This window comes from Mytilus galloprovincialis, chromosome 10, assembly GCF_965363235.1.
Source record: "Mytilus galloprovincialis chromosome 10, xbMytGall1.hap1.1, whole genome shotgun sequence".
Lineage (NCBI taxonomy): Eukaryota > Metazoa > Mollusca > Bivalvia > Mytilida > Mytilidae > Mytilus > Mytilus galloprovincialis.
The window spans coordinates 42824840-42940564 of NC_134847.1; the positions used below are offsets into that span (position 1 = coordinate 42824840).

The following is a 115725-nucleotide window of genomic DNA, read 5'->3' on the forward strand; positions in this document are numbered from 1 at the left end:
ACAGGGTTAAAAAATCAAAATTATGTAAGAATAAATTTCAGAAATAGACCGAGATTTAAAATAGTCCAAAAGTTATATATGGAATTTATAAGAATCCACAAATAGTTAATTCCACTACGCGATTGAATGATTTTGACGTTTGTGGTTCAACGTATATTGTAATTCATAATAGAAATATATCATAATGACATATAATAAAACAATATCATACATGTACTGACGGGACCTTTAAAAGTACAGAGTCACGTTATAAGAACAAAAGAAACACAGAAAGTCGCATATACAAAACACACCACCAAAAAATGAAAGCAATACAAACACATTGACGAGATGTATAAGTACCAAGCCACGTCAAACGGATATCACATAAAACCATTCAACAGTAAAAGTAATATTAATAATAGAACAAAGACAAATGAAAAAACTATAAAACACGTTGTTAAGATGATAAACAACATCAGTACGCAGAATCTATACATCAAGACCATCATGTATTATTTGAGAAGTTGATACGGAATATTTATCAACAAGGTCTTGGTACCTTCCGATGAACTTTTTTAGAAAGAGGACGAGACATTCTTTGACATACCCCCGGTTCATCAACTTTCTACTCAGACACTGATGACGTTTTACAAAGTCTGAGTAGGAGCTGCAAGCTCTTGAATATCGAATAAGTTGGGAAATATATATCCCACATGCATGTAAAATTAGTATAGTGCTACTAAGGTGGGGGAAATTTATAATTTCAAAATTAAAATCGTCTCGTTTGTCATAGATTCTGGTACTGAGATGACTGTGTAAGTCAAATTCGAGATATTAGTCTAAAAATGAGGCGGAGGAAGCCGTGTCTGTTGTTTCTTTAATATCTAGTTCTGGGGAATATATTAATGGAACCCAATCAAAGCATACTGACCACTTGTTCTTCTGTGTAGCATGTTTTACCTTTTTGTTTGTTACTATTAAAGAAATGTGCCTTATGAAATCTCAAAGTAATAAATTTATAGCGTATGCTACCATTTTTATGTTCAAAGGCATTGTGGATTCTTTCTTTTAGGCGATTTTTCAATTTCACATGGGGAATGGTGGTATACAGGGTTGAAAAATCAAAAGTTTTGATGGAACTAATTTCAGAAAAAACTTGGCATTAAAGTGCGAAGTTTTTCTTCAGAGATGACATGGATTTTCTTAACTATATTCCAGACAGGGTACCTCAGGATATCATACTAGTGATTTTTGACGTTATAAGCCTTTACACGAACATTATTCAAACTGTTTGGTTGCAATTGATAACATCATGTATCGAAAATTCTAATAATAATTTCATGATTTTGAATATAAGGTTTTAGAATATCTTTTCACGTCGAAATAGAAAAGAAGTCTGTCTCTTTACCTTATGATCATAAACGTGGTCATATTTAAAAAAGCTCAATCACATCACTTGCAAAACCTGAAAATCTTTAAACACTGTTCCTAGTTATCAAAGGTACCAGGATTATAATGTAGTACGCCAGACGCGCGTTTCGTCTATATTAGACTCATCAGTGACGCTCATATCGAAATATTTATTAAGCCAAATAAGGTAATCTATGTCTGGGATTAGAAAATCCTTAGTTTTTCGAACAATTCAAAGTTTTGTAAACAGGAAATTTGTAAACATGACTACATTATTGATACCAGCAGTGGCATCGACCCAGTGGTGTAAATAATTATCAAAGGTACTAGGATTATAATTTAGTACGCCAGACGCGCGTTTTGTCTACATTAGACTCATCAGTGACGCTCATATCAAAATATTTATTAAGCCAAATAAGTAAAAAGTTGAAGAGCATTGAGGATCCATTATTCCAAAAAGTTGTGCCAAATACGGCTAAGGTAATCTATGCCTGCGATAAGAAAATCCTTAGTTTTTCAAACAATTCAAGGTTTCGAAAACAGAAAATTTATAAAAATGACTACATGATATTCATGTCAACACCGAAGTGTTGACTACTGGGCTGGTGGACGAAACGTTCACCAGTAGTGGCATCGACCCAGTGGTGTGAATAGTTATCAAAGGTACCAGGATTATAATTTAGTACTACCGTTTTGGCTATGAAATTATAAGAAAAGTGTTTTACTGGATTTTGTCCTCAAATGACAATTTCAATTTGATCTAATTTATTTTTATGTTTTGGCTAGTTATTGATAAACATATTTTTAACTAATTGTCGGCAATCCATTGGGAACGAACTGTGCGCCTCTCCATGCCAACCCTTTTTATTTTTATATGAGTCTGAGTTCCTTCAGACACTTTTCAAAGACAAAAAGATCAAAGAATAGTTATGAAAGGTACCAGGATTATAATTTAGTACGCCAGACGCGCGTTTCGTCTACATAAGACTCATCAGTGACGCTCAAATCGAAATATTGATAAAGCCAAACATGTACAAAGTTGAAGAGCATTGAGGATCCAAAATTCCAAAAAGTTGTGCCAAATACGGCTAAGGTAATCTATGCCTGGAATAAGAAAATTCCAAAGAAGCCAGGTTATTTAGTTTTAAATTCAGATATATTGATGATGTTTTTTCCATTATCAATCCAAACTTTCTGATTGGGTACCATTATAACATCCCCAGAACTAGAAATTAAATAAACGACAGACACGGCCTCCTCTGTCTCATTTATAGACTTTTACCTCAAATATGACTTGAAGGTCCTCTCAGTCCTACCAGCATCTATGACAAAGAGACGATTTTAATTTTGAAATTATCAATTTTACCCCAACTTAGTAGCAATATTATCTTAAACCAACTTCACCTTCATATGGGATATACATTTCCCAACTGATGCGTTATTCAATAGTTTGCAGCTGCTACTCAGAAAATTGATGAACCAGCTGCAGGGGTTTGTCAAAAAACGTCTGCTCCTTTTTTTTTCTTTTTTTTTTTATAATGTTTATCGGAATATATCAAAACCTTGTTGATAAATATACCGTAATGTGCTTCATTAATAATACACGATAGTGTGAAAGATTATATTCTGTGTACAAGCCGACATTTTTTTTCATCTTAATATTATGGTATTTTTTTCTAAAATTTTGTGTATTTTATGTACTATCCATTTGACGTGGCTTGGTACTTGAACATCCCGGCATTGTGTTGTTGTGCTATGGTACTTGGCCCTATTTTATTTTGTTATTTTTGCGTATATGTGCTTTTGAGTTTCTTTGATACATATTTGTATGCTTTTTAGTAATTAAGAATTATAATACAATGTTGACAGTTGTACCCTTATTTCGACATTTTTACCTGTTATGTCTGTTTGTTTACTTCACATATTGTTGTCTTCAAATTCTATGGTGTATCTATTCTTTTTATCACACAAAATTTGATTTGTCTTGCCTAATCTATACAAATCTGACAATTTTGTTCAACCTGTGGCTTAAAAAAATCCCGTGAACAATACTTTTTTATTATATTTTTTAGAAAAAAAAAGAATGATAAAAACTACATTTTGACAAATTATTATAAAAATCCATTACAATTGAAAAGTCTTAAAAAAATTGAAAATCAGGAAACAGCGAAATAGCCAAAAAAGATCATAAATACAAGAAGATGAAACAACTGTGAACAGGTTTATAGGACTAAATCTTTTAATAGGTTACTGGTCATAGGCCAGTTTGCTTTTAAATATCGATTTAAAAAAACATATCGTTATTTTCATATTTTGACCATTGTTTCAAAACCTATTAGATTAGAAAGCACATTTAAACAGTAAAAGTAATCGTTATTAGTAGATATTATTTTGACAGAAGATTAATCAAGGAAGTTGCAAAAATCATATAAAATTTCCATTTATATATCATGTACAATTATTTGACAACAAAGTTAGAAGAATCAAATATAGTCCGGCGACTACAAGCATATTTCAGACGAATTGTGCACATCCTGCTACAAGCATGAAATTTGGCATAGACCTTCCTCAACTATTACTCTTTTATTTCAGATAGGGAGGCATTTGAAAAAATTGTCTCACTTCCGGTAAAATCCAAAATGGCGGACTTCATACTTAAATCAGCCCAATATCAAAGGCAAGTATTTGAAAAGGTGTTATTATCATGCTACAACCATAATATTTGGTACAAATCTTTATTTTGTACTACTTTTGGATATATTATATTGTTTAGATGTCTGCAAAAATCCTACTTCCGGTAAATTCTAACATGGCGGACATTATACTAAAATAAGCTTATTTTTAGGGAGGGTAATTGAAATGTGTTTAAACGTATTGCTACCTATATCATTACATTGTGCAGGAACCTTTCTTTGGTGCTTCTAATAGACGATGTATAAAAAATCTGTCTTTAAAACCCCTACTTCCGGTAATATTCATAATGGCGGACATAGAAATATCAATTCATTATTTGAATATTCAACTTTTTTTCAAAATGTAAAGAAAATGTTGTTTTTTGTACTGGTCATTATTATTTTGGCTTTGAGTTATCCTAAAAAAAAACTTATTCTATTCTGTTGTAAATGTTCAAATACAAAGTTGACACTTCCGGAACAAAATATGGTGTACGATGAGTACTCAATCCATTTCTTCGATGTAGAGTTTTGGATAGATTGATTAAAAAAAAATCAGTATAATACTAAAACATTTTTAAAATTACTACTATTTGGCCAAAAATACATGTTTATTCACAGTCCCTACCACATGCACACAAAGCAGTGCACTGGAGACCCGATTTTCCACATTAACAACGACCGAGACATCCTTTCTTACATCCACAATGTACAAGCTTTTGACAAAATGATTAGGCCTCAGAAAGAGTTTTTTAAAAGGGATCCTCTTTGTCCCTTCGCCATCCATTAGTGACTGGACTGGGTAGCATAAGAGCCAATCCAATGCTCGTCCCCCTAAACACCTTCCCTAGTATATTGCACGTTTTACATGCTGGAAAAGAGTAGACCAAGTTGAGGAAATAGCCTAAATTAGCCTTCCCTTTTGTGCAAATAGTTATTTTCTTGCTTCTTTAACCATGTTAACCCCATCTGATAAGTTTGTGCGATCTTACAGTAAAACCCCGGTAATTTTGGTTGATCGATCATCATTCTTTATGTTAAAGTTACATCTTCAAATGCCATCAATGACTCCCATGCAGTGTTTTTTCTTTACAAGCAAAGAGAGAACCGTATCACAAACGATAAAGGCATTGATCACAATAAGTGTGTGTTATCACTCATTGCCTAGTACATTTGAAAGACCATTGAAAGATAGTAATCCAAAGTGTTTTGCCTTCCCAAACACAATCCATAGTTCGTCTACCCCTTATGTCACGGAATAGCGAAACAGTAATGACAACATCATCAGTAATGACTTTTCGAATCATGAATCGTTTAAGTTCGTGTTTCACTGCATCAGACGCATGCACCATGATTCTAGTGCCAGCCTCTTAATGTGAACATGGTGCTAAATTTGAAATACATCACGTGGTGGATAACACTGAAAGTTCTGAGCATTTGTTGATACAACTACCATACTCATCAAAAATTTCATCCAATCTTGTTACAGTTTCAAGGTATTGTATTAAGGTAAGGGCATAATAATTAGCATACTCGTTAGGAAACACCTTGAAACTGTAACAATAGTGAATGTAGTGTCGGATGCGTACATAGACAATACTGGTAGTTTGAAGGCTGCTACAAGAAGTAAGAGCTACATTTTGGGGAAAGAGAATACACAGACGAATCCACGGTCAGAACAAATTCCTCAAAATTGGCAAAGTGTTCTGAGAGATGACAACAATAAGAAAGAAATATTTAGTTTTCATTCACAGCAGCTTGCTCAATAAAATTTTGAGGAAAAGGAAGTTGTAGTAACAAATGCTCAGGATGTTCAATGTTATCCACCACTTGATGATGTTTCAAGTTTAGCGCCATCGAACAGTCGATACTGATGTCATTGCTGTTTGGCTATTCCGTGACACAGGGGCAGACGAGCTTTGGTTTGCCTTTGGAAGTGGGAAAAACTTTACATATATATCTATACATGACCTTTCAAATGCACTAGGCATTGAGAGGTTACACGTTTGCTGGAAAAGGAACTGCGTTGGTGACATGGATGGCGTTTGAAGATGTGACTTTAGCATTTAAAAAGAGTACAGAGCAAGAAGGCATGCGTTTTTGGGAGAGGAAAGACTTGATTCTATTCCCACGACTCGGTCTAGTCTTTTTCAGCATGTAAAGTGTGCAATATACCATGGCGGCTATGAATGAGTAACAAGCTTGGAATTGGTTCCTATGCTAACTAGTCCAGACGTTTATGAATGGCGAAGGAACACATATGATCCATGGGAACCCTTTTGCACTCTAAGTGAGGCCTCTTAATCTTATCAGGAGCTTGTACATTATGGATGTAAGAAACAATACCGGTCTTTGTAAATGTGGAAAATCAGCTCTCCGATTGTGAAACATGTATTTGCGGACCAACGAGTATGCTGATTGGGTATTATGTCCTTACCTCAATAAAATACCTTAATACTGTAACACGAGTGGGTGAATTTTAGATGCGTATGGTAGTTGTAGCAACAAATGTTCAGGATATTCTATCTTATCCACAACGTTATGTATTTCAAGTTTAGCACTATGTTCACATTAAGAGGCAGACACTAGAATCATGGTGCATGTATCTGATGCAGTGAAACACGAACTTAAACGATTCATGATTCGAACAGTCGTTACTGATGATGCTGTCATTCCTGTTTCGCTTCTCCGTGACATAGGGGTAGACGAACTTTGGATTGTGTTTGGGAGGGCAACAAACTTTGAGTTAATATCTATCAATGACCTTTCAAATGCACTAGGCAATGAGTGATCACACACACTTATTGTTATTCATGCCTTTACCAGTTGTGATACAGTTCTATCTTTGCTTGAAAAGAAAAAAGACTGCGTGTGAGACATTGATGGCATTTGAAAATGTGACTTTAACATAAAGAATGCTGATAGATCAACCTAAATCACAGGTGTTTTACTATAAGATCGCACCACAAATTCAACAGATTGGGTTAACATGGTTAACGTAGCAAGAAAATAACTATTTGCGCAAAAGGGACGGATATATATCCCTCAACTTGATCTAGTCTTTTCCAGCATGTAAAACGTGAAATATACTAAGGCAGGTATTAAGGGAGACTTGAATTGGCCCTTATGCTACCAAGTCCAGGCGCTAATGGATGGCGAAGGGACAAAGAGGATCCCTTTTAAAAAAAACTAATTCTGAGGCCTTATCTTTTGTCAGAAGCTTGTACATGTAGATGTAAGAGAGGATGATGTGAAAAATCGTGTCTCCCGTAGACTGCCTTGTGTGCATGAGGTGGTGATCGTGAATGAACATGTCTTTTTGGCCGAATTGTAGTAGCAGTTTAAAAAATGTTTTAGTACTTAAGTAATTTTATTTTGTTTTAATCAATCTATCCAAAACTCTACATCGAAGATATGGATTGAGGACTCATCTTCGAAATTTACGCCCGATTGTTTTTTTTTTACCGGAAGTGATAACTTTGTATTTAAACATTTACAGCAGAACAGAATATGTGGTTTTCGTGATAACTTAAAGCCAGCACAATAAACAACATTTTCTTTACATTTTGAAAAAAGGTTGAATATATAAAAAAAAGAAATTGATATTTCTATGTCCGCCATTTTGGATATTACCGGAAGTAAGGGTTTTAAAGAAATATGAAATATGTCTTATAAATTGTATTCATGAGAAGCACCAAAGAAATGGTCCCTGTACAATGTTATGATAGTAGCAATATGTTTAAACATATATCAATTACCCTCCCTAAAAAATAAGCTTATTTTAGTACAATGTCCGCCATATTAGATTTTACCGGGAGTAGGTTTTTTCAAGACATCTTATCTATATAACATATCCTAAAGTAGTAAAAAACAAAGGTTTGTACCAAATATTATGATAGTAGCATGATTATAACACCTTTTTACATACTAGCCTTCGATATTGGGCTGATATAAGTATGAAGTCCGCCATTTTGGATTTTACCGAAAGTGAGACATTTTTTTTCAAATGCTTCCCTATCTGAAATAAAAGAGTAATAGATGAGGAAGGTCTATGCCAAATTTCATGCTTGTAGCAGGATGTGCACAATTTTTCACAAAGCCGCCGTACTAATACCCTTGTTTTATTCAAATGATTAAAAAGCATAATTATATTTATTTCTCACGATTTTGTTTTCAAGTATGCACAAACCTCATTTCATCTTTATAAAGATTTTATTGGTTTAGAATTGTTTTCCTTGTCACCAGTTTCTAATAAAGGCAGCAGTAGTATGATCCTTCGTTCCCCCGAGGGTATCACCAGCCCAGTATAGTCAGCACTTCGGTGTCGACATGTATATCAATTACATCGTATATGGTAATTTAAGAAAATATTCTGTTGACAAAACTTATATTTTTCTGATAAACCGAGGATTTTATCCAAGTAATAGACTACCTTAGCCGTATTTGTCACAACGTTTTGGAATTTTGGGTCCTCAATGCTCTTCAACTCTGTACTTGTTTGGCTTTATAACTATTTTGATCTTACCGTCACTGATGAGTCTTATGTAGACGAAACTCGCGTCTGGCGTATCAAATTATAACTCTGGTACCTTTGATAACTATTTACAACACTGGATCAATGACACTGCTGGTGGGCGTTTAGTTCCCGAGGATATCACCAGCCCAGTGGTCAGCACTTTGGTTTTGACATGCATATCAATTATATAGTCATTTTAATGAATTTCCTATTAACAAAACCTCCATTTTTTTTAAATCTTATCCCAGGAATAGATTACCTCTTCCGAATGTGGCACAACGTTTTGGAATTTCGGTCCTCAATACTCTTCAACTTTGTACTTGTTTGGCTTCATAACTATTTTGATATGAGCGTCACTGATGAGCCTTGTGTAGGCGAAACGCGCATCTGACATATTAAATAATAATCCTTTTACCTTTGATAAATATATACCGCTGTTAGAAAGTCATCAATCGATAAAGATCAACAATTGCGTATTATTGCCCAAAATACTCCTATAATGTTAATTTAACAACTACAAAAAATTAAACTGCAATGTTCGTAACTTTATTAAATATTAATGGAAGTTTAGATAATTGTAATTGTGTAATAAATTCTTGCCCTCATTGACTTTTTTCACGGTGCGAACGTGGCACTAAACAATAATAAAGACGCATTCTGGACAACTCGGATCATTTCGTACGTAGCAGATTCACCCGATGATTTCCGATTGATAAAGAGGCGTGAAACATCTACTTCTAATCAGAAATTTTTTTCATATATTAGAAAGTATAAAGCTATTTTAAGACAAGGAATATAACAAATGAATCAGATTGACTGTGATCGGTGAATGCCCGTGAAAAGGAAGTATCTATTGTACTTTTCTTGTTTTTGTTCATAAACATTATTTTCTTCTACAGAATGTAGACGATGTATGGTGCAAACAGGATTACAAATACTTCAGCTATTGTCTTAATCAAATTTTTTGACACGTTAGGCTCTGAAATATAAACTTCAAAACGGTTGTATACCAAGATATCTCATTGTATTTTTTTTTTCAGGAGAATTTAGTGAATAACCGTATTTTCGCGGTTGTAAAATTTCGCGTTTTTGATGGAATAAGGTATACGAAATATTTTGGCGGTTATTAATTTTGCGGATTTAAAATTTTTATCAATACCCTTGCATGTACACTTTTAAATTGGCGGAATTTATTTTGGCGATTTTGTTCAATCCTCGAAAATAAGCGAAATTTTCATCCCGCAAAAAAAACCCGCTGTACGATAGGTATGTCATGGGTCATTTTTCTCATGAGACATGTCACGATTGTTGACAATATGCCGTATCAGAATCTAATGTATTCTGGGTAATATTTTCAAAAGTGTACACCAAAATTTGTTTATCAGTTCAGAATGTTTTAAACAATGGAAATCCACCCAAAGGCGTAACGTTATTTTCATTTTGGTGTAAGAATTATTAGATTACCAATGGTCCTTAAATTCTGAAACGGCCAACTGCACATTGTTGCCTAAAACACCGATAATATTAAATGAATTTTAAACATATCGCATCAATATTTAGGAAACCCGTTATTACATTTTGTAGGTTAACATGGTGTAGAGGAGACAGTGTAAACAATAATTCCAACTTCTAGTTTTCAAAATGAGTAAACTTGCAAATTATGTTGTCGAAACGAGATAAGATCTGTGATTTTCTATAGGCATTTGTTAAAAAAAAAGAGGGACGAAAGATACCAAAGGGACAGTCAAACTCATAAATCCAAAACAAACTGACAACGCCATGGCTAAAAATGAAAAAGACAAACAGAAAAACAATAGTACACACGACACAACATAGAAAACTAAAGAATAAACAACACGAACCCCACCAAAAACTAGGGGTGATCTCAGGTGCTCCGGAAAGCAGATCCTGCTCCACATGTGGCACCCGTCGTGTCATAAACAAATGTATATTTAAATATACATAAATGATGAAAGATATCACTTCTTTACTGAAATCGTATACACTATTAAGCTTGTGAAAGACGTGCGGGATATAGCAGTTAACATGAACAATTACAAGGAAAACCTGATTTATTGGTTCAATAAAGACTCATGCTCCCGACTTTGAAGATGGTAATAAAGTCATCAGTTTGTTGTCAGATTGAGTTATCAAAACAAATGAGAGAACCTTTGATAATGAATGTTTTCAGATGTAATAAAATATAAAACCACTAAAAGGACCCAAATCACTTAGAACATAAAGGACGAAACATATATATTTTGAATAAAATAGGGCATGCCAATAGAAGGTACTTTAAAATCAAATAGTCTAAGAATTGATTTTGTTAAAAAATGAAATCAAAACAGAAGGGCACAATTCAAAAGAACCTGTTTTTGAACTACTAAATTTGCTGTGACCAGTGTGCTCTTAAATGCAATTGAATGAATACAATTTGTTGAGCACATTTCAGGATAATGTATAGTTTGATGTGGAATGACATTCAGTTTGTTTAACCTAAGACGTAAATTTTTGTAGTTATTTTGTCAAGGCTATTAAACATGTATTTTTAATTTGTTGGTACATCTTTTGTTTGCACAATGTTCATTCCTTAAAATATGTTCAAGCTATTTGGAAGGATCCATTAATAATCATGGCTATCTAGTCAAGTCTGGTGAACGGGGGATACTTTACAAATATTGTCGTTGTACACGAATTACATATTTAACATTGTCTAGAAATTTCTATGTCATGTTTGAAATTTGAATATAACTAAGTCATCTTTTTTCACAAACTGGTACGTTTATTATTCAGTCAAATACCCAAATCACTAAATGTATGACCAAGACTCCGAATGACATATATTTAATGTGTTAACTTGTCTTGAAGTATTCATCCATTTGAGAGTTGTTGTCTAGATACGCATGGTTTTATTTTTTTTAATTTTTTTTATCACTTGCACTTGCATCGAAACAGCTCAAACTAATTAAGAAATATTTCATGGAAGCCATAGATTGTTGGAAATTTACACATGGCCTGGGCCATGATATTCGAATTTTATCCTGAGGTTAGCGAGGGATAAAATTCACGACTATCACGGCCCAGGCCATGTGTAAATTTCCAACAATCTATGGCTTCCATGAATTATTTCGATTCTAATAGGACAAATACGGTCATTAAAAAACTGAAGCGAGGGTGGGCATGCATGCTATGTATGTGGCTGTTCTTTTTTACTCCTTGTTAGATAAAGCTCAAATATCTTTATAAATATGTAACTTGCTTAGGTTATTTTGAGAATAACTGCTAGAAAAAAACGTTTTTATTCTTTAAGTTCTCAAACCCAACATTTGTTATTTTTAATTTACATGTTTTTCTCGTAAGCTTCCGTCAAATCAAAAGTTGACTTTTGTAACTAAGGAGCCTCCATGTTGACTTGCTGAAATGGGTAAATATGCGAATAATGCAATAGAATAGAAAATAAAACAAAATCTACCTCAAAAAATCAGTTTTAACACAATATCATACGAATTCCGATGGTTCATGTAACAGAAAACTTTCAAGTTTAGCGGTTTCATTTGTATGACGTAATGTTTTGAAATGACTTAAATGCGCCAAAAAGATTAATAGACTTTCGCGGAATTTTATTTAATTTTTAATTTGTTATTTCTCCGAGCTCTTGTGCATTACTTCTTTTTATTATGCATACGAATAAGAATAAAAGTTAGTTTGTCTTTTTTAATTGCACTTTTTAAAACAATAAAATCGGCAAAGAATCTGCAAATAGGTTCCAATACATGTAGATTTACGTGGGAAAGATATTGTAACAGCCATTATTATGCATATCTCTGAGCCTGCGCTTAGTATATTTTATCGAGAATTTTATCACAGTGTTGTTAACAAAGCTAAAGAAGCACGTCATATTAGAATATTTGTTAATGTTGGTGTCTTGGTAAATACCTTAGCTCATGATATTGCTAATATCCGGATCAATGAGAATTAATTAGATCTGGACAGCTTTTTACTTTATAATTTGTTAAACCCAAAGTTCTATCCGCTTTAAATTGAATTTTCATTAGAAGGTTACATCTAAGTCATGTCGAATTTCCTCTTAATCACTTTATTGCAACCATCTATTGTCAGTGAATTCAAGACAGGGCTATGAATCAGTTAAATTAAGGTTACACTGAAGAAACTTTACGGTCGCCATCATGAGCTGATTGGCCATTATGACAAAAGTGTGTCAGAAATCATATCTGATATTCTTCGTCAGTCATAATAACCTTCCATCATTACCGAACTGAACAAAGAAATAACGACGGGTGCGTATACGTAGCAGGAACTGCTTACATCTCTGGAGCACCTGATTTCACTCCCGGTTTTTAGTGGAGTTCGTTTTGTTTCTTATTTATTATTTATAACTGTTGATGTAAATGTCCTTTGGTTTTGTGATTCTTTGTTTACTCCTTCGTTTTGATTGTTATTGTCTTCTACTGCTCATAAAAGTCATAGCTTTTAGAAGGATAATATTTGATAATTAGCTAATAAGTGATTAAGTGGGAAAAAAGTAAAATTACAGAAAAACTAAACTCGGAGGAAAACTCAAAACGGAATGTCCCTAATCAAATACTAAAATCAAAAGCACAAACACATGAAACGAATGGATAATAACTGTCATATTCCTGACTTGAAACAGAGATTTTCTTATGTAGAAAATTGTGGATTTCACCTGTTTTTATAGCTAGCTATACCTCTTACTTGTATACAAAATGTGTTTCCTTATTTGGTTTGAAATAAAGCCTACATAATTTTTTTATTTTCTGTAAAGGATATAAGCAGATAACAGTCAATTCTGTAAAATATTGGACAGGTCTACATGTTCAGTATTTTACAGAATGGACTGTTGTCGGCTTACATCTTACTTAAAACATTGTTTAACACGTCTAAAAAGGTTAAAAAGAAAGAAAAAAAAAGGCAAAGGTTTAGTTTCATCAAGTGTGAAAATTGTTTTGTAAATAAACTTCCTTTACATTAAAATCTTTCCTAAATGTTGGCCCCTTTAAACAGTAGCTTAACTTAAACAATAGACAAAAAGAAAGTACAGCTGAAGATAAGCATCATGTATAACTTCATTAAGAATAAGACACCTGGTACATGTATGCGCATCGTGATTTTTGATTATATTTTTCGTGAAAACTTTTACATGCGTTTTGTGTTTCAAAATGGATAAAGTGGTGAAAGATTATTCATGAATGCAAACCAAGAACGTTACGTCGTTATTAGTGATTGTGTTGTTTCAAACTTTGAATAAAATCAAATGTGTATTTAGAATCTATTCGGATATTTTCTAATTCGGTGTGGATTACAAAGAGGATATGGTTATAGCAGCTGATAAAGGCAAATTTTGTGTAAGAATAAGATTACTTTAATAATCCAATTATTAAACCTTGTGGGTTTTAAATTTCATACAATGATTACAATGATAACAATGATTTGTGTTATAACAATGAAATAATGAAATAAAATATATCACAATAGAACACTGAACAGTTATTGCATGCACATGGAAGAGAAAGTAATATGGGAGACAATCAATGTATGTAAGGACTATTCCCCTTTAAACAAATATGGTGTTTTGAGCTGCATAAAAATGAAATGCAACCCTAACTGATTAGATAAAAGGGTAGTTTTCTCCCATGTACACACCGCAACCAATTACTAGATATTTATGCATATAATTGTTTTACAATTGCAAGAATATGATAAGCACCTTTAAAATTTGGCTGCAGTTTATTAACGCATTTTTAAGCATTTACAAATAAATAGATCGAGTTATGTGTATTTAATTTAATTGTTTGTCTATTCCAGAGGTGGCGTGAATCAGATGTGGATACTAAAAAATTCCAAAGATCTGTTAGAGTACATACAATCACAGACTCTCTCATCTTGAAATAGTATCAAAACATTTGACGTTTCTACACTTTATACAAGTATTCCCCATTCTAAAGTAAAAGACAAATTATATATTATATACATTATATTTCAAAAAGTATTCCTCTCTTACTAGTTACTTGTTTCTTCTTGTGTTGTATTTATTACTAGGTGATTGAGAAAAAAACAGTAGCAAATAAAGACAGGTTTACGTTGAACCATATCGAGTGCACCGCAGTCTATTTCAAGTTTTTTTTTCAAACATATAATTAATATTCATAAATAAAGAGATAACTATGCGCAATGAGTTATATTTATCGGAATCAAACTGAATGTCCTCCTTTTTTGTTTTGTTGTTCATCGGAATTTTCACCTGAATACCCCCATCCCCTTTTTCTGTTTTGTTTCCTTTCTGCACGGTCGTCTCTCCTTCTTTTCGTTAATATGTGTATTGATGTCCCTTGTGTTATTTTAATGTAACCGAAACATAATTTTGTCATTCGATTTCCTTTTGCAAAAACAAATATTTCTTATTTTCTTTGATAAAACGATCACTACTAACAAAGTGCAAATTGGACACACTATTGATTTGTTTGACAGATAACATTTTCTTTTATTCTGCTTCTCATATTCACCTTCGTTCATAAGCGACGTGTTGCATTATATTCATATTTAAACAATAATAGCAGACTTAAAAAACAGCAACTTGCAAATCAATGCTGAGACCTTACAATTATAAAAACTCCTGTGTTCCTAGTTCATGAAGCAAGTTCTAGATTCGGACTTTGTACCCAGGATCAAGTTTAGGTTGTTTATGATCCTTGTATAGCGGCATGATCTATTTAACGTTAGAATCATTATTTTTTTGGAATTTTCAATTTAATTGTAGATGAAAATTAGGTTAGGAAGAATAAGAACAACATCAAAAGTCAATTTTGATAACCAGTGACGGACGAGGATAAATCTTTCAAAAAAAGAAGTTCATAGAAGCAGTAAAACGGAGACTTACAACGAACATTATCAACCAATTGAATTAGTGCTAAAAGAGACAATCCAAAAACATGAGTAAAATGGCTGGTATATAAGTATTGGAAGTGTTAAAATCAATTTGAAAGTGACTTCTTTCTCAAGAAATCGTTTTGATGAGTGACAAAATTGTTGTATCGGACAGTTACTTTTAATTTTAATAAAAACAAAATGTCACATTGTCATTTGTTCTTTGGTTGTATTTTTGTTCACATGATGAAAACAATTCCGGGAATTAATAGTTTTTTTTTATTTCAGTGATTAAACTATCATTTACCTGTAAGAATCAGTTCTGCTACATTTAGCTGTCTATTATTTTTTAGAAAGAGGAAGTCTATTCTTAAAAATATTGGACAGTTATAGGTTACATAATGGTTTCTTCAGGTAAATGATAGTACAATCACTGAAATAAAGAATGGGCAAAACAATAGAATGACGTCCCAACAATGTTTAGTAGTCAGCACTTTTTTGTGCTGACATGAATTATCATTGATATGCTTATATTTATAAATTACCTGTTTACAAAATTTGGAATTTTTGAAAAACTAAGGCTTTTCTACCTCAGGCATAGATTACCTTAGCTGTATTTGGCAAAACTTTTTGGAACTGTTGTCCTTAATGCTCTTCAACTTCGTACTTTATTAGACCTTTTTAACATTTTTGGATTCGAGTGTCACTGATGAGTCTTTTGTAGACGAAACGCGCGTCTGGCGTATATACAAAATTTAGTCCTGATATCTATGATGAGTTTATTTACAACCACTGGGTCGATACCACTTCTGGTCGAGATTTATTTCCCCGAGGGTATCACCAGCCCAGTAGGCAGCACTTTTTTTGTGCTGATATGAATTATCATTGATATGGTTATATTTATAAATTACCTGTTTACAAAATTTTGAATTTTTGAAATACTAAGGCTTTTCTACCTCAGTCATAGATTACCGTAGCTGTATTTGGCAAAACTTGTAAGAACTTTAGTCCTTAATGCTCTTCGACTTCGTACTTTATTTGACCTTTTTAACTGTTTTGGATTCGAGCGTCACTGATGAGTCTTTTGTAGACGAAAGGCGGGTCTGGCTTATTTACAAAATTTAGTCCTGGTATATATGATGAGTTTACTTACAACCACTGGGTTGATGCCACTGCTGGTGGAGATTTATTTCCCCGAGGGTATCACCAGCCCAGTAGTCAGCACTTTTTTGTGCTGACATGAATTATCATAGATATGGTTATATTTATAAATTACCTGTTTACAAAATTTTGAATTTTTGAAATACAAAGGCTTTTCTACCTCAGGCATAGATTATCGTAGCTGTATTTGTCAAAACTTTTCGGAACTGTAGTCCTTAATGTTCTTCAACTTCATACTTTATTTGACCTTCTTAACTTTTTTGGATTCGAGCGTCACTGATGAGTCTTTTGTAGACGAAACGCGCGTCTGGCGTATATACAAAATTTAGTCCTCATATCTATGATGAGTTTATTTACAACCACTGGGTCGATACCACTTCTGGTCGAGATTTATTTCCCCGAGGGTATCACCAGCCCAGTAGGCAGCACTTTTTTTGTGCTGATATGAATTATCATTGATATGGTTATATTTATAAATTACCTGTTTACAAAATTTTGAATTTTTGAAATACAAAGGCTTTTCTACCTCAGGCATAGATTATCGTAGCTGTATTTGTCAAAACTTTTCGGAACTGTAGTCCTTAATGTTCTTCGACTTCGTACTTTATTTGACCTTTTTAACTGTTTTGGATTCGAGCGTCACTGATGAGTCTTTTGTAGACGAAAGGCGGGTCTGGCCTATTTACAAAATTTAGTCCTCGTATATATGATGAGTTTACTTACAACCACTGGGTCGATGCCACTGCTGGTGGAGATTTATTTTCCCGAGGGTATCACCAGCCCAGTAGTCAGCACTTTTTTGTGCTGACATGAATTATCATAGATATCCTTATATTTATAAATTACCTGTTTACAAAATTTTGAATTTTTGAAATACAAAGGCTTTTCTACCTCAGGCATAGATTATCGTAGCTGTATTTGTCAAAACTTTTCGGAACTGTAGTCCTTAATGTTCTTCAACTTCATACTTTATTTGACCTTCTTACCTTTTTTGGATTCGAGCGTCACTGATGAGTCTTTTGTAGACGAAACGCGCGTCTGGCGTATTTACAAAATTTAGTCCTGGTATCTATGATGAGTTTACTTACAACCACTGGGTCGATGCCACTGCTGGTGGAGATTTATTTCCCCGAGGGTATCACCAGCCCAGTAGTCAGCACTTTTTTGTGCTGACATGAATTATCATAGATATGGTTATATTTATAAATTACCTGTTTACAAAATTTTGAATTTTTGAAATACAAAGGCTTTTCTACCTCAGGCATAGATTATCGTAGCTGTATTTGTCAAAACTTTTCGGAACTGTAGTCCTTAATGTTCTTCAACTGCATACTTTATTTGACCTTCTTAACTTTTTTTGGATTCGAGCGTCACTGATGAGTCTTTTGTAGACGAAACGCGCGTCTGGCGTATTTACAAAATTTAGTCCTGGTATCTATGATGAGTTTATTTACAACCACTGGGTCGATGCCACTGCTGGTGGAGATTTATTTTCCCGAGGGTATCACCAGCCTAGTAGTCAGCACTTTGTTGTGCTGACATGAATTATCATAGATATGGTTATATTTATAAATTACCTGTTTACAAAATTTTGAATTTTTGAAATACTAAGGCTTTTCTACCTCAGGCATAGATTACCGTAGCTTTATTTGTCAAAACTTTTAGGAACTTTAGTCCTTAATGCTCTTCAACTTCGTACTTTATTTGACCTTCTTAACTTTTTTGGATTCGAGCGTCACTGATGAGTCTTTTGTAGACGAAACGCGGGTCTGGCGTATTTACAAAATTTAGTCCTGGTATCTATGATGAGTTTATTTACAGCCACTGGGTCGATGCCACTGCTGTTGGAGATTTATTTCCCCGAGGGTATCACCAGCTGATGAGTCTTTTGTAGACGAAACGCGCGTCTGGCGTATATACAAAATTTAGTCCTTGTATCTATGATGAGTTTTTTCACAACCACTGGGTCGATGCCACTGCTGGTGGAGATTTATTTTCCCGAGGGTATCACCAGCCTAGTAAACAGCACTTTGTTGTGCTGACATGAATTATCATTGATATGGTTATATTTATTAGCTACCTGTTTAAAAAATTTTGAAGTTTTTGAAATACTAAGGCTTTTCTACCTCAGTCATAGATTACCGTAGCTGTATTTGGTAAAACTTGTAAGAACTTTAGTCCTTAATGCTCTTCAACTTCGTACTTTATTTGACCTTTTTAATTTTTTTGGATTCGAGCGTCACTGATGAGTCTTTTGTAGACGAAACGCGCGTCTGGCGTATATACAAAATTTAGTCCTGGTATCTATGGTGAGTTTATTTACAACCACTGGGTCGATGACACTGCTGGTGGAGATTTATTTCCCCGAGGGTCTCACCAGCCTAATAGTCAGCACTTTTTTTGTGCTGACATGAATTATCATTGATATGGTTATATTTATTAGTTACCTGTTTTCAAAATTTTGAATTTTTGAAATACGAAGGTTTTTCTACCTCAGGCATAGATTACCGTAACTGTATTTGGCAAAACGCTTTGGAACTTTTTTCCTTAATGCTCTTCAACTTCGTACTTTATTTGACCTTTTTAACTTTTTGGATCGAGCGTCACTGATGAGTCTTCTGTAGTCGAAACACGCGTCTGGCGTATATACAAATTTAGTCCTGGTATCTATGATGAGTTTATTTACAACCACTGGGTCGATGCCACTGCTGGTGGAGATTTATTTTCCCGAGGGTATAACCAGCCCAGTAGTCAGCACTTTGTTGTGCTGACATGAATTATCATTGATATGGTTATATTAATAAATTACCTGTTTACAAATTTTTGAATTTTTGAAATACTAAGGCTTTTCTACCTCAGGCATAGCAAACCTTAGCAAACTGGTATCTATGATGAGTTTATTGTATGTCCGTTAATATCATATGTATATTATTATATGTGTTAAATATCGGCATGTTCTTACTACAAATGTCCTACAATTTTAATTGAATGATAGATTTAAATTAGGATAATGTTTCAAATGACAATCACATTCATAAGCCAATATTAAACATTTAAATTGTTTGAATATGCTATATAGACAAGAACAATTTCAATCAGCAAACCGTGACATCTGGAGTATGTATTCAGATATATGTATTATACCATCATTTTTGTGTTTGTGTATCGAGAATTTGGACTAAATATCTTTAACATTCTGAGGTAATTTAAATAATGATGTAATGCTCACTTAACTTAAACTAACAAAAGATTTGAGAATGTAACTAAAATAAACAACAATAAGCTATCTAACTTAATGGGAAAAAATATTTAAAGATTCCTTTTCGTCAACAGTATTTTTGTCTTTGTGATTACAAATGTCTTCCGAGATACAGTCATTTGTGTTGACATTATGAAAAATTTTGGTTTAAATTTGTTACACCATGTTACTTTCTTTTGTGCATTTAGGGAAATTATTGTTGACAAAAAAATATTGTTATATATACTTTTCGTTAACGGAAAACTTGACAAAGTAATATTTTACTTACAATTGTTGGTTAACAATTTGGTGTGTTAATTTTTGTATGTTGTGTAACGTGTTTAACACAGTTATTGCATACTGACATATGAAGAATAACTAGATATTTCTTAAGTCAGACAACAATATTTATAGTTATGTGCTAATTCACTTGATTAAACGAACATAACGTATCTAGTGCACATCGCTACTTAATTTCTGAAACCCCCTTCAAACCCAAACTGTATACTATATCATTTTTGGTATAAAATAAGAAACATATTTCTGATTTTGTCTAACACAGTGACCATGTCATTTTATTAAACATTGTACAAGCTAAATCATCATTTCACTGTCCACAAAAACATTGGATTCACTGAATACAAACAACGTCCACTAAATAAAAATGTGTTATGGAACACTGGCCTTACAGAATGTCTAAAAATAAACAAATATGATAATTAGTACACATCAAATCGATCTCTGAATTACAAAACAATTTTACCCTTCTGTAAATATGTTAACACTGTAGTAATCAACTTGGTCACTGCCTAAACTTTATAACTGAACAAACGTGATCCTTTTTTTTATTTAATTCCGACGAAATTCAAACCGGTTCTTACAATAGGTACTTCGCGAATAAAAATGACTACGCGTAGAGCACATACATATATTTATGTTCTAATTCACTTGTTCAAACGAACATTAAGTATCAATGAGAACAACGCTACTCAATTTCTGAAACCTACTTCAAACCAAAACTGTATACGATATCATTCTTGGTATAAAATTAGAAACATATTTCTGATTTTGTCCATCACGGTGTCCATGTCGATGCAAAAAGAAAGCAGTGGTTAAAACCAAGTTTTTTGTAACAGATATACGCTTTGTCATATCTTCAGATACAAAACTATCTTTTGCCAAGTTTGATTTCAAGCGGCCGAGTATCTTTAAAAGTCTATCTGATATACAGTGCATATGATAATATCTCATTCATAGAGCGTAACATAAATATGTCTGTATTTTAGCTTCCGCCAAATACGACTTAAAAAGTTTTACAAGACATAGAGGATTATCTATTTTATCAATTTAAACATTATTTCCTTTTCTATAACACTCAGTTGTACTCTTTTCTATAAAAATGTCTGCATATTCGACAGTAAAACAAACATTTCTATAAAAAATGTCTGCATATTCGACAGTAAAAATAAATAGATTTGGCGTTAATATTACATCGTTCATTATATCTGAAAAACCCAGTGTAAGCTAACTCGCTCATGCACAGTTAACGCAAATCTTTAAGCGATCTCGACTTCATGCTTTTTTTATAATGTCTAGATCTACGGATGTCTTTTTCTGAATCAATCTAGATAACATACATTTCGATGCATCGAGTATACTTCTTACAAAATCTGAATCACAAGGATTCTTTACTCCTTCAATAAGATGTGCCCACTTAATACCGTAAAATACGGCCTCAACACCACTAAAATGGCTAATGGTATCTAATAGATGTTGCAAATATAAACTACACCTGTCCTAAGTTATGAATCTGGTGTAGAGTAGTTTCAGTTCTTTTATGTAATTTATCTCGTTTTTTATATAGATTAGACCGTTGGTTTTCCCGTTTGAATGGTTTTACACTAGTAATTTTGGGGCCCTTTATAGCGTGTTGTTCGCTGTGATCCAAGGCTCCGTGTTGAAGGCCGTACATTGACCTATAATGGTTTACTTTTATAGATTGTTATTTGGATGGAGAGTTGTCTCATTTGCACTGACACCACATCTTCCTTTATCTATGACATGTAAATCATTACACGGAAGAATCGAAGTTATCTCTGAATATTTTCGTGTCCATAATACAAATCTTTTGAAATACCTAATGTACTAAGAGACCGTAGTTTTAGCTCTTGAATCTAGTACTGTTGATGAATTTTTTTTTAAAGTATTTTCAACTATGGGTGATAATAATGTCACTCTGTTTCCAAAAAACAGTCGTAAAACTTTTCTGTAATAAAAGATAATTACGAAAATAGTAATTAAACAGTAATAATACAATAAATCTATATTTACCTTGTAAATTCCTAATCCATTCAAGCGGTCCAGTGACTTTAACTGCGTAGTCCAGTGACTGCAGTGGTCAAGTGACCATAACAAATCATATGTCCAGTGACAAACACAAAACAATAAACGAGTGCGAGTCGAGTGATATTCCTATGCCAAATCATTAACAGTCTAGTGACCATCATAACCAAGTAAAAAACGGTTGCCCAGTGACCAACATGGATAATCTGTAATATATAAATGATATTACATATCTGAAGCATTTAATCTCACTGCTTAAACAGTTCCTTTAAAATCACCTTCAGTAGAAATAGAATTGACATTATGTCCAGCAACAAATATTCTATTCGCCTAAAAAAAACTCAATAAAATCTTCAATATATTGTTTATAATGTAAACCTTCCTCAAACAGGAACGGCCAAAACGGCGATGAGGACCACGTTGGCACTATCAGAGTTCCAACAGATCTACATTTAACTAAATGGTTATTAAGGTCAGCTGTTACTGGTGGTACTAACCAGTTATTTTCTTCATGCCAGTTACATGTAAATGAATCGATACTTCCTGAACCCGGATTCCAATATAAGAATCAAATCTAATCAGTTTTCTATTTTCCATACTGGCAAACCCGTCAATGGAGTGAGGACCCAATAAATTATCTACAAACTCAAAACCAATCATCTGTAGTCCACCAATCGTCGATATCAAAACACATTGTTGTAAATCCCATATAAACCCCAAACATTTTAAATGAATAAGAAGGGGACCAGATACTCTTCTCTTTGTTTAGAACAAAAACCCGACATAATTAAATCTTATTTAACGATGTCTGCATGTAATTAAAATACTTCACTATCATCATCTAACCCTAATCCGTCGTCAAATATACGACAATTTTAATGCTCTTTCTCCGCGAGTATGCGACAAATGGTCGTTATACGTTTGTAAATACATAACCACTCGATGTCAATCCAAAAGGTAAAACTGTAAATACGTAATATTTTGCAATCCCCTCAAACTTCCACGAGAAACCTAAATACTTCTAATGTGGAGCAAATACGTTAATATGATGATACCCGGATTTCAAATCAATAAGAAATCCAACGGAAATGTATTGTTTAGCAACTTTAACATCTTCGAATTTAACTTTGTTTACTATCACTATTTTGTTTACATGTCTCAAATCTAATACAAGTGAATAAAATTGAGAATGGAAATAAGAATGTGTCAAAGAGATAACAACCCGACCATAGAACAGACAACAGCATCAGAAGTTCAACAATAGGTCTTCAGTGTTTACCTTTTGCTCTGATTGCTACGGTCAGCAGGTTCACAGCGTGCGGTCTGTTCGATACATGTTTAACTAAACCGCCTTTGAGCACATCTAAAATAGCTATTGTATTTTTTAAAGCAGACATATTATTTAAAAAAAAATAGAAGTAGGTTCTTGTAAAAAAAAAGGAATTTTATAACCTTCTTTGATCATATTATAAGCAAAATCTGTTGTACAAATCTTATCCCAAAAAGTTAAAGAAGTACTTAATCTGCCCTTCACAGTTATATCAGAATCATCTTTTTCATATTCCAAGTAAGTGTCAATTTTAAATTGTTCATGTACTTTAAAAAATTCTTGATTGTTTTCTTTACTAAGGAGGTGCTCTGGGTACTCAGTTCTTGCTTTGTCTGCGACATTCTCTTGCCAAGTGTCGTAAAATTCACACTTTTTGCTGGGCTTTGCTAGCCTTGAGCTTCACAAACAGATGCTCATGCACGAAAGGGCTGAAGTTGCAAACTATTACCACCAGAATTTCCACCACTGTACTCCTGTTGATACGACGAACCAGATGCTTCTGTGGGTCTTTTTCTACAATGCTATTGTTTATCCGTCTTAGCTGACTTGATTATCTTGTCTGCCCTGCTATCCGGGGCCCTAATGCGTTTCTTATCTTCCGAATCCCTTGCTAGCTCATCGGATAAGTATTCACTGACCGTCTGCCAACCCCCTTCGGACTTATCCGCGATTCTAATATGCCTATTCAGTTTGTTCAGCAGCTCTTTCGAATCTTCTAAGTACGAAATGGCTTTATTCGGACGTTTCTAAATTGTCAAACACATCTACCTTCAGGTCAAACTAGACCTTGTTATCTTTGAATTTAAAGTTGTTTTCTGACTTCTTTACCTTTTTTCCTTAAACTATGGGTCGAATCGTTTAGAGTCTCCCCGAGCCCGGCGATTTTGTTATTTATGTAGGTCTTCGTTAGTGACAAGAAATCAGCATTAGACAAATCTTCTCCCACCGTATCTTCAACTATATCTTCATTAGGATTCTTTTCGTTGTCGGACATATCTACACTGTAGTAATCAACGTGGTCACCGCCTTACCTCGACAACTGAACAAAAAGTTATCCTTTTCTCATATACCTCCCGCAAAACTCAAACCGGTTCTTACAAAAGATACTACTCGACTTGAAACTACTACGTGTAGAGCACATAAATAAATAAATTTGTTTCCTCGTGAAACTTTTTGTTAAAAATGAATTTATAAATTTTAAATAATTATTTTAAAAGATTAATTGTGACATTAATAAATTTATATCGTCATCATGTATTTCTCTTACTAACTCTTGATGAACATTCAGTTTTTTAAATTATTTGATTTCTAGCAGTCCCAAAGTGTGCCACTATTATATTCTTCTATACATTTTCAGTACATAAAGTAATTAAATTGTACACGTATTAAAGCTTCTTTGAAAAATTGTCTGTACCAAGTCATGGCTATGCCGGATGGTTTTCAAACGTTCCGTTGTGTGATTATGTTTGATTTTGTGAATTTTGATGAACTTTTATGATCTTCCTCAAACAGTTTTATATTGAACTTTAACTACAAGTAATGTTATACCTATTTTTTGTTTCTAAGGACAACCGGATGAGCATGTTGAATAAACCTTTAAATTCTAAACATAAAAAAGCATGCAAGTTTAGTAGACAATCGCAAATGTTTATGTAGAGATTAAAAAGCGTTTTTAAAACCAAAATGTGATGGTTAAATTCATGAAGGACTTATTTTTATTGTTTACACATGCTACGTGATAGATAACTCAAAATGCTCAATGAATCTCTTTTTCATTATGACCACGTTTTATTTGTACTTCCTGGAAAGTTCTGAAATCAGATAGATATGAAATATTTTATTATTAGCTGCTGGTAGATGACTTATAAAATCAACAGTAGTATTTCGCTGTGCAAATGTCATAAGGGAACGTTCATTTATCTTCAGACATCAAAATATAACTGTTTTGATCCTGGTTTCACACCAAGTAATGTGATTATAATCCATTAAATTCGAGCTCCTAGACAATATTTTCATATTATGTCTCCAAAAATACATAATTAATATTCATGTTTAACTATTTATCGTACGTGGTATATTTGTCTTTAAATTTTAAAGTAACATAATTGTTTAATGTCGATGTATTAAAGCTACGGTTGCATAATCTTTCATGTGACCGTGACGTCACAGACTTTTTTAATTGACTACCTACAAACGGAATTTAGAATTACATTATAAGGAATGACTAATATTTTTTTGTCTTTTCGAAATAACCTTTAAAATTTGGTGCACACTTTTAACGAGGGTTATTTAGTGTTCACAACATTTTTCATTTTATTTCTTCCTAGACTTAAATTGATATCACAGTCTTTCCTTAAGTAACATTTAGAAATTGATACATCAACGTGCAACTATTGCGTAAAAGAAGATGCAATGCTTTTATTTATGATTGAGGTTCAGGTATTTGACATCCTGTCATGAATTAATTGTAAACTGCCATGCAAATATTGCATGCACTTATCTTGTTTGTGTTTCTGTTATTGCTTTGCTGTCTCTTAATAAAGGTTCCTGCATGATGTATCTATGAATATCAACACGGAAAAAATCCTATATTATTATGTGATAATCAGAGTATTCTTTAACGTGTATCACATGAAGTAAACATTGTACAATCAAGAAATACGCGTTAAGTGTGCTTAGATACTGAAAGAATAAAATCCCAAATAAACTGAACTCCGTGGAAATTCTAAAACGGAAAGTCCTAAATTAAAAGCTCAAACACATCAAACGGATAGATAGCAACTGTCATATTCCTGACTTGGTATTTATCACATTTATAACTAAACTGAAATGCATTTTTCACATACATATCAACATTTTATTTGGCAAATATCTACATTAAGCACATAATGATATACGTTATTGATATTTCCCATAAATGCAACGACAGAAACGCATACGAACTAGGTAAAATAGATATAGACGTACGGATAATGTATTAGACTTATATAAATTTAGACATACGAAGACATGATCTTTCAGTCTGTTCAATTGAGATCCGGAAGTGAGATTCAAGTAACTGTTAGTATTCATTTGTTGATCTATATATCATTGTCATTTTGCTTAGTTTATTTTGTTACCTACCTGTCATTGGAATCGGACTTCTTTTATAATTCAGTTCAATTTCAATTCTTCTTATGCCCCATTTATGGGCATTATGTTTACTGGTCTGTGCGTCCATCCGTCTGTTGGTCCGTTCGTCCGTTCGTTCGTTCGTTCGTCCGTTCGTTCGTCCGTCCGTTCGTCCGTTCGTTCGTTCGTGCGTTCGTCCGTCTGTTCGTTCGATCGTCCGTTCGTTCGTTCGACCATTCGTTCGTTCGTCTGTTCGTCCGTCTGTCCCGCTTCAGGTTAAAGTTTTTGGTCGAGGTAGTTTTTGATGAAGTTGAAGTCCAATCAACTTGGCACTTATTAAATATGTTCCCTATGCTATAATCTTTCTAATTTTAATGCCAAATAAGTGATTTTCCTCCATTTTCACGATCCACTGAACATAGAAAATGATAGTCCAGATGGGGCATCCGTGTACTGGGGACACATTCTTGTTTGGCATTAGAATGATTGAAAACTTTAAGATAATTTTCAATAATTAAATGAGTTTTTCAGTGAACGTATGCGACTGTACAATAAGGGGGGGACTTAATTTAATACAATATTGAAAGTTGAAATTTGCGTTTAGGCCATATACGTTGAATCGGGTTCATGCAAAACTTATTCTTTTTATAATTGAGTTTAAACAAAGTAACGACGATGTCTATGAAATAAAATGATTGAATACACAAGAATATAAAGCATTGCAAAATAGACTAACAACTTTAAAAAATAAATAATGATAGAACCGCCTTTAATTCGTTTCAAAATGGAGAACGTTGCGGTAATTCAATCCCAAGTTTAGTGACACAAGATAAGATTTCTTTTCTTTGTACGAATCCTGTAATAATATTGCGATTATTAATGTTAAGCTTCCAACGTTTTAAAACATGTCGTCATTGCAAAGTACACTTCGGTCATATCAATCTATAAATGAGCGACATAGCAAAACTGTAACATCGGGGCGCCTACGGAACAAATGTCAAATGAACCCTGTCAAGAAAGGAATGACTTTTCCTGCTATTTGCAGCTATTCATATCCCTAAACAAAAGTCAGGAAAAAAGGCCATCTCTGATCGACAATACACACTTGCAATAATCACATGATTGTAGTCTGTGGAATGTTTCTGACTGTTGTGATAGTTATGGCTTACGGTCTGGGCAGTATAATTGATTTGATATCTGAACTAAGGTTCTCATTTATATCGCACTGCTAATGGAAAATAAACTTGCTTCTGTAAATGTCTTTGTAATTTATGAATAAAGCCTGAATCCTCATTATGTGTCATTTGGTCTCATGTTTAGAGTCGACTCATTTGCAATCCTACCACCTGTTATTTTTTAATATATACGAATATCTAATTTTAGAGTGTACAATCCCTTGTTTTGGTTTTAGCTTTTTTTGTTTCAATATACAATGTGTGCACATATATGAGAGAGACAAAATATACCCTAGATACATTCATAACATATAGGTCGAAAATAAACTGAAAAAGTCACGGTCAAACAAGACAAACACCCAAAAACAACAATAGTACACAAACAAAACCCTTTAATACACGATACTTCAATTTCTAAACTTCAGCCGGCAGCTGTTTTGTATATATAAAAGAAACAGTTGTTTACCGATGTTTCAAACAAAAACTTGTAGTATTTTTACTCTTAGGAATTACTGAATTAGCGTCGTTATGGGTTACATCGTTCAGGAGGCTTGTCACGTTACAGCATCGTTCAAGATTAAAAAGTTCTCCGGATTTAACCTTGATTGGAACGTTTTTATGAAGTAACGTTCCATTTCCTTGGATAGGCTTCATCCGTCTACATTTAAAAATAGGCATTATTTCAAATTGGTTTTTTTTTAACAAAAATGTCACATTGTCAAGATGGGCTCTAACTGGCGAATTGTTGTATTGCGGGTGTTTTATTTGTGCTTTATAACCGCGAACCCGTTTACAGAGTTTATTCCCGGTCTGTCCAATATAATGTTCGTGACAAGCAGGACACGTGACGCAATGTATTTTGTCTTGCAAGTCATATTTAATTTGGCGACAACATGAAATTTTCTTCTATTTTTAAATGGTTTCATTTTGACCGTTTCTAAAAAACTTAAATCTTGACCGCAAACACCGCATCTTTATCTCCGAAATATTTCATTTCAAGGCCACTTACCTTTGGTTCGAGTAGAACAGTGGTCAAGTCTTTTCGCTGTCTTCGGCTTCAAATCAAGTTTTCTTGAAATTTCTACAAATTGTTTTATGGTTTCACTTTCATGTAGAATCGGAAGGTTCGATTTAATAGTATTGAACACGTTCTGTAAATACGGGTCGTGTGTACTAACGCACGGTATTGTCTTTAAGTTTTCATCCGCGTCTTTCATTTTCGGACTTCGTCATCTTTGAAGTGTAAAGCTGTTTCGCTTTGCGTACTCATACGCAAAAACAAAACATTTGGAGGCACAGTAGAGGAATAGCTGAACAATGGTAATAAATAACACTCGCCAATTAAATTGTGTGAAATCTGCTGATAATCGTTTGACTGTATTCTGGAATTAGTTGCTTTTAATTTCTGAATTATATTTTAAAAAATCGGCATATTAACTTTATATTTCCTCACAAGTGTACCATAAAAACTTTGAAAAAAAACAACATATCGTCTTATTTTTCCAATTTCTATCTCTGTCTTATATTTTTTTTAAGATGTTTTCGAAAATGTGTCATAAATTTGTCGAGGAATATGGCAAGAACACTCTTATTCCATCACCAAGTCCGGACGAGGCAAATAATATAAAGCCATTGAATGTCGTAACAAAATGGTATAAAAGACATTTGATTACAAAAGACATAATAGTGTATGAAACTCATGCATTTCAAGTAAGTAGCATATAAACATACATGTATAAACCTTAAAACATTTCCCTTAATTGGGAAATGTCCTGCTGTCTGTTGTTAATCAACATACATGCTTATAAAATCTCATCAAATAACAAGCCAAAATAATTTTTGTTCCTCCTAGATACACATTTTAAATCAAAGTTCTGTGTGCTAAACATGTTGAAGATAATAAGGGTTATATTGTAAAAACACTATGAATCTGTTCATGGGTTTTTATAAAACAATGTTGAAAAAACCAGTATATTGTGTTGGTGTTCATGATCTTAAATAAACAGCTCTCCTTAGTTTGAGAAAAACTAGAACTAAATGCAAGTAAAACAAGGCTTCTAGAAAAGGATTGAGCAATTTTTTTGGTAGAAGTTGACAACACACACTCTAATGTCTCTTCAGCTATGACAGAAGCCAAATCTGAAAGTATAAAACCTAGTACCTAAATTCAAAATATTTTCAAACTAGGAACGACAAAAGTATTACCATTAAATGTTGGCAATGTAATGGCAAAAAAATCAAAAGATCTAGAAAAGAAGATTGATGTAAAAAGTGTTTGTACATGTCAGACATTCGCATGAATTTTTTATTGTGAATATAAAAAGAAAACAGATCTGGTCTAATTGGCCACAAGACAATCGTCGTACATATTTCAATGAAGTGGATATAAGCAATTAAAGACAACTGTATGGCCTCCAAGAAAAAGAAAAATCGAACATAGTCGGCATCTTAATTATGTTAATATGTTGTTTTTGATTTATAATTGTATTTCCATCATGGTTATACGATACAGTTACAGAGGAGGTAATGACATTGCTAACGTAAATTGTTATTTTCGTGACGTCAAGCTACGACTTATTGGGAAAACATCGAGTTTTCGACTGATTTTTATCATTCAAACTTATTTAACTTGAAAACAAGTTCATGGACCTCTCTTTTTTTAAATGCCATTTGGTCTGATTACATAAGACAATAATGTGTGCAAATTTTCACGAAACGTAAAAAGTGCAATTTTATTAATTAGATAAATATACAGCACACAATGATGCTTTTTCGAGATTCATGAACATCATTTATTTGAAGAAAACAAAATTGCACAAATTCAAACTACATTTATATAAAACAGACTTTACAAATAATTTGACAAAAAAACAGCTTGTGTTTATCTTTTAAAACAAAAAAAGTTATGTATTTCTGTCATAAGGAAAAAATGCGTCTACAAATTTTGAGCAAACATATAAAATTTCGACCTCATTTTACTCAAAAAGTAGCACATGAAGGTATATTTTTTATTACATATTTGATTTAATCAGGCAAAAAAAAAGCCTATATGCAAATTGTCAGCAAACTGCCAAATATGGAATCAAAACTGTATCGTATGCCCTTAATGTATTACTGAGGACTCACAAATGATTGCCATGCGAATCAGGTCCGAAAACATTGTTACTGTTAACATTTTTCCAGCCAAGCAGTTTGTAGACATTCGGAACTTACATAACAATACTTGTGTTTGTTAATTTCAAAATTTAGGAAACTAGGAGCTAGTTGAAGAAATTATCGCATTCGTCTATAGCTTTTGTGCTTTGTTTACATTGGGTTTTTTTGTTGTTATGTTTCGTTTCTGTCATTATGAATAGGTCAAAAAGTAAAATAACAAAAATATCGAACTGTGAGGAAAATTTAAAACGGAAAGTTTTTAATTAAATAGCAAATCAAAGCTGAAACACATCAAGCGAATTGAAAACAACTGTAATATTCTTGACTTAGTACAGGCAATTTATTATGAAGACTATTGTAGAGTAAAATGATTTTATATCTAGGTACACTTTTCACTTGTATGGCAATTGCATTAAATACCATAAAATTTCGATTGTATTGACAACAATGTGTGAATAAAACGAACATATGTAATAGGTAAAAATGTCAAAAATAGGGATATAGCAGACAACATTGTGTTGTAATATTTATCAATATAAAACAAAACAAAAATATGCCAACAAGAAAAACAAAAAAGCATACATACAAAACACATAAACACACACGAAATACAAGAATTCAAAAATTTACCATTGCACAATAGCACAATGTCTTGATTTATTAGTAAAATGTAAAATCACAAAAATACTGAACTTAGAGGAAAATCAATTCGGAAAGTCCATAATCACATGGCAAAATAATTTTAAAAAACGCATCAAAAACGAATGGACAAGAACTGTCATATTCCTGACTTGGTACAGGCATTTTCAAATGTAGAAAATGGTGGATTAAATCTGGTTTTATAGCGCTAACCCTCTCACTTTGATGACAGTCTCATCAAATTCCATTATATTTACATTGATGCGTTAACTAAACAGACACAATAAATAAAATAGTCAAAATATGGGTACATCAGTCATCATCGTATAACAATTTTAAAGGGAACAATTTAACAGAACACTAACACATCTATCTACAAACACATTCATTGATTTGTGTGTCTGACGTCAGAAAATTTTATACGTCACATAAATTTGTAGTTCAATGTGCATACAAACAATTTTGAAATTCACATAGGCAATGTTAGCATATAGGGTTATAGTACCGAGCGACGTCAAATAGATATCGCCAAAAAATAGATTCTAAGTCATACAGTAAAAGTAGTAATTTACAAAGTGAATTAAAAGAATACTTTAAAACGTTAAAAGATGATTAACACAGTCAAAACCTAGAATCTATGCTTCAAGATCATCGTGTATTATATGTGAAGTTGATACAAAATATTTATCAACAAGGTCTTACTTTGACTGTCATAATTTACTGTCTGTTCAAAGTTTGCCTTGGGATTTGAATATGCAAATTTATTTGAATATGCACATTTATTTGTCTGTCATAATTTACTGTCTGTTCAAAGTTTGCCTTGGGATTTCAATATGCAAATTCATTTGAATATGCAAATTTATTTGAATATGCACACTTATTTGAATATGCAAATTTATTTGAAAATACAAATATTTGGACACTGAACATCACTTAAGAAACATAAGGTATTTTTAAAGTCCATTTAAACTGGAACCAACTATTTAACAAAACATCAAATTGAACATGCCTCGCACTACACATGTCAGTCACTTTTATTATCAAAATATGTCGTATCACTCATTTATAGCTCCGCCAACTTCTGACCGACAAAACTGAATTCAATTCTAAACCTTTGGAGAAACCTGATGGCACCTTCTCGTTTGAACATGTTAACTCAGCCAGTGTCAGTTTTGCAAAGTATATTTTGAGTTACTTCTTGCCTTCTATCAGCGCTAAATCGAAATTCACTAGCAGCGTCAATTTGAAAACACATACAAAGGAAGAAGTTCCGTCCCAAGATGATTTCTTGAACGAGCTAACAGCAAGGTTTGTAAAAATAACATTGTCATTGCCAAATTGTTCAGCATATATGACTATTTTTTAATGAGCAATAGTAAAAAACGTAACTCTCTCAAAATACAAAGACAATCTTTGCATTTAAGTAAAACATAAAGTTAAATTCACTGTTGGTTGTTTTATGTCAAGTGGCAAATATTCCGTGCTGGGTGAGGACGAGAATAAATTTATTGTGTATACAATAGGTAGATCTTGTAGTGGAAGCCGTACTGGATGAGGGTCAGGAAATGTTGAATAACACTTGAAAATGTCGGTATCTTTTATTATGTACGGACCCCTTCAGGTGTAATACCACCAAATCATGGTACGTAACATCCGGTTGTATACGAAAATAGGTCGAAAAAAATAGTCCCTCATATTTGACTGTTGTATGTAATTAATCCTACATTTTATTGCAGTAAAACATTTCTGTTTCATAAACATATGTCTTTGGTATTTCAAAGCACCATTATTTTATTTTGGGATTCTATAGAATGTTTTGTGAACTTGTGGTTACGTTACAGATAATGCATATTTTAAGGTTTTTCTTTTCGTGGAACACACCGAGGGGTGTCAGAATTGATCAAATGAAAGACCGACCGCAGGAAGGTCTTTCTTTGAACAATCCTGAAACCCTGAGGTGTGTTCTACGACAAGAAAAACCTTAAAATATGCATTATCTGACTCATATACCGTAAAACAAATAGTAATTTTATAAAGATTTGTAAAATTTAGTATCCTATTTTACCAACAACACTAAAGTGGGATATTCCTTTCTAATGCGTTCAGGTTTTAATAGAGGTAACCGGTGAGATCACGAATCACGTACGAATCACGAACGTATCACGTATTCTGCCGTATGACACGAAGCGGGATCATTAATTTCAAGCTAGAATGTCTAAGTGTTTATCATTATCTCGCTTTGATTATAAGTGCATTTTTTATCGATTGACATAGTACTTACTGCAACTGACATAGAAAAAGACGCCTAAGTTAACGAGTTTAATGTTCCTGAATAAATTGTTATAAATGATAGAATACTATTTATATTTTAATTTCCGTCTGGTCGTAAATAGGTAGAAAATAATTCTGTAATATACTGTAGTGAAAAATTATAAGCAATGTGAAAGTTTATGGATGTGAAAAGGTCAAGGCCACTTCTTCTTTTGCTATGCCATAAATGGGGAAAAACAGAAGGTTCCAGATCAACGCCATTTTGTAATGGCAGCTCATAATATAAGAAGTCAAATTTATAGATTTAACATCGTTTATGGCATATGCTTATGATTGGACCTTTTTGTAGCATTCTATTGAATAAATATCAGGATTCTCCGCTTTGTCCTTGTAGTTGAAATATTGATATTTTTTGGTCTGACTTTTGACCTCAATTTCACAAAAATGGGACCACTCTGGATTTTACGACCAAACTTTTCTTATTGTACACGTTATTCCTCCTTGCATCGATATATAATTTAGATATGTGTTCTTCCGGAACATTAAAGTTTAAAAAAATGAACTCTGGTTGCAGTACTAATTACACGCTTACTGTCTGTTTTATTCTTTTTATTTTGTATGTCGTCAGTCACGGAGCAGTTTCTGGTGGGAGTTAGGGAGGGGAGTGGGGGCGGGTCTTATATTTTTTAGACAAAAATATTTTGATTCTGAGTTTTGTAAAAAAAAAAATTCTGGCAAGCACCTAGAGTATGGAACGACCGTTTGATTTGTAGGGGGCTGAAATAAAAAGGCAGGATAGGTCACCCAAGATGGAAAATGGCATCAATTGAAGAGCTGTATGCAGCTCTTTCTAAAAGAAGGGCTTATTATCTGCAGATATAGCATATCACTTACAGCATTGTGTTAATAATTACGGAAATAAATAATTTGATTCCAAATTTAAAGAGACTGAACGAAAAAAATTTAGCTAGAAATGGAAGAGACAAAAATAATTGCGGACGAGAAAATTGAACATACCCTTTCCCCCAGCCCATTTTCAATTCAAATGGCTGGTCCCTTAGATTTGCCTGATAGTTTTCGCCTAGTCATATATTAGGCCTGAAATCACCGGCCTTGTCATATAATAAGGTTTAAATTTCATACCCAGTCATGTATTTGACAAGTTGAAAAATTCTAGGGGTACGTCTGTATATACCTTTATATAGGAAGTGACCACTCCTTTGGTGCATATGCATGCAAAGCTTAAGAACGAATTAACTGACAATGTGTATTAATCCGGATCATTGTTTAGAATAAGCTAAATAACAAAAAAAGTGGGTAATTCCTTGTACTCTTTGTACTGTGGGAAAAATGAGGGGAAAAAACGAATACCGAATACTTAACAGAAAACTTCATATAAACTATTGTTCTTTCGCAGAATAAACGATGAGTAATCAAATAAGTAAGATATAATGATATAATTGTATAATTCCAGCGTAATAAATTCCAACTTTTTTTTAGGCGTACTATTCTTTTTTCCCGGACCAAATATCTGAAATAATACCAGCGATACCGCATACTAAATGGGGGTTAGGGCACGACCCTTTGATTCTAGGATCGGAGATGGCAGATTTTGTAAATAAATTTATTGGCCAGGAAAAAAAAGTAGTAAATATGCTGGCTTCCACCTAAATAAAACCTGGTGTAATACATAATCTTGCGTGTAGCAGTTGATTTTTTTTTTTAAATAAAAATCTGATTGACCAAATCTGTCAGGCCGGCCCCCTTATACTCTTCTCAAAGACACATGATCGATACCCGATTTAACGGCGATATAAAATAAATTAATATATAGAAAAAAGACGGGGAAAGAGAGGGGGTCAACTGATTTTTCTTATTATTTGTTGCAAATTTCTTGTAAGGGCCAATCCCATATAGTCCCTTGTAAGAAACTTGCAACAAATAAAAAAAACTTTGCCCCGGTCCGACCATTGAAACATGAAAAGGGGGCGGGGCATGCTGTTTCTTTCGGAAATAATATATTTTGATTCTGAATTTTGAGAAAAACAAATAAATGTCCACGTAAGGAAGAAAAAAATCTAATCTTGGATAATTATCACAAAAAATAATGTTTAATTTGAAACCATGATTTAATTATGCTATTATTCCACGTGACTATTAAAAGTGTACAAGGTGATCACCACAGGTATACATTTATACGTACTGTTTCGTTTTTTAATCCGTACATAGGCACTTCCCATATATAAGTTAAAATACATAGTCTTATATATCCATCCTTATACTTGAAAGCTCGTATTTTATCATTTTTTTCTAATAAAGGAAACTTTTTGAGGTGTCAAGGGGTATTTTAGTCGACTATTCGATTTTAATGAGCTTTATTCAATATCAAAATCACTGCTCCCAATACGTTCGTTCGTCATTATTCGTCGGTTCGTGATCTCACCGGTTACCTCTAATATGACCTGTGGCTCATTTAGAATGTGAAATAAAACCCACTAAATAATCTAGATATAAACCCTTTTAAAATTATTATCCATACACAATAAAAATATTACTTTAACTGCATGAAGTAAGACACAAATGTATAGTTACAATCCGATATCGGTGTATGACAAATACAAGACACATTGTAAGTACTTTATTGTACCACTTAGCTTATGGAAAAGAGGAGGGGTATGTTTTTTTCTATTTGTTATGTTATTTCTATCGCGGAAAAGTGGTTATATTGTTAACAATTTTACTTGAATCGAATGAAAAATTCAGCAAGATTGTCTTTTGAATAGCAATACATTTAATTAAAAGATAATCACATTATAATTATATATCCTCTGCACCCAACCCTTTCGTGAGTTACGTTAATGTTATTCAATAGAATATAAGATTATCTTATTAGTTGATCATTTGATAGAGTAAAAGGTATACATAAATTTTAAAAAGTTAAGAACTGACATGAAGATGAATATAAATACATGTAGGTCACAGTATGATTTCCTATTAAGTGTGTATCGTTCTGAACATGCAAACATTTGCCACTGGACGTTAAGCAAGCAACCAAAAATCGATCATCCTATTCAGTTTGACTCAATAAGATTTTCAAAATCTTACACACGAATATGTTAAATCTGGATTTATTTTATGAAAGTCTACATTAAAATTCATCTGACATATATGATAATGTTTCTTCATTGTAGCGATAAATTAACAAAACTTCACGTTACTTGTCTCTGAAATAACAATGCGGGACTACAATGACGGTTTCTTTTACACCTGTCATCGATTGAACTTTAAAAAATAAATTTCCAAATCGGCAACAAAAAACTATTAGCCAAATAAAGTTTTGAAATAAATCATAGATTGCATGTTTATCAAGGAAAATAATGACCTCACACAGGTCATTATTTTATGCCTTGGAGCATATATCATTGAAACATGGTATCGTCCGGGTTGATTCTGAAAAAGAATGACCTGTCGTTCTGGTGGAAAATAACTCCATATAGGTATATAAATGGTTACTAAAGCTTGTACACAGGTCAAATAAGGTAAGAAATTTGATTGGTAACTTCCAGTGATGGTTATTTTCTTATATGCAATGAAATGTTATGTGAAATTTTTTCTATAGTACTGGACAGGATAAAATTTTACTCATGCCAAGTATTTATTTATTTGGAACAAAGATAAATTCTTCTCAATTTTATGAAGTGCAAATTTTAGAAAAACTAAGAGGGGGAAATCAATGGTGGCATTACACCTTAAAGAGTTGGTGCAAGGTTATTTCATTCAGATAGCGTGGCATCCTATCTACGCGTAACATTTTATTTAAAGTTTCAATTCTGACAGGATATGAATGCGTTAAAATACATCCTTGTCAATTTATATTAATAAGAAAATATTGGCTAAAATAATTTTTAGAATAAAAATCCAAACATGTGAAGAAACAAAAGAATTGAAATGCGTCAATAAGCTTGTACGATTAGTTAATATTATAATATCATATTGTAATATTCAACGACCACAAACGTGTTTCATTATTTCAATTTCAATCTCCATTTTTTATAATTTGTAATGTAAATGAAATTGTGCACTGTGGTTAGATTCAATAATGAATATGTATCTTTCCTTCAAGGAAACTAAATCTAAATCACACGCTAGTAGGACAAATCCGAAAACTGGAGAACAGAGTCCTGTGTGTAATTTTAGGTGTGAGGAAGACTGCACAAGACGCTGAGATCGAGTGTAAAGATGAAAAGGGATGCAAATTAATCGTAAAGAGTTCGGAAGAGGCTGTAACAAATGTATGCACATAATCATGATAATGATACATTAGAATTAAAGAAGTTTTTTTGTTTTCCAATTATTTAAATATACAAATGAAATGCTGTAAAAAAGACACATTTCTATTGTATTGTAATCCAGAAGAAATGTTTTATTTAAAAAAAAAACATCAATGCTAACGTACGAGTTTGATTAATAATCATCAGAAAAAATAACAAGATCAGTGTTAACCTGTATTAAAATTTGTCAGAAACTGCTAGGAACGTTAACGAGAGTTGCTCTTTTACATTTGAACAAGATTACAAGGTCGAATTACAGTTCTATTCTTGTATAGTATGGACATTTCTGCCGATAAACCGTACGGTCAGTTTTATACTACTTTAAATAAGTGTGACAGTTATACTAATGCCCTGATCTTGTTAAATATTGTTTCCTAGAACGCATTTTGCAGTTTTATAGTTACTAGATTTACAAACATAATATGCTACTTATTTCATAAGATTATCAAGTTGGATGACCCTGTGTCCTTTTGTGTTTTGCCAACAAGACAATGAGCTGTTAATGTACAAACAAAAAAAAACGAGTAGTGTGATAGCCAATGAAAATGTAAATTTAGGTTGTAAATCAGATTTCAAGTATGTTTGCCGCAACACATTTAAAGCTTTTTTCTAATAAGAAATGTTAAGGGCATCGATACAGTTTTGATTCCGTATTCAAATTTTGATGAAAATTTCCATATAGGCTATTTTTAACCTGATTAAATCAAATATGTAATAAAAAAAATATACCTGCTACTTTTTGAGGAAAATCGTGTCGAAATTTCAGATACATGTATTTACTCAAAATTAGGATTTGTGGACGTATTTTTTCTTTCGACAGGAAAACATATCTTTTTTTATTTTAAAATATAAATACAAGCTGTTCTCTGCTAAATTATTTGTAATTTCTGTTTCATATAAATGGCCTATAAATTTATGCATTTTATTTTTACAAATAACTCATTTTATCAAATGTTCATGAATGTAGAAAAAACGTAAATTTTTCCTGTACATTTATCCAATTTTTAATAATTGCACTATTTACGTTTTCCTGAAAACTGATACAAATATCCTTCCTACGTAATCAGAACAAATGTCATTTAAAAAGAGAGGGGTCCATGAACTCGTTTTCAAGTTAAATACGTTTAAATGATAAAAATCAGTCGAAAAATGCATCTTTTCCCGATATGTCACAGTCGCGAAAATAACATTTGACGTTAGCAAAGTCATTACCTCCCCTGTAACTGTTTCGTGTGCCCTTAATGTGCTAGATATAGATATCAGAAGATATCAGAAGATGTGATCTGAGTGCCAATGAGACAACTATACTTACTAAAGGCGTGACGAGCTGAATAATCCTGCTAGTTTTCTCATTGGCAGAATAAATGAAATTTTTTACAGAACATTTACTGACCAAACTCATTAAAGACTCGTCTAAATTCAATTAATACATTCAAATGATTATTCGTAAGAAAAGTACCTTTCGATAACCTGATAATCAAGAATTATCTAATATTCTGTCAATAAGTAACTCGAACATCTTACTTTTAATAAATCAAAGGAACGATTTTTCTTTTTCCCCATTTTATTCTTCCTTTTTTAACTGTGATGTTCATATTGCACAATACTTAGGTGTTTATTCCGACGCCTTTGTTATGTCCGTATCTGTAATGACGTCGTTGATTTCATTGAGAGTAGTAGGGAAATATAGTCAATAATTTTGTAACAGCAATTTACCTTAGACCTTTTATAAATTCTTCCATAAATACAAAAAAAAATGTTGTTGGCTGAACATGATGTTAAAAACTGACTTCAAACGAGGAATAGCACATCCTTATTTTTAGGTGATGTTAATTATAGAGTTTAAAAAATATGGCCAGATGCAAAACCACGGTGAGTGTTCTACCATATAGAAAAGATTTTTCTACATTAAGTAGCGGTTAGATATTGAAAAACCCTTTAGTATGCCAGGCTATCTTTCCCCATTCAATCTCTCATGGGAAAGCATTTCGGAATACTATAATAATATAGCTAATCATTCCAAGATTGAAGATTATATAAAAGTTTTCCAATCCTGCCTCGGTCCCCAGTCCACATCTTACTGTCCACCTTTTTGTCAATGAAGGTTAACAATTTTTGCTCCAAATTTTCAGTTTAGAATTTTGTCACAATAGTATCATCTCTAACCATATATCTAACATGATTTAGCTAATATATATTAACTTAAGGTTTTTAAACAAAGCCATATTTGCAAAAGCTGTATGTAGGAAGATACCAGTATATGAATTAACTGTTATTATCTGATAGTTGCATAACTTCACACCACAGTTATTGTTTTCTATACAAAAGACCGTTAAAGTAATCAAATCATAGCATTTACAAATTAAATTATCTGTTTTATAACCCAGGGGTAGTCATCCTTCTCTGGGTGTTTTGCCCCTTTGGCCTAAAACTTCCTAATTAATCTTTTGTTTTTAACAAAATTGAATATTTCGTAGATATTTATGATAGAACACGCTGTTGTAAGTTTTATTGAGGTATTTTTTTTATTTCTAGCTAGTATGTTTTATGTCATGGTTACTACAAAACCACATGTAGGTGTTACAGCTAACTTTGGGTTTTTTGACAGGGCAAAAACTCCCCACCAATAATATTCAGGGAGGATCGATGAGTTTCAATGACTTCGAATAGTAAATAAAAGCACTTTTTTTTTTTATCAAATTAAATTAAATTATAAATATGCATATTGTATGATCTTATTTTTCATTGAGGGCTTTAGGGAAACCATGCATACCAGTTGAAGGACGCCTCCGGGTGCGGGAATTTCTCGCTACATGGAAGACCTGTTGGTGACCTTCTGCTGTTGTTTTTTTCTATGGTCGGGTTGTTGTCTTTTTGGCACATTCCACATTTCCATTCTCAATTTTATTATTCCACTGTCCCAGGTTAGGGAGAGGGTTGGGATCCCGCTAACATGGTTGGGATCCCGCTAACATGTTTAGTCTTAGATGCATGATTTTTTTATTAGTTATTAGTGGCTTTGAACTAGCTGTAAGATAACTGTGAGTACTCTCAGATCTGTTCATTGCGTCTTTTTGTGTCGGGAAGTATAAGTACCCGGCCACGTCCACTTGTATTTTTGTCCATCTGATGAGTTAAGCTTTTTTCAACTGATTTTTATAGTTCGTTCTTATGTTGTACTGTTATACCACTGTCCAAGGTTCAGGGGAGGGTTGGGATCCCGCTAACATGTTTAACCCCGCCACATTATTTATGTATGTGCCTGTCCCAAGTCAGGAGCCTGTAATTCAGTGGTTGTCGTTTGTTTATGTGTTACATATTTGTTTTTCGTTCATTTTTTACATAAATAAGGTCGTTAGTTTTCTCGTTTGAATTGTTTTACATTGTCTTATCGGGGCCTATTATATCTGACTATGAAGAATGGGCTTTGTCCATTGTTGAAGGCCGTACGGTGACCTATAGTTGTTAATGTCTGTGTCATTTTGGTCTTTTGTGAATAGTTGTCTCATTGGCAATCATACCACATCTTCTTTTTTATATACCCTATACCCGGATTGTATGCTAAGTCATCATAGTTAAGGATTTTCTCAATCTTCATGATAAATTTATAAAACTTCATATTTGAACTAATTTCATTGAAATCTCTGAGATTACCCAGATGTTGTGAAAGTTTGTATGTTTTCTTTTCTAACCCAATATAGGTTTCATTCCTGTAAATATATACAATTCAATTTGCCATTGGAAATTCCTTTGTGGCTAAAACTGTGGAACTTTTACTTTGAATTTTCGTTAAAAATTATATCCTACAATGGAAAGTTGATATGCACTGCTATTTTTATTCAAATATCAAAACATAGGGCTGTGCGGCATATCTTTAACATGTATATGCTCCGAACTTGTAGATTAAAAACTTATACTAAAATAATGTACTACCCCTACTTTTACTTTTTGCATACTTAATGGTATGTTTTTATACTGGTCACAGTCCTAAGTTATGTCTCTATAAACATAGAGATCATATCATGGATCCAGTATGTTCAAAAAATTAAATTACCTATGAATATTTTGCCTCCCTAAAAGAGCGTGGTTTGCGAAACAGCTTTATTAAGAAAGTGCAACGTTTAGCATGGAATTTAAATTTTTCTGATAAATATTCACCAAAATATCGAATAACTTGATTATTTCACAAGTTACAAACTTTGAAATGACATTTCAGAACTTGGCCTTTTTAAATTTCAAAAGTGTTCAACTGTTTCGAAAGATAGTCCGTAACATCAATTTAAAATGAACAGTTGACTTTATCAAAACAACGAAAACATAACAGTGTTCATTATCCTTTTTTATCTGAATTTCGGGAAATTCTATATTTTCACGTAGTATGGAATCGAAGTAAATGCCAAAATCCATAATGTCAAAGAGAACGAAATCCTACTGAAGAAAGACACAACACTGGCATACAAAATCTGGGAATTAAAAATTACAACCAACAATGAAAATGACACAGAAGGAAAGATTGAACCGATGATGTTTTCGCAATTAACAGGAGGTTTTAAACAATCGCAAATGGATGGTAATAAATATAAGATTAAAGAGATGAATTGTTTACGTAATTATATTATTAACTAAACATAACAAAAATGAATATTTAGAGGTCAGTAAATCGTATTTGATACCAGCTAAAATACATACAATATGTGTTGGTCTAAATCCTCACCAATCTATAAAAAAATGATAATAGTTTGGAGATAAAAAAGATCAACATAAAAGCATACAATCTCTTTTCAGAACGCTTCAGTCTAAGTGGACAAGTGGGATTTACAAGTACACGGCCACGTTCACTCGGTGTTTTTATTTGATGTGTTTCTATTTGTATCCATCCGATGAGTTAAGCCTTTTTAAACTGATTTTATAGTTCGTTCTATTGTTCTATCGTTGTACTGTTACACCACTGTCACAGGTAAGCGGAGGATTTGGATACCGCTAACATATTTAACCCCGCCACATTCTGTCAGGAGCCTGTAATTCAGTGGTTGTCATTTGTTAATGTGTAACCTTTTTTTTATTCATTGTTTGAACATAAATTAAGCCGTTAGTTTCTCACTTGAAATGTTTTACATTTGTCATTTGCGGCCTTTTAAACTTGACTATACGGTATGGTCTTTGCTCATTGTTGAAAGCCGTACGATGACATGTAATTGTTAATTTCTGTGTCATTTTGTCTCTTGTTAACAGTTATCTCATTTTTTTATTATAGAGCGTTCTTTTCAATTTTCGCGGGTAAGCTGGGATCATTTGTCATATACATTTTGAATGGTCAAGGAACATACACGGTGACAAGTTATGAGTAACGATATTGGACTTGAAATACAGATCGCTGAATAAGACTTTCCGTCATATGTGTAGCAGTGTTTATAACTGTGATCTGATTAAATAAGTGAATTTATTGATGATTTAGATTTAGGTATTGAAGTATCACATGGGTAACTTCAAACAAGAATTTTCGGCTTGCAAAAGAGTTTTCGTTCCAAAATGTTGTTTCGACCTTGATGTTCCTGTTATTTTTTCTTACGGTGTGTTTATTTCACACATTTCTCGTATGCCTATGTTAACATAGATTCATTTCAGATTTCAATCAACGTAACGTAACGTAATGTATGTATACATGGTCAATGATAAAGCCAGGGATGTTAACTATGGACCACACATTATTTACAATTTTCAATAAATTCTTTTAAAGAACCAATTTTTTTTTAAAGAGTTCAATAAAGGCAACACTTGTATATCAATGTTCATAGATCGATTGAGAGAAAAAAATTTCGGGTTACAAACTAAAACCGAGGAAACAATTTATGCAACAAAATCAGACGACAATGCAAAATACATGGAAACGACCTATTAATTAACAGGATATTTTACGAAAGTATTTGTTGGTTGAATCTTGTTGTTTGTTGATAGCCACACCTCGCACTTCATGGCAATGTTAAATATATCGCTAATATGAAAACCTAAAAAGAACACTCAGGACAGAAAGAAAAACAAAAATAAAAAATATAATTATAGTACATTTCGACATGGTAACCACAGAATAATAAGGAATACCTAAAATAATTTTGAACGGCATAAAAAAAACCAGCATAAGTAAAAAATATTTTTTTAGAAAATCCTTCAATTGGATACATACAAATTATAAATCTGCTAGGGTGAACTCAGCTGCTTAGGTAAGTCAGATCCAGCTATACAGGTGGCACCCCTTAAGTCGAACTCGTCATATTGTTCATTGTTATTACACATTTGTTTAAGATTTCATTCGGTAATATTCCATACAAAGAAAAGATAATGGGTAAATTGTAATAACAATCGAAACACGTACATAGTTCTCTGACAAAACGACATTTTAATTATAATGCATACCAAAAAAAAACCATGTGTTTTATAGCAGTTGATGGGTCTTCTATCAGTCAACCTGAGAAAGGAGAGACGTCTGTATTTCAACACTTAGAGGACCAACTACAACCATTGCGTGATCTCGATAAGACGGATCGTCAATCGTTGAAAGCATCCTTACTGAAACTCATGGCTTGTCATACAGACGTTGTCATACTTTCGAAACTGGTAATGTAAAGCATTATGTTAGAATTCTATTGTGTTCTCAAATAAAATTTTCCATTTCTGATGTATATCATTATCAAACATTTAATTTGCTTCCATGTATATTAGAAACACCATATGTTGATTGTTTGGGTATAAGTGGGCTTCCAAAATTTACTTGGAATTTTGTGTTCTTTATGTAAACACTAAAAAGTCATTATCATGATTAATGCATATGAAGTACAAACAATATTTGTATATGTTTTGTTTGCTGGCAAGACTTCTGGAAAGGGTTTGAACTTGTGTGTTCATATTACGTTGCAATTAATAGACACTATATCAAATTTAATACTGAACTTCACACATGAAAAGATATCTACTGTAATATGTAACCCATAAACCTATTTCAAGTCCAAAAACAAAATGTGTGTTAGCTTTTGGAAAACAATATTGAGACGGAAAAACAAATCAACAGAACGGTTAAAACTTCATGTTAAAACTAGACTAAGTGTGGTTGAGAAATTTGATGTAAAAATGTAGTGCTATTAGAAAAATCGATGACTAAAATAGTGGAATCTTATTACTCTCAGTTGGTCATTTCGATGTAGGGAAAGTTTCAGAAAGTTTATAGAAAGGCTAGCAGAAACAGATTTGTCATTTCCAATCAGTATCTATAGCAAATGATTAATAATTTATTTACTAAATACTTTCACAAATGTAAAGACACTTTTTTCTTTGTTTTACGTTTGTTAACGATATGCTATTGACATTTGACATTTGATAATTTGAGTTTAATATTATAATTGGAACAATGTCTCGATAGCATATTGGTACAGTGCAGACATGGATTTAGGACATTCAGAATCCTACCAGAAGAACTTGGAATTCTGATTTACATGTATAGTTATAAAGATTCAGAACAAATCAGATTTCTAGAACCTTCTACAAAAAATTAAGTATCGAGAATTTGTATTTGACGAATTCTGCTTACAATGCATGACTACAAAAAAAACCAATAAAAACTATATTGAAAAATTATTTATTTAATCCTGAAAAAAAATATAACGAAAAGAAAATTTAATAATTTTACTACACTGAGGCCTATTGTCGAAAAATATTCAATGCATATATAGAAATAATTAAATGTGGTATTAATGTCAATGAGACAACTATCCATCCACGTCAAAATGTTCGAAAAGTTGAAACAAGTAATACAAAGGTCAAATAAAATTGAGAATTGAAGTGGGGAATCTGTCAAAGAGACAATAAACCGACCAAAGAGCAGAGATAAGGCGAACTCCACAAATAGGTCTACAATGCAGCGAAAAACTCCTGTACCCGGAGGACTGCTTCAGCTGGCCTTTTAACAAATATCTATACTAGTTCAGTGATAATGAACGTCATACTTAACTCTAAAGAATGGCAGTCAACACGAAGCCTTGGTACACATACAACAGCAAGCTATAAAGGGACCCAAAATGACTAGAGAAAAAAAAGTCAATTAGTAAACCATACCAGAAAGACAACTTTAACTATTGACAAAATGGCGTTAAATAAAATAACGCAAATAGGTAAATACTATGATTTGTTGTAAGGAGCACATGGATAATGGATTTTTTTATAAATTAGATAAATATGTTGTTTATAAACGAGAACAGAAGTGAAAATTTATCTTACAATATTTGAAGCTGCTTACTGTGAAATCTTTGGAATTACATAATAATGTTTTAAAATCAATTTGTTTTTACCCCGCCACATTATTTATGTATGTGCCTGTCCCAAGTCAGGAGCCTGTAATTCAGTGGTTGTCGTTTGTTTATGTGTTAGATATTTGTTTTTCGTTCATTTTTTTACATCTGTGTCATTTTGGTTTTTTGTGGATAGTTGTCTCATTGGCAATCATACCACATCTTCTTTTTTATATTTTAATACTTCAACTGCTTATGCCAAAAGAAACTCTTCATAGATACCAGGATTAAATTTGTATTTACGCCAGACGCGCATTTCGTCTACAAAAGACTAATCAGTGACGCGCGAATGTAAAAAAAAAGTTAAAAAGGCCAAATAAAGTATGAAAATCAAGAGCATTGAGGACCAAAATTCCTAAAAGTTTTGCCAAATACAGCTAAGTAAAAAAATTGAGAATGGAAATGGGGAATGTGTCAAAGAGACAACAACCCGACCATAGAAAAAAACCAGCAGAAGGTCACTAACAGGTCTTCAATGTACCAAGAAATTCCCGCACCCGGAGACGTCCTTCAGCTGGCCCCTAAACAGATATATACTAGTTCAGTGACAATGACCGCCATACTTATTTCCAAATTGTACACAAGAAACTAAAATTAAAAAAATACAAGACTAACAAAGGCCAGAGGCTCCTGACTTGGGACAGGCGCAAAAATGCGGCGGGGTTAAACATGTTTATGGGATCTCAACCCTCCCCCTATACCTCTAGCCAATGTAGAAAAGTAAATGCATAACAATACGCACATTTAAAAAAGGTAATCTATTACTGAGGTGAAAACAGCGTTAGTACTTCAAACATTCAAAAATTTTGTAAATAGTTAAAACTTATAAATATGACCATATCAATGATAATTCATGTCAGACTCTTACAAAACCTCCTTCTTTGCCTTTATTATTTCCGTTTGCTGATTAAAAAGACAAAAAACAAGATAGTGCGTATAGCAACACGTCATAGTTGAAACATTTTATTCGAATTTTGCAGAAGTTAATGTTTTTTTCAAGATTGTGTTTGCAAAAAGGTATCGATAGTGGAACTTTGTTTTTTCTACTTTTATCAGCAAAAATAATGGATAACACATTAATCCAATGCTAATTCGGACTAAATAAAGTTTATGTAACATTTTGAGTCCAATTAGAAATATGTTTCATACACTGTAGAACCCTTCAAGTATAGATCGGTATATATCAGTTTCTACGAGAAGACAAAATCCTTTAGATTTGTAATGGATTTTAATCATAATAATTCAGGTGACAAATGTCTATTAGTAGATACTGAAATTTTAATTTGAAGCAGTAGAATATTGGATCCTTCTGAATTCGTACTGCAACGACGATATATATACACCACAAAGGTCTTTGTTATCGTAAATTAGTTTAAAAAAAGCAATAAAACTCAATTAGTCTTAACAGCTCAAGTCTAAGTTTAACAAAATGTTATAACCAACAATTGTTTCCCTATCTATGAAAAATATTTTCAAGTTTTTAATTAACGCCAACATAGACATAGTTTTATTCAAAACCCCTTGATTTATAAAAAGAATGAAATCTTGTTGCGTAATATTGAACGAGATATATATGGACTTAGATTTATCTAAGGTTTAAACAGCTATCTTATGCTTATGCTATTATGTGTCATCTTATCTATTAAAGCATAATGTTGTATATTTAACAGCTGGAACAAGCAGTAAGTGACAACATGCCAGAAAAACCAAATAAAAAAATAGTCAATAGTAACGCCATTTCGATGATAACTTCCGTTGCAGGTATCAAACAAGAGGTAAACTTTCAATTTGCATTCCGAAGTATTCAGTTTAAGATGAAAAAACACAAATCACAATTTTACTTTAGACATTCAGCTATTCAAAGTTGAAAAGTTTCATACAACATGTAATTTCGTCTTATTTTTGTAGAATTGAAGTAATCTTTAACGACCGAATAAACTCTACAGATGAGACTCGAACTGTTGTACCCTTGGTATATTGAACGTGATCTTAATAGTTTGCCTACAAAACGCGTCTTTATAAGATTGTTCACCTTTTAATCTCCTCATTTTTTTACATTTCTGTATGCCATGTCTGTTAATGGGTAGAATATATGTAGGACTCTAAAATGCGATGGTCCGCGAAAGTATAGACGTCAGAAACGCAGTTGGATTATGACGTTTTCAGTCTTTTATACAAACCAACAAGGTGCATGCCGTTAGAAAAATTTAAAGAATATTTGATCAACATCTTGTAAACCAAATGTTTATGACTTACTTATTTTAAACCAAATCGGACTTTGTCTGCTGAAGCAAATATGTTTTTTTTCGGGTGCTGGAAGAAGTATTTGTGCCCTGCAGTCCACCATTTTACTATAGATACAAAATACGTATGTATTCTGCTTCTGTTTGAAGAGAACGGATACATATTAATCATTATAAATGTTGCAGCTTACTTTGCGGTTCACGTTAAAATATTGCCAATTTTATTGAAAAGTAACGGCGGTAAAATAAAGGTTCATGTTTTCATGGGTAAATTGTAAATTGTCGGCTAAACCTTTATTTGTACATTGTAGGAAATATAACAAGTAAGGCCTACTATAACAAGTATTTGTACTCGATACCAAAATGGAGAAAGCTCGGAGACAAATAAATTTTACGTATGCCGACAATGATCGATTTTGTTTGTACATTTGTATTTGTAATTTTCAATAACAGCTTTAAGGGGAGGTGTTCACATTAGTGATAGACTGTGTGAACAGCAAGCTACACCAATTATCCAAGTATTTTTTATGTCCGAAAAATAATTTACAGGAAATATAGATTTTTTTACACTTGACTTAACTTTTTAGTAGAAATTACGTGGTTGGTTTTCTAAACTTTGTTGGTCCATCGCATTTTAGCGTAATACACCATCGTACTTTAGCGAACAAACAACCATCGCACTTTAGCGTGATACAGCATCGTACTTTAGCGTAGATCATCGCACTTTAGCGTGACCATCGCAATTTAGAGTACCATCGCACTTTAGAGTCCTACATATATATAAGAGTCCAATTGATAATAATTGCAATTGAATCATGTGTTTCAGATCCGCCATTAAAACATTAATTCTTTGTTTGTAACATTCAAGTTCTCTATTCATAAAACTAGCTATGTTAAAACTATGAATAAACGTAGAAGTGTACTTTTGTATACATTGTTCTCCTTTTTCAATTTGAAAAGCTACTTTGTCAATGAATATAAAAAAAAATAGGAATTTTCTTAATAACTCCTTTTACATACTTTCAAAATAATAACATGGCATGTTTTGTGCGGACTGATTCTCTTTATTCAAATTTGGTTATGCAGTCCGAAATTGCTACATAGTATTTTACTGGTTTGTCTTATATAGCTTTCCTAACGGGTTGGACCAGTGACGCAATCAATTTAATTTTTATTTAGGATTAACAAATTGTTTTTTGTGTCTACCTTATATCAATGAATTTGAACATATAAGTCCTTCTTATCTCCATCAACGAAATCAGATGTCCAATAAAGAGGGTCTACATACCTTGTATTGAGACTAAACGGATTTTAAAAATCTAAAATTGTAAGTTATATATTTCGCTACTGACCCCTACGGATCCATAGAGGGTTAATAATATCCTATGGATTTTAATTCACCCTCTAGTGTCCCTAGGGGGTCAGTAGTTAACTGTATAAATAATTTATAGCACACTGGAATTTTTCTGCTTCGTTTTGTTGAAAAAAAAACAATGAAAAAAACCAATATTAAAAGATGACGTCACCGTAAACTGTAGACGTGACGTCATGAAACCCCTTTGAAATTTACCAACCCCATACGAATCAATAGGGGTCACAACGTGACAGCATTTAACCAATCACAGCGTGATGATTTAACCGCGGTGCAATAAGGTTGTTTATAGTTCTATTAGTTCTTGTATGTGGGACGATTGATGTTAATTTGTGGAAAATTATTCTGCAGTGTTTAAACTTTATGATTTATGCTTGGAATTGAATTGTGGATGAATTAAAAAATATTTATTCTATCTTTTTTTTTCTGTGGTGTTCCTTATTCAGAAATAGACATATATAATATGAACAACACGACGGTTGCAACATGTGGAGCAGGATCTGTTTACCCTTTCCGAAGCACCTTAGATCACCACCAGTTTTTGGTAGGGTTCGTGTTTTTATTCTATAGTTTTCTATTCTGTGTCTTGGGTTCTATTGTTGGGCTTTCCTTTTTGCGTTTTTTAACCACGTCGTTGTCATTTTTATTTTTTGCTCTATGACTGTCCATCTAGCATCAGTTCTCACTCTTTAAGGAATTGCAGAGCCAAGAAGGTTTCAAGGTTGTTTTCTTTTATAAATGCTACTTCAATTTGTTGAGTCTTTTGTCGTTTGTATGGATATACTTTTAGCTACAAAATACATCAGCAAAATCTAAAATACTTTACAATGAATACAAGTGTTTGATATATTCAAGTATTGGTCGAGGCCTATCATAATTGAAAACACGCAGAAAAGACACGTATGTTATTTTTACATGTGCACACATTATTGGCATGTAGATGTACATCCAAATAGAAAATATTACGGACCCGAGGCAGTTGTCTTCCTTATCCCTGAAAGTTTAATCACTCATCTGAAATTGCAGATCATATTTATTCTTATATTATTTTTGCACATTACTACAATTAATAGGGCGATGCTGGGGTGTATGACATGGATCGACGTTCCATCCGAGCAGCTGTTGCGTATCTTGTTGATGCAATGTGTGTTGTTGACGCAAAAGTTCTCGAAAAAATTGGTCTCTGTAAGGAAGAGCAATTTAAAGGATTGGAGAAAATTGTAAGTTTATATAAAATATGATATCGTATTTTACCAAAATAACAAGATATCAACAAACAAAGTCGCTTTGATTGAGACTTTAAGTTAAACAACCCAATCGTGTATTTATTGCTGGTTCGTGCTTTTATATACTTCTTTATAACAGTTTTTTTTGTCGAATGCCATGTACTGGAATGAATAATTTGTTTAGATTGTACATCGTTTGTCTTCCATTGCTCTGATTGTGAACGTACAAATCATGTGAACGTTGGTGTTGATCTCTTATATTTAAAGGTTTGTGATTAAATGACGTACAGATACAAAAACATATGTTAAAAAATGTATCCCAATAGAAAAATAATCAGAATGGAAGGAATGTTCCTTATTCATATAATTTTAAATTTTGCCTTTTTAGATATTTTAAAAGTTTACTTACACCTGTCGTGACCCTGATTTCATCCCATAACAGACAAAACGCTTATAACGCTTATAACGCAATATGACCGATGCTTACAGAATGAATAGCACTCTACTGCTGAAATGAATATGATATGTTTCTATGCACATGTAGTTAATAAGAAACATCTTTGTTTTCAGTTTAGGAGTGCAGTATCTAGCGAAAACACAATGCCAATTTCTTATAACAAAGAAACATCTTCAAAATTAGAGAAGCACGCAGAAGATATTCTCACTGATATGAACTTCGAAATAATTAAAGACAGTAACACAATTTTTCCACCACGTTCAGATTTAAAGACAGAGATACACGATTGTATGTACTGTATTCTGTACTCACTCGTCTCTCTTTCTTAAAACCTTTGAGAGACCACTGTATTTCTGTTGGAACTAATCATTGGATTTATTATACAAGGTTTCAAAGATTATAAATATTTTCTGTATACTCATTACATTTTTAACATTATACAAAGTGTCCTGAGATATAGTTTTTACATGACTGTCTTCTCTCTTCTTGACTGTAATGGGTATCAACTGACATCATATATATTCTGTATTCCCATATGTGTGAAATCTAAGTAGAAAGAAAATTGATTGATATATGAATAAAATAAAAACAGAGATGCTTGAGTCAATATCTTTATATAAAACCTAGGATTCTTTATTTCACCTAAGCTTAACTGATGATGTAACTGCTGTTTCAAATCAGACCAAAACAGACTTACAGGTCGGTATCGGATATACAATAAGAACTCCTCATGCTTTGTCGATTTGTGATTCGTTTTGTTTGTCCTAGGAAATTGTTATTATTATTTAAAAGCATTTGAAATCATCTTCAATTTGAACGAGTTAGAAATTGATGTATTGTGTACTGAACTCTAGATCGTATGTCGACCTGAAGATACCAGTGTTATGGATACTGTTGTTGTAAGATGTATTGCAAAGCTCCTTTTAGACAAGTATAGAAGTAATCAAACTGATCAATTCCTGAAAAAAGTACTAATGCCATTGGGAAAGGTAAAAGAGAACTTAGTTTCGCTCAAACTGTTTCTTGAAAATATTTTCCAGCGTTAAAATGTAGGCCCAATCCAAAGCAGTGAGGGATATCAAATTGTTTTGAAGGATATCCATATCCTACATCTCATATGGCGTCCGTCGTGTTGATCAAAGTTATTTCGATTGTTGTTGATGTTATTAACGAAAACAAAGATGAATGGTTTATGGTTATAGCATCTTTTACAAATTCGGGGGAGAGGAGCTCGATGGCCGGGTGGTCTAAGTAGTTAGTACTGTAATCACTAGCCAGTCAACACTGTGGTTGTGAGTTCGAACCCCGCTCTTGCACTTGACTCCAATCTGTATTGACTAGGATTGTCAGTTTTCATATCAATGGTCGGTGGTTTTCTACAAGCACACTGGCTTTCACCATCAATTAAAACTGGCCGCCACGAAATATATAGCCGAAATGCGGTGTTTAAAAATGGCGTTTAAACCAAAAAAAATCGTATTCGTGGTTAACTGTGATACAGATGTGACATAACACAGTCAACTATATCACTTAGAATTTTTAGTTCAATATCTTCCCTATATACAGCAACCGTTTTGGAAGGACTTCAATATAATAAGTTTAACCTCGAGCTCCGCAGTATCATAGAAAATAAAGATGCATACTATATAAAAAAGCACTAATGGCATGTTGCTACATATAAATGATCAGAAGATCACACACAATAAGCTAAACTAATCTCTTGTCTAGTAAAGTCACGAACCTTAATTGGTACTTTATTTTCAGACTGTGTTTGTAATATCCTTTATTTCAGGGAACTATTAACATCAATATTGTTCTAAAGACATAAACATTTCAGGTCAACTGAAAACAATATTTTCTCCTGGTATGTATCTTGAGTTTTGATAAATGCCATAATAGATGTAACAACAATCGAACTGAAAGAAAATAATCGTCCCACAACGTATAAGAGAACAGGAAGCAAATGAAATCGACACTACACATATTTCACTGTCATTATTGCAAAATGGTTGAGCAAACATATATTTGTTTCTCAATTAAGTAGCGATATATATGCATGTTGTCTCAGTCATATATACAGTCCGCCAAAAGTTAAGCACCACCTATTTTTATTGCATCGATTTTTTTTCAAATATAAAAAAATCAATGATTCCTCGAAAAAAAGAAAACAATCATATAGCAATTTTGCTAATGTATACCATAAACAAACCACACATATAATTTTGGTCACTTATGAAGGTTCTATGCATATAGGTTTTTTGTTCATAGAAGTAGTGTAAATTACACAGTTCAGAAACAGAATTTAAGTTTCACTGTGATTTTATTTTTTTACAACAATTGATTACCCAATATCAATAAAATTTTCTACACATAATCTTTGGTATGTTTGTCAAATTTTATGTCAATATTTGAGTCAATAGCATATGTAACAACCTCTCTTCCGGTACAGTTTCATAACACGACGTATAATTCTCGGTACAAGCCTTCAAAACTTTAGTTAAGGAATCTGTTGCATAAAACAACAAATGCCACTTTAAAATCGACAAAATATTGTGAAGGTGGATCTCTGCGATTGAGATTTCCGCCAATGGCACCTCAGACATGTTTGAAAGGGTTTATGTATTGAGACATGCAAGGTCAAAACATAGTGTAAATGGCTTGTTGCTCTTTGAACTCGGTTAAAATCCGTGCCCTGTGTGGTCTAGCGTTGTCGTCCATGTACAAGGGTCTTGACAATGTTGACGCAAGTGGGGGATATTAAAACAAGGGACTAAATTGTTTAAAGGCATCAAATCTCTGTATGTCTGTCCATTTATGTTACCCATCAGAATATGCATACCCAGCTTATAACGGTATAAGAAGCAACACCGTACTGGAACAACACCAGCACTGAACGCAGTCCTTGTGCAAACATTGTTTTGGTTATCGGCCGTTTTGTTTCCCCGCGAAATTCGTATTATGGGGTCTACTGACAGTAAAAGTTACTGATTCCCATCTGACCAATGAGTGTTTTGTCAGCTTCATATTTTCAAGCATAGAACGTCATTTTGCCATCAAAACCTGACGGTAGAGTGCCTGCCTGTAATTACAAGTCTCTATACACCACGACTGGCTCTTAGGTTGCCTCTATGCAGTCGACGGACCAATGTAAGAACACTAATACGACCACCTGGGGAAACAGTGTATTTGTAAACGCACAGATGACCTTTAATAAAAGGTTGCTTGACTGCTTTATCGGAGTTCAATCTTTTTGGTCGAATGAATTTTCTTAGTTTATGTTAAAGGTAATTCATAACACCAAACATTAATATTTTTTTCGAAATAGTTAAAAAAATATTGCGAATTATATTTCGGTGGTGCTTAACTTTTGGCGGACTGTATATCTTCAAATACGAAAATAGTCATCTAATCAGTAGTTTTGAAAGATATTATCACTTTTTTCCCCATTGTGATATTTTTACTCTGTGAAGGTTGATTTGCTGTTCCTTTGATAAAGTTTTGATGTTAAAGTATAATTTGACAATGATGGTCTGTCAACAAACACAATTTTGCGACAAAAAAAGGTGATTGCAGCTTCCAAATGGAAACTTTCAAACTTTTCTTTTATGTACATTCCTGTACCAATTACATTTGGAATGTAATTCTCTTAGTCAATACTAGCTGAGTATTCAATAACTAGCTTCTTTTATTATAGTTAAACTGTAAGCATTTTACAAAAGAAATTTAAGCAAGGGTTTCAAGTGGTTAAAATACAGCCACATCTTCAAACCGTAACGAACTCTACGTTAGTTGACCGTTCTAAATATCTGTGTCGTAGATGACCACAGGTGTGTTTTACTCGATGCCACTATTCAGAGTATGGCTTCACCAATGAGAGATAAAAACAAATGTGTACTTTCATTGCGAACTCAATGAAAGTTTGCCACAGTGCCATCTCTATTTGACAGGGCTATTTAAACTTTTGTAAGTTCACCCATCCTATTGAATGAATACAATAGGTATTGTTCTCTGTGTAGTTTATTTGCTGGGACCTTTAAATTTCTTCTAAGAGAAATCTATCACCCATTGATTAATTTACCAGGGGAAAAAAATCTTCTGAATATACTAAATAAGGACTCACAAAACTGCATGTGGTGTTGTATTTATTCAATATCAAAAATACATTTTAATGTGTTCAATATAAACAATGATTCAAAAATCAAAAGTTGATTTCTGATCAAATACTCAATATTTTACCTATTAAAATAAGATTTTTTATTTGTTTGGCAAATAAAACTTGAATATCACTATTTTTGAAATTAATGTCTCCATAAATGTATTCTATAATTGAACAAATAACAAAAACATGCAAATTCATTTGAAAACAATACTAAAAAATGTGTCAGAAATAAACTTTTTTAATATTAAATCAGATTTTACATTGAACAGATTGAAAATATATTAATGATATTGACTAAATACAATAATGCATGCAGTTTCTGTGAGTTTATAGAAGTATTTCAATTAAAAAAGAAGATAATGTTTTAGGCAGGTAAACTAATCAATGAGTGATAGATTTCTCTTAGAAGAAATTTAATGGTTCCAGTGAATAAACTACACAGAGAACAATAGATATTGTTTTTATTCAATCAGACAAATGAACTGCCAAAAATTAAAATGGACAGGTAACTATCAGGTCAATCTGTTGAAAAGTATCATTGGGTTCACAATAAGGTCTAACACCATCAGTGTTTTTTCTTTATTAGTGTCTGTTAAATTTGCCAAAATATTGTACAAAATTCATCTTTTTTACATAAAGAAATACTTGACATAAGTGAAGGTTATCCTACCCAGTACTAATAAAAAATGTCATTGCACATAATATAAAAAAAAACATCACTGGAAGATATTCAACTAAATGTTCACCTTGTGTTTCCTGTGTACGAGATTTGGTAACTATGTGATATCAAGTTTCAAAAATATTCTATAGAAACACCAAATAAAGAAAACACCCAAGATGTATACAGTCCGCAATGTTTAGCACCACCTAAATATAACTGTCAATATGTTTTAACTATAGCGAAAAAAATATTAATGTTTGGTGTTATGAATTGTCTTTTACATACATTAAGAAAATTCATTATGACCAAAAAGATTGAACTCTGATAAACATTGAGGCAATATTTTATCAAAAGTCATCTACACTTTTACAAATACACTGTTTCGATACTTTTAAATCACCGTCATACTGTCACGCGTACAGGTGACCTTCATTAAGTCATTATGTAATATGGCAAGGAGTATGTTATCTATGTCTGAACGTTGACGTGTCAAATGAGTACTAGGAGCATAGGCAACCATTTCAATGTCAATCACACAGTCATTATCCGACATTTACGACCTCATGTTGACACAAGAACTGTAAATGATAGACCAATGTCCAGAAGACCCCGTTTCAATTCCAATCGTGATGACAGACTGCTTTTTCGTGGTGTTAAAGCTAACCCATTTACTCCTGTCCCGCATGCGCGCATATTAGACACCACTGGCTTCCAGGTGGTCGTGTTCTTGTTCGCAAATTGATCCGTCGACTCCATAGAGGCAACACAAGAACGCGTCGAATAGTCAAGAGACCTGTTCTAACAGCCAGGCACCGTATAATCAGGTTTCAATGGGTTTATGACCATCGACGCTGGAACATGAGAAACTTGCAAAGACATTATAGGTAAGATAAGAGTCCGTTTCTGTTACGTCAGTAGTCGGCAGAATACGAGTTTGGCGGGGAGAAAACCCTGCCTACGACTAAAACATAATTTCCCATCGACTGCAATCGGTACTGGTATTGTAACAGTATGGGGTTGATTGTCATATTCTGCAAAATTACATGAACGGACAGTTATACAGGGATTTGGTGCTAAGAAATATTGTAATCCCTCATGTTTGACTATCAACCACTTGCGTCAAGACCCTTGTACATGGACGATAACGCTAGACCAGACAGGGCAAGGATTGTAACCATGTACATAGAGTAAGAAGTCATTGACGCTTTCTTTAGGCCTTTCATGTCTCGAGACATGAACCCTATCGATCATGTCTGGAATGCCATTGGCAGAAACTCAATCGCAGTGATCCACCACTGCAAAATCTTGGCGATTTAAGAGTGGCAATTGTTGATGAATGGAATATATTTCCTCAACTAAAGTTCATAGGCTTGTGCAGACTTTTAAACGCCGTATAATGGAAGAGAGGTGGTAACACATCCTATTGACTCAAATATTTACATTAAATTTGCCGAACATACCAAAGATTTTTTGTGGAGTATTTTAATGATAAGGGTTATTAATTGATTGCAAACAAAAACACAGTGAATCTTAAATTCCGTTTCTGATTTGTGTAATTTGCACTTTTCTGTGAACGCAAAATTTAAATGCATAGAACCTGCATAAGTGACAAAACTTTTGTTTATGATTTGTTTATGAAAAATATTAACATAATTGCCATATGAATGACTTCATTTTGAAAGCTTTAAACTGATTACTTTTTTTAGGTATTGCTCAACTTTTGGTGGACTGTATATGTTTGCTGCATTGAAATATACAAATATTGTTTTACAACTGACAAATTTAAAGGAATATTTTTGTCGACCCTTTTCCGTATGCAACCGGATGTGAAGTACTATGACATGGCAGTATTACACTTTAAGAACTACAGGACGGATGCCACATCTTAAACAGGATTTATTCAAACAACCGGAGTACACGACATTGCACCGGTCTAATGGTGTTGTTTGTGATGGTTTGTCTTTTGTTTCAAGAATTGCTTTTTTGACTGTTAACTAGTCTTCTTTTTGGCCTCTCTTTTTCTAATAGTATTTTCTTTAACTCTTTGGCTAGTAAAGTCAGTAGTTCCTTATGTATCAGCTACTACTGTCTGATGAATATCATGTTTCCTATTCTATCACACATTTCGCAGACCGGATACAACATATCATTGATTAAAAGTGAACGCGAGGAGTAAATTATAAAAACGTTAAATCTTGACAACAGATGAAGAAATTGACGAGAGACGATTTAAATAAATGCAGAAAACACATTAAAAGTTAACAAGTTTTGTATTATTGGTATCCTTATATGTAGACCAATAGAATGTCGAAGTACAATGTACATTCTTGAAATTGAAGACTTTGTCACTTAGACAGTCCGCTATTTAAGATGCCATAAGACAGTCGGTAAGTATGGCAAGCCGTTCTCGTCAAAACTATGTTTAAACCCTTTTTTCGAAAAAAATACACACTGAGAATTAAAAACCTAAGATAACACACTGAGAAATCGAAATTACACACTGAGATTTAAAAAAATACAAAACACACACTGAGAATTCAAAATTACACACTGAGATTTTCAAAAGACACACTGAGATGAAATAAATTGAAAAACACACACTGAGAATTGTTAATTACACACTGAGATTTCAAAAATACGCACTGATATTAATATGCAAATTACTAATGAATATTCATGAGATGAATAATTCAACAGATTTATATCTTGATCTCAAGAACTCTTGTCATTATCATGAAATGCGATTCCTTCAACCAACATTCGTAATAAATTTCAAGACTTCACATCGCTCATATTCATAAGTTTGTTGCCTATAATTCAGATCATTACTACAAGTAATTAAACATGTGTCACTTTTCAAAGTCTTCCAACTGTTTCCCTGATTTCGTTAGTTAATATTTTATATTTTTGTTACGTTTATATGCTATAATAGACACTTGAGTAAAAATTTCACTGCATTCTTTTGCAGATTGTTCCAATGTTTTCTTATAATTTTAATAAAGTTTTTCACCATTCGGTTATATTTTGTAATAAGAGTAATTGGGTATTTTTTTATTTTTGTAATCTCAGTGCGTCTTTATGAAATCTCAGTGTGTAATTTTTAATTCTCAGTGTGTAATTTTCAATTCTCAGTGTGTTATTCTCAATTCTCAGTGTGCGTTTGGAAGTTTTTAAATCTCAGTGTGCATTGTTGTAATTCTCAGTGTGTAAATTTTTCGAAAAATAGTTTAAACATAGTTTTGACGAGAACGGCTTGCCATAGGTAAGTGTATCTTTTGTTACCGACCGTGCAAGGACTGCGTCAGTAAGAGCTTCCTTCGTACCAAATTTACTTACCATATACATATTGTAAAAGGTTTCCAGTACACTGTGTACGAAATACTATTAGACATGTTTCACCACATACCACATACCAGTTCAGTTAATGTTTAGATATGGGTCTCTTTGTTGCTGGCTGTTATAACAGTATGATGGGAATTTTGTTCTGTCAAAAACTTTGTTTACGTATTCCCCATTCGTACACTATTACAAAAGCATATAAATCTAGATTGAAATGCAATAGTTTTTACAAAATATTGAAGGAAATAATATCATGATTATTCATTTGCGTGTTTCTTTTTACGTCAAACCGAACACATGTATTGTTTATTTCTATGAAGTATACTATATATTAGACAGTTAGTTTTCCCGTTTGAATGGTTTTACACTAGTAATTTTTTAGGGCCCTTTATAGCTTGCTGTTCGGTGTGAGCTGAAACTCCGTCCTTGACCTATAAGAGTTTACTTTTATAACTTGTGATGGAGAGTTGTATCATGGACACTCATACCACATCTTCCTATATCTATATATAATTACAAAACTTGTCCTGTAAAGGTTCGCGTTTTATTCGATCTATATATTCCTTTGGGATATCGATCTTTCCACACGCTACAAGAACACCTGGTTCAACAGTGTTAAAACAATATTGAACAATAGTGGTCTATCAGCCTTAATTAACTGTACAAACAACCACGATACGATCTCAACAAAATACGTAATTGAATCCGTTAAAACTAAACTGGTAGATACTTTCAAAAGTGAATGGACTATTAATGTTCAGAACATGCCAAAACTAAGAACATACAAGTTACTTAAGACCGAATTTTGTACTGAACCGTATGTTAAAAAGTTCTTGTCCAGAAAACAGCGATCGAGTATAGCGAGAATTCGATGCGGTACACTACCTTTAGAAGTCGAACGAGGTCGATATCGAAATATTCCAGCCGACCGGAAAATCTGTAAAGTGTGCAACTCCAATGTGACTGAAGATGAAATCCATTTTTTGTTTTTGTGTAACCGTTACTCTGTTAGAAGGAACGAACTCAGACGAGAACTCACCTCAGTTAACTTTGACTCCCCAGAAGAAACACTAAAAGAACTGTTAATCAGCAACCCGAGAACGTTGGCAAACTTTATCATAGACTGTTTAAGGATAAGACAAGATGTTATATAAACATTTTTACTTTAACAAAACTACACGACGTAAAAACTGTAAAACTTAATATTTTATATCAAATCAAATGTAGCTATACATGTATAATAATGTTTTAAAATGACAGTGCTTCGTAAGCCTATAAGGCTGGCTGAAAATAACAATGTTCATATCATATGTATTATATAATGGCAATTCAGGTTGCACTTTAATAAATTATTTATTCATTCATTCATTCATATACAAAAAATACAAATTATTACTAATCTAATATGTCAAAGGTTCACAACTACAAAACATTGACACCTACAATAATTGACTCAAACTGTTTATGCATTCCGTATACATAAAAGGGTCTCTGTAAATCATCCGTTGTTGCATTAAGTTGTTAGAAACGGGCATTTTTAAACAACATGTGAATTTTTCTGTTTTCAAATCCTTGACAACATTGACAATACGCAAAGATAATACACAAATAACATTTTATATTTTACCTATATTTCAAGTTTAGTGTAAAATAAGTTTTTATAAGAGCCTATTCTTCAGTGGTTGTCGTTTGTTTGCGTGGTTTATAAGTGTTTCTCGTTTCTTGTTTTTTTTTATTTAGATCAGATCGTTGGTTTCCCTGTGGAGTTGTTTTACACTGAGTGTAGTAATTCCCCCCTTTTTCTTTACATAGAACACGGCATTTTCTCTTGTATTTTACTAATAAGGTATACAATTGTTGAAACAATTCAAAATCTAAATTTTGTATTTGAGGTACCTCCAATGTCGATGTTCGATGACAATTGTTTTCATCAACTTCTGTAAAGGACAAGGTATGATAAGGGCCGTTTCTGGCCCCCCTTTTTCCAGAGTTTTAAACTTTGAAGTTGAAACCCATTACGCCCTTGTAATGAACTGCAGTATCTGCTCGTCCATGTAGAACCTTATTTTTATGTGTTATGTACTCAAATATGTTCAAACTAAGACCTTGAAAAGGCTTAAACGGCGAAAAGGGTAAAAAATCTACAATTTTGTCATGTTCGGAGACAAAATAAATTTGACATCAGCGCCAACGTAGACCATCTTGAAATTTTCAACCATCAACTGTTCTCTTGTGTATCTTTCACATAATAAAATGTCATGGTGGTCTACGTTGGCGCTCATGTCTAAAAATTTGAAAAAAAATCGATTATAATACGTCAAAGTGAACGGCGCGGGTATGAAATTATTCCGGGATCCATAATTGACCAGAATATCACGTACGGATAGTTTTACGTCGTATCCAGTAATCAAGACATGTCACTCTCTTAAAGAAATAAGTTGTACGTGAAATTAGACTCATATAAAGCAAAATAGTCTTACACTGTGCAGCCAAATACAGAGTTGTGTCCATTGAAATATGGTGAATTAATTTTTATTCATTATTATTTTCAAATATTCAACGAAATCTTACAAATGAATTTTATAATAAATTTACAATATATTCAAACTCTATTTGTAGTTCTGAAGAAAATCATTTCATCAAAACTTATATATTTTGCACTTTGAAGTTTTCTATTTAACCATCTACTGAAAAATAAATTTATGTATTTAATATTTCGTGCAAGAGTTGTTAGTGTAAGTACCATGTGGGACTTCAATCGTGCATTGTTCTAAAATAAACAAATTTGCATTGTCCATAAATTAGTAGTTTTTTGAACAGAGAATTAAGAATATTGATATGACTTGTTGATAGACAAAAATCGTTTCACAGTACTAAACTAATACGTTATGCATCAGTGCAGTCAGTATTAAATCCAAAGTATGAAATGTAATTATAAACATAATTCCATGTAAAGAGCAGTTGATACTGAATTTAAGTTAACTAAACTTATACTATACTGAAAATTATGTATTTCCAGCCTTTTCATATATCGGTACACTAATGATTTTTCTTATATCTGTGTCAGAGCACTCTTTTGACAAGCTGTAATCATAAAATAAAAGTACACATGGAGCATTCAATTGACTTAGATACTACTTGGATTTTCAAATAAAACATGCTATGGCGAAATTACTTTTAACATATTTTACTTGCATAAATACAAATTGGATAATAAGCCCCATGGCAAACAAACTTATGAAGTATGAGCGAAAATACATGTGCATTTGTTTGCCATTTCGAATGTGTATTTTGTTTTGTCTGGAGTTCTATGTAAGTAACAAAATTTCTTGCCAAATCTATACCGATTCCTGGAGTGCAATGGTACTTCTGACTTAGCTGTTTAATGTACACGTAAACCATGTCCTCTTAATTATATTTCACATTCCCCCCTCCCCTCACGTGACAAAATGTCGAGCACGTTCGTTAATTTAGATCTGTCAGTACTTCCGTCCATCCATCCGTCCGTTCGTTCGTTTCTGTCCGGACATATACGTCTAGCTATCTCCTTCAGTTTTTGACCTAAAAATTTTTTTATTTAAAATAGAGGTGTGTAGGTCTACAGGGTTTTGATTTTTTTATAAAATTTTCTTTAATTTCACTAAATGTCCGGTATTCTTTAATTTTCTTTATTTGCACTAAATGTCCGGTATTTTGACACATTAACTTTTTGGTACAAGCTATATATATAAAAGAGTCGGTTATCCTCCTACAGTTTTTGAAATACAGCTTTAATACTTAATAGGTTTATTGAACACATAATTGAAGCATTCATTGCCACCGGATTTTTGTTATTCTTCAAATATTCTAAAAATGTCAGGCTTTTTGGACTATTTCTTGCTACTTAAAAAACAATTAGGGTAGTTGTTGAATATTCAACAAAACGGTAGTTGAACTTGTTTTCCCTCTCACTTGCTATATATATTATTGAAGGCACAAATTGCACTACTAGTACTACAGTTTAATGTCCCTAATGCAATAAATAAGATGTTTTAGTAATTTCAAATATTCATTCAATACCGGAGAGGTTGAACTTGGTGACTACTACAGCCGATGTCATTTGTGTGAAGTCGATGGTAATATCTTTAGTTAGTTTGCTTGTTAGATAAACCATAAAGTTATTGTTAGGTCAGGTTAACTACCCTCATTTAAGAATATACTAGTCCAGCAGATTACTAATCTATCTATCTGATCCCTAGGACTATGCTACCTCGAAAGGAGGGTAGTAAACCTGACATAATAATGACTTCACGGTTCAGCTTACAAGCAATCTTATCAAAGACTTTACCCTTTGGCTACACACTCAATGCAATCGGCTGTAAATCTTGAAAATTGAAACCTTTTGGCTGGACATTCAGTCCTGCAAGTGAAGAAATTCAGAGTGAAAATAATAAATAGATCAACATTGAAAGGAGAAATTTACATTGAAAACGAGTGCACCCGCACGACCGGGGATCGAACTCACAACCTCAGTGTACTGTACATGTTCACTAGCTAGTGATTACAGAAGTAACGTCTTAGACCACTCGGCCACTGAGACCCTTTAATGATGTATGTCTACGTTTCTAATCAAATTCAAATGTTTTGGGGTTTCATGAAATACTACTTACCAATAACTGTTTAATTAAATAAACTTTTAAGCATAAAATTTTGGATAAGATAAGGAGATGTGGTATGATTGCACATGATTCTATACACCGGCGACCAATGTGCTAATTTCAGGATATATATCGTAGAATAATATATTTGTAGAGAAGCTTGAAGATGTTCATGTCTCTTTCGTCTACATATCTTTATGAGTTTTTAACGTCTTAAACCCTGACCTCATCGAAAACTTTGAACTTTGTTTTCAGCATTTCTTTCTTTAAAATATTGTGTTAAGTGTTAAAAAGTTCACAGTGTACGATTCTTGAAGTGACAAACAATGGTATTATACAGGCTATGCTAATACTGAACGAAATACACACAGTAGGAAACCAAAGAATACCGTTAAAATCAGAAGACATTTTGAATAATTTCAAAGATTTGGAAAGACTATTCAACTGTTTCGTTTAGGCTTACAGGAGAGTTTTGTAAAATAAACGGAGCCATTTGTTTTCAGAAAGTTTTCAAAAAACTAAAATCGAAAAAATAGAAAGCTATAACCTGGCTTCCCGACATTTTCACTTTTTTCAGTCGTTTATCGTTCACGATGAAATTTGACGAAATATGAAAATAGATTCAGGAAACAGTTGCCGAAAAAATATTATGGAAAAGGAATTTGTTAAAAATAAAACAAAAATTACAATACATGTGTATTTGGACAGTTCGCGTGAATACCCAAACTTTCCCTTTAAAAGACCAAATTAAACAATCAAAAGATTCCATTACATAAAGAACAATAAACTTAACTTCTTCCACAATGTCCATTAAAAAGGTTTTAGCGCTACTAAGTGAGGGAAACTCGGATATGAAAAAAAAGACCTTACATTTATCTTGAAATTTTGACAAACAATAATGGGTCTTTCAATAGACGTCTAGCAGTGTCAATTACAGTTATAAAAAGCTGATTGATTATCCTTTTCTTGATTGTCATTTTTTTTAACATACCAAACAAATACAGTACTAGTATTGTTAAAATATTTTAGTACTAATACTTTGGATTCATTAATATTCGTTGGATACCAATTTTTATTGGATTGTTGGGTACAGGTGAACACCGAATTCAATATCCACGCATATGACGGTTTTCAGAAATCCACAAAACAAATAATACCCTTATAAATACATGAGTCCACAGTGATTTCAAATTATGGCAATGTTCTCCCCTGTTCTGTTAGAAGAATGTTTACAGCATTTAAGTATCGATATCAATTAGTGAGGTTTACATGCAGATTTTTACTTCCTCAATAATAAATAATAATAAGCTTCTCTTTTCAAATTATGTTGTTTTTCTGACTTTGATTGCATAGAAAATGTTCATGAAAACGTGACTGGATGCAAATGCCTTAATCCTTGCAGGTAAATACGAGACTTTACAAACAATACAAACAGATGAGTCAATGAATTCATTTCAGAATTCACATGTTTTTCAGTCAGTACATTTTCCATTTATACAGAACGCATTTCTTTCGTTTGTTTGAATACAAATATGTGTTTTTTGATAAAATTATTGTTTGAAATTTAATAACTGTAATAATATATAGGACGATATATATGATGAGAAAATAAATGTGAAGCAATTACCGAAGCCAACGTAATATTCTTGTTTTAAAGAATTTCGTTTTTTTTTTCTCGTTTTCTTTGAATTTATGTAAATACTTTTAATCATTGTAGTGAAAAAAAGGCACGCGATGACAATTTCGACAACCAGATGGCCAGCAGAAAACTATGAAGATTTACTTGAAAAAATATTGAAAAGTAAAGGACTATCTTACGCAAATTCAAGGTAGATTACGTGCTTTCATATCTTTATATCGTATATTTTCTCACTAAGAACTATAAAATTATTTGGCCTATTTCTTAGATAAAGGCAACAGTAGTTTACCGCTGTTCAAACCTCATAAATCCATGGACAAAGAACGAAATCGGGGTAACAAACTAAAACTGAGGGAAACGCATTAAATATAAGAGGAGAACAACGACACAACATTAAAACGTAACACACAAAGAAACGGACTAAGCATTAGACAAGTTTCTATCTAATGTTGGATATCAATGAGTAATTATTCAGGATTGACTTTTACTGAAAACTACTTTTCAAACATTTAATATGAGACATTTGAATAACAATACCGAACTCAGAGGAAAATTCAAAACAGAAAGTCACTGGCAAGATCATTAACTAAAACACATCAAACGAATAGAAAACAGCTGTAATATTCCTGACTTGATACACACATTTTCTTATGTAGAACATGATAGATTAACCCTATTTTACGGCTAGCACGTTCTTTTTTTTCTTCATCCTCGTCAATTGGTGAATGATCGGTGTTTATGGCAATGGGCAATCATGCAATATTTTCTTGTTTTACCTACAGTATTTATTTGATGGTTTCTTTTAATGCCTTTTAAGATGAATGTACAACATTAATATATATTTATATATATACGTAATCATTGTTTACATGCTAGTTTCGTTTTGGATTAGCGACTAAGGTCGAGTTCCCATAGACTGAGCGTAGAAAGAAATATTTGACACGGGTCTTTATTCGATCGATTCACTCATTTATATAATTACTTAAATGAGTGTGCAATGAATTGTTTTGTTTGGCTAGTATCTCAGATAAGGTAAAATGCAATAAGAAATAAAAAAGCATTATTTGCATCCTGACTTTTCTTTGTCTAGTTGCTCATCCTGCTATTTGTTTTTACTAAAAAAAACCTGTTGTACCTTCTTTTTTTTAATTTGAATCCAACCCTCACTAACGATCAAATGATAGCTCCTTTATTATATTTGATGTAGTGCAAATCATCAAAATGGCATTCAAAACTGTTACAAAAGATGTCCGGGAAATTTGAATTCGATTCCATGTAACGACCATTTATGTGACATATAGTTTAACAAAGTGTGAACAAATCTTTTGTGCAGGTTATAAAGACAGGTTATTATCTTTTTATCCTACATGTATATGCGAAATATGAAATTACTGCAAATAATTAAAATGACTTTCAAAACTGCTACAAAAGTTGTCCAGGAAATTTAAATTCAAATCAATTTAACGAACATTTGAATGACAAATATTTTATAAGTGAGAACAAATCTCATGTAAAGGTTATATTATAACAACAGGTTATTACACCAGGTGTAAAGATGTAGACAAATTTGATGTAAAACCAGTGCACATTACATTAAACTAATTGTAAACATGCTTACTGTACATAGCGTTTGGTGTGAACATGGCCTAATATGTAAGCTTTTGTTTTGTAGAAACAGCTTGTTGCAAATAAGTATATACTGTTCGTCGCTATATGAGGAAGTAACAGAAGAAATACCTTCAATCACGGTACGATATTTGTTCTGATTTGTTGAGTTGTTGTTATGGTAGAGAATAAAAACAACACCTGTTGAGATATAAGCGCTTGCCTGGTTTTTACAATCATCATGAACTGTCTAAAGCCAAGATCAAGGGACTTATAAATGCGTAGAAACGTCAAGAGCTAAAAGATCAAAATGAACCTAAAAAAGTAGATGTACATGTAGATGAATTCACCTAGCGTCAACTTTGTCTGAGGGCACCTTAGATTTATTATTAATGTCTTTTAATGTACCAATGAGGAGCTTAAACAGGAATATTTCATAACTCATGTCATCTCCATCGTACCCTGTCATATCTCTCAATGAATTTCAAGAACACAAATCGAGTGGGGAACACCTAGACTGAAGTTAAAATAAGATATGAAGTATACAAACATGACAAAAGGGAAAATGTCAAAAAACATTACGACTCAATTAGATTAATGTAAAGGGAGAAAAATATAAACAAAACAAAAAACAATCACAAATTAAAAACCAATTGTTCAGAGAACAATTGAAGGTCTTTCCACCAGTTAATATCTATTTTGATATTAAAATATATAAAATCAGTCTAAAATGTCAGTTCATATGGCTTTATGATATATAGATATGAATTTAAAGCAAAGGTCAAAATCTAGAACGTCAAATTAACCTATGACCTTGACCTCAATTTCAAGGTCACAAACTGAGGATCTCAAATCAAAAGACCCTAGTCTCTAATATGTATGGTTAATAAGTTATATCACTTTATACATAATTTTAGATATGATAGGGGCAAAAACTCCCATTCATTGTCTACGCACCCTTTCAACTAAAATTATTAAGTTACGACATGTCGCAACTAACAATTTAGTCAAAATAATTTGTCGATATCTTGTACGGTTTCTGGAAATAAATGGAAATAAGCCTAATTCAAAAATTAGAATATAACTTTGACCTTTGACCTTGACCTAATTTTCATTTTTTTGGACCAAGGACCTCAAATCAAAAGATCCTAGGTCTCTATCACTTATGGTGTTCCAGTTCAAAATTTCAAATACAAAAGGGGAAATAACTCTCATATGGAGCGTTCATATTGCTTCGGTCGAAATTGGACAAATCATGCGAAGGATATAACGAGCAATTTTATAAAATAAATTTGTCGTAATCTTTTACGGTTGCGAAGGAGTTGTGATCACAAGGAAATAGTGTTTGGGGAGATAACTCCTACAAAGAAAAGTATTCGGTTACGCAGGGTAAATTTCAAAAGCGCATAAACTGTTCAATATCATATACCAAATATCTAAGCGACATATTGCGAAACAAATGTTTATCGCAAGAACAAAATTTGACGGAAGAAAAAAAAAATAATCAGAAGAAAAACAATAGGTCTTTCCACAGAAAAGGGGAAAGACCTAAATATACATAGAAACCAAAAAGACCGAGCAAAACATACCCCACTAAACACCAGGTGTGATTTGTTGTTCCCGGTAGGATGAACAGATTCTATATTTCACATTTTACTCAACGTGTTCCTCGTTGTTAATAAAACTTTGGTGATAAGTTACTTCTATAACGATTAAACAACTCAATATACGTCCGTAAAACATTCAAAGGAAATATTTCATTTTCACCTCTTTGAATTACCCTAAGTCAAATAGCTTCTGCATATGAAGCAACACTCAACAGGTGAAAGGTTTAGCTAGCTTAAAAAAAAGGTCTATTCCCCCATTTTCTGCATTATAAAATGTCTGTACCATGTCAGAAATATGACGGTTTGATAGGTTTGAGCTTAGGTTGCCATTTGAATATGGAATTTTTCATTTTGATAGTTTGATATATGTTTGATGTTTTACTTTCTACCAAGGGAATCATTATAGGAAATACACTGTACTTCAAAATGTCGACTTAGTAATGAGTAGATAAATAATAGCCAGCATTTGTATCGAAAAAGGTTTTACTTCAAATTAGATATCTATAGTTCTATATAAGTTGTTAGAAGAACAAAATAGGGTACATTCATTTTGTTTTGTTTCAAGTCCAGTATAATATTTAACGCTCACAAGATAATTAGTTTACGTAAATTTCCCACATTATGAAAATGATAATTCACATATAAAAATTGTATGACAATCATAGATTTATTATTCCAAGTAGTTCTTAATATACCCTTCGGGACGTGATATAACAAACATATTGATTCATACTCATGATACTACAAATATTTAAACTCTCAATTTGTAAGTTCCTTTATAAATTATAATATGATAAATATAAATCAAATCATTGGTTTCTGCTTAACAATAAACTACTACAATAATTAAAGGCAGTCGGATCTTCATTTACTTCATTGACCACGCCGTTATTATGTTAAAATATCAGGATATTCTATGATATGAATTAGAAAATGGTCATGAAATCTGCAAAGTTCAATTGCATAACATACTAGTAGCAACTTGATAATCATTAATGCATGTCAAGGAAGTTAATCATGTCTAAGTTCGTGTTTTACTACTTAGGAAAGTTTTCAAAAGGAAAGTTTGATATTCGTTGCCTGCTTTTTCATGACGACAATAATACCCCAAGTTCAATAACTGTCAAGATTCCGTAATAGTATTTTAATGGGTTGCTGTTATAATTCGAAATGTTTATTGATTGCAGTTTGAAAGTTTCCTATCAAATATTGGAGGATCTCTTGGTCTGTGGATTGGAATGTCTGCCATTAGCATCGGAGAATTGCTAGAATTGTGTTTCTTTCTCCTGAGAAGTATGAAGAGACATAAAAAGGTCACAGAGACGCAAACTGATGTCATCATAAATGACACTGTAGAAACTACTATAATTGATCTCTAACGAAAGAAACACACATTTTGATTTAATAAAGAACCTTTCGAACATGTCGAAGGGAAGAGTAATATAGCAAATCATCAAGTCACCAATAGTAACAGAAAACCAGGACTTACTTGATGACATACGTCTACTATAAGTCGGTCTAAAGATTTGTATAATCATGGACTTGGACTGTTAGATTTATACTGTTTGCTGTATCGTTTTGATAACTGTGGGTACTAATTAAAGAGAATAGCGGATTTGCATTGATCGTGTTCTTTTATTTTCGTCAGGTTTTGGTTATAAAGTTCATGGAATAACATTTTCTGTCAAAAGCCGCCATGGTAGTTCTTAAAAATGTAATAATAATGTATATTTATTCTGCGAAATGAATGCCATTACTTAACTCCGAAACCTTAAAATGAAACACGATTTAAAAATCATACAAGACTTACGAAGGATAGGGAAATTTAACATGCTATGTGAGATCTCATCACTCTCTTTGTGCCTTAAGCCAGTGTGGAATAGACAAACAGACGCAATACGCCCAATCAATATCCTGGCACCAAGAATATACGGGAAGAACATATCATATATATTTATATATTTTCAGAAACGTACGTTTTGTTTAACAGATATCTTTTCCTACAAAAATATTTGCATGATGACTTGCTATCACGTAGACGGTTCCAATTGTTTCTTCTCCAATGTAAATTAAGATAATCAATATATTTATAAAAAAAAATAATTATTATAAAATGACTGAATGATATTAGTCCAGTTGTAAACATTTCATTTAGATTACAGGAAGATATGTGGGACACGAACACTATATTTTTGGTCCTCAATGCTCTTCAACTTCGTACTTTATTTGGCCTTTTTAACTTTTTTTGGATTCAAGCGTCACTGATGAGTCTTTTGTAGACGAAACGCGCGTCTGGCGTATATACAAAATTTAGTCCTGGTATCTATGATGAGTTTATTTACCACACTAGATGCGCTTAGTTTGAAGGAAAACTTGTTTCACAACTGTAAAATCGTACTGAAATAACCAAATTTTTATTTCTGTTCGTGCTGCTTTGGTATAAGGGAAGTATTAAACACCACATAAACAATTTAAGAAATATGTAATCCTAAAATTAAACCGTTTTTTTCTTTTTCTTCTTAAAAAGGGGGGAACTATCTACGTTTGACATCTTTACTACGTTGGTCGTATATGCCATTCGTAAAATATTTATATTTGTTTGTCACATTGTGATTTACATTCCTATTTTGTTACATTCCCTAAATAAATTATATATAAATATACTAAATAAATAAATGATTTGGAAAATACGTTGAAGGTATATAAAATCATGTGAATTCTGAATGCAATTAGGTTCTATCCGGGCTCTCTGGTTCTAAACCTTGGTTCCATCTGTTTTTTTGGTTCTGAACCTTGGTTCTATCCGGGTTCTTTGGTTCGAAACCATAGTAACTGGTTCAACATCCGGGTTGTTCGGTTATAGCAACCCAACTTCTTGGTTCCATCTGGGTTCTATTCTAATGTTCCCGTTGAACTTGGAGAAGATAAGTATCGCAAGTATCCGAATATAAAGATAAAGTAGGTCAAAGACGCTAAAATTGTTTTATAACATTCAACATTTCTGCATCGACGGATAATGGAGCTGTGAGGTATTTATCTTCTCATTTTAATTATTTTGATTAGAAAACTAGACAAAAATAAAGCATCGTATAGATTTTAAAAATAAACCAAAATATACAGTATATCGAACATCCTTTTATTTAAATCAGTCGTTCCGTTTTCATTTATTTTCCTTTACTCATCCCTTCTTTCCGTTTATTGATATGCGTATACCTTCTGTGTGTCACAGTGAATTTTTAAGATGTAAAAGCAGACTATCCATATCTACATATCTATGAAATGAAATGTAAGGTAAAATAATTGAAACATTTTGCATTATCTATCACAACTGGCAGCACATGGTACTACTGAATCAATACATTTCTCTGTAATTTTTCACATAAATTAAAGGATTTAGTTTTCATTTGAAACCAGCATTCTTAAACATTGAGAATGGAAATGTAAAGTGTGTTAAAGTGATAGTTAAATGACAAAAGAGCAGAAAGCAGTCGTAGGCCACCAATAGGTATTTAACAAAGAGAGAAAATCCCTCACCCGGAGGTGGCCTTCAGATGGCCCCTAAACAAACTTTATACTAGTTCAAACTCCAAAACATAAAAAAGAACATACAAGACTTACAACAAGAGTGCACACGCTGAAATGTCTCGCATTCTTTACTAATCATTGATATTATGTTGACAGTCCTTAATATAAAGCTTCACTACAACTATCACATAAACTCAACATTAACCAAGAAAACTAAACATTGACCAATGAACCATGAAAATGAGGTCAAGGTCAGATGAACCATGCCAGGCAGACATGTACAGCTAACAATTCTTCCATACAAGAAATACTGTTGACTTATAGTTTAAGAAAAACAGACCAAAACACAAAACATTACCACTGAGCATTAAACCTTGAAAATGAGGCCAAGGTCAAATAAAACATGAGCGACTGACATATAGATCATAAAATATTTCCATACAACAAATATAGTTGATTTATTGCATATAGTATAAGAAAAAAAGAACAAAACTCAAAAACTTAGCTTTGACCACTGAACCATAAAAATGAGGTCAAGGTCAGATGATACCTGCCAGCTAGACATGTACACCTATCAATAATTCCATACACCAAATATAGTCGACCTATTGAATACAGTATAAGAAAAACATACCAAAACACAAAAAACTTAACTATAACCACTGAACCATGGAAATAAGGTCAAGGTCAGATGACACCTGCCAGTAGGACATGTACACATTAAAGTCCTTCCATACACCAAATATACTAGACCTATTGCTTATAGTATCTGAGATATGGAATTGACCACAAAAACTTAACCTTGTTTACTGATCCATGAAATGAGGTCGAGGTCAAGTGAAAACTGTCTGTCTGACCGGCAAGAGGAGCTTGCAAAGTACGCATATACCAAATATATTTACCCTATTCCTTAAAATAAGAGACAATTTAATATTACAAAAACAAAAAATCTTAACTTTTTTCAAGTTGTCACTGAACCATGAACATGAGATCAAGGACTTAGACATATGACTGACGGAAACTTCGTAACATGAGGCATCTATATACAAAGTATATGAAGCATCTAGGTCTTCCACCTTCTAAAATATAAAGCTTTTAAGAAGTTAGCTAACGCCGCCGCCGCCGGATCACTTTCCCTATGTCGAGTTTTCTGCGACAAAAGCCACAGGCTCGACAAAAACAAGAGACTCCTGACTTGGAACAGGCGCAAGAATGCGGCGTATTTTAACATGTGTTATCTGCTTTTGGGTCGGGTTGTTGTCTCTTTAACATATTACCCATTACCATTCTTAATTTTATTTGTGATATATCAACCCTCTTCCTATACGTCTAGCCAATGTAGAAGAAACAAACACACAGCAATACCCACAGTAGAACTCAGTTTAAAAGAAGTTCGAGTCCAATGTCAGAATAGTTAACAAAAGAAACTAAGCAAAATGACAATGATTATAAAAAAAAAGATGTGGTATGATTGCCAATGAAACAACTCTCTACAAGAGACTAAATGACACAGAAAATTAACCATTAAAGATTACCGTACAGTTTTCAATAATGAACAAAGCCCATACCGTATAGTCAGCTATAAAAAGCCACGAAATGACAATGTAAAACAATTCAAAAGAGAAAACTAACGGCATAATCTATTGTTGACTTTCATAAATCTTAAACATAAATGAAATCAATTATATAAGATCCATAAAGCAACGGAAATCAACTTTGTATATTTATATGAACGATAATACTTGTAAATAGATAAATAAATAAGTGAGAAATCAATCTTTATTTGTATATCAAACTTATAGGAGACACATTCAACGAATTTATGTCTAATTTAATGGATGCATTCGCTTTTTCTTTCCACAGTGGCTATGTGTAGTTGTTGGTTCAGTTGTTGGTGGGCAAGTTTTTGGGATGGTGTCACTCATATTACAAACTACACCAGGCGGGGAACATGATGATGGTCTATTACAGTCTAGCGACAGAGGGAGCGGGGTAGCTGAAAGTACATCGGAAGGGTAGATCAATTTTGATATCGTGTAATACATTGTATGTCTTGTCATGAAATGTTGTCATTTTAGTGTTATATCTAACATTGCCATAACAGCGGCAGGCTTGGTCAGCCACAAAACCAGGTTCAATTCACATGTTTTTCTTCAACTGTCTTGTACCAAGTAGGGAAAATGACAATTGTTATCATATAACTCGTTTTTGCGTGATTGTGATTATATCACTGTGCTCACACGGATAACATAACTATGCGTATACTGATATTAGTATTATTCTTATACTTATTTTATCATTTTGCTTGTGACAATTTTAACATTATGCTTATAATGATTTTTTCATTATCTTTATATTAATTTCATTATATGCTTATGTTAACTTTATCACTATACGTATGATAATGGTAATAATAAATTTAATGATAACAAAAAGTTTTTGTTGTCGTTTTGGGGGCTTTGATAGATACCTATGCTTATGGGATTTGCTCTTTGTTGAAGGTCGTACGATGACCTATAGTTGTTAATTTCTGTGTCATTTTGGTCTCTGGTGGAGAGTTGTCTCATTGGCAATCATACCATATCTTGTTTTATAAAGATTATAAGCACTTTTTTGTTTTCATTAAAAGCAACAAAACAATAATGGTGTTTAAAACTTACACGGTGGTCCTGGGTCTGAAAAAGAGTTTTAAAAATAACAATTGATTGGTTTTTATTAAGTTAGTAATCAAGCAACATTTTCTTTGGACTTCTAATACTTCCATTGTATGTTCTTTATCAAGTTATTGAGTATTAAACAATAAGCCACTCCAGTTTCATTGTCTCAACGCAGTTACGGTGGTTTGTTTCTCTGTCAGACTGCTTAGTTAGTGCAATTTTTATAACCGTTTCACAGATGATATCGGATATGTTCCGTACGTCGTAATTACAATCGCCTTCCCTTTCATAAAAGTGACCTACCGAATTAGACTTTTTACCGGATTTGTTATAACATGTGCAATACGACGGGTGCCACATGTGGAGCAGGATCTGCTAACCCTTCCGGAGCATATGAGATCACCCCTAGTTTTTGTGGGGTTCGTGTTGCTTACCATTTTTAGTTTATATTTTTTTCATGTGTACTATTGTTTGTCTGTTTGCCTTTTTCATTTTTATCCATGGCGTTGTAAGTTTATTTTCAGTTAATGACTGTCCCTCTGGTATCTTTCGTCCCTCTTTTGTAGTGAAATTTTAAAAAAAATAACGTACATGAATAATTTAGACATTCAGAAGATGAAGCCCCGAAGAGATTGTCTAAGGGATTTTTTTAATTACATGTTGTAAAATATCGAAAAGCACAGCCGTGATAATACTATATTGGTACACGTGATAGAACCAGAGGATATAAGAAAAACGTTAAAAGGACCTCGATAAAAGGTTTATATTCTTTTATTTCAAAATAGTTGTGCTTACCAGCTGTCCACAAAAACAACCAATCTGGCACTTTACAAAATGGACATAAATCAGTAAATGCACCTGTCTTATTGGTAGAATAAAAGTTATCTGAAAAAGTACAAACGTTTCAAGAACACTTACTGCATTGCTGAGCGATTTTTTGTTTGTCTCTAGATTTCTTCAAACTGAACCCAAACATACCTATAATGGTTTACATTTATAACTTGTTATTTGGATGGAGAGTTGTCTCATTGGCACTCACACCACATCTTCCTATATCTATTATAAACAATAACACACATACTTTGCATGATATACCTTTTATCTATATATATTCATTCATATGTATCTATTCAGTGTTTCATTCTTTTAATATGCTGTCGCTCTAAATATGCATGACATAACTGCGCGTTATGAAAGCATCATTCAATCGAAACGTTTGAGATTGGTATTGACCTATAAACAGAACTTAAATACTTCAGCAATACCAAAAGAACTTTAAAAACAAACAAATCGACGAAAAACAGTCAAAGTCATGGCAAGTACCAAAAATTAATGAATAGACGATAGTCTGTTCGTTTGCTACTTAATGAATGACTGTAATATTTTTTTCTGTCTATGACGAAATAACAACAAAAATGTGGTGCACACTGAATTTTAAAGTTGTTTTAAAGTGTGAACAACATTTTTTGTGTTATTTCGAATAGATTAATGTGGTACCTAACACTACAGGGAGATAACTCTGTAAAATCAGCTAAACGTTTTAATTACGTTGTGTTTTTAAGGGAATCGTAAGCTTCTCAATGATCAAAATTAGTGTTTGTCAAACTGCTATATAACCAGTGTAATTTTTCTGATCAATTGGTTGGTTCAAATTTCTTGAAATTTTTATATTTTTGTCAACGGGTCAAAGTAAATATTTTGTCAAAAATCTATGAAAATTAAACGAGCCAAATTAATTTTAGTGAAAGTGTTGGGTACCACCTTAAACAAATATTATAGTAACTTTAATTCTAAATTCCATTTTAAGCCGTAGTTAATCATGAGGAAAAAAAACGCTTGTAACGTCACGTTGACATGACTAAATTATGTCAATGGTCTGATAGACAAAACACTGTCAGCCAATCAGTTTAGAAGCGTTACATCCACAATTGAATTATAACAAATAAACAGAATTTACAGACAATTTGAATCACCACAATTGTTCATATATTAAACATTCTATTCCAATCATGTTACATTTTTTACACCATTATGCAAGTTGCATGTTTTAAGTGCTTAATTTGCATTTTGCTTCATTTTTTTTTAAAGAACACACACTGCATTAGTTTGAAAAAAATGATAAAATGTGCTACTCGTGAAAGTTTGGTTAGTATAATATAATTGTCAGATACGGGTTTCATTTTTTTGAGAAATGACTCTATCGTTATATTCAGGGATATTGGCATTTCGACAGAATTATAATGAAATCATACATGTTTGTATTATATTTTACAATATACATGTAGTAATTGTACGGATATGCCAATAACTGGAATTTCCATTAATAAAATATGAGACTTTAATAATGCGATGAACACCATATAAACTTACTCCAACCGCCTGCTTTAATCTCCAGAGGAATTGAAGGGTCATAAAAGATCGGAAAACACTTAAAAAAGTCACGATCCTTAAGCCTGAAAAAGTGAAGAAAGCAGTAGTTAAATTTTGTCAAAGTATAAATTAATTCAATATTTGAATAAACAATTATACATATTTTTATTAAATGCTAGTTACGTTTGACCTACATTAATCCTAATTAGTACAATGCAATTTGATTCTTATAAATACATGAGTATTATGTGCCCGATATTAAAACCTTTTTTTTTCATAATTGTCGTCTCTCGAATTAGAAGAAGGTATTGACAAATATCAGGAGACAATAAAATCAAATGGTGGTTTGAATCAGGTTTTGTGGCTAGCCAAACCTCGCGCTTTTATGTTAATGTTAAACAAACCAATAAAATGACAACATTACGTGACAAGAATACAGTAGAACCAAGAACGCGTACAGTCCTGAGTCAAATACGAAAAGCAATTATGTTAGTTTAGTTCTCGTGCACTGTCGTGTAAGTTGTATCTTGTCTCTTCTCCTGTTTTCGATTTAAACTGAAGTCTCTCTTTTTCTATATAATGATATTTTCAACTTAACTGTTTCTATTCAAGTTGTGTCCCCTTTTTGTATACATTGCCCTAACCAAAAGGAACTATGATGTTAAACAACTAATGCGTAGACATTTTTTTAATAATAAAAAAAAGCATCATGCAGTGCATTTAATTTGGGGATTTTTAATTCATATTTCCAAGTCTAGAAGGAATTCATTAAATGAATTACTGAAACTAATTTTGACAACAAGGTACATTGTACATGCAATTTTAACATAAACAAACCTCAAAATAAGGAATCGTTCTGTTATTTGATAACAACTGAAATTTTGACGACCTTCAGAGTCTCCTAACATGCTAGTTTTACCATCAGCACTAAACGTCCATGCTTCTTCAAATGTTGTTTCAAATCTATGAAATGTTTTATTGCGCCATTGACAAGGGAATTGGCATGGAAATTCAGTAACACCTGGAATGTAAGGTAGAACATTCAGCCCAAATTAGTAATCGATGGGTTCATAGAAAACAGAAAGGTATGTGGCTCCCTTGAATTTAAACAATATACTATGTAATATTTTTAATACACATTTCTTTGTACAATGCTTTGAAAATAAACTCATCGTAGTTACCAGGACTAAATTTTGTAATACGCCAGACGAGCGTTTCGTCTAGACAGAAAGTATGAGAGGTATTGTGACAATTTATCCTGGTGTCAGCAGCATAGTACAAATACAAAGCATGTTTCGGGATAATATATAGTTTTGGTTTTTCTTTCGATTGTCATTACCCCAACTGTTCCAAATGTAACAGTTTGAATCAAACCACCGGACAGTTCCAGCTCTTATCCGCATATATAGTACTCTACACTTGATGAAGTAATGGAAAATAGTTCTGGAACGGAAACCATCACTGTTAGAAGCATAGGCTTTAACCTTCAATTTTCAAATTTAAAGCGGACGCAGTTAATTGCTATTTGTATTTCAAACTATATGGGGTTTTTTTTCTTATTTACCTGTATGAAATATAACGATTTAATTTACATTGCTTAACGCATTGTTTACATTCAAAATTGTCGTTTTCCTGAATTTTGATTTATGATATGTTTTCATTTGTGCAATTTATCAAAATATGCATTATTTGCTGCAAAAAAAAATTATTATGAAAATATTTGTGAATTTGAGAATTTTGACATGATCTGTATATTTTAAATCTGTCATTGCCTTTTTCGATTATTTCTTATCAAGTATTTGAACGTTCTGCTTTCAAGTCATATACTAAGGTCAAGCAAAGACTATTTTTAGAATTTATAGAAATAAGACGACGCGTTATGATCGCCAATGAGACAACTCTGCTCCAGAGACTGTCTGACCTTAAGGAAATTAACAACTGAAGGTCTTTTTACGGCCTTCAAAAAAATAGTAAAAAATCAATACCCGAAATATCGAATTTAAAACATTTTAATTATAAATAATAAAGAGTATGTAAAATTAAAATGTTAAAATCTAAATCACTGTTGTATCATAATTTTCTACAAAGCATTGCATATATATGTGAGCATTTCTTCTACCGATAGACATTTGCAGTTTTCGTCACTTGAGATTCTATGTTCAAAAAATAAAAATCGGATCATTTCTGGTTTTTTGTTTTTTTTTTTTTATCTAACTTGGTACCAATAGAAGTACAATTGTAACAGCATGAACAGGTTGATATCTTTATTTGGTAGTATTTTTGTTGTGGAATATTTTCATTTTCCGAGAGAGAGAGTCTCGAGCTAAAGACAAATTTTATTTTCCATTTAGAAACTAGCTGTATATTTCAACCAAATTAAGTTTTAAATTCTTATTATCTGTGTTCAGAGGTAAAGGAAAGAAAAACAAACTGAAGACAAAAGAATGACACAATGAAAAAAAAATCTTTAAACAATTGTTCATCTTGAACACCTTGTTTTTTAAAATCCAACCATAAATGCCTTTAAAATATGTTTTTGGTAAAAGTTGGGTTTTTTTTGTATGAAATAAATAGTAAAAAAAGCATAATGGTAATCATTTTGTCAATCTATTAAATCTAATCTATTATCCATTTAAAAATAAAAAAGACAAAAATTGGACAGGGTTATTTGATTTGTCGATTTGTCGATCAATGTTCTTTAACTTTGTACTTGTTTGGCTTTATAATAAATATTTCGATTTGCGTCACTGATGAGTCTCATGTAGACGAAACGAGCGTCTGGCGTACTAAATTATAATCCTGGTACTTTTGATAACTATATTATTGCCATATAATACAAAATACATTACAGTTATAATATGAACTGAATACATTTAAGAGATAAGGTCTTAAATTCAACCATATAAACATGGTTTTGCTTGAATCAAGTCGTTATTAACTCATTACATAATTTGCCGCCTTTCGTTAGCAAGAACAGTATAAGTTCCCGTTGGCTTAAGATTGAACAATGATATCAATAATAATACAAAATAACTTTATTTTGATTCATTATATTCTCACAAAAAAAAGTACTGGTCCCTTTATTATGCATATTTGTGTAAAAATTTAACTTGGGCAAATTGTCAATAATTCTCAATAGTCATTTTACATTTTAGGATGAAATTGAAATCAAGATCATAGTATGCCTAAAACGAACCTTGTCCTTCAGGTTGTATCTAAATTTTATACATAATAGTTTAGTCGGGGCATTGATGAAGATCATGGCATTGTGTAGTATTTAGTGAATTTTTTCTATGAAATAGGGGAGAAAGATACAAGAGGGACTTTCAAACTCATAGAATAAAAATAAACTGACAGCACCATGGCTAACCAAGAAAAAATACAAACAGACAAATAATAGAACACAAAACACAACAAAGTAAACTAATGACTAGACAACATAAACCCCACCAAAAAATGAGGGTCATCTTGCGTGTTCCAGAAGAGTAAGCAGATCCTGCTCCCATTTATAACCCATCTATAATGTTATTTAGCTTATATTGAGCTCAATACTGCGTGATACCTTTAAGGCTTATCATTCGGAGCTTGCAATTAGTATTTTTTTTAATCTTATGTTAAAATAACAGGGTATGTCATAACTTGTGGGGGAAAATGCATTTAACTTCAGATCGTTGAATTCAAACTAAAACAAATGTATTTCTTAAATATAATGAAAAAAATCTTTATAACAAGGTGAGCATTTGTATAAAACGCACATTAAATTGTTGAAAAGAATCCATTGTATTTATGACAAGAATATGACAATTAAACAGCTATTACTTTCTGAATTCTTACCTGCACAAACTTCAATAAGTACGAAAATGAAATAAATCAGGTTTTCCTTGTAATTGTACATGTTGCCTGCTATATCCCGCAAGTCTATCCCCAGCTAAATAGACTCTAAATAGCGTATCCAATTTCAATGAAGAGGTGATGCTTTTCATCATTTATGTATATTTATATATAGTATACGTTTTTTTACTTGCGTTCACTGTCATTTTTTTACTTGCGTTTACTGTCATTGTTTTACAAGCTGTGGCAAGTTAAAACTTCCTTGATCAAATAAGTTAAGAAATCAATGATGTTTGCGTGAAACATATATTACAGTGTCTTAATATTTATTCGAGCCTTTTACACATGTTGTGACTCTGTGTCGTATGAAAGGAAATAGTGGGATTGTCCCTGGTTACATTTGAAACTGATGTATGGGAAAATGCATTCGTTTATCGTTCGTTCTAAACTGTTTCCAAAAAAATAATGTCAGTCGGGGTTTACTCAAAACAATCCATGTTTTACAAAATTTGAACGTATAAGATGCCTTTTTACTATTATCATTTATAAATCGTATGTGTTAACAGAAGCATATTGAAAATCACAGATCTTGTCTCGTTTCGACAACATAATTTGAAAGTTTAGCCATTTTGAATACTAGTAGTTGGAATTATTTTCTACGCTGTCTCCTCTATACCATGTTAACCTAATAACGGTTTTCCAAAATTTTGATGCGATATGTTTCAAATTCATATAATATTACCAGTCTTTTAGGCAACAATATGCAATTGGCCGTTTCAGAATTTAAGGACCATTGGTAATCTAATAATTCGTACACCAAAATAACGTTACGCCTTTGGGTGGATTTCCATTGTTTAAAACATTCTGAACTGAAAATAAAATTTTGGTGTACACTTTTGAAAATATTACCCAGAATATATTAGATTCTAAAACGGCGAATTGTCAACAATCGTGACATGTCTCATGAGAAAATTACCCATGACATACCTACCGTACAGCGGGTTATTTTTTGCGGGATGAATATTTCGCTTATTTTCGAGGATTGAACAAAATCGCCAAAATAAATTCCGCCAATTTTAAAGTGTACATGCAAAGGTATTGATAAAAATTTTAAATCCGAAAAATTAATAACCGCCAAAATATTTCGTATACCTTATTCAATGAAAAACGCGAAATTTTACAACCGCGAAAATAACCTGTTATACGGTTATTCACTAAATTCTCCAGAAAAAAATACAATGAGATCTCTTGGTATACAACCGTTTTGAGGTTTATATTTCAGGGCCTTACGTGTCAAAAAATTTGATTAAGACAATAGCTGAAGTATTTGTAATCCAGTTTGCACCATACATCGTGTATAAAAAAAAATAATATTTATGAACAAAAACAAGAAAAGTACAATAGATACTTCCTTTTCCCGGGCATTCACCGATCACAGTCAATCTGATACACTTGTTATCTTCCTTGTCTTAAAATAGGTTTATACTTTCTAATATATAAAAAAAATATCTGATTAGAAGTAGATGTTTCACTCTGCCTCTTTATCAATCGGCAATCATCGGGTGAATCCGCTACGTACGAAATGATCCGAGTTGTGCTGAATGCGTCTTTATTCTTGTTTAGTGCCACGTTCACATCGTGAAACAAGTCAATGAGGGCAAGAATTTATTACACAATTGCAATTATCTAAACTTCCGTTAATATTTAGTAAAGTTACGTACATTGCAGTTTATTTTTTGTATTTGTTACATTAACATTATAGAAGTATTTTGGGCAACAATACGCAATTATTGATCTCTATCGATTTATGACTTTCTAACAGCGGTATATAGTTATCAAAGGTACAAGGATTATTATTTTTAAAATACGACAGATGCGCGTTTCGTCTACATAGGACTCATCAGTGACGCTCATATCAAAATAGTTATAGAGCCAAACAAGTACAAAGTTGAAGAGCATTGAGGACCGAAATTCAAAAACGTTGTGCCACATTCGGCAGAGGTAATCTATTCCTGGGATAAGAAAATCCTTAGTTTTTTTTTCAAAAAAATGGAGGTTTTGTCAATAGGAAATACATTAAAATGACTATATAATTGAAATGCATGTCAAAACAAAAGTGCTGACTACTGGGCTGTTGATACCCTCGGGGACGAAACGCCCACCAGCAGTGGCATTGACCCAGTGTTGTAAATGGATATCAAAGGTACCAGGATAATAATTTGATACGCAAGACGTGAGTTTCGTCTACATAAGACTCATCAGTGACGCTCAGATCAAAATAGTTATAAAGCCAAACAAGTACAGAGTTGAAGAGCATTGAGGACCCAAAATTCCAAAAAGTTGTGCAAAATACGGGTAAGGTAATCTATTCCTTGGATAAGAAAATCCTTAGTTTATCGAAAAAATTTAAGTTTTGTCAACAGTATATTTTTGTACGCCCGTCAAAATTTTGACGGGACGTATTATGGTATACAAATATCAGGTGTCCGTCCGTCTGTCCGTCTGTCCGTCTGTCTGTCCGGCGTAAACATGTCTCACCGTTACTTGAGAATGACTTATCCAAATTTCATGAAACTTAATAGAGTTGTTTCTTATGATGGTCGAATGATTTGTATACTTTTTGGTGAAAATAAGATTAAAACTTTTTGAGTTACGGCACTTTGTAACTAAAACAGGGGGGGGGGGGGGGGTCACATGTCGCACCGTATCTCAAAAACGATTCTTGATTATGGCTTAAAACTTTAAACACTTCTTAGTTATATTAATCTTAATATTTGAATACTTTTTGGTGATGATTCAAAATTTCATTTTTGAGTTATTGAGTATTTTGTAAAAAAGGGGGCGGGGTTTTTTACATGTCGCGCCGTATCTCAAAAACCATTTATGATTATTGCTTAAAACTTTACACATGTCTTTGTTATATTAATCTTAAGATCTGTATACTTTTTTGTGATGATTCAAAATTTCATTTTTGAGTTATTGAGTATTTTGTAAAAAAGGGGAGGGTTTTTTTTACATGTTGTGCCGTATCTCAAAAATAATTTATAACTATTGCTTAAAACTTTACTCAAGTCTTTGTTATATTAATTTAAAGATCTGTATACTTTTTGGTGATGATTCAAAAATATTTTTTTTTTTAGTTATTGAGTATTTTGTAAAACAGGGGAGGGTTTTTTACATGTCGCGCCGTATCTCAAAAATAATTTATGATATTGCTTAAAACATTACACACTTCTTTGTTATATAAATCTAAAGATCTGTATACTTTTTGGTGATGATTCAAAATTTTATTTTTGAGTTCTTGAGTATTTTGTATAACAGGGGAGGGTTTTTTTTACATGTCACGCCGTATCTCAAAAATAATTTATGATTATTGCTTAAGACTTTAAACTCTTCTTTGTTATATTAATCTAAAGATCTGTATACTTTTTGGTTTTGATTCAACATTTTATTTCAATTATATTTAGTTTTTTGTAATAAAAAAAACCAGGGTAGGGGCTTTCACATGTCCCGCCGTGTCTCAAAAACAATATATGGTTATTGCTTAAAACTTTCTCAGAAACTATTTATGATTATTGCATAAAGCTTCCACACAAGACGTCGGGCGTATCATGCGCTCATGGCGCAGCTGTGTATTTAAAATTACCATATACAATGTTATTGATATTCATGTCAACACCGAAGTGCTGACTATATTGGGCTGGTGATACCCTCGGGGACGAAGGATTATACTACTGCTGCTTTTATTTAGTATTTGAAACTGTGGCCAATGAAAAAATTTCTTAACCAATAAAATCTTTATAAAGATGAAATGAGGTTCGTGCATACATTGTACTTGAAAACAAAATCGAGAGAAAAGAAATATAATTATGCTTTTAATCATTGGAATAAAACAAGGGTATTTGATTCTTCCAGCTTTGTTGTCAAATTGTACATGATGTAAATGGAAATTTTATATGATTTTCGCAACTTCCTTAATTCAATTTCTGTCAAAATTATATCTAGTTATAACGATTACTTTAACTGTTTAAATGTGCTTTTTAATCTAATAGGTTTTGAGATAATGGTCAAAAGATGAAAATAACGATATGATTTTTAAATCGATATTTAAAAGCAAACCGGCCTATGGCCAGTAACCTATTAAAGGATTTAGTTCTATAAACCTGTTCACAGTTGTTTCATCTTGTATTCATGATCTTTTTTTGTTATTTCACTGTTTCCTGAATTTTAAATTTTTTAGACTATCTCCCCTTCTATCTGAGTTATCTTACCTTAAGTGGACATGGGCTATGTCACAGATTTCAGTAAAATTTTGCATACAACTCTGGCTCGATGAACTTCAAATGAAATTCGAAAAAATAATGCATTTATCTCATTTATCATTTAAAATATTACTGATTGAATTCTTACAAAATTGGTGAACATTTGTATAGAAAGCACATAAAATCGGCATAAAACCTTCAAAGATTTGTCTTAAAATCGCTTAATCTGTAAATCTACTCCATCATGTCCATAGATTTTTCTTTAAAAACTATATATGTTGTTGATACATTAATTTCCGATATAATGATTCAAAATAAAGATAGGGTCACCGACTTCGTTTTTACAGTATACATCATTCAAAGTTGTGTTCTTTGTGAAAAAATCCAATAAAAGGTCGAAATAATCTTAACGTCGTCGCGTTTCAGACCGTAAAACGTTGATTTTTACGTTTTTCACTACCAACAAGGTAACAAATGGATTATTAGACAAAAAACGAAGTCGGTGACCATATGATTATTTTATATGAAACTGAATTGTTTGCCGCAAACTTGCAGCAGACTTGCTGCAAGCTTGCGGCAAACAAAAAGTTTGCAGGAACACAGAAAATAGTGTTTGCAGATGTTTGCCGCTAGCTGCAAACTTCCGGCAAACATTGCTGCAATCTTGCGGCAAGTTTGCAGAAACATCAATGTTTGCCGTAAGATTGCCAGAAAGTTTGAAATTGTAAGAAAGAATGTTTGCCGCAAGATTGCAGAAAACTTTGACCATTCTATATGTTTGCCGCAAGATTGCAGAAAACTTTGACCATTCTATATGTTTGCCGCAAGATTGCAGAAAACTTTGACCATTCTATATGTTTGCCAGAACATTGCAGGAGTTACACAATATTGACTGGGCATGCCTAGTTGGCACTTCCTGGATGCTAACAATTTAAAATTGTGGCAAGGTCAATGTTGGTTGTGTTTGGAAATGCATTTCACATATAAGAGATCAAGGAGGCATTTTGGTTCAATAATATGGGATAATCAGTATGTAATTTTGTAAGTACAAATGATTAATAGAACGTCATGCTTTAATGAAATATAATTAATGTTATCATCATACATAATTAAGTAAGCAACTATATATACATGTATGTGTGATTGAAAAACTTAAGCTATTATAAGTTTTAATTTGTAACTGATGTACTGCACCATCATGATCATGTTTATTAAGATTAAGATAAATTCTGTAATGCAATTATTACCTAGCTTTATAGTCTCAATACACATTTGAGATTTTACCTTGTTCATTTTTTAATACAGGTATATTATGTCATTTGAGAATGACTCCTGCCCCTTTTTCAAAACTCAAATGCATGTATGTATTTCCTTAAATCTCATGAGTTTGCAAGAATTCTTTCAATGACTGTTTGTATAAAGACAGGAATTGACTTTGTAAAAATGTTGCTGTGTAATTTGAAAGAGATAAATTGAATGTGTCTTCACACATGACATTAGTATATGTGTAGTTCCTGCAAGTTTGCCGCAAGTTTGCAACAAACATTTGCTGCAAGCTTGCAGCAAACAATTGCCACAAGCTTGCGGCAAATCTAATTTGCATAATTATGTTTGCAGCAAGCTTGCCGCACACTTCATTTGCATGGTTAAATGGTTGCGGCAAGTTTGCAGCAAACGTTTGCTGCAATCTTGCGGCAATGTTTGCTGCAAACTTGCTGCAAATGTTTGCCGCAGGGCTTTTTTTTTGGTAAGGGATATATCATTAAAACAGAAATGTTTGTGTCAACAACATATAGTTTTTAAAGAAAAATCTATGGAGTAGAATAAGAGAATTGGCGATTTTAAGACAAATTTTATATGTTTTTTCGCCAATTTTATGTGCTTTCTATACAAAAATTCACCCATATTAAAAGAAATCAATCTGCAATATTTCTGATAATAAAAGAGATAAATGCTTTATTTTTTCGATTTTCAGTTGTAGTTCACCGAGCCAAGTTTGTTTGCAAAATTTTTGCAAAATCTGCGACATAGCCCATTTACTGTTCCTCCACCTTAAATTACATTAAATTGACACCAATATGTGAAGTAAACGAACAGACATAACAGGTAAAAATGTCGAAATAAGGGTACAACTGTCAACATTGTATTATATAACTATAAAAACATACAAATATGTAACAAAGAAACTCAAAAGCACCGTATATAATCAAAAATAACAAAATAAAATACGAACATTTACCATAGCACAACAACACAATGACGGGATGTACAAGTACCGAGTCACGTCAAATGGATAGTACATAAATTACACAAAATAGTACAAGTAATATTAATAATACTAGGACCAGACGTTTTTTGACATACCCCTGGTTCATCAACTTTCTGAGTACGCATATAGCAGCTGCAAACTCTTGAATAACGCATCAGTTGGGAAATGTATATCCCATATGAAGGTGAAGTTGGTTTAAGATAATATTGCTACTAAGGTGGGGGAAATTGATAATTTCAAAATTAAAATCGTCTCTATTGTCATAGATTCTGGTATACTGAGAGGACCTTCAAGTCATATTTGAGGTAAAAGTCTATAAATGTGGCGGAGGAAGCCGTGTCTGTCGTTAAACTTTATTTAATTTCTAGTTCTGAGGATGTTATAATGGTACCCAATCAGACAAGTTGATAACGGAAAGAACATCATCAATATATCTGAATTTGAAATTAAATTACCTGGCTTCTTTGATCTTTTTGTTTTTGACAAGTGTCTGAAGGAACTCAGACTCATATTTAAAATAATAAGAGGTTGGCATGGAGAGGCGCATAGATCGTTCCCATTGGAATGCCGACAATTTGTTAAAAAAAATGTTTATGAATAAGTAGCCAAAACATGAAAATGAATTAAATCAAATTGAAATTGTCATTTGAGGACAAAATCCCGTAAAACACTTTTCTGATAATTTCCTAGCCAACACGGTAGGAATAGTGTTTTCAAGATTTTCAGGTTTTCCAAGTGATGTGATTGAGCTTTTTTCAAATATGACCACGTTTATGATCATAAGGACTGGTAAAGAAACAGACTTCTTTTCTATTTCGACATGAAAAAATACTCTAAAACCTTATATTCAAGATCAGGGAATTATAATTCGAATTTTTGATAAATGATGTTATCAATTGCAACCAAACAGTATGCAGAATGTTCGTGTAAAGGCTAATTACGTCAAAATTCACTAGTATGATATCCTGAGGTACCCTGTCTGGAATATAGTTATAATAAGAAAATCCATGTCATCTCTGAAATAACTTGACACTTTTATGCAAAGTGGATTAAATCGAATATCAAGGAGGTTGTTTAGCCTTTGGGTACTACATGAATGTCCTGTAATTATCGGTCTTAGTTTTAGATCAGGTCTGTTGATTTTAATATTCATAGAATCACTATTTTTTATATGATCTTGATTTTACTTGGATTTGGGAATTTTCGAAAGCCGCAAAAATTGCTGGTTTTAACCTGAAAATTTTAAAGATAATCTATTTCCTTATTGGTAAGGTTGTAATAAGGATTTCTCTTTATTCTTTTTCTTATTTTCGACATGGTGTTTTTGTCTCTATTTCCATTCAGTTTTTGTTAGAAGACATCATCTTAAAGTTGATTTAGTACCATTTCTTTGCATTGATCTTTGTCCATAATCACTATACCCCCGCCTTTATTTGCCACTTTTATTATAATAGATTCATCCTTTTGAAGGTTCTGTGTAGTCTTTTGTTTAACCTTCGGAAGATTTGATTTTACGTGTATATCGACACTATTAGAGTTGGCGGTTTGTTTTTGAGATTTATTAAAGAAGGTGAGGTAGGATTGCTAATGAGACAACTCCACTAGAGACCAAATGACACAGAAATTAACAACTATAGGTCACCGCGTACGGCCTTCAACAATGAGTAAACCACATATATCGCATAGTCAGTTATAAAAATTCCCGAAATGACAATTAAATGTAAATCAATCCAAACGAGAAAACTATCGACCTAATTTATGTACAAAAAATGAACGAAAAACAATTATGTTACACATCAACAAACATGTTTTACGAAAAAGAGAAAAACATATATACATCTCAAAGATCGTAAATACTGTTATTTACATTGTTTTTTTTTTTGAAAATGGCCGGATGTTTTCTGGTGGAATTTTAAATCATGAGAACATATCCAGACACTATGATAATAAATCAGGAAGACATCTACTGTCATGTCAACATAACTTTACAAACAGTCTCTCACAAACGAATATAGTGTGTCTTTCTATGTTGTGATGTTACAATATTGTTTCCGATAAGGGTCAAGGTTTGGTACCAATTATACGTTTTTTAAACCAGCTGCAATTGTTTGCACCTATCATAAGTCAGGAATCTGATGTTCAGTAGTTATCGTTTGTTGATATGGTTCATAAGTGTTTCTCGTTTCTCGTTTTTTTATATAGATTATACCGTTGATTTTCCCATTCGAATGGTTTTACAAAGTGAATTTTAGGACCCTTCATAGCTTTCTGTTCGCGGTGTGAGCCAAGGCTCCGTGATGAAGACCGTACATTTACATATAATGGTTTACTTTTATAAATTGTGACTTGGATGGAAAGTTGTCTCATAGGCACTCATACCACATCTTCCAATACCTATATAGTATGTAAATTCAGCATGTATAGCTAAGTTTGAAGGGTAAGTACAAACAAGGTCTTATTTAATTTTCTCCCATTATTAAAATAGGTCACCACGTACGCGATAAAGTGAAAAAGATCGAATTTTATTTTAACGCTTCGGATGGTACGGCTGAATGTATACCCTAAAAAAGCACACAAACATTTTTTTTACGGAGTTCAACAAAACTGAGGTTTGAGGAGTATGAATTAAGCGCTGTATTCGACAAACTATAACAATCACATTTTTATTTATTATAACATGATGTATAACAGTTAAGCACACTATTCAGCAAGATTCTGTTCTGAAAAGAATTTATCTATGCAGAGGTGGATTAAGAGGGGGTAAATGATAGATCCCTCAATTTTGGTGGAAAGATTGGTTGAAAATATGACTGGAGCGGGTCCCCCCTTTTCCCCTTTGAGCTTTGAAGAAGTACGCGAATAACATATTTTTCAAAGAAGAAAAAACTAATCGATAAACGGATACAAACGCAGATGATTAGGTTAGTACCTCCTCCCCTTTTGCATTGTTCTATACCATAGATATAATAGCCTTTGTACCAATGTCTATATATATATTCCCCCACAGGTATTTGTCTCTGAGAAAAACATGATTTCATATTATAAGTTACAATACATAGTGTGCTAGTGACTAAAACGATATATATGTGGAATTTAATGACCCATGCAGACATATCTTATTTGGTCTAGCACACTATGTAACGAATTTATCTTACCGCCTATCTTAACACGTGGTATTTAGACTAGTGGCTATCAAAGTGATCAATTGTACAATACAGTTATCATGGTTATAAGTATTAAGAACCTACTTCCATTGGTCTCAGTATACAAAAACAAACTAAGATACCCAATTTTACTATCCATACAATCTGTATCATATACCCAAGCGCCCAAGTACTACCCTTGTATTGAAATGAGCCCCGCCTATCAACCCGTAGTAATATAAAACCCTATACTAACCTAATATGGAATATACACGGTCTTCACACGGTTGATTTTAACACATCATATAACTAGATTTTTATGTATAAGAAGTTACCAGAGACACAATAGTACAATTTAATATAATAAGTCTCTGAGGTAAATTAAGATAAACATTGATAAATGTATATATACATGTATACCTTTATACAAGGAATTGTATATTTAAAAGGAATGGAAACGCGGTCGACTTCAAAGAAAATATTATGATGCATCTCTTTCTTTGACCGGGTGTTAATTACACCCCATCGCTCTAACTGGCTCATTACTTATATTATCTGGTAGAAGTTATCGGACGTGGTCATTTAATCTGACACTAGTTATCTCACTTGACAATGATATTTTAGGGGTATTTGTTTTTCTTTTTAGGTATAGTAGCTAGGTGATAAATCATCAAACCAAAAATAAATTAATCCAAGAAAAAAATATAACAATACAACCACATGCAAAGTTACTTATAAAAAACTTTTTATTCTAGTTTTTTTTATCTTGTTATTTCATGAAGGTATGTCACAATCAGATAATATCGGACATTTTACGAGTTTTATTAAATAGTTTTCATGCAAAATAAAGGAAATTTTAAAAATGTAACTAAATGACTTTTCAATTGTGAAATATGAATGCATGATAAAGAAAGAAGTCAATGAATCATTATGAAGGGAAGAAAAAGTAAACAACTGCAGTATATTATGTAGATAAAAGAACTTAGATTACAGGTGTTATGATAAACGTTCCAATTTGCAGTTATAATATATCATGTATCAATGATAGGCTAATTTGTGTCTTACATACTTTAAGGTGTTAAAAATCAATAACGCCGAGCTCACCTGTTAATTAATGCTAAATTATGCAGAGATGCAATAAATTTTCTAATTAGAAACAGTTAAAACTTTCCCACATTCGCATTTTATTTATTTTAACACCAAAGGAATACTTTTGCGACCTATAGACTACTGCTCTGCGAGAAAAAAGGAAGGAACAGTTTTGCTGTTGCGTATGGTAATTTGCGGCAACGCTTCATAATGACAAACTGCATTACCAAACAACGATTTAGTATCTAAAAAAAGTATTTGACAAAAAAAAAAAATGAATAACATCGTAGATGTCGTATATAAAAAGGCCCAATCAATCCCAATCGTAAGTCATGTATATATTTCTTGTCTGTTATTAGACCTTTTCAATATCTCTCGACACCTACAGTTGAGAACGACTACGACAGGTAAAATGTGAAGGGTCGTCTCAAAAATAAAAAAAAATGAGATCATTATTGATTTTATTGCTTTCAATCATTGACAATGATAAAACTTTCCTACAGAGTCCATGTTTTTTTTTTAATTTATTATAAAGAAAAGGATATACTTTAAATCACATTTCATCTTTTAGACGTTTAGCTTCTAGCTGTCCTGGTTGAAAACGAAAAGAACAAATTATGTTTTATTGTAGTTCATATTTAATTAAACAATGATTATGTCGGTTAACAAGGGCGGCACATGTCTGTTAGTTTTGGCCTTGGATGCCTCCATAACTTACTCAATACTTTGTATTATTTCAATTCACCAATTTGGTGTTCCACTTGAATGTTGTATTCAACAATCACTGCTTAAATGTTGTAACATTGAAACGAGGAGTCAATTATATTTTTTTTCAAAATTCATCCAGGAAAAACTTTACCTCGAACATCTTGAAGCGTTGATAAAAAAAAAAAACAAACAATAACAAAAAAAAAAAAAAAAACGTGATATTTTCCTTCGACCTAAAAAATCAATATGTAATTATGTAAAAATTGAATATGTACATCAACTAAGGTAAAGATCGGTGGAAAAACACAAAGTTGGTCGTGTTCTCAAGTGTGATACGGACGGACGGTCCAGTATTCTTTTTAATTTTTGAAAAAAAATCATAAAAGCTTTTACACCAACAAATAAAATCGTTATTGGCATGCGGCAAATATTTAGCGAAAGACTCACATAATCACAAAAGTGAAGAGAAAATGTGTAAGAATTCTGAATGATTGGAATATTTGTTTAATCAATTCAACATGAAATGTCGTGCAAATTCATACGAAATAAGAATATTATATGACAGAGACATATGTATGGTGGACGGATGCGGACGTTTCCCCTTTTCGTGTTTTCGGGGAAATCTAGAAATCGAGAAAGTGAAATCGAGAAATTGAGAAATCGGGAAATCGAGAAATCAAGAAATTGGGAAATCGAGAAATAGAGAAAGCAAAAACGCAAAATCGAGAATCCATTTCGCGTTTTCGCGTTTTCGTGTTTTCTCTTGCGTGTTTTGGCGTTTCTGCTTTCTTGATTTCTCGATTTCTCGATTTCCCGATCTTATCTGTTTCCCAATTTCTCGATTTCCCTATTTCTCGATTTCCCGATTTCTCAATTTCTCGATTTTGCTTTCTCGATTTCTCGAATTCCCAATTTCGCGTTTGCAAAATGAAAGGAGAAGTCACGAAAACGCGAAAAGGCGAAATAAATGGCCGCATCCGGCCACCATACATATATTTATTTATTCATTTGGTTGATATATATTCTTACACTATATAGTCAAAACAGTATAAAACCGCCAATCCAATATGATACGAAATGATAATCACGATGGTTTTTGTCTTTGAGACGACTCATCCATTTTACCTGTAAACTGTAGGTGTCATTAGTCGGTGTCGAGAGATGTTGAAAAGGTCTATTTCCAACTTCGTCGATGACGAACTTGACTGAACAAAATGGCGTCAATGTGAAATATAAACATGGGATTTTGAAAAATCATAGCAAATTCGTTCTTATCACCATTTTTATAAAACCAACACTATTTGATAGAAAAAAGATTAAGCTTTTAAATTGGATGTCAATGTAACATATATTTCAAGTAGTTATTTAACTCATACCAAAATACAAAGTGTCGATGTATTTGTTGACGCACAACTTCAAATTTTCAACATGTTTCGAAATAAAATAATTTACATAGTACCAATTATATTATCATTCGTAATTTATACCAAACTGTAGGAAAACATTTCTTCTTTAAAGTGATATCTCATTTTCTCACTTTATTTTTTTTTCTACTTTTCAATATTATAAAGAAATCGTATTGCACTCCCATATTGATAGACATATTTTGACAGACTAATGAAACTCAAAACTGAAATTTCGAAAATCGTAGACAATTCAGAAAAGTAACAAGAAACTTTAAAAAGAACTTAACGATAGAATAAGGTTTCAGCTTCACAATGATATCAACTGTTTTGTTTTGCACTTTGTAGTTGTCGAGTTTTTAGAAAAAAATCAAAACACAGTATATTTTGTTCTGTAATCCGGATGAAACGCACTCAAGTTTCAAGACAGATGTCTATTTCAATAAGAATTTTCACAATAAAATATTACAAACATATGTTCCATGAGGCATTTAAATTATACCTAAGGCCGTAACTTTTTCACAGAACAGAAGTTTATTCTTTATTTTGGGTTTCTCTCTCCTTAATATCTTCCCAAGCAAGATGACCCCGTGAATTTTAAAGACCTATCTATATGACAGGAAATGGACCTCCGTCATGATTCTTTATATTATTCATCATACTTCCGTCGAGACAGACATGGTTTATAGCCCTGCGGGTGCTTTGCGGGTATTCCGATTGATCTCGAGCCGCGTTTCCATTCCTTTTAAATATACAATTCCTTGCTTTATATCATATGAAGGTAAATATGGGAAAAAAATTGAAGACAACTGCGTGTGATTCCCCCACAAAAAAGAAATAGGGAAATCGTATTATAAGTATTTCTTGTTTATTTTTTTGTAATACTATTCATAAATATGCATTTAAATTGCATTTGCTATGAAACGGCTAGCTTTTTAGAAAAGCTATCAGTTGTTATCGACTCCTATGAGTCGAGATTAAGAATTGAACGATGGACAGTCAGTGCGTGAATTTTTCTTGCTACCTGATTGGAAGATATTAGGAGACGTGAATAATCAAAGTTTATTGATTGGTTAGGACAACCCAAACCTAGTAAATGTCCCTCAATCCCGTAACATACAAACCGATTTAATCATCATGGATTTCGCAAAAGCCTTTGACAAGGTTCCACACAACCGTTTACTATATAAACTTAAATTTTTCGGTGTATCAGATCAAGCCGCAAACTGGATAAAATCTTTCCTTTCAAATCGTACACAAACAGTTATGCTAGAAAACCATTCCTCTGACAACATACCAGTTACATCAGGTGTTCCTCAGGGCACTGTTTTAGGTCCAATACTATTTTTGATATATATCAATGACTTACCTGACTACTTACATCATAGTCAAATCAGGCTCTTTGCTGACGATAGCATCATTTACCGACAGATAAAATCACCATCAGATTGCCTTAAACTCCAGGAAGACCTAGAAGGGGCAATCAAATGGGAACAAGACTGGCTAATGCAGTTCCACCCTGATAAATGCAACATTCTTAGAGTGACCACAAAGAAAACACCTATCCATTTTTATTACAACATGCACGGTCACATTCTTGAGTCAGTTGAAAATGCAAAATATTTAGGTATAACTATTTCATCAAATTTAAAATGGAACAAACACATTCAGAACATGACATCTAAAGCAAATAAGACCCTTGGATTCATCAGAAGAAACTTAAAAATAAACTCAGTAACCATCAAAGACCGAGCATACCAAGCCCTTATTAGACCAAAACTTGAATACTGCTGCACTGTCTGGGACCCTTACACAACAGAGAACATTAACTCCATAGAAAAAGTTCAAAGACGTGCAGCGAGATATGTATGCTCAAACTACAAATATACTGAAAGTGTAACAAACATGATTAACACACTTCACTGGCCAACATTACAAGAAAGGAGACTCAAAAGCAGATTAAATATGTTCCATAGAATAACAAACAACAAAATTGCCATACCACATACAGACATATTAAGAAGCCATTCAAACACCAGGTCTAGCCACGAACAAACATACCGACAAATTCGATGCAGCAAAGACAGTAACAAATTTTCATTTTTCTGCCAAACTATAAAAGACTGGAACAAATTACCAGAACCAATAGCCTGCAGCACCACTACTGAGTGCTTCAAGGAGAAACTCACTAGAGAGATGCTCCTTGACACTTACAAACACCTACATGTTTAATGTATCTTGTTTTATCTTATACCAAAAATTAAAAATAAAAATTGAAAAATATTACTTACATATACATTTGTATTATATAAAAATTGAAAAATTATTAAGAAATCAAAAATATATATTTTTAATCATTAACGAGGGCCCTCATGGGGTTTTTGATTATGTGATTACTTGGCCGTTTTTTTAATGATTATTTGATTATTAAGCCAAATATTTCATGATTATTTGATTACCTAGGACTGTATTTTAAGTTTATGATTATTTGATTACTAAAGATAAGCAAATATTTAATGATTATGTGATTATATTGGCAAAAAAATGGTGATTATGTGATTACTAGGACCCCCCCATGAGGGGCCTCATTAACAATATTGTTAAACCAGGCATGCGCCGGAAAGTAATCATCAACCAGTTGATGTTTTTCTGTATATAAAGAAGAGTATCGGATTTGTCCTCTCTATTTTAGAAATTAGATTTTGCCTGGTCATTAATCATGCATATTCATGATATTGGTAAACAGGTAACTTTTATCTATAAATAGTCGAATCTTCTGGAGTTTCGTAAACAACAACGTTAAACGATATATACTACTTCATAATGTGTGACCTCATGTGTGTGGTAAAATTTGTTGATTGATGCACGTGGCTATTCTAGTAAATGAATTAATCTACAAAGCGAGAGCACTTTCCATTTTCATCAGCAAAGAGTCGACTAGCCCTTTTTGAAAGGCTAATGCTTGTAATGCTTTTATTCCTGAAATACCGGAATAAATACGGTACCTTTCCGGACTTACTGGATTTTCTTCATTCACTTCCTGTTATTATTTTTTATAATATTTCTTGGAAAGATAACTGGCATAAGAAGCCAAGGTAACATCATCAGCGTGCAGATAGCTCTTGAATTATAAATATGGCTATGATAGCTTTTGCATCGCTTTGAGCCAACATACCGACGTAAAACAGGTACATGTACGTTGTAATCAATGTGGCCTTCTCCCGGACATAACTTGTAAGAACTTGTATAAACAAGATAAGATCACATTTAAAAAACAGGTCAAGAATAATCATTACATTGGTGCAATAAATACCATTTCTTATATCATCTATATATAATGTCTTTAACAATATTAAAAGAGTAAAATTACTATATTCAACTGGTAACGATATATATCAATTAAATTAATTTGCATTAAAGTCTATGGAAAATCTAGAGGATTCTTATCCGCATCACCTCTCAACATTGTTTACATAACACAAATCATTGCAAATTTATGCTAATCATTGATTGGTCAGTTACATGTTGTGATGTCACTGCAGATCTGAGAATATCAATAGCATATAATGAGAAAGGCACTTTGAGGTACAATGTTTTGAACATGCAATCGACATGCATATACATTGCATCTCTTTTATCTATCTTCTGCATTCTTAGGCACACCTCCAGCAATTTGAGTTAGTAACAGTGGAAGCAAGTTAACTTGTACCACAGAAAACTCGAACCATGTTAACTCGTACCAAAAAAGTTAACTCGTACCCAATGTTAATTTGTACCACTGGGAAGTCGTACCATTCAGAACTTCTAAAACTGCAACATGTGCAAGCTGGTACCATTAAAAATATATTAAAAAATACGAATGTTTTATGTTGTTTTTTTTTTGTAAACTTCATAGAAATAAAGTTGAATTACCTGAATTTTATACTGGATTTTATATCAAACTTAGGCACTATTCTTAATTACCCTGCTAATTAATATATTACATTCCTTTGATGGTGTGATTATTGGTTGATTATTAACTAATCAACTTGTTTAATCATAACCCGAATAATTCAGTCATTATATTCCGCTGATCTACGAAGGCTTCATTAACGCCTGAACGTCTTCCTCAATCAAGACCGTCAACCGGAAAATTTAAACCGCTATGCAATACGGGAATTTTGATTTAAATTGGCAGCTAAAGAAGGAGGAGTTCCGGATGTTAATTGATGTTAAATGATGTAAACTGATGTTAATTGATGTTAATTGATGTTAATTAATTATTATCGGATTTGTGTTAATTGAACACACGTGTTTGGTAAGACAATTACAAGACAGTTGCGCAGACTCATTATCCTCATCGCTGCCGATTGGCTCTCTCTCACAGAGAGCAGGCGATGCGGCCAATGATCATAAGGAGTTCAAGCCCTCTTGTTGGAGAAAATCGGACACGGAAAGGGCTTGAATTATTCAAAAAATGAAAATGACTGATTACATGTATCAAAACACAAGCTGACATGAGTTATCTGAAAGCTCACTTTCCTCATAAAGTAGGTTTTGCTACAAATTGGTCATTATACTTTCAAATTATATATACATTTTAAAGATTTAAGAGGTATTGAGTGAAAGTAAAGTATATATATATTCATCATTAAACACCATTTAAATGCATTTAAATAAGTTGGTACAAGTTAGCAGTGGTATGAGTTTGCATTGATACAAGGTTTTTTTTGTGGTACAAGTTGACGTGCATACGAGTTTACAATGGTAGGGGATAACTATAATTCGTAACAGTATACACCTATTAACATGATTAACTTGTTATGAGGGTTATAGTAAGTTTATTGTCCCTGAGGTACCAACCAACTTTGCACTTGGCAAACATGAACTGTTTAATTAAACCTAAACCAAACAAAACAACTTTCTAAAAGGTTGATCTGCACACATACATTTGTACACAAGTCATGCTAGTCCAATTAATTATGACGTCTGGCAAGGCTATTTTATTTTTTTTTCTGGGACACCTTCCTCAGAGAAAAAAAATTAAATAGCCTTGCCATTTAACAATCATTTGATCATCTTTGATATATCTTTTTGATAAATTTTGTTTACAAAGCTGGTTTATATTCAATAGTTCAAGAAAAATACAAAAAAAAATTATAGAAATAAGCGTTTTATTCAAAGAAAATAATCAGAAAAAATATATTGTGACTTTTTGTCCTGTGACTTTTAATGTCCGTGACTTTTTCTCTGTGACTTTCTGTCCTACATTCTAATAAACAATAGCTACCGTACACCAAAGCAATTCCAGATTTATGAATACAACGTGATGACAGACCCATACCATACATTTATTTTAGTTCTTAAAACATGTCACATATATTTTCTTATTCTTTTTTAATTGCTTCTGTAAGACTAAGCATGGTCATGATGGTACATTTTTGTAAGTAAGACGTGTTTATTTTAATAAGAAATTTGGATGACAGATACTTACAGATTATACCGTTTAAGATATCATAGATATCTCAAGAGTTTGACAATGCCAAGCGCACAAATCAAAGCAGTACAGTTAAGGACGTCAATGCATATGTTGTCTAATGAAAATTTAGTATTAAAAAGTACGGGAAAATTTGTTTAAATGGGAATGATTCAACATTTTCAATTATCCAATAAATTGCTAAACATGATAAATATAATATGTTGTTTTCTTTAAATTTAGGTTCAAGCATGTCAAGTAAAAGAATAATGTAATGGTCCAAATCATGCTAAGGAAATAGATGTGATCCTTGGCTGCCATGGATCATCCACGGAACAGATTAGCACCCCTTAGGAATGACTCAAAATTACGGAGAGAAACATTTCAAAATGGATGGCCTCCTGAAAAAAATTTCTTGTCTATTGATGAACTTGTGAACCAAGGATTTTATTTTCTTGGTCCCGGTAATGGTGATCGTGTACAATGTGTATATTGTGCGGGAATATTGAGCAACTGGGAGCCGAATGATAACATTTTAACAGAACATAAGAGAAACTTTCCACAGTGTCCTATGATGAAATCTCCATGCAAATTTGCAGCATATAGAGACTTATCTACAAGAAAATCAAGTTTTACTGGGTGGCCACCACAAATGAGGCAAAAGCCTGATGATTTAGCAGAAGCAGGGTTGTTTTACTTAGGTAAAATTTTGGTTCAGTTTCTCATGTTTGTTTTATGACCCCACTGCACCAGACATGCCATGAAAGGCGTGAAGTGTTAACTTAGTCCCCCCCAAAAAAAGAAGATGTTGTATGGTTGCCAATTAAACAAATCTTCATAAGAGACCAAATGACAAGGAAATTAACAACTATCATGACTATATCACTGCAAAGCCCATACATCAGAGTCAGCTATTAAGAGGCCCTGAAATGACAAATGTAAAACAATTCAAACAAGAAATCTAAACGGCCTGATTTATGAACAAAATAATGAACGAAAAACAAACATGTAACACAGCAAAAAAGGACAAGCACTGAATTACAAACTCCTGAACCTGAGCTAATGCCTCAACCAAATTTTATGAAACTTATACACAATGCTTATTAGTAGTTATAACCACAATATACTAAGATCAAGTTCAAATTATGGTTGTGGTTTACTGTTCTTGAGTTATGTCTCTTTATAATGTTATATGCAAGCAGGGGCATCATCTGTGTCCAATCAACACATTCTCAATTTATTTTTAGCATTTTTTGTTTAATTATTAATCGGAAAGCAGATACAATCATGTCTTTAGCCCACAAAAATAGCGAATTGTCCAAATTTCTGTTAAATTTATGTCATTATTAATGTTATTTAACAATGTTTAAGCAAAACTGCTTTGGCATATATATTGAAATTTTAAAAATGCTGGTTTTTTTGCAGGTCAAGGGGACAAGGCAAAATGTTTTTGGTGTGGAGGGATGCTGTCTGAGTGGGAAGCAAATGACATTCCAATTGTAGAACATGCTAAAAGTTTTCCACAATGTCAGTGGTTAGTGGCATCAAAAGGGAAAGAATTTGTAGAAAGAATTCAACAGGTGTGAAAAATTTAAAATATAGATGTTTGCAATTTCATAAGCAATTTTTAAGACATTTAATGTGGTAAAGGGCAATGCAACTTTGTGAAGTAAATAAAAGAAAGCATTTTACCTGTTTATTCTTAAGGCTTTGATTTTATAAATGTGCGCCACTATCTCAGTTTTTGCTTGTACATGTACATGTTGCATTTTAAAAATGAGAATGGAACGTTGAAGAAGATTTTTACTTGTGAGATAAGTAAACAAGATGTATCTTATTCTTTTGTTTCATTGTTTTGAACTTTCATATATTTCAATATGGACCAAGCATCATACATGTAAATCTAGGAAACATTTACAGCGGATTCCATTGAGTGTGTAGCGAAAGGTAACATCTTTGGGTAGCTTGCCTGTAAGCTGAACTGTGAAGTCATTATTAGGCCAGGTATACTATCCTCCTTTTGAAGTAGCATAATCTAACAGACAGATCAATTGGTTTTCTGTCGTACAAGTCTATTCTAAAGGTAGGGTCGTTTACCTAACCTATCAATGACTTCACGGTTCAGCTAGCAAGCAAGCTAACCAAAGATAATACCTTTAACTACATACTCATTGAAATTGGCTGTAATGTGAAAACTTATATGCATGATAATTCATTATTATTCAATGACCATCAGTTATCCTATTTCTCACTTATCAGCAATGTCCTCTTAATTCTAGAGTCTGAACAATAGCAAGAGGTTTTTTTTTTTGAGTCCTTACACCTAATTAATGTGTTTTGTGAATCGCTGACTTAATGAATTATTTGTTATGTTTGTTGAACTTTCATATGATTGTTTATCAGTATTTTTATATTGACAATTTGTATTATTTGGCATTTATTAACTTGTAGAATCTCAATATGCAATAGTGTATGTGCATGTCAAGCTTTTTCAAGAATAATGTGGATACAAAAAAACATCTGTGTAAAAGTTTAAAGAAAGAAAGGATCCTTTTAATTTTGGGAAGATATTTTAAGATGAGCTTTAAGAATGTTCACTCCCCCGTGTAACAACCTTTTCAAAAGATATAAAGTAGAAAAAAATGATAGTTTCAAGCTCTTAGTTTTGAGATACTATCAATTGAATTTTTTTAGGGGGGGGGGGGGGGATTCTCTATAGATTTTCCATACATTTAATATAACAGTGTTCTCCCCAGGCCGTTTTAGCGTTGCGGTACCGCGACGCTATATTTTTTCACCGTTATGCTATAATAATTCCCGCGACGCTATAATTATTCCCGCGACGCTATTATTATTTTGAAGATGCTATTTTACTTGTCCTCAATTTTGAACTTTCATCTATTATCGATTATGATCATAAAATTATATCACCTTTAATTGTAATCCCTTTAAGTGGACACTAAAGACAATTAAGAGATTAAATAGCCAGGTGTTAATTGCCCTCAGGGTGATAACTGTTTGGATGCGAATATCCCAAGCTGACACTCGTGACATGACTAATACCACGTGTCTGCAATCACCAATTTCGACATGGAAAAATGCAATCACAAAATCAATTCGAAATCTGTTTTGTATTACGAAATTTCAAAGATTAAAACGATTTTTTTTTTTAAAGGTCGTTTATTTGTGCAACTCTCCAAAAAATACTTTCTTTCTCTTCCGGTAATACGAGAGCGAGAATTTTGGTTTTGAGCTAAAATAAGTTTTATACTTCTTTAAAAAGTGATCATAATTGGCTTAAGTTTATGTTTAATGCATTTAATGCATTAAAAGCGTCTTATTCATTCACAATCTCTTGTCAAACAATGTTTATTCTCGGACTCATTTTCGTAAATTTTTCTACGGCCGCCATTGCACATTTTTATGTAACCTACGGATCGGAACCGGACCAGATATGACAAAAATCCGCATTTTCACGATAATGACAACAGACGGACAGTAGAAAGAAAAAAATATACCAATAGAGAAAACTACGCATTAATAGACTATTTGTTAGATAACTTTGTTAAAAATACATATCATTTTGATGTAAAGATAAGAAACAACAGGGACTAATTCATTGAGTGCCATGAAACAATGAATTTCATAAACATGATAAAAAAAAGTTTTTAAATTGATATATTTTTTGCTACTTTATCTTTACTTAATATAATATAAAAAATAGTTAATTTTGTGTAATAGATATTTAGTTTTGTATATATACAGTTTGCACTATAATGAACCATTCATTCATTTGACTTATGTGTTGGGTAACTGAAAGCACATAGTTATTTTTATTTGGCACAAGAGGAAAAAAAATAATTCTTTAACTATAAATGAATAAAGAAAACATAAACTGAAACAACTGTTTTTGTTGTTATAGTTTAATTGTGTTCTCAGTTATGAATTGAACAATATAAACTAAAACATATAAAGGAAATAGAGCATCAACGCGACGCGACAAATGACATTAAAAAAAATACAGTTAATTTTTTTTTACGCAAAATGTGATGCTATCCAAAATTTCTGGGGAGAACACTGTATAATATGAAAAAGAAGATGTGGTATGACTGCCAATGAGACAACTCTCCACAAGAAACCAAATGACACAGAAATTAAAAACTATAGATATACATGTATTGATTTTTTGTACGGGTGTGGAAAGTAAACCATGCATTGACAGAAACAAGTGCCTGTGATCTAGGACTAAATAAGCCTTTTTCTTTCATAAACTATATAAAAAATCAAAGATTTTTAAGATTTTTAAAAATGGGGTTTCAAATTATATGAAATAAATTATGAAAAGAAAACTTGAGGTTATTTATAGATGAATTTGTTTTTAGCTTTACATATATAAAGCATGTATATGAAAGACAAAATGGTGATATGGGGAAAATATTTTACCCTATAACAGACTAGCTGATTACCTGTTTATCAGTATTTTTATCTATAACTTTAACCATGTAATGTTTATTTTGTGCAATATTTATTGTATGTTCGAATAAAGATAGTATTCTTTTGATACAATATAGTAATGTTGATTGAGAGTAAATACATTTTCCAATAAAAAAATAAAACCAGAAATATTTTTGTTTCAGCATGTCCAGCAAGGAACTCCATTGCAAAATGGTGAGTTGTTCTGATATACTTATATAACAACAGAGTTCAAATAACTGTCCTTCATGTACATCTCACATTTCTCTCTGAAGTTATAATCAATAACCTTCTTCTCTCTACATAGTTTAGTATTGCATCTGTTAATAACATGTTCAATTCACAGGCACTTGTCTCAGAAATATAATAAGGTATGTAGGGAGGGGGGAGTTCTGAGACAAGTGCTTGTTGTTCAAATAGAAATATTGAAGTGTCATAAGTAGCACTTAATTTCTTTAGACTTCACATTAGTTGATTGATTGCTTGTTGATGCTAAGCACAATTTTCATCACTCTTAGTTATTTCATAATGCCGATTTTGTTGAAGGAGGAAGACAGAGAACCCAGAGATTGCCATCGACTTTCCGCAAGAAAAGTGGAATTCTTTTTCAATTAAGATCGGAGATATGGAGATAAGTGGGGTTTTTTTTATGTTGGAGATGTTGGTTTTCGAACGTCAGAGTGAATAGGCTGGGATCATTGTAGATAAACTTCTAGGCTTAAAGTCATATCTCACAAAGATAAGCACATAATGGGTCATTAAAATTTAGGGATGTTTGTTCGTGAAATTCGTGAGAATGAATTTTCCGAAAGGTATTTTTATGCAGTTAATCTGCATTATGCGAGCACCCTAGATTTGTGGTCTACCCAATAAATGCTAAAATACTGGCCATTGTTATTATCTAGCTGGCTACTATGCTATATATAACTAATTGAACATTTTTTTAATACTTTTAATTCTGGATTACAAAAAATATGACTAGAAAAATCTTAAATGATCGTCGAATCACCCAAAACTTTTGAAGTTGCACATAGGAAGTAGTGCTCATTAGGAATTCTTATGTAGTTTATTATCGCCTTTGCTTTTGGCTTAGATGTCAAAAAACAATTGTACGAAATATTTAAGGGAGCTACCATTTGATTTTTATGGGGGGGGCTAGGATGAAAAATATTGTCCTGCATTTTTTTTTAGTTGTAATCTCTGTCCTGCCTTTTTATTTTTCACTCTATTCGGTCCTGCCTTTTTTTTTATTAGTTTATCCTGCCTTTTTTTACCTTAATTGTCATCCTGCCTTTTTTTTTTTGCAAAGTGTCTCATCCTGCCTTTTTTTTTTACTCAAAACTCCTGTCCTGCCTATTTTTTTCAAATTTCATCCTAGCCCCCCCATAAAAATCAAATGGTAGCTCCCTAATCGCCGAAAATCTTTTAAGACAAGTAGTTTAGATTTCCCAAATGGCAAAAGTCGTAGGAATATTGTTTGTCGTCAATACGTAGTACAACTACGTCAGTAGTCTATTATATAATAAGTTCAACTGTTCATGCTGTTGGCGGCAATTTCCAATTAGAAGACGAAATTCGTATCTTTTCAATTTGGAGGCAGGGGTTCAAATTAGCGGTGGTCCGAGGTCCGCGACCTTCCACTTTCGACTTGATTACTAGCCACGCCCGACGGGCCTTCCACTCTGAGACAACTATATCACAGTTATAGTAGTCTCAGTTCCACTTGAAAGAAAATAAAAATAGCTTTGCAAACCTTTTCGCCAAAGTCTCCAAATAAACGATCTGAAAACTTATTTTAATCATTATTATTCATGACAGCGATGTCAATTTTGTTCAATCGCTAGCTATATACAGAAAATCGCCGACAAAAAATGTGTTAATACGAGTAAAATCGTATCTGACTGACAAAAACAACATTGGAACACAATGACAATGGCTGCCGTGAAAAGACAATTACAATTTCGGATCCGATTCCGGAAGCGGATAAGGGTAATTCCGGGTTTTTGGCGAATCCAGGCAGGTGACAAAATACATCTATGCATGGTAAATGAATATAAACACTAGAATTGAAAACCAAAAGACATATGTAAAAGAAAGAAAAAGCAGAAAATATTTTAAACAGAAACTCAAGATTACTTTTGACAAATTTTAATGTCAAAATCCAATACAATGTGACACCTGGGAACAGTATATCTAACATTATATATGTTCCTGGTCACAGTATAATTTTTTTTTATCAGTGATAAATGGTGATAATGCATGTAAGATGCTTTTAAAGTGTAAACATATTACTGCAATTTTGAAGGGGTATTTTTTTTTCTCAATTTTGAAGGGTCAGTTAAAGTAGCTGGAAGATTCTTACTTTATTTTCACAAATAACTACCTGAATGTAGGCAAATCATATGATATATAGGTGGCGTCCTTTGGGCCACTCTACCCCCTCCTGTTTGATAACTTCGAAACGGATGAGATCCCCACCTCTCAACCAGATACATTCATGTATGGGACTATATATATAACTAATCAAATGAAATATAAGGGGAGTCCATGGGGTGACCCACCCCCTCCTGTTTGGGAACTTACGAAACGGTCGAGATCCCCACCCCTAAACAATATATATTCATGTATGGGTCAATATAACTAATTAAATAAAATATAGGGGGAGTCCCCCTACCCCTCCTCTTAACTGCGTTCAGCGCTTACAGCGCTTTGATTAGTACTTCAGAATTATTGATAATGTTAATTATAAAGACAATTTTCCCTTTAGCCTTAGAATGGTGTACACAATAATTTAGAAATATAACCCATGTTCCTGGTGTAGGCTTCTTTCTAATTTCACATCGTGTTTGACTGGACTAATTTTTCATGCTTATGCTTTATTCCATGCTTTTCACTTTGCTCAGTTGTTGTATTTTGCTTGAATTTACATTTCACTGTCAACAGAAAAACAATCAAAAGTAGTACTACTCTTATTTTATGATCACTTTGTTGATGGCAAAAAAATGTTCAGAATATTTTAATGATATAATTTATAGAAGGAAAGAAAATGTTTAATTTCGTCCATTTTTTAAATATCATTTTCATTTGCAGCAAGTATTGTTTTATTTGCAATGTTTAGATATAGCAGGTCTTTGTACATTTCCAAATATAATGAAATTATGTTTGCAAACAGTAGTTACATCATGACCGAATAATAACAAAACGAAAACAGAATTTATCAGCTTTACCATGCCAATAAAACGGAAACTTATTAAAGTACAAAATCAAACGCTTAATCACATCAAACGAATTGAAAACAACTGTCATATTCCTGATAGATAGTTACAAGCGGTTCACTGCAGAAATGATCTCCGATACAATCGAATATTATTATAGGAACGTTTTGATATATATCTTTCTGCCTTATGATAAATGGTGAGAGCTGGCCACGAGTTGATATTGAAACGACTCATAATGAATAAACTACGTTAATCACTGTAAAAAAAACTTTATTTCCAACAAATAAACCAACACATACACAAAAACAAACCACGAAAAGACCAAACAATTTGACAAAAAATACTACACAGAATATTCAAGTTTGTGCAACACCAACAACAAGAAAGAACCGCTGTGTTACTCCTTTAAGCAAACCTATGGTGATAAGACGCTTTCGGTAATGTTTCAATCATCAAAAATAAGACGTGATTGCTATTACAACAGTGGAGTATCCATGTCCATCCATATGTGATACTAGCATCTCTGACAACGGGATAATTTCAATTTTCATATTCTTGGCAGTAAAAAGTAAAATAACAAAATTATTGAACTCAAAGAAAAGTTCAAAATGGAACAACTGGCAAACTCAAAAGCTCAAAAACACCAAACGAATGAAAATCAACTGGCATATTTCTAACTTAGTATACTGTCATTTTCTTATATGGAAAATGTTGGATTGTACTGGTTGTATATCTAGCTAAATCTCTCACTTGTATGACAGTTGCATAAAATTCCATTATGTTGACATCAATTAACACCCGATTTGTTCATATTATGGCGTTTCAAGTCTCATTTAAAATGAAACGTTCGTGACTGTTCACTGCTCCTTACACAAAAACGATTCTGACAGAGTTTGTTACGGTCTCCATTTTGAGTTAGTTAACTAATATAACATTTTTTGTCTCTACTCATTAACGACATGTTTTGGTTGGCATATAGTATATATTTAGATACCGTACTTGTTGTTTAATCTGTAATTTTAATGATTGAATCGTATTCCTGACTAGGATATGTTGACATGAGATGCATGTATAGGAGTAGGTTACCCTGTCAGCACAACCGGTCTTGCTCCTTTTTGACCTCGTGTGATTCCGTTGAATTTGTTTGGTATCGCCATATGTATCTTCTAAATCGATTTTTGTTATAGATTTTAAAACTGATAAATAAACTCACTTATAATACAACGGTTACAACTCTGTACTACAAACTTGCAAACTTCATCAATGACACTAGAACTAAAATAATAATAAGATCAACTAAAATACAGTCAATATTTAATAAAGCAATAAGGTTCTACTATTGCTCAAATTTGCCATTTGCCATTTGAAAGATACCACGAGGACAGTCAAACTCACAGACCAAAAAAAAACATAACGCCATGGCCAAAAAAGAAGAAGACAAACAGACAAACAATAGCACACAAGACACAGCATAGAATACTTAAGACCAAGCAACACGAACCCCACCTGTAGCGACCGTATTCTTAATAACACTCATCAAAGAAAGTCATGATTGGAACCACTACCATTGCAATATCGTATCAACTAGGAGAAATATACTCCACATGTATGCTCTACTAAAATGTATCTGCTTTTGTCTGTTTTGTAAGTTTTTTCGATTCCTGTCATGATATACTCAGAAAACCTATTGAAGCCTAATTAATGTCTTGGACTGACGTATTGAAATATAGTTAGATATGCTATACTATAATACATGATTATGACAAATACTTAAAACAGTTCATTTTCAAGATACATACATAAAACATGTGCTTTATTTTTGCATTCATAACCATATATTTGTTCATATATTATATGCCAGATACAGTTCAGATTTGTTGATATTACTCCGAAGCAGTATTACTCATGGCACATGGGTAAACTTGTTGACACAAATCAAGAAATTCTGCTCAATACAATGCAGAGAACGTCTTGGGCTTTCAGTTAGACACAAGTTTGTATTCTATTTGAGAGGGGAAATCGTGACTTTGATGCTACAAAAAAACTGTAAACAAAAACGTATCTTTTTCTTTGCGAATAGTATTTTTGTGTCACGAATTATCACCACATTACTTTGTTTTAACTTTCGGTTGCATTTTGACACGAAAAGGCCATCATTATCACTCCGAATTGATGGAAATCCACTTTATAACGTATATATGTGTCTGGGGAGCTTTTTCTGTATTTAGCATGGACTCAAATCGAAACATTTGAAAGGCAATATAAATACGTTTTCTATATAAATATTATAGTGATATATTTACATTCTGATGAAACTTGATCCCCCTTTCATATGTTTTCATAATTTTATTTTGAATTGTAGCAATATCTTCTTATCAGTAACATATATATTAACTTATTGAATATGTTTCAGTGTCAACGGACCAAACAGTGGCATCAGCCTCATCGTTAGCTCATGCAGCTAGTCCTGTATCATCAGCGCAACTAGAAGCAGTCCTAATGGGATTCGACCAACTTACAGTCAGCGAGGCCATGAAAACGTTAGGTGAGAAATCATTCCAAAAGGTTTTTATAAAATTTTAGTATGATATTTGCACACAATCAAAGATGCATTCAAATATTTAAATTGTTTGTATAAAATTTAATTTAATAATGGCATAGATTATCAAATTCCATCGTCCTAATATTGGTAACGGTGCCAAGTTTATTGCATCAGATATGTTTGTCTCTTCAGTAATGGTTCAGCCCAGTAGTCAACACTTCTGTGTTGACATAAATATCAATAATGTGGTCATTTTTATCAATTTCCTGTTTCTTTGATTTTTTTGAAAAACTAATGATTTTCTTATCCCAGGCATAGATTACCTTAGCAATTTTGGCACAACTTTTGGGAATTTTGGATCCTCATTGCTCTTCAATTTTGTACTTGTTTGGCTTTATAAATATTTTGATATGAGCGTCACTGATAAGGCTTGTGAAGACGAAACGCGACTAGCGTACTAAATTATAATCCTGGTACCTTTGATAACTATTCAGATGACATCGAAAATTTATATTTTTTTTACAAAAATTAAGAGCTATTATAAGCAAAATAGAACAAAAATAAAGCCGAAACTGGACAGGGCATCAGGGCTTTGTATGAGGGAAATATATTTCTTAATCTTAGTATTAAATATTTTTCCGGCTAATCTTAAAAAAATATATCTTACCAACTATTTTCAGGGTAAAAGATAGAAATTTGAAAGTAATTGTTTATTCTTTAAAAGTGTTACATAGTTGTTATATCAATTCTACAGGAAATCCAGCGGAAATAAATTTAGAGTCACTTGTTCAAGCAATATTAGAAGTACAGTCGTCACAGGCTAGTGGACATACAGACATGGTCAACAACTTAGGTATGAAATCCATTTTAAGATGAAGGTGTTTTGAGATATTTCCCCAATCGACAACGATCTTAACCTTTGAACCTCTGTAGTGTTAACTGATATGGCTGTACATAAATAATATTCTCCAGTTTTTTAAAGAAAGCCAAATATTGAAGGATCATGCCTTTTTGCTGTTTTTTTTAATCTAATCATTTTATTTTAAGAATCAATTCACACGGTCTAGAATGCAGCAGAACTGACCTTCGTTGGATTGTAAGTTCTGCAGAAAATGAATGATTCTGGCCATGGCATAATGCTTACAAAACCACATGTCCAAATGTTGTACTCTAACAGTACTCTCTGTGTTGTTATAATGCTGACTAACTGATATGTTCCGAAAGTCGTCTTTATTTACTTATACTTAAGCCAAAAAAAGTTTTCTACAATTTTTTTTCGAACTTCAATTGTAGAAAAAAATGACATATATAAGGTATCTGCAGGTAAGTATTACATTCTGATTGTTGTTAAGCATTTCAGGATGGTATCATATTAAGTGAATGAATTATGAAAAACGTATTTACGAAATTTTGATGTTTTATATTTCTCTGAATTTCATATTTTTTTCAATTATTTTAGCAGGTAAAACATTGTTTACCTCTATTTTCAGGTACAATAAATTGACTCTGTCTAAACGTTATATATAGTTGTTAAAATAAAGCATGAGAAAAAAATGTGTAAAAAAAAGAAATCACATGTAATCGTTATTGAATGAAAGTAAAAAAATTTGAGTCAGAGTAATAGTGTTTAATCAACACGATCAAAAAGTAATAAATGAAGGAATATGTGTAGGATGTTTATGTTCCAGACGTACGGTCCACCCATATACGTACGGTCGAACCGTATGAGTATACGTGTATGGTACTCTACAAGTTTACCATACATGTTATTGGATCATATAGGTTTAATTTAAACAAACATTTATCACAATCTTTATTTTAAGTTTTACAAATTGTTATTATTACAATGAGATGGAAAAAATGAACAAACGAACATTTGAAATTAAATATTTGTTTAATTGTATATTGAATCTTATTTTGGTACTTCCGCCCAATTAAGATGACACTTGCTACAACAAGTAACGTATTATGTTTTTACATTTTCAGGTTTGCACTTCATGCATGTTCCTTTGCATTTGCATTTTTTTATGTAAAGTTGCTAAATATTTTAAAACATTTGTCCTCCCACATTATGTTTACTTCCGAATTCTTCAATTTCAGTGATCATAATTCAATTAATGTATTACTGATCGACATGCTAAAAACTTAACAGATTTGAATAGCGTGATTTTTTTAAATAGTTAAAATATAAAGTTTTTATTTCAATTACAATTGGAACTTTTTATATTAATTTGAGAGCTAAGTTATGTTGATCTGTTATATGCATTTGTATCTAATACACTTGAACAACTTCTTAATATCAGTCAGACGGTACGCGTAAGGTCCGACCGTATGAGTATTTTGAAAAAGTATGCATACGGTCCAGACCGTACTGGTACAGTCCAAATACGCATACGGTCCTCAACATTTATATTATCAATCTTTCCGATTTTCTAGATATTACTGTGGATCTATTTTTTTGTGGGTGTCAATTTTTGTAAATTATGAAAATCTTGCATTTTCGTGGCTATTTAATTTCGTGGTATTTCCAAAGTATGCTTACAATCTTATATAAAATTTGTGTTTTTTTAACATTACAGTTCGAGGTTCCTCAGAATTAGAATAAAGGTTCTATAGGCTTTTTTAGCTGTAATTTTTAACACAGCGAAATCGACATAGCGTTTGCACTTAGGTTACGATCGATACATGTGAATTTACGTGGGAGGTATATTTTAACAGCCATTATTATGGACATGTCGGAGTTAAGCATATATATATCGAGAACTTTATCAGTGTTTTGTTTACATGTTTACAAGAAGCATGTCATATTAGAATAATAATGAGTCCACAGTATTTACTTTGTAAACAAAACGTTTATAACATGTATGGTTAATTATTCACGAATATCAGTTTGGACACTAAATAGATGGGAACATATAATGTGTTATAACTAAGAAATTTTCTCATCTAAGGCAATGATTACCTTAGCCGTATTTGGCACAACTTTTTTTAAATTTTGGATCCTCAATGCTGTTCAACTTTGTACTTGTTTAGCTTTATAAATATTTTGATATTAGCGTCACTGATGAGTCTTATGTAGACGAAACGCGCGTCTGGCGTACACAGGCACTCGTCTCAGAAAAAAAAATCCTATATACCTTTATATAAGGGTATATAGGATTTTTTTCCTGAGACAAGTGCCTGTGCTGGCGTACTAAATTATAATCCTGGTACGTTTGATAATATCAGATTATTACATGGCATTTTTCATATCGCATGTATTATCAGCCCTAGGTTCAAGCCGCATGGCTCGAGGGCTGATATTGACCGAGGGCTGATAATACATGCGATATGAAAAATGACATGTTATGATCTTTTTATCATATGCTTCAACAATGGAGAAAAATAACAGATCATATATTGATCCTTTTACGTGGTTCCCAAATAGAAGTTGAAAGATTGAAAAGTTCACGGACGTCGGACCCAAATTTAGTACATTCGATATCAAATCTTTCTACCATATGCCTCAACAGAGGAGAAATTTTTTTTAATATGGACGATTCGACAAACCCCTCAAAAAAAAAACAATATACATAGTGAACACGGTTTGGAAAAGTCAACCTTTTCAAAGTAACTTTCTAGATTATGTTTGAAACTTATAAAGAATGCATTTGTTTAATAATTTGTTTGTTTGTTTTTTTATTTTTATTTTTTTTTTGTTATTATTTTACACAATATACTTTTCAGTATCTAAATAATTGTTTTGTATACTATTTCGTAATGTTTTTCACTGAAAACGTAGCATTGAGGTGTATTTTCCGGAATTTGCAGAGTATCACCGGAATGCCATGTGATAACGTTACGGAAAGGCATGTGATAACAATCGAAGCATGTGATAAACTTTTCATATCAGCCCGCTAAGCACCAATTCGAAAACATATGGAATTTACGTTAATTTAATGCTATTAACATACAGTAAAAATCATATGTTATTTAGTCTAAGTATATGATAACTAATTATAACTTGTTTTACTCATATTTATATTAATTGATAATCGTAAAATGAGAGATAGTAAATATACACATACACATATTGTTTTGTTGCAGATGTTGGAGCATTGACTCTTCAGAATAGAGAAATGAGAGACAGAACAATCTGCAAAATATGTGGTCAGCGTCAAGTAAATCTAGTTTTCTTGCCATGTGGACATCTTGTGTGTTGCATAGAATGTGGTGCAGAAATAACGCATTGTCTTATTTGTAATGTTCAAGTTTTTAAAAAGGTTCCTGTCTATATGTAATTACCTGTCTATACAATCTGTATCTTTTGCACTATCCTTTTATGTTTATGTTACTTTTATAACTGGTAGCTGTAATATGGTTTAACGTAATACTTTTAAAACTTTCATACGTAGCTGTATATCTTCTGCTCTCATCAGTTACATTATTTAAATCATTAACGTGAAATATTTTAACATTTTAACACTGCCTTCAATTACAAAATGATATTAAAGGTTCAACTGGTAAATTTTAAACTTATATTTTACTTTTTTAAAGGACATACTAAGTGTATGTTTCATTGTCCTATTTTAGCATTTATCCAAAATTTTGTTTTATGTTTTCATATTCGTTAATCTTGTAAATATTCATTAGCATATAGACTTTATCAGAACTGCTATAATACATAAACTATGTACCGCCTTGAGTCATTTTTTTTAATGTTAAATATTAAATGTCGATGGTGTTTCCAAAAGTGAAAAAATGGACTTCAAACCAAGTCCCTGTTCAATAGTTGAATAGAATAGATAAATGAAGTTTCATTCACTGTGATAGTATTTTAAAGAGCGTCAGAATATAAATTAACATTTGCATATATTACATGTATATATGGAAAAGTTTGTCTGAACCTAGAAGATTTGAAAAAAAAGTATATGTGTAAGAGATGAAAGATTGGATTTATTTGGTACAGTATTGAACTTGTCTATTGTTAACTTCAAACTGTGTGACCCACCCTTTTTTTCTCATGATCAAACATAATGGCAAAGGCCTGCTTTATCAAACGTATCGTCAAATATACTAAGTTTTAATCAAAAAAAAAACTAGACACACGTTTCGTCTACATAAGACTTATGAGTGTTGCTATCAAATAAAACACTTGGTCAGGATTCAAATGTTGTCAGTCGACGTCAGTTTTTTCTACAAAACAATCATCAAAGACTGTAATACAAAATTACAATAATAATAATAATAATAATAATAATAATAATAATAATAAAGCAAAA

General features: G+C 32.5%; 2 protein-coding genes and 1 long non-coding RNA gene across 7 annotated transcripts; 2 read left to right on the forward strand and 1 right to left on the reverse strand.

Annotated features, from left to right (window-relative positions):
* Window positions 1-29275: 29275 nt before the first annotated feature.
* Window positions 29276-52466, forward strand: LOC143049176 (uncharacterized). Its single transcript, XR_012970105.1, has 8 exons — window positions 29276-29551; window positions 32706-32944; window positions 38031-38199; window positions 42616-42808; window positions 44675-44850; window positions 48245-48349; window positions 51263-51409; window positions 51986-52466. It is a non-coding gene; the product is annotated as an uncharacterized LOC143049176 (long non-coding RNA).
* A 22339-nt stretch (window positions 52467-74805) lies between these two features.
* LOC143049177 (uncharacterized) lies at window positions 74806-82145 on the reverse strand. Of its 3 annotated transcripts, XM_076222908.1 has the most exons (6): window positions 81906-82145; window positions 78909-79092; window positions 78072-78154; window positions 76497-76586; window positions 75705-75719; window positions 74806-75040 (listed from the first exon to the last, which is right to left on the reverse strand). In XM_076222908.1, the coding sequence occupies exons 1-6, from the start codon at window positions 81964-81966 to the stop codon at window positions 74871-74873; spliced, it is 603 nt and encodes a 200-aa protein (XP_076079023.1). In that variant the 5' UTR covers window positions 81967-82145; the 3' UTR covers window positions 74806-74870. The 3 variants fall into 3 exon arrangements, with proteins under 3 accessions (XP_076079023.1, XP_076079024.1, XP_076079025.1); XM_076222909.1 differs by lacking the exon at window positions 75705-75719; XM_076222910.1 differs by lacking the exons at window positions 75705-75719; window positions 76497-76586 and having other exon boundaries at window positions 81906-82135.
* Window positions 82146-97745: 15600 nt separating this feature from the next.
* On the forward strand, window positions 97746-115148 carry LOC143047599 (putative inhibitor of apoptosis). Of its 3 annotated transcripts, none has more exons than XM_076220729.1 (7): window positions 97746-97871; window positions 100475-100932; window positions 101657-101811; window positions 104869-104899; window positions 110336-110467; window positions 111219-111317; window positions 114551-115148. In XM_076220729.1, the coding sequence occupies exons 2-7, from the start codon at window positions 100551-100553 to the stop codon at window positions 114742-114744; spliced, it is 993 nt and encodes a 330-aa protein (XP_076076844.1). In that variant the 5' UTR covers window positions 97746-97871; window positions 100475-100550; the 3' UTR covers window positions 114745-115148. The 3 variants fall into 3 exon arrangements, with proteins under 3 accessions (XP_076076844.1, XP_076076842.1, XP_076076843.1); XM_076220727.1 differs by having other exon boundaries at window positions 97804-97964; XM_076220728.1 differs by having other exon boundaries at window positions 97806-98010.
* Window positions 115149-115725: the final 577 nt, after the last annotated feature.

What these genes read in the sequence shown, in the direction of transcription:
- LOC143049177 (XM_076222908.1), bottom strand. Translation starts at nt 81,966, where the DNA reads ATGTACAATTACAAGGAAAACCTGATTTATTTCATTTTCGTACTTATT. An exon ending in ACTTATTGAAGTTTGTGCAG is followed by an intron (nt 79,093 to 81,905) that starts GTAAGAATTCAG and finishes CTTACATTCCAG; the next exon opens with GTGTTACTGAATTTCCATGC. An exon ending in GATTAAAGCAGGCGGTTGGA is followed by an intron (nt 76,587 to 78,071) that starts GTAAGTTTATAT and finishes GTACTTTTTCAG; the next exon opens with ATAACTTTTATTCTACCAAT.
- LOC143047599 (XM_076220729.1), top strand. Translation starts at nt 100,551, where the DNA reads ATGGATCATCCACGGAACAGATTAGCACCCCTTAGGAATGACTCAAAA. An exon ending in AGCAGGGTTGTTTTACTTAG is followed by an intron (nt 100,933 to 101,656) that starts GTAAAATTTTGG and finishes GTTTTTTTGCAG; the next exon opens with GTCAAGGGGACAAGGCAAAA. An exon ending in TTGTAGAAAGAATTCAACAG is followed by an intron (nt 101,812 to 104,868) that starts GTGTGAAAAATT and finishes TTTTTGTTTCAG; the next exon opens with CATGTCCAGCAAGGAACTCC.